Below are 121,896 nucleotides of genomic sequence, written 5' to 3'. Positions count from 1 at the left end.
CTTAGCGAGGTTGGGTAAAAAGATCAATAAAACTGCCAAAGTTCTTGTACATCTGTTTGTGTATAGATGACAAAGCATGGAAAAAAGGGTGTGAATGTATTGATTGATTGTAAAAGATATTGTTGTATCAGTGTCAGTATCAAAACATTTAATATGAGACTGATTACATTGATGGGGGACAACATTTCTTTTTCAAAACATTAAATCGCGTCTTTTTCGTCTTTCCTCTAGATTGTTGAGTTGTGTGTCACTGTTGCCAATAAAGTGTGTGATAACGTGAGTCTCTTTTCTGTGTAGTTTCAATGGAGAAGAGAAAAATCTTTTTCTGCGGCCTGGGAACGATGATAATCTTCATCTATCTCAATTTTGACGAGAAACTCCTGCGCTGGGCCACTTCAGGCTTCAGCAGAGCACCATCATCACCTCAGGATCCTGGGCCGTATCATGTGGCCTATCCGCGGAACTACAAATTCATAATGGATGACAAGTTGGCGTGTAAGAGCGCGACTTTCGTGGTCGTGATGGTTCCGGTTGCACCCAGCAACGTGGCCGCTCGGGAGGCCATCCGGAAGACGTGGGGAAGTGAGAAACTGGTTCTGGGTCAGCTGGTGGAGACTTTCTTCATGCTGGGCCTGCCTGGAGGAGCTGACGCTGGGCAGCAGCAGGAGAAGCTCAAACAGGAGAACCTGCAGCACCACGATTTGATCCAGAGTGACTTCCAGGACAGCTACCACAATCTGACCATCAAGACGATGATGATGCTGGAGTGGCTCACTGCGCATTGTTCCAAGGCTTCCTATGCCATAAAGATTGACTCTGATGTCTTACTTCATGTCCAGAATTTGGTGAAACTGTTGCTGGATCCTGGCACGGCCAAACAAAACTACATGACAGGTTTGGTGTGGTGGCACAGCCCGGTTTTAAGAAACCCATTCAACAAGTTCTACATGCCGAGAGATGTGATTGCGGAGCCAGAGTACCCCCCGTATCCTCTGGGCATGTCCTACGTCATGTCCTCGGACCTGCCTGCGAAGCTCCTGGGGGTCTCTCCTCTGATTAAACCTATCCACATTGAGGACGCCTACCTGGGTATGTGCCTAAAACGAGTGGGTATTTCCCCCACTGACCCGCCTGAAGAGAATATGTTTATCGTTGACCCCCGGCATCCTCTGAGCGACTGCAGCCTGTCAAAAGTGATCGCCGTGACAACGACAAGCATCCCACAGATGACGAGTTACTGGCAGAGGAGCAAAGAGCCGGGAGCTAAATGCTGACCTTCATTTATTTATTATTTATTAGACTTTTTAGTGGTAGGGTGACGCCTTTGGTTTTTTATATTTATATAAATGAATTCAATTAAAATATTTATTATGTGTCTGCAGACAACATGACAGCAAGCATGTGGTAGCATGCAAAACATAAGATGTAAGGATTCACACAGGAACACCAAAGACTGGTCCTTTACATTACATACTTCACGTTTTTCAATTTTTTTGCAACACGTTCATTTCAGATCAAAATAAAAGAAAGCAAAGTCTTACTAATGTAAATCAAGCAGAACTTTTTATTGTGCTACCTCAATGACTCAGATTAGTTTGCACATGCAGAAAACAGGTAAAAAAAAACACAACTCTCCCACCAACTAACACACATACACTACTCACAAAACGTTAGGGATATTCGACTTTCAGGTGAAATTTATGGAAAATGTAAAAAGTTAATGCTACAGTGATATTATATCATGTCTCTGCAGGATGCTGTGGTGTCTTAAACGTCTCAAAAAGTAAATGTTGATTCTATGGTATGAGGCTCCTTTAAGATAAAGACCGTAAAGACGTAATTTTGTGATGTTTTTTGAACGACAGCACTGAAGTGAAGTTCCTACTGTGCAGTTGTAGTTGGTCCTCCTTCCAGAAGAGGGCAGGCTAACATCAGGTAAAATCCACTGGATCAAATTCTCAGGAAAAGTTGTTTCAATGTTTAGACCCTGAATGAATGGTGTTTTTAGTTTTTACTACATTTCAGCTGAAGGTCCTCCAAAATAATGTTGCTTTGGAAAAAGCTCCTCTCATGACTATAACTTGATGAAAGCAGCTTCAAACCTTGTATTCTGTGATCTGTACTCATCTATTTCAAAGCACTTTTTCCACCATAGTTTCAATAAGCATAGCTCAGGTGAGGCAGTATGGACATAGGGTACCATACAGTGTTGTGTGGAGAGCTCACTGTTCTGTGTCGAGACCCACGCATCACTGCAAACTTATCTGTGCATACATGAAGTGTCAGGAAGGAAAAACAAGCCTTATCTTCAGAAAAGATTTCTGTACAATATTTAGGATCATTATCATTAAAAGTGTGACGTTTTATCAGTGTGTGCGCCTGTTTTCTTTTTGATACCTTGCATATTTCACTAAGTAAGCAATTGTCCTCACTATATGGAAGTGATAAGCTGATAGCATGAACTACTTTAAATATGATGTGACGAGGCCTTTTGGGCAGGTTGGCCTGATTTAGACGCTATAATTAATTAATTAATTAATTAATTAATTAATTCTATGGATGGTATAAAGGGGTAATTCTCTCCTCACCTTTTGAGTCATAGCCCAGAAGAAAAAAGAGGACAGTGGCCTTACCTTGGCTCACTGTCCCTTCCTCTCTGGCCACAACAGTCTTAACCTCTCCCATGGGTTCTCATTCATCTCCAGCTGTCCATGATCTGCTCTCGCTCCGTCAGATAAGGGAGGATCCCTAAAGCCAAAGGCCCTGCTCTCCCTTTTCCCGCTGGCCGCAGCCTGAATAAATCACGCGGATGCTGAAAACCCATCCACACATTATTCATTGTTTTAGCTGCCATCTGACGTCAAAGATCCTCCTCACTAATAGTGATGGAAGAACTACTCAGTAATAGCAGTGACACCACAGTGTAAAAGTACAAGTTAATAGCATCAAAATATACTATATAAAGTACCAAAAGTAAAAGTACTCATATTATATTATAATATATTATATGAAGCACTAATGTGTTAATTACTTGGATCAATAAAGCCTTATACCACACTAGACTATTATTTTTTGATTCTATTATTGATGTAAATCTGCAAACTCATTAAATTAATCAAATTAGAGGAAACTGACTTTTTCTAATGTACAAATACGTCAGATTTTTAAGTACAGTACTCGAGTAGATGCACTTAGTTACGTTTCACTGCTCACTGGCCGGCATGACGACGTAAATCACTGTTGGCGCTGTCCACTGTGCAAGAAGTATAATTTCACACCTGGCAAGTAACCAGGGTTTTGTGTGGATCCTGTTAACGAGAGGTGAAACATGTATTCGATGCACAGTTTGGAGTTTACTGCCATTTTTTGGTTCAACTGTATTCTTAGGCGCTTATTATAGTTCATGTCTCGATTCTCTGCCACTGCAGAGCCACAGGTCAGCGCTGACTCAGACCTTTTATTCAGACATGTATATTTCCTCCACTACTTCCTGTCTGTGCCCACCAGACAGTTTGTTTGAGTGTGTGTCTCCTGCCTCTGAGTTATTAGACCCATTTTTGTCCCGCTATTTCAGGTATAAACACAAAAACCCTCACAGAGCTTACACAGACACTTCAACACACACACACACACACACACACACAACTACAGAGGAAATTGCTCATCTTCTCCTCCTTTGATGTTCTCAGACGGGATTGGGTTGATGGATTCCTATATTATTTATTGTAACTAATGTCTGTGTGTGTGTGTAGCAGGTGGGGATGGGCTGTTATTTATGTTCCTTATCTTAAAACAAAGATTTTTCTCACTGATTTAGTGCAGGAAGATGGAAAGTCTGTCTTACATGTCTGAGACAGAAGTTAATAATAAGAACCAGATCGTCATAGAGACTGACACCTGACAAAAGAAGAAAAAGATTTGTATTGTTATCATAAGAACTCAGATGACTTAAAGGAATTGTATTCATGGTAGGATATTATTAAGATGAGCAGTTGGACAGAGAGGCAGGTATATGTTCTTTATCATTATCAAAGCCTAGTAGTCATACATCAAACATCAGTCTAATCTCACATTGGTTCAAGTACAGATATTATACCATCCACCCTCCATACTCTCCAGTTTTACCCACAGACCAGGTGTTGCTGTAATGTAACCTCCACCCCCCTCTGCCCCCTGCAGACCGGCTGTCCTCTCTGTCACCCTGAGAAAACAGAGATCACTGCAGGGTCATAAACTTCAGCTGGTCCTGTTTTGGCCACAGACACACACACACACACACACATCAGCACTTCAAACATCTATCCCTATATGTACCCTGTCGACTGGAGCAGTGGTCTATACTTTTCTTATATGAATAATTGGTGAAAATTACTATGTGTAATATGGAGTTAAACGATAAACGATAAATCATCTTGTCACTCCCCAACAGCTCTACAGCGCTTTCTAACATCATTCAGCTCTTGTTTGGTTTAATCTCACTGTTCTCACCAACATTGTTCCACGCATAGCAGGCAAGTGTTCAGTCAAACGCTGCGATAAAGAGCCAGATATTTTCCCCCAGGAGTTCCTCAGGCGTCGGTGGAAACCTAAAGCAGAGCTATATATAATATATGATGCAATTATTTCAAAGTAATTTGAAGAGTCAAATCAGTATTAAAGCAAGGTAATGCTTTAATACCAGTAGCACACATGTCCATAGCGTCTACCAGTTTTGTTATCCCTCTCTCTCTTTCTCACACACACACATGAACAAACCATTAATGTAAAAGTAAGCCAGACTCGGTGGTGATTTAAGGGTAGCAGACAGTGGAAGGGTAGAGGCCAAGCTCTGGGTCTCGTACTATCTCTCTCCATTCACCAGCCCATAAATAATCGCACGGCCTCACAGTGACGTGAGGGAAGCTGCAGCTTGGGATGAAGGTCGGAGGGAGAGGAGATGGTGTCATTTGATGAACGGAGAGAAGGAGAGATGAGAGAAGGAAGACAGGTGTGGGAAAAGAAAGAATTCAGACGTCCTGCTGATACTTTACTTTACTTCTCCTCCCCCACATCACAGGGGGGAAATATCCTACTTTTTACTCCACTACAATTATTTGACAGCTTCAGACAAGTTACTGCAAAAATTAATATTTTTGCATGTGAAACATGTGAATAAAATAGGATAGATTGTTATATATTGTTATATATATATATGTTATTATTCCTTTTAATGATTTTAATCATTGTAATTTGTTCACAATAATTTTAAGGTTTGGACTATTGGTTGGGCAAAATACTGTGAAGGTGTCACTTTATCCTGCAAAATGCACTTTTTAATGTCTTTTCAACACAGATATGTGTCCTCAGTGTGCTGAGAGAAACTATGAGGAGAGACCGTCCTCCCTCTTTTTCTCCTGCTCCATCTTTCAGTAAATGTGTGATGTCATGTGACAAGTTTTTTTTTCCTCACTACAGCCTGCTCCAGATCACAGGAAGATACTGATGGCCAGAACAAACCACACAAACTGTTCTATTGTTCTAAAACGGAGCGTTCAGACGGACAGATGCTGCAGCAGCCATGTCTGTTATGAGAAAAATAATGTGTTTTTTTAAAAACATTAAACCTTATAAGCCTATTCTAGCAGAACCTTCAAATAGTAGTATGAACTTGACAATGACCTCTAAGCGCGGAACAATCATGACGTCATTTCTCACTATTTTCTGAATTTTTGTGAACCAAACAATCTTTTGTGTAATGAAGAAAATAATCAACAGATGAATCTACAATGGAAATAATCAGTAGCTTTATATTAAATATTTAGAATGAGCTCCAGCTCAGAAAACAACAGTAAAACATTCATGCATGTTACTTTTAACACTTTCCTGATTTAACAGTACATAATTTTAACTTGTCAATGAAAGAGTATTCTTACAGTACGATCTGCTCCTCTGGCAATGATTCAAACAGGAAGCAGTAAAAAAGATGTGTCTGTTGGTGTAACATCATCAAATGCTTTCCTCTTACTATGTTATGCTGTTGACATCGACGAACACTGATGTTTTTCTTCTCTTTACATTTTGTCAAATTCCGCTAAAACCACAAGGACCCCTGCCACTCAGGTTCTCACGATCCCTGTCGGAGAGTCGCTCTGTGGGCTGTGAGAACCACCAGCGGCCCCGGCTGCTGGAGGCCTCACGCTGCGCTCCGCTCCCTCGACACACACACACACACACACAGACACAAACAAAAGCACGCCCAAGCATGCCACAAGTGGACGTATGATGTATGTGCACAGAATCAAACAAGCGTACATAATGGCACACATGGCTTCTTCCTCCAGCTTTCTCTCAAACGTCAGCTCTTTCTCTCTTAAAACAAACACAGCTGTTCAGCCTGCTCCGCCACAGACGCAAACAAGTAGCAGGCTTTGTGTACATCATAGCAACTACCACACATGTCGCCTTGTAATCAGAGTTTGTTTTACATTACTTGAAGTCATTTTCAAGTAGTTGTAGAAATGGTAATGGTCAATAATAATGCTAATGGTTGCTACTGTAGCACTGGCAATTAACAGTAGTGGTTGTAATACCTGTAGTAGCAGTAGTGAAAGTATCTGTAGTCATGACACAGAGAACTAATATGAATAAAAAACTATGATAAAACTATATAAAACTCATAAAAAACTATGTACATGTTCTTTTATTCACTGTGTGACTGGTTTGTTTTGTTTATTGCCACGCAGCCATGACCAGGACCTTTGTGAGAGGAGGGTCTGCTGTAGAAAAATGTGTCACTGAAAAGGAGAAGATATATTGAGCCTTTCTCCAACATCCCTTGATGTTGTTTTTGCTGTCAACAATCTCCACCTGCTCTCCACCCCTCCACGTGGTCTCCATGGGTGCTGAGGCCCCGTAGCCACAGCAGCTACAGTATGTGCGAGGGCTCTGTGGTTATGCAGTAACACCTTAACACAAAGGCTATAAATGTGGCTACTTGTTCTTACGCTTTTATTTTGAAGTCTTTGCTTTACAACCACTCTAACGCTGAAGATTGGTTTCATCACATGCACCAAAACCGGTGCTGCCCAGAAATGCTATTTATCAAAGAGCACAGTTAATACAATAAAGCGAACATGTCAATCCATAGGTGCCATTTGTCTCGGTTTTCCAAAGACAAAACAAATTTTAAAAATCTGTATAAAGGTGTGGAAAAACATTAAAACAAGCTGATTCTTCCACACAGGACACAAGAGGTGACTGAATGTTTCTGTGAATGTTTTCTCTTTACTGCTGCTCAGTTTCACCGTCTTGGAGAATCTACAGCACGAAGCCCTGAAGCCACTGTGGCTCCTCGTTGTCACCCAACACCTTATTAATGTTGGATGTTTCTTTAATTCGTCACCCGTCTATAATTATAATGTACTGTACTATTTGCAATGTTCAGTTTAGCTCCAGTTAATTATATGTCTTTCAAGATAATTGCCACTGTAGACGGGTTTAATGGAATTTAAGCCCACCTGTTACTGCACAGGTTATCGGCTGTGACTGTCATTAGGGTGTGGTACCTATTTTTAAAGTATTTGATGTGACTAGGATTTAAAGAATTATAACTATGCAATAGAAATTCTGGTTTTGAGGTGGTGTACAGCCTTTACTGTTGACACGTGTGTGACTTCTTTTCAACTCTTATTCTAATAATGTTAAAAATCCATCGATTGATTCCTTTTGCGTCTCTGTTGGTCAGTTATAAAATGAACCAGTCTTCTGCCTTTACGATATTATTTCTGCCGGTTTTTGTAACGTCAGTGTTTCTGCTGCTGCAGTTTTGTCACAGCTTTTGTTTCTTTTCGCCATGGCGTCCATCCTCGCAAAACGTCTCACCACAGCCCATTAGCAGCGCTGATGACTCTGAGCAGAAACTGCTGTGAGAAACGTCATTAACATCTGTTTGTGGTCCACACGGCGAGGTTGAAGGCCATGTGAAAACACAACAACAACACTGACGAGGCTAACAACTGCAGAGTCTGGAGCATTCACCGAACATGGGTTCCCATGTCCAAGTCACCCTGCTTTCCACCTCCCCCCTGCCCCGACTCCCCTGTTGTTTTTCTTCCTCCCCTCTTCCCACTCCATCATTAAATCTCACTCTCGTCCTCTTTACCTTTTTCCATTTTACTTTCTCTGGCAGCCACTTGCTTTCACTCCTGCCCCCTGTCTCCCTTTGCTTCCCCCACTTCTCTCACCCTCTGTCCTTGATTCTATCATCTCTAGTCCCTCCCGTCCTCACTCCCTCTGCCTCTTCTCTTCTCTCAAAGCATCACTCCTCTCCCTCATGCAGAGATAAGAAGAAGGGAGCAGCCGGGTGGCAACTGACAAGTCTTTCCTTCCATTTGAGTGAAGTGCCCATAAGTGTGACACAGAATTCCCATTAGAGGAGGCAAGAAAAGAAGAACAAGAGGCACTTGGAAAATGACTCAGAGCTTTAAAGCTGAAGCAATTTGCACTTGCAGTTAATGATGAAAAATTAGAGACTAGTACTGTTCTTAAAGATGCTAAAACAACTGCACAGACATTTGTCCTTTCACCACAGTCAAAAAGGAGACGCTGGTAAAACGGTTTCTGCGTGTTCCAAAACCATTTCTGCTATATCATTACATAGTAAGAAGCTGTATAATTAAACGTTGTGACTGTAAAAGTGGTCCATAGCTCCTACAGTAAAATACACAGGCAGGATCATGACAGGCCGCTGTTGAATTTCCCACCATCTATGTGCACCCTCGCATTAGAAAAGCTACAATTTCATCTCAGCTATGTCAGTCTCAAAGAAATTATGTTTACATACAGCCAAATGCAACAGCAGCAACATTTTGACAGAAGAATAATCCCCATCTGAGTGATGCTTTTTTAATCAATAGAATAAGAACATGTTGCCTCGTCACCAGAGGTTGACAAAAACTCAAACAATGCTGTTATGTTTTTGTGGTCACATTTAGGAACTCAAAGCACAAACATTGTTAAATATTGTAAAAGAAAACAGTGACATGAATCACTAGACGGTCGGGGCAGCACCATGCACAAGATGTTGGAAGGACACACAATAGTAAAATAAATCCCACTGCGGTCTTTTATGGACTTTGTGAATTGTTCACTCTATGATTCTAATATCACTGTAACTACTTCTAAGATGCATCAAATGTACTGACAGCTTTGTAATGACCTGATATACTCTGATATAGCACATTATGCACATTACCACCCTGCCTGTGCCCGCTCTGGCCTGGTGTGCGTGGTAGAGAGTGTGTTTGTGTGTGTGTGTGTGTTTGTGTGTGTGTGTGTGTGGTAGCTGTAACAGGGTACAGGTGGCAACTTCATCATCAGCGGAGAAAAGTTCTATTAATATACCAGAGTCTGAGAGGAGCACCAACACACACACACACACACACACACACACACACACACACACACACACACACACACACAGGAAAGATGACACACAGATATGGAGAAAGAAAAAAAAGTGTGCCAGGGAAAGAAAATAGTATCATTATAATAAGACATGTTATCCAGAATTTCAGTAAAAGCACAGAGAAGCAGCCACGAAGGGCAGTTAAGAGACAGAAACAGGAATAAAAAAAAAAGACATGGACGCTGTTCTCGTCTTCTTTTGGTGTTCCTGGCTCAGGACCAAACAGCGAGTCTGACTGCCTCCCCTGGGGAGAGTAACTCCAGGCTTGAATTCCTTTGTGTTATTTCATGTTTTCCTCTCCACCGCAATAATTCCTCCCTGAAACACAGTCTGTGTACCAGCCCTCATTAAAGGACCTCTGCCAATGTCTGCACTGCTTTAAAACTCACTGTATAAGCAGCCATGTGCATTATACAAGTGCATGCAGGCAGGTTGCAAGCGCTCACATAAACACATACAACCATGTGCCTGAAGTATACAAGCATATAGAAAAGTTAACACTCCGTCTGCTTCATCCCTCTTTGTTTTCTTGTCTAGTTTACATTCCTGTAAAGCAACAAGTTGAGGCTTTTGGGAGGAACTGAAGGAAGAAAACGGGGTTCTTACAGTGACGGAAGTCATTTCCGCTGTGTTGGGGAGGTCTGTGAAGGGTCAAGCCTTCCCCAGCCCCGGCTGTGTGAATCATATAAACACTCAGACTGAAACACTCCCACTTCGAGCCCGTCTACAGCCCTCCTCTGGTGCTCACGCTGCAGGAGCCACGCTTTTACACACCACTGTGTGCTGCACAATCACTGTTCTGGCATGGAAATGTTGCTGTATGTCTTGAATGCCCACTACAACTACCCCGGCCTCCAGCATTTTTTAGGCAAATAAAATTTTTATTTGATGCCCTGACTATTAAAAATATTGAATTAGTGCAAATATTAAATGAGTCTCAGGTCTAACTCAAGATAACCCAGATGACGTCATCACGGGTTTTTTTCTCAGACTTCATAAAAGTCATCCCAGAGCTGCAGAAGACGTCACACAGCTGTTTTCACAGGCACTGCCGATGATGACTGGCCTTTATGAGTAAACTTTCCAGTTACATCTCTGTCAGTAAATGTAAATAATGACATTTATTCTCCCAATATTACAGTTCAAATTGCTTCAAAGCTGTCTTCACACTGCAAAGTATGTTAATCCAATAGAGAATACGAAACATTACCCTAGAACACACATTAATACTATTTAATAAACTACAAAGACTATTTTGAGCAGTCAGCTCTTATGAGTTTTACCTCAAAATATGGCTTTCTGTATCGTTTCTTTCTAGAGTCTACGGCCATGTTAGCGGCTCTGCTGGGCTGTACGAGGGCAGAGCTGTACTTTGAGCTCTTTGAGCATGCTAACACTTGGTAAATGGCACTAAATGCAGTACAAGTACTGCAGAGGCTGATGGGAATATCAAGAATTTGAGACATTTCTACCCGATGTAGGTGAAGTCAGAGGATCACCGATATCAGCGGGATCCTCTGAGGACTGTAAGTGTAAGTGTACTACTACCCAGTAGTTGTTGAGATATTTAAATCTGGATCACAGTGGTGGGCTGTCTGACATTAATTTCAAAGAAGTGCCACAAAACTCATCAGCCACCCCGCTTCTTCCTTTATTATCTATCTCATTTTTGGGTGGGGTTGTGATACTCTGGCCATACTGATTAAACAGATGATCAAGCTCAGCTCATCAGCTTGGTGGATTGATTTCTTCCCATGAGAAAATCCCACCGTCGTGTTTCATTGTGAAGCAGCAGATCAAACACGAGTGTTGTTGTGTTTGTTTTCTCGCACTCCTGTCAAAACTCTGTTCCTCTTTCTCAGCTCACACTCACACAAAGCTGCTCTTCAGTGGCACTGATCCCGCAGCCCTGCCGGCCTTGTTGAGGCCGCCGAGGCCACTGATAGCAGCCGCACATAGTAGATGAAGAATAGAATATCAACACGTCTGATCCCTTAAAGGGACATTCCCTGATTTTTATCAGTTATCATCTTTTGACTAACATACATATAGCTAGACATGCCAACTACAGACCTGCTGCTCAGTGCCGTCAGTGCTTTACACTGTGTCACACTGAATCAATGAATACAAACATGGTGACTGTGCACATAATCAAAGTAATGTTTAATCATGAAACAAGGCAAACCGTCGTATATACGTGTGTGTGGTCGTGCTAGTTACTCATAACCAGACCACAACCATGAGAGTGCTTATAGGAAAAGGCCTATATTGGTGGTTTTTGGAATCGTCCTTAGGCCATTTTCTAACGTAGACTCTATGGGCAGTTTATTAGGTATATCTGGCTAAAACCACAACAGCAATAAATCCTGACCTGAGTGTATATTTCACATATCTCTTTGTATCACAAGCAAAAGCTCATTGAAGCTCAACTTTAATGGAAATCAGTATTGTCTTTGGAATCCATGTTGGACCAGTCAGATTGCTGCTTATATCTGACATGTTTTTTTTTTTTTTAAAAAAATGCGATTGTGCAACATTTTCAGTTAGGACATACTTCCCCCCATAAAAATACACACAGTAAATTAAACTCTCAAACCGCTGTCAAACCAGACAGCTGCATCAACGTGTTGAACTTTAAAATGTATCAAATGTGACTCGGTGACTTGGATCGCTGATGCTGTAATCCAGATAAGATGTCGAGGAAAAGAATTGGCTTTGTTCTCGATACTTCTGGGTTCACGTCCAGTTCATGGTTTGTTTAAAAGCAGTTCTAGACCAAATGCTTTTCATCTCCATCTCAAACACATCAGCTTTGGCTAACTGTGGTCTTATTGCTTTGTGTTTTTATTGTGTGTGAGCCATGTAGATGGAAACAGGATTTCACGTGGACAGTGCTCAGGCCTGTCCTGACTTGTCTGACTGACCCTCTCATTTTAGACTCTCAGATGTGTCGCAGTGTTTATGTGTGCGTGTGTGTAGGTGTGTGTGTGTGTGTGTGTATTGGGTGATGTAGCTGCACATACACTGCATGTACTATACTATATATGAATTTAAATGCTATATATTAACATGTATGTGTCTTGTTTGGCCTCTATTAGTGGATTATTAATGTCTGCCCAGTTAGTGTGTGTATGTGTGTGTGTGTGTGTGTGTGTGTGTGTGGAGAAGTCTCTACTGTTTTGCCAGGCCACGGGCTGGTGAATACGATGAGAGTTTCAGGTTTCAGCACAGCCCCACAGATGAATTTAGTGTCTCCGTCCACAGCTCATTTACAGCTTAGGTGACGGGCGGAAGCATTTGGTTAGTGGTGCACCTGCAGTAACTTTCCCAAGACTGTGTATAAATACACAGGCTTAAAATGGAAATGCAAACTTGAAGACTGAACTGTGAATCAAAAGAAATGTTATGGGGGTGGGTGAGCTTTCGTGATACAGTCGGCGTGGACATTTTCCAAAGAGCAAAGCAGGTGAAAAGCAAGAAGGATTTCAATGGTTCTTTTCTGTGTATGGCTTGTTAGTTAACACTGCTGAACACACATGTGTCATGCTCACTTCAACAGGAAACACTGACAACAGCTTTTTTATGCTTTGTCATATGACTGAAGCATCAGAAATAAAGAAAAATGCTTACTGGTAGATTTCTGTCTTGTCAGCCAATTAATTCAGATCATCAGAACAATTTAATTTTCTTACTTAACTTACTTTTGGATTTAGTTCATTGAAGTTAATTGTGGCTGACTACCAGTAAATAGGGCTTGTACACACATGTTTAGAAGTAGATTATTTAGTGGACTGAATGTGTTTGTCATCCACATGGACATTTTGGCCACGGTTGCAGTAGTGGAAACAAAACAGAGACCTTTCCTTGTTACTTAAACCAAACATGATGTCTGTGTTATTTGTTCTAACTGGCCCTCTTTGGTGGTCATGTTGGTTGGGAATGAAAAAAAAATTAAGCTTCTCTTTTGTCTGCTCAGATTTCCAAGTGTAATGGAACTGCTGGCTTTCAGACCTGAACATCCGTCTCCTTATACCCATAAACCCTTGTGTTATAAGGTCATTTCCTGTAGTTGATGAGGGATTACATTCTCACTTCTTACAGCTCTCTCTACAGTGCGCTTAATCAGACATCATTTACGTGGCACCACCTGGGCTACATGTAACGTGAAAGACTTTGCTTGTAGTGACAAACCCACAGACAACCGACTTCCCCTTCAGCTCTTTGTAGCCTTTTAGTGTCTTTCAGCTCGTTCTTTTGGTTTTTTTCTGGCCCACAATTTCACTTTTTTCTCCAACACATTTGCAAAAGTTGATTTCCAGTGAATTAAAAAACAACATATATGAGTTTATGAGTTATATGAGTGTTGTCAGCGCCTTCTATAGGACAGATGGGGACCAGCCACAAGCAAGCAAATAACTCAATTGGTATTAAATATAGAATCTAACGTTGTGAAATGGTAGCAGTTTGGTTAGCTCTAGGCTTTATGGAACAGATGGAAATGATGTGAGACATAAGTTACTTCATGCACATAACCTTTGTCTTACGTCACTTATGACCCCAGTATTTCTGAACCTTGTATCCAAACTAAAACACCAAAACCACACGACAGAACAAACAAACTAAGTGATCGAGATAGTGGTAGATCAGCAACTTCCATGTAAATTTACTGTTTTTGTCAATTGAGTCTGGTGGCTTTGAAACAAGTGATATAATCGAAAAAGGTCTGTTGCCGTCTCTGTTATGTTGACAGACACTTCGAAGGACAATCTGAGCCTGTCAATGGCAAAGACAAGCACTTTAGTGCACCGAGGGATTACATTACAGCCATTGTAGCTTGTTCACCACCCGTTCTTGGATGCAGAGGTGCTGAGGTGATTTACTGAACCAACTCCAAAACTCTTTGCACCTACGAGTCATTATGAACCTCAAATGTCTAAATTTAGAGCCCAGGTTTAACAATATTTGATATTAAAATATGTCAACACTCACTTTTGGTTTAAAATGGGACACTAACAGCTGCCTCCTGGGTGAAACTTCTATATTTGACCTCCTCTGTTTGTGGACTTTCTCACTCTTCTTTTCCGTCACCTGACTTCCTCCTCTGCTCCTGTCTTAATTTCCACGGCAACTAGAGGTTGCTAATGGAAACGATGGTCCTTTTAACCACCTTGAAAAAGCAACTGCTGTTGTAGGCTAATTTTACCTTCAGTGCTTTTTTTTCTTTTTCTTTTTTTCAAACAAAGCAGGCAACATTTTTCAGCAAGAAAAATCTGCCAATCAAATCGTACTCGACCTGCCCATCGGTGAATGTCGAGGATTTAGCAGCTACAAAGTCGGATCACAAAATTTGTATTCACCAGAAACACAACTCTAAATAACTGTTGTGTTTTTTGGATGTCTGAATGTCCAGCTGTTGCTAACAACGTATGCTGTATCAACTTAATAAGGTGATGATGTGTTGTGCTTACAGCTCGTTACACTGCCCCCAAGTGGCCATTAAATCAATGAATGCATCTTTAAGGAGATCAGCTCCAGAGCTCAATTCATAAACAGACAAATAAAACATATAACCAACTGCAGGAGATGGAAAGATTGCAACAAAACAGAAGAATCCATCATCTTAATTAAACTAAGTAACACAAAGCTGTAAATCTCATGTGTGCACCACACTGTGTGATGTGCAGACAACGTGCAGACGTGCATCTCCCAGTCTCTGAGGAGGAGAATGAACTTTCCTGCAGTCGATATTATTATTTGCAGGTGCAGCCGGCGTCGGGGACGCGCACACCCGCGCGCCCACACGGTACCTCCCACTTCTGCAGCCTTCTTTTTAAGCGCTCGCCTCCTTTGACTTCAATGAGCGCTATTGTTGCACAGCCCGTGCGCCCCTGAACGCCGGCGGACCTGCGTCTCCAACCCTGACAGACGGAGCGCTGCGCTGATACCCATTCTGCTTTGAAGCTGGTGTGGACGCGAACTCTCCTGCGCCTTAGAAAACGTTTTTTTTTTTGACCAGTTTGGGGCTTTTCTTGGCAGAGACACGCCGGCAAAGTGGATAAAAAGTTTGGGTTGAAGCTGCTCGGGCGCATTCCCGCGGACTGTGGATTACTTTACCAAGGTAAGCCTCTCCTGCGCTTCTCCCATACCAACTTTAACTGTGATTTTAAACTCCCGGGGAGATGCAGAAGTCCATCTCAGTGCATGACATGAATGCCTGAATAGAATAATATCTCCACTCTCCTCAGTGGGGATTAACGCGCTTTTACAACCTTTTACACTAGAGGAGCCCTCCTCGTGTCTGAAGCCTCACAGATGCTGTGTTATCGATTCAAACCACTGAGTTAATCGGGTTTTCTGCAGACTTTCTGCAGACCGACAAGCTCTGATAATCGATCCAGCCTCAGTTTCTTCACCCAGCCCGCCTCACATGTGAAAGCTTCCCTTGTGGCCGCTGACTTTGCCGGCGTGTCCTCGCATTCCTCTCCCGGCGCACGGGTCACTATCTCGGGTCAGGATCTGCCGGCCAGACGCGCTCGGAGGGAGGCACGGACAGGAGAGACACTGAGGGGAGTGTTTCCTGTGGAGATATGTGGAAACTGGATTAGCTCTTATCGCTGTCGTCGCCTCAGACCGTGGTTGTGTCGAATGTATCGGATTAGAGGTCGTTATCTGCCACTCTGGCTGTTTGTTTTCACCTCAGATGAGAGGCTTTAATCTGTGTGAGTGTCTGATGATCCCCGGAGACAAATCGAGATATTCCCAGTGGGACATAAAAGCTGTCTGTGGGTTTAAACCATGTAGTGTTTCCTCTGCACGTGGGCATTTAGGTTTGGACATTTTTATTAATGCCTTATATGTTATTTACTCTGAGTGAACGATGATGTTCAGCTCCATTTAGTTCTATTTCACAGGTTGATCGATTAATTGATTTTTCATGGATAAATGTCAAACATTTTCTGGTTCCAGCGTTTTGAATGTGAGATTTGTTGCTTTTCTCTGTTTTGTGTTGTGGTGAATTAAATGTCTTTGGTTTTGGTCAGACAAAGCAGAAGATTGACAAACAATACAAAATGGCACATTTGCTTCAGGAACTTTGCGTTTTCTTACATTTTTCTGTCAATTAGTGAGAAAATAATCATCAAATGAAAGAATTAAGTCACTTGTAGCCCCACTGTTCTGTTGCTGACTGTAAATTGGCTGTGATTAGTGCTGAAATGATCAGACAATTAAATGATTAGTATGTCGATTAATGAAATTTGATCAACCACGGACTGTTTATGGTTTTAATCAATAAAAAGGGATCAAAATGTGAGGGTTTAGGACTGTTAATTGGGCAAAGTAATGCAACTGAAGACATCAACTTGAGGGGCTATCATTTCTTTCATTTTAAAGGACGACCAGTTCATAGATTTGTCTGAAAAACATCCATTATTGGAGAAAAAGTTGCAGCTGAAGCTGAGATTTTTGCATCCGCAGTCAGAAATCTTGCCTTTTTTTTGTTGAGGACAAAGTGATAAATGGTGCAGTTACAGTATAAGAACGAGAGCATTTTTCAGATCACATTACATGTACATAAGAAGACAAAACACATCTATGTGATCTATGCCTCTTGTGGTATACATTATAATACGTAAGCGATATGTGAGGGCTGAGCTGAGCTAGACACTGATACTGTGTGCCGACCACGAGCTGCTGTCTTTACTTTTCATCGCAACTTGTTACCTTCTCTGTCTGCGGGCTCCACAAGGAGTTTGGGTCCAATATGCGCTCTCCAAATGAACACTGGTTGGCGACCAGGCAGAAAAACAAACCCAGCGTGGAGTATGGAGTATGGGAAAAGCAAAGAAAGATGGAGACAGAGGGATGGACTGGAGGACGTACGGGAGAGCAAAGCAAACATTCCTGACTTGGTGTCACAGCAATTTAATTAAGGTTTTTGTGAGATGCTGCAGTGAGCACCTCGAGGTGAAGGATTAACCCCGCCTCCCCCCGTTTCCAGCTTGGACTAATCCCAAGGGTCAGCTAATAAGTGTTCGGGTCATGCCACCATGACAACTAAATAGGGGCGAACCCAAAGGAAAGCTCCCCAATCAGGGAGTTAATAACCCCATGAAGGAAGTTAAGAGGTACAAGGTGAAGAGGATGGAGTCGGGGATTGGATTGTGTGTGTGTGTGTGTGTGTGTGTGTGTGTGTGTGTAGATGTGATTCCAGTTGTTATCAGCCACACCAACTTAAAGCTTCTCCTCTTAGTGGGGTTTAAGTGTGCCCTGTGGTGCTCTGATGTCACACAATCACACACACACACACACACACCTCAGGTCAGATTCCGGTCACTGTACCACTGGATGGATAGATTTTAAAGGGAAGTAAAATCAGTGACACAACTGTCTGTTTTTATTTTCTGACACTTGTAAATGAAGTCCTGCTTCCTGAAACTAAAAACTAACTGTCTCCCTGCTGTTGTTATTTGCCTGTTTTTGCCATCCTGTCATTCCTCTCCAGTTCTCCACGTCTACTGTGTCTGACATGTACAGATGTGACATCTTTACCACTGCAGAGAGGCTCGTTTCAAGCCTCACCCTTCTGCTGTCTTATTCTGGTTTTCGTGTGATCTGTTTTCCATTTTGCCTCTTTGCTATTTTCTCTTTTATGTAGAACAGTACATCACTCAAATCCCTGTGACACTCACCCCAATCTCCAAACATTGATATCGGATGATTCCGCAAACCCTGAATTACAATTATTAAAAAGCATTTTCTTCTGCAGAATCTGAGCGTGGCAACTATGGTATGGTTAAGATTAGAAAAAGACCGTGGATCTGGAAGAGGTACGGTCACAGCGAGGTAACGTTAACCTTTGAGAAGTTCAGAGAAGGAATGCACTTTCAGTTAAAAAAAAGGGGCAAACACTGAGTGTCAGACTGTAACAGGACGCAAATTCCAGTCTCCTGAAGGTTAGACATGCTGCATTCCCATCCATCATCCAGAAGTAGCGCTGCTAAATTGATTCTGACAGAGTTGATTCTGGTGTTTCAATCACTACGTTTTCAAGCACAAAATCAAACTGCACATGTAAACAGGTGGAAGAAATCTTGATCCCTCCCTCCTCCTCCTGCGTTGTGCAGATGTATCGGTGGGGTGGGCCGCGCTGCTTGTCAGCTCATTTGGGAGCGTTTAAGGAAGCGGGGACCACGCAGATGGAGCGGACGTCCAGCGTCAGGCCTCTGACTGCTGATAAATCATTCTGCTCAGTTCAGTCAGTCACTGTGCTGCTCGGGGCTGATTCCCCCCTCATGAACTCTGCAGCCATACTGAAACCATTTACAGTAACAAGCTGTTTTGCAGCTAATTTGCAACGATAGAAAACACAGAGAAACGCTGAAAATGCTCCTGCCTGAGAATCTGGAAGTGTTTGGCCACTTGTTGTATATTGCATCAATATTTGCCAAACCCTACAATTGAAGTCATACGGTGTAGTTTTTGGCAACAAAACTAAACTACTAAACTTGACTAAAAAGCAGCTTAAAATTAACGTTCTGCATTTACTATTATTTAAATCATGGCAGTTGCTGCTGAGATATTGCTAATTTTGGTTTCTGTTTCCAGCGGCATAAAAAGAGTCACATTACGTCTTTACAAGGCTCCCTGACACCGGAGGAATTCTAGACTCAAACCTACAACAGGCTGAGACTTAACATGCTCACCAGAGGGGAACCTCTACTTTCTGAGAACTCGACCCCCCGCCTCCACCCCTCCAGCCCCAGGGAGGGTTTAGGGGTTGCTACCCCTTTACTAACCCATGAAGCGTGTCTCTAAGTACCTTCCCCCCTCATCCTCGCAGTGTGTTGTATAAACATGTGGTTCAGTTGGAAGGTAAAGAGCGTGACACATATAGACTCCTCATAACTTTCCTCTGTGGTACCAGCAGGCACCAGGATAGAAAGATGCCTTCAACGGCAGGTCAGTGGTCAGATTACCTAACGCAGAAATACCAGGCTGAGGTTATGGGAATGATTAACCTTTTGATAACCTGATAACAGCAGTCTGTCACTCAGCTCACATCCCTTAATAAAGTGTTAAAAGAAGTGCACATCTCTCATATGCAGAATGTATGCATACTTCAGTCAGCTGTGGTGGATTTATCTAAATGTAATGCTGTGTGAACACCAGTTTTGAGTAGGTGTTGGCTACAGAGCAGCCAATCAGAAGAAAAAAGGTATTGCCTTAATGCAAAAACCACATAGAATGCAAAAGCCAACTTTTTTGACGGTTCACAACAAAAAAATGTTTTCTCTGCAAAATGCAGGATGCTCATATTAGTGTGTAAAGTCTAGAGACTGCCCCTCTAACGTGATAGCCAGAGTCAGCTAGCCACCTGAAGTCATTACAGGACTATTAGTATGTTACTTTTTGACTGAAAATAACCATTTTTTTAATGTTGTAACAATTAGATTTTCACAATGTTGAAATTTTACACATCATGCACAAACAAAAAAATTAAATTCATAGAATTAATTTAATACAGCGGCCAGGATTATTTTCATGTCTTCTTTGGGACTAAAGGAGAGAAACGTTATCGAACCACAGCTCTCATTCTGCAGAATTATGTCCGACACTTTGAATTTATCTTATCCCTGAGTTGTAACCAAATAAAACAGCAAATCATATAAAGAATAAAAACAGAAAATACACAATTTGAAAATGAATTAACATTTTTGTTGCTGTGTAGAACCCTGAGAAGCAGAGACTGTATGTACAGAAAGCTTTGATACTCTGACATGACACCTAATCTGCCTGAAGTCTTTAAGATAACATCCCTGCGCCTCCATCCTCTGACAGCAGCCATCACACTACCTGAGGGCGAGGGGAGGGGTCCATGTGTGAGTTATAGAGTGTGTGTGTGTGTGTGTGTGTGTGTTTGGGAGGGGGGTGGATTAGGGCCCCACCTTCCTAGAACTCCACCTTCCATTCCCCTTTTTCTGAGCCCTTCTCTATTGTTTTCCTAAGGGCACATAGTCTAGCTGTGCCCCCATACACACACACACACACACACACACACACACACAGAGTCTGGAAGTAGACAGTGGCCTGGGGGCTGCAGGGCCTCACAAAGTACTTCAAAGGGTCCAGGTCTGGATCTATGATCTGTTCTGAACAACTCGCAGCCACAACAGGTAAAGAATGAAGCCGTTTGACAAGCAGAAGGTAGCCAGCAGTGTTTGTTACCGTGGACGTGTGGGCTGAAGTCCACGCCCGTGTGTAGCACGTTGCACATGTCAGGATGTGTGACAGATTATTGAGTCACACTTGCCTCAGGTTTAAGTTTAGGGGAATGTGTTTTGTGCATGTGTGTCTGCATTCAGGTGCACATATAGTATCATGTTCCCTTTTAGTCTCCTTTTGTCTTGCAAACTCGTCATCTCGAAGTCTGTGTTTGCCTGCATTGTTATTTTCCCTCATGACTAATGCAGTTAAGCTAAAAGTGACCAACAAAAGGATTGAATAATATGCTAATTAAAATGAAACAAACACATTAAAAACTTTGGCCTGTATGTAAAAATTGTGCTAATTATAATGTGATGGGATATACAAATAGTTCAAGTGTATTATAGAGAGAGATGGAATCAATCTGAATGGCAGATTTGGGAGTAACTTGAATAAAAGAGACATTGGATAAAAGTTGTGGGAGTGAACATTGAAAACAAGCTAAATGTATCAGCCTGAGCATAACTATGAGAAGAATGTGGAATGAACTAACACTGAGGAGAAATGTTAGGTGTATGTGAGGAGTGTCGGGGTGAGGTGGGCCTCCTGACTCAACGGCATCATCTGTTTTCACATAAAACTGCAGATTTTGATTGGCTTGCACGTTGTCTGACTGTCAGTATTGAAAAATATGTGAAATTGAAATACGTGGTTGCAGGTGCAGAAGATGACGCAGTGACCACTTAAAAAAACTGATAAGCTATTGTAGCTGGCCAGCCAACCGCTAACGTGCTAGTAAGCCGGGAACATGCTAATGCTATTCAGTCACGATAGCTCCACCAGATTCTCTCGATTTTCTCTGTATTGTGCTGTTTTTCAGCCTCTTGGCGTTTTTGTTCTCAGCATTGTACATTTAGCTCAATAAAGAGTTCCTGAGGGAAGGAATGAATTTAAACTCTCAGCTTGGATGCTTATAAGACAATAAGTCCACACTGTCATAATGTTGTTTTCTAACCATCCCTCATGTGGAGCAGTTATACCCCGACAGGGGGTTAAATAAAAACGGCTAACTAGCTATGACGGCATCCTGCATGTCTGACTCTTCGGCTCAGTGCTTGATATTTCCTTTTTTGTGATTCTGGACTTCTGGTGAGTTGAAGCTCCGGTTGTTTTGAATCGTTTTATTGAATTGGAGGGATACTGGTATGAGTAAACTTAGATTCTATTCATAGTGTATTGCCATTTAGACTCGTAGTAATGGAAGGTCATAAAGGTGGATGAGATCATAGAAATTACAGGCTCCAGTTGGCAGGGGTGGGTGTTGTTGGTGTAATTGGAGATTTCCTCTCTTTCAAATGTCAGATGATGAATTTATACGAAATTATAGATTGCAGAGTGTTTTATTTATTGCCTCATGAGTAAAGATGTGTAATTCAACCCAGTGCACTACCGGAGTTGTGCTACAGTACAAGTACATCAACAAAACTTAATGTGAGCTGAATCACAGCCCCGACCGCAGATCTGGTGTCATTATTCTTCAGTAAAATCCACCTGGAAAATTGTGTCTGACTTGACTTGTTTAGCCCTGAAGGAGACGCATAGTGTTTGTGCACTAGTTAACAGCCACCAGCTCACCTGACCACACTCATGTAGAGAAAAACACACATTCATGATAAGATAAGTCAAGATAAGAATACAGGTACATACTGTATACACTCTCTTAAGTCTTGCATAGACAGTTACTCTGTCACACACACACACACACACACACACACACACACACGCTCACACAGAATCAAAGAGTCCTCCTTGGAGGCCTCGCTGCAGCTGGCAGGGGATTAAGAGGTCAGGAGTCAAAAGGGGGGGACCAGTCAACTCAGTGACCACGACAAGAAACTGACGAAGCTGAAGAAACACAGGCAAAGAGAGGGAGACATATAGAGGAGGGTGTTGAATCTGATTTAAATTTACAATCCAGATTACCGAAATAAGAAGAGATCTGCCCTACAGAGCGAGTTCCACACAAGCCAGTATGCTCTGTGGTTTCCATTTGGCCCGAAGCCGACAGTCTGATGATGTGTGGACCACCACAGAGAGGCAAACAGATAAAACCAGCACGTTCAGGCTTGTGCAAGATTTTCAACTGTTAATCACTTGTTTATCATAATGAGAGCAGGCTAAGGTCATGATTTCAACAGCCGGATCTGAATGTCGAAAATCTTGTCAGGCTGGTGCCGTTTTGAAAATAGATGGTGGTTTGAGATCAGCTGCAATGAAGGATGACCAAAATCATTCTTATTATTTTTTGTCACATGATATTGGATGTATTTGTTTCTATGGGATTAAGATCATGGACATTTCTTTAAGGCCTAACAACATCTGTCTCCACTGTGGCAGCAACGAGCCTGCTGATGACAAAAAAATTCAATAAATCATGGGGGGAAAAGTAATAAAGATCAAGGGGACAGGCTAAATGGTCCATATAATGCAAAGCATCCAAATAAAACTACTGGGGAAGTGAGAGTGTTTCTGTAAATTAAACAGCTTTGTCTGGTGCTGGAGTGAAAAAAGGCATAGGCTGGGAAAAGTTATGAATTTTATTGTTTGTGGGTACATTACAATGTTTGGTTTGCCGTAAAACAGGAGCTCAAATATCAAGATATGCAGGAAGCTGAGAATAATTACACCAAGAAAACAATGGCCACACAAAACTTCAATATGAGCACATTAACAAGGCACTTTTTATTTGCTCATCATTGCCAGATAGCATGTTTGCAGGGTAAAGACCTCTATTTAGAAAGATCTGAGCATTTTAGGAAACAGATAGGCTTTTGTGTAGTCATGTTCTTAGCGTTAAGGTTAAAAGTGCAAAAGACAAAGACAAAGATGCAGGATTTCAGGTTTATCGGCTGAAAAAAATGTAATTTATTATTAAAAATGTATTTATTTATCACTGAAATGTATTCACACTCCCTCTGGCTCTGGTCTCAGCTGAAGCATCAGTCCACATTGCTGCACACTTGACTCAGCACTTTACACATCCTCTGCTCACTGAACCCAGCACAGCAAACCAGGCTGTGGGCGAGCCTGTGGTATTTTTAATTTGGACATCTTGTTCACAGATGAGAACCGAAAGCCACTTCAAAGAGATGGCAGGCAGATCAAAAGTTATGCTTTAGCAGCTTTTTAATGCACACCGGCGGTGAGAGGAGTGAACAGTGGGAAGTCTGTGCATGTGTACCGAGTGTGTGAGTGCACGTACCTTATATTAAAAAACACAGACAGCGTGAACAAAAGTTAAGAATAAAGCAAGGTAAACGTCAGCAGAGGTATAAAGGGTGATATTTTGGATCATCTTGTGCCCTCGGACAGAAATTATACACAGTTGTTGCTAGTTTGGTTGGTTAGCAAGATAGCAGATGTTTTTCACGGTCCAGGTGTTCTCATGTTACTCAATAAATGCTGTTTAGTTTTAGTTATCGGATTCGTCCCACAACATGCTGCTCCTACTCCACAGTTTTGATGCTACACAGGACGCTGCATTGTCCAGGGCTGTTTAGCTACTTTGTGCAAGCTGGACACATGCTGCTGTGTCAATGGAGAGCTAAATAAGCTGTGAAACTGGTCAGGTCATGGACAATATCAATGCGCCACTTGGGCCTAATAAGGTGGTTTCATTGGGATTGTGAACTGACAAATGTGTATTTCCTTAAGCCACTGGCTGCCAAACACAATGCTGGGCTGCATTTGTTTGTGTGCACTATTTCTTAATTCTTAAGAACACTTTGGGTAATCAGAGGGTAGATATGATTAATTTGACAGTCCTCCATCAAAAAGTTATTACTCTGATAGCTGGTGGACTCTTTTATTTAAGTTTTACAGAGGAGACGCTGTTTATTTTTTTGTGTCTGTTATGTGTAATCTACCAGTTCATTAGCGAAGGTCGCCAGCTAAACCAAGACAGTCCATAAACACAGACAGACCAGTACAAGTCCAAGACAAGCAGTCAGCAGGTCAGTCAGCTGTAGAGACGGTGCCTCTTTACCTCCGACGAGGCCAAAACACACCAGACTGTTACTCTCATTGGAACAGATGGGATGCATTAGCCAAAACGAGGTAGCAAAGATTGATGGAGCAATTTCACAGCCTCATAGCAGAAAATGAACATAATATATCTGTGTTGGGTTTGATTGAGTTGTTGGTCAGTTCAGAGTCTTTGGGCCTTCACTTAACTCCTTGCTCATTAATATTTGACTGCTGTCATTATTCAAAGGGGTGGAAATGTGTGTGGGGTATTAAGAGGCGTTCCAAATTGTATTGCGGCTCCTTGAGTTGGCCAATTGATAAAGGCGTCAGATTACCGTACGCCCCATTAACTTTACTTGTTCTTTTTGATATATTTTCCTCACATTATCGTCTCTGCCTCATCAGAGTGAATAACAACTTGGCCGGGACAGAGACACTTCTTAAATGGGCTGCAGTCTCTCAGCTAAAGGATAACAGCACATCAGGATCTGTGCACAGGACACCTGAACAAGCAAATAACAGTGGACATGGAGCAGAAACTCTATGTTCTCTCAGTAAAGTCCCACAGTTGAAGCAAACATACACTATTTTCATTATCTTCAGCTTGAAGAACAGCTGAGCCTATAGAGACATTAACCAGGTCTTTGTTAAACCATCCTCTGTGGCTCACTATGCTCTCGCACAGTATGTTTCTAGTATGCTCTTGCCAAACCCTCAAAGAGACGGCGCTACCATATGCAGAGTTTAACTGTAGTGGAAAACAGCCACAAAGAACTCAAGCCCTCATCTGAAATGATAGGACATTCAAGACTTAACAGCCGTGTACAGTGGAGTTGACAAAAGAAGAACATTGTGTAAAAATACATTCCAGCTGTGACCTGAAATGATGTCTGGAAAGTAAAACTGAATTTGCTGAAACGTGTTAAGATCAAGTAGCGTTTTTTGAACAGTGGGATAACAAAATATCCAAGTTCAGAGGGATTCAGCAGAAGGATTGTTGTTCTCCTCTGTAGCCGAGCTGTGATTGAGCTATGGGAAAGTATGTATGTGTGTTCTTTGTGCATACATCTGCATTTCTGTGCATGCATACCTGTGCGTTTACTCAGTACTGTTGTGCTCAAAGCTAATGTTCAGATATAACTGATTTCCATCTCTAAACGGATCTACACACGTGATTAACACGGCCAAACTGCACATTCTCAGAAACTCGCACCATGTTTGGTTGTCCTGTTTGTTCAACTCAGCCTCTGACCACTTAAAACTCTCATATCTTCCCATGAAATCGAACAGACTAGATATCATCTCCAAAAGAGTTTAAAACAAGCATGGCATCGTGTTCACAGGCCCATTTCAGCTCCTTTGAAACTCATGCAAGTTAAATAAAAAATACTTCAAACATTTAAATTGAATCCAACTGTTTCCATGAGGTTGGCAACATTTGGTGGCTATTCAAGTATTTTCTGACTTTTTCATATTCCTCTCACTTTGTCACACTCTTCTGTAAATTTTTGTACATTTTGATAAAAATTTGGGACCAAAAATGACAAAGAAGCCAAGACATCTCATACCCTGAATGGTATTATGTTTCAAAAAGGCAAGCATTATCTATGCTATCAGTGAAAAATCAAATTGGGTCACTGTGTGTGTGTGTGTTTGTATGTGTGTGTGTGTGTGTATACACACTCCATCCATCCAGACAAACACCTCATCATTTATCTCCCCATGCTCTCTGCAAACATCCCTACAAGCCTGGGGGCTTTTTTCAGAGTCGTGTGTCAGCGCCTGTTCTGTGGTGGAGCGTGTCGTCGCCATTCCTGCACATATCTCCTCCTCAGATTCCAGTTATTCTATACGGCAGACAGTGATGCCGGCAGAATGCTTGCACACGAGTGTTTGTTGCAATTAAAAAGCAGCATTGCAATGTGCGTTGACACAGGCTACATCCCTCATTGAAAACTGATGCCCATTAGGCTCATTTACCACTGCTCAGCAATGTTGAGTCAACAGCTGTGGTGTCATACTTTTGGCAGTGTAACTTATGACTGTATTGAATTCTTCTTTTGCTGATCTTGGGCACCTAAAACCAACAGACTGTCGATGTTCTGCCACCAGCAGCAGGTTTAATTTGATTTGATCTGAACGCTCGGTTGCTTGTAATCACTACGGGCACAGTTCTGCAGCAGGTTAACTTCCATTGGTACATCCACTACTTTAACAGATCCAAGTGTGTCCAAGCATATATTGAAAAGCATCTTTTATCCAAAACCCAAATTCCAAAAAAACCATCCCACCTAAAACGAAAACAAACAGAGGCAGCAAGACAGAGTGTTAACAAGACCTTTGACCCCATGCGGCTAAATCACTTGTAGGGTAATTTGAGCTGCTTTTTCTGCATCAGTAAAGTTACAACTTAAACCAGCAAATCAGACTCACAATGGCTTTACTCAGGACTTTGTCTTAATAGAGGTGAATGTTCACAAGTTTGTCACTGATGGTAGTGAGACAAGTGCAAACAGTGAGAGCCTGGTTTCTGTCTTGATTAATGGTCTGTTGAGGAGATAAGGACTCTAATATCTGTGTGTGTGTGTATATGTAATGTCATCACTGGTTTGGACCCATGCCGTTTTGTGTATTTAGATAAACATCAACCATCCTCTTAGCTTAAGATTTCCACTTTTTCATTTCTTTGCCAGTGATGGGTTGCAGTTGTAAAGCAGAAAAGAAAATGCTGTACAAACTTTACACTTGCACTTAACATGAAACATGAACATGTTGCACAGGATGAACTTTGTCCAAACCAGAATTGGTTCCATATTTTCCTTGTTTTGGGTTCTCAGCAGAGTCGCCTTCCCAGGACACATTTTACGTGTCTGTAGGTGCTTTCACACTGTGAAAATAATGGCAGGGATCAGGTCTGGTCTTGTAAACTTGACCTAGCAGACGGCCAGACATGGCGCTGAGCTGCACCGCAAAGGGTTAAAAATCTGATTTTCTGTTCCTGTGTAAAATGCAGCCTTTGTTTCTGGGTCATGAACCAGCTGAGGTCACTGGCTTTAACCGAGCCAAACAAATACGCACACGCAATTCAGTTTGCACTAATTGATTCCCTTTCCAGCAGAGAAAAGAATGAGTGTGTGTGTGTGTGTTAGTTTGTGTGTGTGTGTGTGTGTTTACTTTAAAGGATCCGTCAGGAGTTTAAGTAAATAGATAAGTGACAAAGTAAACATCCATCCCACACACACACACACACACACACACACACACACACACACACGCTAAAACAACATCCTACTTCAGGGATACGTTTCTCTACACACACATTAACTGATTGTGCCTCAAAGTGTTCAATACTTTTCTGTAGGTGAACCCATTTGCCAATTATAATCCAATTATAATGTGTGTGTACTGTATATGTGCAGTTCCTATAGAAGTCCTCTCTCAGCAGTAAATCCGTCCACACTCCCTGACCTAACGCTGGGTTAATGAGGTGATCCAGCAGCAGGGGACGGTTAGTAGAGGTCTTTGGGTCCTTTCCAGATTCTGTGTGCGTATGTGTGTGTGTGCATGTGTGCGTGCATCTGGACGATTTAAGAGGGCGTAGCAGAGGCAGCGTTCATGGTGTAAAGGTGTGTTTGCATGAGGCAAATATGACCTTGAGTCGTGTGATTGTAATTACCAGCACTGACTGTTGCTGATTTACCAGTGCAAGTTGGCCATGCCTGTAAATTTCCAGCACTAATTACTTAGTAGGTTTTGGTGAAGGCAGAAGTCACATGATAATACCAGGCTTTGCTCTGGCATGTAGTTATTGTAGCTTGCTGCTGCGGCTGTGGTGAAATCTGAAATAGTTTTCGAGCACATTTTTTTTAGCTCATCCAGTTTTGCTCAGTAGGGAAATGATCAAAAAAGTACCATAATGTATGTACTACATTCTTCACATTTTTATTGAGGTAATTTGGGAATGGTTATTTAGTGTTAATCAACGGGCAAAGCTTGCAAGTAATCCATTAAGTCCACACATAATCCAATATAAACTACTGAAACCATCCCTCAGATGACCTGTAAAAGCATGGAGTAATGTTACATACATGTTATTGCACGCATAGTCACACAGGTCATTAGGTTAAAGGTCACACTTGCATGAACTTTTAATAAAGTTTCTCGGACAGCAATGCCAACAGAGTGGGCATCCATACAGACTTAAACCAGGCTTAAGTGGTAGTTAAGTGAAATTGTCAGAATACATGTGGCTGGCCTTTTTGTCCACACTTTTCCGTAATGGGTTGGCCCACACTGAGACAGATTACTGAGTGCCAAGATTACAATTTCCTGCCTGCATCAAATGTGCTTTAAATGTGTAAGCCTTGCTGATTGTGTTAGCAATGAAATCTCAGCCAGCTCACTATTTCTAGGAGTTACTTTCATATTGGACAAATCTGCACAAACAACATCAAATACCTGTTGACATCAAATAGCTGAGTAAAATGAATGAAGTTAACACTGAAGGTTGCTACAACTTTCGCTTAGGAGCAGTAAACAAAGTCTCTTCTCTGCTTAATTTTGCTGTGTTACTGTAGTCTCGTCTGCATCTATATGCACAAATAACGTGTATGTATCTAAGAGTTGTATGGTATGATGGTATAAAGGGGAGAGAAATATCGTGCAGAACCAGAACTGGGTTCAATGCTCGTTATAGTACAGATAAGCTGCAGTGGTACAGCATCTGTCTAGACTTGTACAAACTGGAGGGGAGGAGGGCTGGTAGACACCTCAGTCCAGTCCAACCTGTACGCTGCCAGAGGCCACACTTTGCTAACCGACAGCTGGGTTTAACAAGCGTGAATGGGCCCCTATAGAGTCCCACAGGTGATCTTCAATCAATTATCAGGCCTGGAGGTGAGAGGAGGGATGGATGGATGGATGGATGGATGATCGCAATGACAGGTGAAGTGTCACTGTGTGGAAAACAAGGTAATTAAGCCAAATAAAACCTCAATGAGCCGTTGTTTTGTTGCTGAACAACATTTACTGCTTCTGTTGCTTCTGCCAGCATTTCAGCTTCAGGCTAGATGCCGTTTCTAGGTGTAAACAGCTCATTAACCCCTTGAAGGTCCTCAGAAATAATCACGTTAAAGATCCTTACACACATAAATGTGTATGCATAAAAACAAGCCATAAAAATGTTAAAAATCTTTCTTTTTTCAAAATTTTTTTTTAAATAGTTTTTTAGACCAGCATCAGCCCTAATCATACATATCAAATTTTAATTAGTTTTTTAAAAAATTAACCCTTAAATTGCCATGTTTTTGTCATGATGCGCATCATTTTATGGTCTAAAATACACAAAAAATACATGAAAAAAATTGAGAACTCTGAAAAATTCACCATCTTGCAAAATTATAAGCAATATGCATGAAAAACTGATAAAATATGCTAAAAATAAAAATCATAACACACTAGAAAGTGCTGAAGACCCTCAAAGGGTTAAGATTAAGGTGAGTGACAAGTGATGCGAGGGCAGGAACTGAGAGATCCGAGGGGGAAAGAGGAAGAGCTCGCGATACACTTCAGCGCTTCAAGGCAAAAAGTTTTCTTATTGCTGTTTTTGGACTAAAGCAAAATAGTAATTCACTGTGTACTTAAAAAGAATCGCCAGCTTTGGGTTCATACTACTGAATTGTAGAGACTGCAAGATGTGAGACATGAACGTAACTGGATGATACATAACGTCACTGGAAGGCTGAAATAGATTTATACTAGCAGTGAAAAGGGAAGCAAAGAGTAGACATGTTTGAGAGTGTTTTTCCTGCTGCCGGTTGCCTGTTAGCACACCTGTGTGAAGCTGAGTACAGGTGACATGCTTATTTCCAAGTGCTGACAGACAGGACCGGCTCAGAGCCAGTGAAGTGTGAAGACACACTCGCACAAACACACACTCAGCCTTCACAGTCATGACTCTCGTGGAGACTCTGCTGTAGCTGGTATTGCAGGAAGTGTAACGCTGGCATTCATACTTTTCAGTGGAAAAACTGGTGTCATCAAAAGTCATCTTGAATCAGAGTGTGTGCAACAATAAAGGTTGACGACTGACTATTTGTATGTACATCAGCATGCATCTATTACATAGTTACTGAATTTTAATAGAATGAAGCCGAAGCACACAGTTGTCTGAGTTTGTACTGATATGATGCTTCAGGATAAATTAAAATAATTAAAAAAAATCCGTGCTTGAGGGAATTTAAAGTTAGATCTATAGTATCTGTCAAAGAGCTTCTTAGACATATAATATTTACGTGCCCTGTATGTATGCACGGTTATTGGTAAAGTTTGTGACCTGAGGGTCAATGGCTGAAAACCCACCACTGCTCTGCCCTTGTATGATTTGTATTTTGTGTTGAACCACTACAAACACAACGATGAATGCTACGAGCATTTAGATGACAGGACACATCTTAAGTTTGACTAAGAGTTTGTGGCAGTAATTAGTCATAACAGGAAGCAATATGCCAGTAAAAGAGGAGAAGAAGAAAACAAGGGAGGGTTCAAAGCATTAAAAATGTTTTTATGAGGTATGCATGCAACACATTTGTTTGGCCAAGAAAACACATAATATATCTTGATGGGAAAACTGTCTTCAGTCAAAGACACTAAAATCACAGAATTGACCTTTTATATTGTAGCACATAGTTATATGTGGTTAAAAGGGCTCTGCACAAGGGACTGTGCTGGGCCCCCTTAAGAAACTCACACATAACCAAGTTAAACCACTAAAGCACTAAAAGGCTGAGCACACATGGAGCTGTGGCAGCAGATTAAATAGGCATGAAGAAATCTGCAGAGTAAACATGAGAAGTGTTAGTTAAAAGACTGTCATATACACCAGTATTAATATGACTGGAGGTTATTAGTCAGCTGACAGCCAAGCAGCTGATCATTAACCCACTGATGGTGCCGCACGGATGAATCAGCTAATGCAAACGTGATGTCAGCGCTCGACGTGAACATAACACGCTCCGTTTGTTTTAAGATTAGAACTCCATAAGGTATCTTGAATTGTATCTTGAGTCCCTTTTACGTGGACATCTGCTGTTGCACAGAGACAATGAAGAAATAGAAATAGAACACCACAAAGGCTAAGCCATGTTGAAACACAGGTGTAACTAATAACTTTAATGATGGCTCTGTTACATTTAGGTTTGCCAGTGAGCCAGCAGGCACAAGAGCAGAGCACAAATACCTAAATGGAATGCAGCAATTATCTGCAATATTAGTTACACCTGTCTCTTAAGCCAAAATGTGTGCTGAGAAAAGTCTGTTGATGGCCCAGAGATGGAGGTAGAAGTAGAAGCACACACACACACACACACACACACACACACACACTGCTCTAATGTCAGGTACTTGTCACTGCAGTTTTGTTTGGAACAACCTCATCAGGAATCAGTCTGTTGGCTTTTGTCCTCAAACTCCACAAGCTAAGCACAGATACTGTGTTAAACAGGCAGGATCAGGTCCTCTGGCGTTCATCGTCTTACGATGTTTTCCAAACCCATAGGAGAAAATTGAGCTCTGACAAGCAGCAGCAGCACGCCCAAATACCACTTCGCATTTTCACCATAGCAGCAGCATAGCTGGCACCTCTGCCACATCTGAGTCAGACACCAGAACAGCCAGGCGTCGCCAGCCACATGTTCCAAAACCCTCCACAGAGCTGGCCAAGGTCGCTGTCAAAGGATGATGGATTATTAGTCCTTAATCTACTTTGTTAGGTGCAATCATGTCAATTTAGATAATTATCTCTCCAATATTACTGTAACCACTGTGAGTAGGCACATTAAGCAGTGGATAAAAGCCCTGATGATGTTTCACATTGAAAGTATGTCACTGTTTTTTTAATTCATGCACTGCTGATTGCACTTTTGATCCAACTAAAGTGGAACTGACATAAAAATTCAAGCATCCCTCTCTTTTCAAACAATGCGTGTCTAATAGAATCGTTGGTAACTCGTTAATTTCGTCGCAGGGTTTTATTTTACATCATACTACGTATCAGCTGTGAGGTCGCACTGTTTTATATATGAGCACCCGTATGGTTGTAGCATTCTTGAAGCAGACACTGGATCCCTGCCATGGCCCCGGCCCTGACCTCTGACTTCCACGTGGAGGCTAAAGACGCTTTGCACTGTTCGTGAAGCTATGTCTTGTCGTGACAAAGAGGTTGTCTGTTGAGCAAGCTGCCAGTTTATTCATGTTAATGCAACAATAGCAGGGAGCGAACAGAGACGAGAGGCAGAGTGAGGAGGACTAATGGAGAAGAAGAAGAAAGGTACGAAAAGATGTGACTCAGATCAGATCTGGATCCAGCAGCAGCAGCTTTACAGGAGTTTCAAATGACAGGAGGAGATGGGCTGTCACACACCCTGTTATTAATTTGTTCCACAGGTGGTTATGCCACGGTTGGGAGTATGTAATTTGCCAAAATGAATGACAATACGAAGAAAGACATTCACAGGCACAGAGGAAGAGATGAGATTGAATGTTAAAGACAGTAAGGGAAACTGAGCTTTTGATGCTATTACTTAGCATGTGTGTGATTATTCTTTCATTCAAGCAGCCCATTGTGCTTAGTGTGACATATTTATTTTCTGCTATTGTGAGTCAAGAGGTGGTTTGGCTGTGTTAGCCTCTCTGCAGGCATGCAGTCAGTCCACTGTCATCTCGATTCAAGACCACATCAAGCCACAACTCTCTCTGCCTTATTCGAATGATTTCAAGTAGGAGAACGCCACTTTTTTTAAAATTTCCTTGACATGGTCCTCATGAGTCTCTCTTGATCCTGATATAGGCTGAATCACAGTTGTCCCTGCCCAGTCTAGACAACATTTGTCACCACCAAGGTGTTAACTGCCGCAGAGAAGATGACTAGGTTATCTAGGATGCCATCAAACTTTGTTCACATTAAACAGCTCTTTATTATTGGATGAAAAGCAAAGACCAGTGAAAATGCTTTTGGAGGACTTTTCTTCTTATTGCATCATATAAACTTTTCACTGCACACTTGTATTGACCTTATGTTGACATGGCTGTAGACTCTTGTCTGACAGAACATGCCTTTAGAAAGACCTGATTGGTTTTGTTTGTATTGTAGCTTATATTGTTGATATTGTTATGGAGAGTATGCTAGAGTGTTCGGGGGTTAAAGGCCAAGAGTTGTCAAATGCAACTGCTGCATTGAATTTTTCATAGTTCTATAGTATAGTTATAGTGGTTTCATAACTCTAAGAATGAACCAAGTGATGATAAAAGACTTTATTCTGTGAGTGTTCAGGATGAATGTATGTTAATATATCCTCACACTCACATCACTGGCACAGCTCATACACTACATATACATATACTTGATGTGCTTATACAAAAGCTTTCGAGGCTAAGAGTTGTAGAAAGATTGAAGTTGTTAAACTGATTTTACCGTTAAGCTTGTCAGACGTGAGGTAACAGGATATTCCACTTTGGGGAGTTTCAGGGGTGTGGGAGTTGAGTTAAGGTTTGTACCACTTATTCCTGTGTGAAAATGATGTAATTTCTCCATTGGCCAACGTCCTAACACAATTTATGATCCACTCTCTCCCTCTTCTCTGACTCTACTGTCCCAGGTAATCCTGGAAAACTTCATTAGCACATTTTGGCTTCATCTCTAGTGAATAAATTGCTGCAGTGATTTCACTCAACACAGTACATCCTTTTCATTTGATTTTTATTGATGGTTTTAAACAATAGTTTAATAGTCTAACTCAAGCACACTTAAAGTATTTTTAGCATTGAAGACACACCAGACATCAAATGTAAGTATAAGATCTATGCTTACAACAACTGTTGTGTCATATCAATCAGTAAGAAAGAGAAAAAAATTATGTTTTTTTGATGAAAATCGTACCACTTCTCATTTATAGGGTCACAAGGGAGCAACAAACGAAACAAAAATCATCCAAATTATAATATTACATCAACAACCTGGTAGACACTTTTGTCCAGAGTATCACAAGTATGTACAGTCACAGTTGGACTACAGTGGGGTAAAGTGATACCTGCGCCTTTACAGCAGCTCCCACATGTCTGCACCCTTTGCTGCTCTTTTATAGCAGCCAGTGTGGATGTTTTTGTCATCAGTCTTTCTAGATTGTTCTTTAATCTCCAGAATGGTCCCCACTGGCACGGAGGGCAAATAAATGAAGAACATCAAACCTTTCTGGTGGGAAGATGTAACCACAGGAGTTGTGCTGCTTTCTTTTGATGCCTTAGTGCTCATAACTGACTAACTAAATGAAAAGGGAAAAACAATACAGTGAAGTGACAAAGGGTGACAGAAGGGTGCTGGTGATCCAGATTATCGGACTACGGAGTCTGGAAACTGTGATAGATGCTTATAGCAGACATTTCAGATTTGAATTTAACACTTTGGCTGGTTTTCTTGTCCAGTTTTCTTGTCAAGTTTAGCTTAACTGGTGATTTATTTACAATGTGTGACTTTTTAGTGATGCTGCCGCCTTTCCACATCTCGGCAAGTCATTTATTGTGTACAATGGTTTCAGGAATTATAGCCAAACCAACAAAAGTTATATCTAAATTGTGATTAAGCAGATGTGTCCCTTAATCCCTCCAAGAGTAATAGTTAGTCCAGGTGCAGTGGCAGCTCTTTAACAAGATTTTGTACAGTCCTCCACCTCAGTTTGAGAGAATATACAACACTGTCATATCTGGATATTTTCATACACTTAAAGTTTAGTGGAGTCGAGCTTTGTTTACTGCACATCTTGGATGAATGGAGGCAGTTGTCAGCTACCAGCTATTAAAGCACCAAATTTCTCTTTCTCTCTCTCTTCTGTCCTTTTCCCTCTCAGTCTGCCTCTCACGCTCATTGTCTATTAGTCTCCCTCTCTCTTTGCTCTCTCTCTACCTTTTGCTTATCACAGGGGAGGACAAAGGTTTATGTGGGCCTTTCTTTCTGTCTCACAGTGAGGGATGGCTGCAGTGTATTGTGGGTAACAGAATCCAGCTGTGTTGTAGACTCTGTGTGTGTCTGCTGGTGTGAACATGTGCAGGAATGTTGGTGTGTGTTGGTGGCCGAGCGCTGTGCTGCTCTGCAGGTCCTGGATGCGCGTTGACCTGTTTCGTGTCATTTTGACGGCGATGTTTCTCTTTCATCATGCGGTCTTATCTACGCTCATCCAAACAGCTGAGGATTTACTGTGTGCCGTGAGGTCTTGACAACAGATTACTCTGCTGTCACATTTAATTATGGATTTATGAAAGGGAACTGGTTTTGTAACTCCAAGTTATGTAAATGTGGTGTAATGCAGGAAGAAACTGCTGTTTTAACTGCTACAGTTGATATGGTATATGGCAGATTCTTGGCTTTGTGATATGGACACCAAACAACAGAAAAAAGAGACAAGCACTCAAAAAAGGCATGCAGAGCTTGAGCTGTAATCAGTGGTGGAAGAAGTGTTTAGATCCTTAAGTAAAAGTAGCAAAACCACACTGTAAATATATTTCATTAAAAGTACAAGGCCTACATTCAAAACCCAAAGTAAAAGTACTGTATGTATTATCTGTAAATTGATTGTTGTATATGTTTCATTTTACCTCTGTAGATGTTTAAGGTTGAGCTCATCTACAGCAGTTCATGCTCTATAAGATCATTTGCAGTGTTGCTGTCCTGTGAGAACCAGTAGAAGTATACATTTAGAAATATTCAAGTTAAGTACAAGTACCTTGAATTTGAACTTTGTTTCACTATTTGAGTAAAAGTAAAACCACTTGGCTGTAATTCATTCTTCACTTCTCCTGCATCCTTGTTTCCCTCCCACTTATTCTGCCATTTCTTTGAAAAGCTGAGCCAACTTCAAAATAGAGGAGGTATACGTGACATATTTGACACAAGTCAACACAAACAGCTGATGTGATAAGCTGAAGGTAAGCACTGACATAAGGGAAAGGGGAAACAACTTGTGGAAAAAAGGTAATTTGAATTGAAATGTGAAAATAAAATAAAACAGTGCTGCAATGAAGCTGCACTGATAATGGCCACAGCTGGAAGAGTGGCCTTCAGCTGATCTTTCAATGACATAAGCACATAAAGATGCCGTCACCTCTGGCAAGACAACAGTAAAATTCTCTAGAATAAGAGGAAACTTTCTGACCTTAGAAGCAAAACTGTCTTTTGTCTCACTCAGGGAGGTCAGGGGTCAGGTTCAGCTCCAGAGCTGCAGCCCTAAAGCGTGAAAGGATTCAGTTTCTTAAACAAGGGTGCTTCAGCAGGGCGGATGCTTGCTGTCATGGAGGTTGGAATCCTTATCCTCTGCGGTAGAGGGTGTTTTTCTGTCTTACCACCCAGCAGCGTGCTTCCCTGACGCAGACGTGCAGAGAGGCTGCAACTGACACATGCTGTCAGGAGGGTTTATCGACAGTGCAAGTCCTGACACAGGCCTTTTGGAACAGCAACGCCACAAGACCACATATGCAGCGTTAAACTTGGGATTTGAAACTGCAGACGTGTTTAATTAGAGAACATATTCGGAGTTGTGCAAAGGGTAAAACCTGGTATGTTCACTTTAATTTTGATGTGCAAACTGAAGAACTGTCAAAACCAAAGCTGCATGATTAGTTCTCTTTTTTCCCTCCCCTTGTTTCTTGACGCTGAAACACAATTGTTCTTTCATTCATATTCCATTCATTCTTCTTCTTCTCTGTCATCAAATTATTCACTCACCAGTGTGCCAGCAGCAGCACCCTTAAAGGAATGACAAGCAGCTCTCATTATAACCCTGTTCCTGTTCCATAAGCAGAAGTGACTGCACACAAATACAAGATCCAGATTCCGCTGAAGAGCGTCTTTAGCTTAGACGTGCACCTCTAACAAAAGCATTCACATACCTTGTCATAGCAGTAATACATTGTCATCAGTGGAGCATACTATTGGTTCACAGACAGCTTCATTGTGTGCTTTAACGTGCATTGTTGTTACCTTTTATATGTCAAAGCCTATGATAACAGCTCTTTTTCTTCTGGCTCACGTGACATTAGCACTGGAGGACAGTAACAGCTGAGTGTCTTGGTTATATTTAACTCAGTTTTGTCTTATGATGCATTGCATCACAACGAGTTTGGGAGCCAGTTAAAAATGGGTCCAAAAAGCAACTTGTAATGTGGAGATCAGACTTTTTTGGATAGCACCACCATGGCTATTTTTTAAAGCGCTTTATGTTTTGGTTTCCAACTCCGAAACTGTGAAACATGTCAAGAGTTACAGGCAAAACCCTGCTTTTAGTGTACAAAAAGTGTCCAGTGTTACAACCCTGGCTCACGGGTTGCAACAACGGAGAGAGTCCACACCAAAAAGTAGCAGGGAGATATTTATTAACTCAACATAAGTCAACATAAATATGAACAATGTAGCATGTCAGTGGTGTAGGGTGTGGATGGGTGAAAGAAATGTGTGTGTGTGTGTGTGTGTGTGTGTGTGTGTGTGTGTGTGTAAACAAACAAGAACAAAACCAAATTACAAAGGTTTTCTGGCCATGTGGTCAGCCAGCAACTCAGCCCCAGAGAGAGAGCAGAAGGACTGAGACGGCCTTTTATAAGGTGGGACCACACCTACAGGTGTGGCCAGGCAACTCCGACGCCCACTTCTCCAGACTCAGGACGGAGAACTGCAGGGTAGCAGACACAAATCAACAAGGCCGTCACACCAGTTTATGACTCATTCGCACCTAAAAAGATTTTCCCGCCACTTTTTTGTTTGCACAAACACTTTACCAACAAGTAACAACAGAAATTGTAATTGGAAACTGATTCACACAACTGTAGAGCCTGTGAAAGATCACACATCGCTCTGTGGTTTACAGCAAGACCGGGCAGATTTAGAGAGATTTATTAGACACCCTCAAAACCCACCGTATTCATCTCATTAGTTTGCCTCCCATTTCTTAGTGTCAGCATGTTGTCCTGAAAATGTTGTACTTTCTATGAAACAAAGAAAAACATGAGAAGCATTCTGAGAATTAGGATTCAGAAACCAACTAATTAAAGTGGGACACTTTGTCTGTCATGTGATTTAACCTCTGCTTCCCTCCCTCTTCTTTTCTTCTCTCTTCCCTTTGTGGTTAATAAAGAAAGATTTTGGGGGAATATTGCAAATTCCTGTCAAGCTGATGGGGTCTGACCTCGTATGTTATGAGCAGAGGGGGATAAATGCAGGAGAACAGAAAGGGAACAGAGGCAGGGGGCCGGAGGTGCGCTCCTGACTTCAATAAGCCATGTTAGGTTTCTCCTAGACTTCCACCTCAGGAGTTTTGGAAAAGACAGGAGTGCAAGAGTTTACAAGCATGAACCAGGTCAGAGAGGAGAGGAAAGGAGGACTGAGAGGAAGTAGGGTGATGTAGACATGTGTACTGCATTTATGGCAAGTAGTCAGGAAAGTATTGGCAATGGGCAAAAGGTCAAATATGCAGCCTTATACACTTGAAGACAAATTATTTGGTTATTTCAAAGACATTTCCCAGTTCTTCTTAACAGTTCAGTGTATATCGTTTCATAGTCCAAGGTATAGAGCTGATACAATTTCCAAGTGTGTGAAAATGCTGCTATATTATATTTTTATTCCTCCAAATGCAATTTTTATGTCTCATTTGTATAATTTTGTTTCACGGTTGCCAAGGTTATTCTTAGGTTTTAGCCTTTGTGACTCTTGGACTGTATAAAAAAGCCAGATGAAGCCTAATGAAATCAAATGAGTTGACAAAAAAAAGTATTTTTGGGCTCCAACTGGTCTGGAGTTGAAGGTCACAGTGTCCAGAAGTGATCCCGTCATATTACTGAATCATTTGTGCCGACCACATGGCAGTGTGTGCACTCATCTCTATGTAATTTGTATATTCTATTGTACCTGCGGCTACAGCTAAAATAGAAAACAGCCTTTAGTTCATCCAGTTCAGAGATTTTCATAGTAGCCCAATGAAAACTTGAGTCTCTAAGTGAACAGGAGTGCGTGCGGCTCAATTCTGGCTTAATCTGACTCCAGTGAAACATTAAAGAAATATCAGTTAAATGTACAATACTTGGACAGTATTGTATTTCTACATATATTGTAGGTAGAAATACATGGACAGTTGACATACGGAGTGAGAAAAGAGTCAATGCACAAGATAAGGAAAGGACAAGAAAAAAAAAAGCAGAAATTTTCTAGAAACCAGGTTAAGGGTGAATTTGATTGTTTATGTTCTTGCACAGTGAACTGAATCACAACATTTATTACAGTAAGACGGCACTACTTCACGGAGCCTGCAATTTTTCTTTAGGGCAGAATTTAAAAGAAGAGAGGGGGTTGGAAAAGAAAGAGGAGGAGCAGGGAAAGTTTGGAGGTTTGACCCTTCATAGAGCTGTATTTGGACAGTTTGGTTGATAAAACCTTGTGCTGTAATCGTGACTCTTCAGTTAAAGTCATGTGGTGGCAGTTCATATCTAGGTGACTAAAGGGGATTTAGAGTTTTTAGCACTCACACACGCTCACTGTTTTTAGCATTCACACAGGCTCACTGTTTTGCTTTTTAATGTGGTTTGTATGGCATTCATGGTGCACTTGACCAAGTGAAGTTCCCCCTGTGCGATGATGAAGTGAATCTGAATCCTATTCTTTGTAAATTGATGAATTTATACATACATGTTCTCATACACATATCTCCAAATCCCCAACAATCCCTCCCCATCCCCACTTTTAGCATTTCTGTAAGTGGCACCAATGTTTTTGGTAACTTGATTCGGCAAATATGTCAAAAGATGTGATTGAGTGTGTGTTTGTGTGTGTGTGTGTATGTGTGTGTGTGTGTGTGTCAGCACACTCACAGCATATTTGCCTTAGGTATGTTTGTATGTAGTAGCCGTGTGGTGCTGCTGTCCAGCTGAATTACTGCAGACTGGGTTTCATGGGCTAAGGACTGTGTCATAAACACAGGGAAGAGGCTGAATGGGTTTCTCACTTACCCCAGGAAGGGTCACCCTGGGTGGGCCGTGTTAACACGTCGCCTTGGCCTGTGGGTCCTGATCCCTTGGGTGTCTGCTCATTAAGGATATAAAACAGTGATTCACTATGATGGAGCAGTCTGTGTTGCTGCTTGTTTATATGCATTTGTGTTTGTGGAAGCTAAAGTTTCATGATTGGGGTAAAGTGCAACTTGTATTGTATTGTATTCTATACTCTATGTCTGTGTGCTTTCATGCTTGATTGTAAGCATATGGACGTGTTTGTGGAAGGGATGAAGAAAAATTCCTTTGGCATTTAGTCAAATAGAATTAGGCTTTAGGAATTAGATTGAGAAAAAGACTTTCATTCATTCCTCAGCGTTGATGTCTAATAACAGTCTTTCTACTTACATGCCTCAGTTTTCTAACTGTAAAGTCTCACTTTTTTAGGACCAGCTTAGTAAGCAAGTGTTGATTAACTCCAGCCATTTTCTCTCTTTTCTTATGTCTTTCAGAGTGACTGACGTCACCATGCTGCCTTACCTCCTGCTATGTTTCCTCTCATCTGGTCTGGTGTTATCCTCTGACTGCCCAGCAGACTGCTCCTGCCAGGGCCAGGACTCGATATTCTGCATTCACCGACACTCCAGCACTGTGCCCCGTGTCCCCACCACCACCCAAAATCTCTACATCTTCCAGAACGGCATCGACACTTTGTCCCAAGATGACTTCAAAGGCCTGGGGGAGTTGGAGATGCTAGATCTGAGCCAGAATGAGCTGGCAGAGATTCCAGATGGTGTGTTTGAGATGCTGTCAAAGCTGAAGAACTTAGACTTGTCCTCCAACTACATCACACACATTTCCAAAGATAGTTTTTCTGGGTTGGTCCAGCTGGAGAGGCTCTATCTCCATGCAAACCGCATCCAGAGCATTCATTTGGAAGCTTTTAAAGGTTTAGAGATGCTACTGGAACTGAAGCTCCAAGGGAACCAGCTCACCTCTCTGCCATCCCTTCATTTCCCCAGGCTTCTGCTTTTAGACCTCAGCTACAACAGCATCCCAACCCTGGGACCCTCAGACCTCCAGACTCCTCACCTGGAGGCCCTCAAAGTGGCCTCTCTCGGGCTTAATTCTCTAGATGAGGATCTCATTGCCTCGCTCGGGAATCTCCATGAGCTCGACATCTCCACAAACCAGTTAACTGAGGTGCCCCAGGCCCTAAAGCAGGATTCCCTCAAGGGGCTAATCAAGCTCAGCCTGGCAGCCAACCCATTGGGCGAGCTTAAGGTGGAGGACTTCCAGAAACTGACTGGACTTCAAGAACTAGATCTCAGTTTACTTAATCTCCAGGGGTTTCCCCAGAGTTTCTTCCAGACCTTCCCTAGGTTGTTTCACCTGACAGCAGCTGAGAACCCATTTAACTGCTTATGCCCATTAGCTTGGTTCCCTGTCTGGTTAAAAGAGAAGGATGTGAATCTTGGGAGGCCTGAGGAAACCAGATGTCACTTCCCTCTGGTCAATGCTGGGAAGAAGCTCTCAGCACTGGAGCACAAAGATTTTGGGTGCCCACCTACCACAACAGTGCAGTTTGGCTCCCCGATTGGAAGTACTCCTGTTCCCCAGATGCCCACCACGACTCCAGAAACCACCCATACCAACGCTATTCCTCCTCCTCCACCCAGTGAGGAAACTGCCTCCTTAAAAACAGTCAGCTACCCCCCACCGCCAGAACCTCCAGCCTCACCCAGCTCAACCAGCGGGGAATACGAGACACACATCTGCCCACCAAACATTTGCCTCAATGGGGGCACATGCAATTTTGACCCATTAGGTCAACTCAGTTGTCTGTGCCCTTCGGGAACCTCTGGTCTCTACTGTGAAAATGTTGATGAGGTCCCAGAGCCACCGAAACCTTCAGCAACAGAAGTTTCAATAGTTGCCCCAGAACCTGCTGAATTTGATGCTATCAGCTCGCGGCAGGTGACCTCAACATCGATCCTTCTTGACCTGCACCGCTTCATCGAGACACGGCCACACATCCGTGGCATCAGGTTGACCTACCGTAACCTCTCAGGGCCTGATCGCCGCCCCATTATACTGAGTGTACCAGCATCATACCCTGAGTACACTTTGCGTGGTTTGACACCCAACTGTACCTACTCAGTCTGTGCCAGTCCCCTGGGTGAGAGAATCAGCTCTAGGGCCAACAGCTCTGTAGAAACAAGGTCGTGTACAGAGGCTCGCACAGAAGGGGTTCCACTGACATCCTCAGAGCACAGGGTAGAGACACAGAGCCAGCTGACATACACTCTCATCCCAGCCCTGGCTGCCCTGGCACTGGTGCTGGGGTTGGCCGTGGTGGCTGGGACAATCATCTGTTTGCGGAAGAGGAGACAGGCAAAGGCAGGGATGGAGCTTGAGCTTGGCCCCGCTGATCCTGATCCCATGGAACTGGAGGGGATAAAGGCCTGCTTGGAGAATGGGGGAAATGGTACACTGCCCCACAAACAGCCTGAGATTGACCGCTGTCACACACCTCAGCCGCCTTCATCCTTGCAACAAAATGGGGGTTTGGACTATGAGGTACCCTTGATGCAAGGACACTGCCCATCAAATAACAACCTAGCATCCCTAAAGCCATCATATTTCTAAGATGTAGTACAATACAAAGACTTGGAAAGATTTTGCAGAGAATGGGCTCACCTATCCAGACTTGTGAGGTCCTGCTATGACTCACTTAGTGTTTAAAAATCAAATTTTCATTCCAATTTCAGATATCCACAGTTTGAGAAGTGGCACTTAGTATCCTTTGTTGTCTGAATGATAACACTACAGACTGGATCATTTAATTCAAAGATACTGAATAATGAATTTGAGATTACAGCATATTGGAAATGTGCTAAACCGCTGTGGGACATTGACCAGGATGCGGTTTAAAGTCATCTAGCAGTTTGATGATGGTGACGCCTAACTAAGTGATTAAACTAAGTGCAATTGACTAGAGGGGTCTTGGTAGCAGACGGAAGTGCCTTTTTGCATTGACACAACTGTAACCGATGGCTCATTTCAAAACAATTCTTTGTTTATATAAAAGAAATGAGCTGTAATCCTGTTGCTGGATTGTTGCTGGATTTGGGAGATACAGTATGTGCCCTGGCGTTTGGGCCACAGAACTAGAGGAAATGACAGTGGTTTAAATGAAAATAATGATGCAGATGAGTGATGCCTCGACCACACGTCCCGGCACTAAATGGGTTTTCGACCAACTCCAACTGCTCCGTGGGGATTATAAAAAGAACTTGCACTGAAAAGATATATTTCTTTTCCCTTCCATTGCCCAGTCACGAACTGCCACAAGACTGATGTTCGCATAAGGAATTGCAATAACAAAGCTAGTAATACATTGATGACCATAAAAGCTGTCTAAACTTCATATTTTGCTGTTGACATGATCTGATCTGCAAAAAAAAAAAAACCCCAAGTTTCTTCACATGCGTACTTGGATTCTTTCCTGTCAACAGACCTACCATAACTCTCTCCACACATCACAAAGCTTTTTGCTCCATGGGAGATACATTTGCTGTGAAAGATAAATGGACTGAATGAAGAGCCATTGAGAATGGACTTTGCCTGTATTGTTCTGTTCCGTGACGGGAAGGCTGTTTTGTCTAGCTTATAACATGATATTCTGTTTTTGTCTTTTTGTATTTTTATCATGTTTTTTTTAGCTGTTGATTTCCAGTCAGTATTGCTATTGCTGTGAATTGAAACATTAGTAATTGTTCACCCATGAAAAAGCCTGCTTAAGTCATCATGGATTCAAAAATCTTATATTTGCATTTTAGTGATTTAGGTTATATGTAGCTAAAACTTCCCAGAGCCATTTACAGTAAGTGCCGAAGAAAGCAGTAGCTTGGTAATGAAATATCCACAATAAGTTTTAATTTAAAGACAAAATTAAAAATCAGTCATCTTTACATCATGTACAGAATACTTTTGTACGAGGTTCACCAAAATATGTTTGGAGAACTCACCAAGTGAATGTAACTGTCGAGTGTCAGACACTTTATTCTCTGTGCCAGGTCTGCTAACACTACATGTGGACAAGCCACAGACTGTTTTCAGTCTGTCTCTTGTTCGTATTCAGAGGCCTTTTGCCACAAACCGACTCCTATAAAGCAGCTCACGCTCCGAAAAAGAAAGTTCAAAGAGCTAGGAAGCAATTTGCTGTGAGTGTCAGTGAGTTTTAGGCTTTAGTTTCCTCTTGCCGCTGCTGACCCCATCGTTTCTGAGATATGGTTTAGACGGTGTCCCCCTTAGGTTTTTGCTCTATCACATCCTCCTGCTGGCTCGCTGTGCCTCCACTCTAACCATGCAGTGTGTTTTGGTCAACAAGGATCATTAGCTTGTGTGTTTGGAGACTGTTTTGCTTGTTTACGGCCAACCAGACTGTGAAATGTACAGACTGAATGCACCATTCTGTGTTATCTGTTTTCTTTTTCCTGTCTAGGGCTGGGAATGTGATAAGCTTTTAGTGTTACTTTTCTTTTGTGCTTTTACGTCTTCAACCCTCATGAGAAAGAATCTTAAATTGCAAAGTATCTTAGGTTTACAGACACGTGCCTTAGCAATATTGGTGCAGAGCCTTACTGACATCACGTATTGTCATATTACACGCTGATGTGTATATAAAGAACAAAAGGGCCTTTATTTTGCCTCACAGCATATTGCATTATATTACATTACAAGCAAAAATGAAGAAAAATTAAATGTAATGTAATCTATTTTGCCAGGGTTAAAAAAAGAACTTCCTCAGTTCGAGGTTAACTAACAGCTGAAAGCTTGGACGACTGGAGCTTATCAGTTAGTATATTCAGGTGTGTGCATGTGTGTGTGTGTGTGTGTGTGTGTGTGTGTGTGTGTGTGCATGTGTGCGTTTTTTGTAAAAAAAATCTTTAATTGAGTCCATGTACTACACTCCAGCACGGTCCAAAATCAACTTAACCATTCTTTGGCTTCACCACCTTCTTCATTTTGTCAATATTCCAGTATAAACACAGACGCTCATATATCTACTCTCGCCCAATATATCAACTGGAAGACACTCTATTGCTTGGAAAGTGAGAGGGGCAGGAAATGTTTGAAATATTTTCAACGTGCTTGTTACAGAAACTTCCCTGTTTGTTTAGGGAAACTTGTCTTTTTTTTCTTATTGTTTTAATTTTGTCAATTATGTCAATTACGTTTTTGTATACGTGTTTGCCAGAAAAGCAATGCTGAGAAAAAGAACAGTATTAAAAGGACTTTATGTTGAAATGTCTGTGATTTTGTGTCTTATAAATAAGAATCCTGGCTTCAAGATTCTAGCGACTCTTTTATGGTTTTATAATGGTGCAGTAATGTACATGTTCATTAGCGAGGGCTCTGAAGTTTTCCTCCTCCTTGTGGATTTTACAGTCATAGCGTGTTGTCATAGAGAAAAGTTAAACACAAGCTGAGAAAGAATTTCCAGTAATAACAGAAGCTGATTACACACAGCTTGTACCTCTCAATACCTTGTTACACTCTTACGCACACATTCGCACTAACCTCAACCACAACATGATTACTATGTGACGTTATGTTGGTTTGTGGATGGAGGTCATTTTCTGTTCTTTCCACTAATAGCCAAGAACATATGCTAGGGGAAAATATTACAAAATAACACCCAGTTTCCAAATAACTACCGTTAATATGGCTCTGCTGTTTTTCATTTTTTGGGCTGTTTTCTTGATGAATCAGTATTGTTACATCTTACTCACAATAAATTGCAATGAAAACAATGCGATAGAATAGACGTCCAAACGTACAGCAGGTTGATTTGTCAAAGCTGAGAAGCACAGCAGCAAGCAGGTGTAAATAATTACATTAATTATGGCTTCTTGTCATTGTGTCCCAGGTTCTGACAGTGAGCCAGCATGTAGAAATGCCAGGGCTGTGGAGCGACACACCTAAACGGCACACAGCCATTATGTTATTAAATACACCTGTGCTGCTGCGCTGCTATGTCAAAGTTCCTGCTGTACAAATGTCAGCCAGCGGAAGCTTTCTTCTGCTGTATCAATCAGTATAATCGCGTCCTACTTTGCAGTTTGTTAGTTTGATTGTGCATGCAGCTAACCATCTAGCCCTGGTGCAGAATTTGAATACTATTAAAGAGAACCTAAACGTCATTTACTCAGGCCTTCTTAAAATTTACAGGACAGTTTCAGGAAGAAATCTGAAGGTACAATCGTACCTCATGACAGACATTCGCCTTTTGCGTCTACAGGTGACGCACCACATTGTGGGGATGTTAGTGGAAAGAATTAAACATGTCATGAACAGCACCTTTTTTGTTTTGTTGCGGTCATTTTTGAGGACAATATGTACAACATAAACTTCACACTCATGATTCAGAAACTCACTTGGTAAATATAATGTGCTACACAGGAAATACAATGAGATACAGACATGTTATAACAACATCAATGCGTACACAACATACACAAGAGCCACGGAGTCAAATAAACCCCAACTTCACAGCCCATCACCCTCATTAGCCCCGAAATGTGCTTCTCGTTTCAAGACCTTCCTCCTCGGACTGCTGCAGGCTACTGAGAGAAAAGAAAGAAACAGAGAGAAAAAGAAGGCAGGGGAGTGGAGAGAGGCTTGATTTATTTGAACAATCTGGTTATAATGAAAGCAGTTGGGGCTTGCTGGGGGTGGATAGATGGAGTGAGCGGAGAAAAGAGTGGGGAGGAAGGAGTGAATGGGGTGAAATCCAACTGCAGACAGATTGTTGGACTTGATAATGGTTTAAGCAGACCCTACAAGCTTCTTAACCCCCCCCGGCTCAGTGTGTGCGTGCATGCATACTTCTGTGTATACACTGTACCTAACTTGCTATATGACAGCCATGAATTCCACATGCAACCCATTTGTGCTGCAGTCTATCTTGCTATCAATGCTGACATACCTTCGTAATATATATGGGCCAACTGCTAGCACTCTAAAAGCATGGTTTATGTCTTTTGGACGTTGATGCATTTTGAAGAGCAAATTCTGGCCCAAAGAGTTTGGATGTGTCAGTTAAAAGGGGAATCAAATACTTTATAGTGTTTAAAATCATTTATGAATGCACTAAAATTCTGGCACAAATTCATAACACAGATCTATGGCCTTTTCCTGGAATGCATTTATAATCATTAAAGGAGATTCTTCACTGAAGTTTTATGTGCAAATGTGTCATCTTGGACCCAGGCCCAGTGGATTCTTCAACACGTCCTCCGAATTAAACAATGAATGATGTAATTCATCCTAAACCTACAGATAAAAAAATATTTTCTGATCTGATTTTCTGAACCCCTCTCAGAAAATCAGTTGTCTGTGCATTCCTTAGAAATAGCTGTTAGAAAATAAATCAGTTTTATGATGTGCGAACCCATAATGCTTCAGTTAAGGTTTGTTAGATTCACACAAAGATCATGGTTTCAGTTAAGATAAGTACTCCTTTAAAGTTAGGGAATTACTTTGGGTTGAAATAGGAAAAGCAATCAAGGATACGTTTTCAAACCTGGACTCTGTTTTACATGTTTTGAGTTCAAAGTGACTTTTAGATATAAAAGGTTTTGGAGCTGGTCGAGTAGATTTTGTTTTACCCAAATATTGTATTGGATCCACGATTTAAGTTTTTAAAACTCCAAAGTTGCACCATAACCCAAACAAACTGATTGATTGAGGCAGCAATAGACGTAAAATGACTGTTTTTGTTAGTGGAGTCTGGTGGCTGTGAAGAGGAAGATGTAATGAAAAGGATCTTACAGGTTTATCTCTGTAGGGATCCTTTCTGTAATGTTGCCAGACACTTAGACTAACAATCTGAGCCTGTCAGTGTGAAGAACAAGCATTTCTAGTGGACATACTTTGACTTGCACAGTTGCCCCAAAGGATTACATAGCAGCCATTGTAATCTGTTCGTTGCTGCCAGCTGAGGCGATCTATCGAACCACTTCCAGACCTTTTAACAGTCATTATGAACCACAAATTTGTAAAACTGAAAATTAAAAAAAGAAAAGAAAAGGGCCCAAATTTGAATTTTTAAAGGATATGGTCTTCTTTATTTTCCTCAACTAATTGCTAATTGAAGACTTGCTTTAACAGTTGTGACAACTGATTTGGATTTATCTTGAAAACAAATGATCAAATGGAAACAGTAATGGTCACATGAGTGCAGTGATGTAAACACTAATATGACCATTACTGTTCAGGCTGCTCCTCCTCATTCTCAAAGTAATTTCCACTAAATGGGACATTAGGATACAAAAAGATATTTTATAAGGTAATGCTGTTCTCGGGTATTTTAAATCACTGCTTTTAGACAAAAGGAACCACCTAAGAAGTTGAACTGAATTAAGACCCACTCGCTTTGTTGCTCTCTTCTTCCCACACTGTCTGGGTCGAGAGCTCATGTTCCGTATTCTCATGAGAAAAACTCAGTGGGTAAAGCTGTCGATGGCTCTTTTTTTTCTCAAATACAATGCAAGGTTTAATTGAATTAGCTTTAATTGCCATTAATTTACCCATGGAACCCAAAGGTCTCCTCTTACCCATGGCCTTTAATGACTTCCATCTTCTCTGAGGCAGAAGTTTAACAGCCGACCGCCCGAGACCTCGAAGATCAGTGAAACTTCATTAGAATCATTTTCCAAAAGGTATGTATGAGTTCTTGTTGGGTTGTGATCTATTTAAACTAAAGGAAGAAATAAAATGTGATGATGAAGCAGAAACGAGAACAGAAGAGGAAGGAAGGAATTTGAATGTTTGTAGTTAAACAGTCATCTTCTTGTCAAAGTAAACTGTCAGATCTTCTGAATCGTCCTCTGAAAGTTTGTGAGAAGAAGAATTTCAAACTTGAGATGAAACCTGGAACGAGGAGAACTGTGCAGTCAGCAGAGGTAACATGAAGGTAGGTGAGGGGAGTTGTGTTGTTGCTGTGAACTCAGGGCCTTGGAGCAGCAGCTGAGGGTTTATTGGGCTCCAGTATTTTTATGGCACAACAATAGGCACTCAGGGCCAGGCAGGGTCATGTTGTGATAGGAGATGGCATGACTGCACAGAGCAGGGATTACCAGGGACCTCCACCTTTTTTAGGCCTTCACTGCAAAGCAGACAAGACTAATGCTCCAGCATGGAGAGGCACACATGCCTGTAAACCATATGCCTCAAACATGCATACAGAGTACGAGAGGCATAAATCATGCATGAACATGGGAAGGCGCATTCATGCATGCAGACATGTCTAAAACACAGTTACAGTGCTGATAAGGATGTAAACGTAAAGAATGGAGATATTCATTTTGCAACATGAAAACCACATAACTCCATTTCTGGTTTAATGTACGCTAAGAAACATTTAAGATACACTCTAATACGCTTACAAATGTTTGAGTTTGAGAGAGGATTTTACCATTGAACCGCTACCAGCTGTGGTTCAGTATTTACACTGAAGATCAGAACTGAACACTTTCTTCCATCTGTTGTTTCTTCATACACACAAGAACGTTGCTATCTGACACTGCCAAACATTAAACACATTTTCCACTTTACCAGTTTCTTCAATATCTAGGCTTAGGCCTTGGGAAAGATTGTAAGTATGACAAATAAAATATTGTTAGGGTTATGAATCACAAAGATTAGGTGTTAATGAAAACCTAAACTGTAGGTTTGTGATCTGGTATTTTCCACTGCACTATGTTCAGGGCACTGTTCTTCCTGTGCCGGCACTGAGTGTTGGCTTCGGATGCACATTTTCAGGTGCAGAACTGTTGAAATTGAATGTACTTTGCAGGATATGGGGCTGCCCAGTAGCTCCTCAGCTTTAGTGTAGCATATGGAGTGATTTATTAGTGAAGCAACAATGGACTGGAACAGCAGAGAAGTCAGTTTCTATGCAGGACTGGTTAGAAAAATGTAAAATATTTATTTATTTTTTTGATTCTACATTAAAATCTAATTTAACTACAGCTGTTACCTGTGCAGAGCATTTAATACTCTGTAGATTTGTTTGATTCCTTTATTGTTTGTGAACTTAGCTTTATCGTACAAAGCTCCTCTCTAAACACTTAACTGCTGTGGGGCTTGTTCTTCTTGACCTTTTACCTCTCAATAGCTGACCTTTGACCCCATGCAGGATTTAGCCATGGCTAGCCTCTTTATGCCCACTTATAGCAACAAGGAAGGGTGTGTTTGGCTATTTTCAGTAGCTCCTCCCATCCCCTTGTCAGCTTTAATTACTTGCTCTCCATCCCTCTCTCTCTCTCTCTCTCTGTCTCTCTGCTGCTTCTAATTTTCTCTCCCACTCATCATTCCAGTCAGCGTGTTTCTATTTAATTTTATGAGACATTCTTTAGATCTTCTAACCTCATTTTCAGGCTTCCAGAGTCATTTCAACTACAGGGTCACACACAAGTTACATTGAAATGTATCAGCGTTTCTTACCTTTAAGTTTCCTATCTCCCCCTCCCTTCTTATGCCTCTCCTCCCTCGTTCTGTTTGTTCCTGCCTCAGGAAATGTCTGCTGAAGCCTCTGGGCTTCCCCCCCTCCCATCATCAAATTGATACCAATTGAGTTATTGAGGCACCACCCCCGTAACAAAGGGTCCCTTTTTATTGGTGTTTGTCAGGCCAGATGTGAAGCAGGTTTCGACTTGACCTGGCAGGAAGGAAAAGTAGAAGGAGGGACAGGAAGGAGGAGCAAATGTATGTCAACAACATCAGACAGTTCGCTGTACCTTTGGCAACCAGCTGCTCATATTGAACTGGTTCTGTTACACACTTGGACACAAAAAACTTGAGATTCAGACCAGGATATTACAGTATGTAGAGGTTCTTGGAACTGTTTTTAAGACCTTGAAGTGGGAGGCATCATAAAGGCTTAACCTTTACACTGGACTGAGTCATTTTAATTCTGCTTCACCAAAGACTGAACTTGATTAAAATTTGCCTTTTATTGTTCCCAAACTTTGATTTAAACTTAAATGAAGCATTTTTGAGGATTATGGTGGGATAAAAGAGAGAGGAAAAAGACTTTCTGACTTACTGATTAGTGACAGACAGAACCCAGTTAATTTTTTAAGAATGTTTTAATTTTCATATTTCCCTCCTGGCTTTGAGTTTGGATTCTCATTTTTTCCCTCCACCATTACTGCTGATCTACTCAAATCTTCTGCCAGTTGAAGCCACAAACGACTCTTTTATCTTTTCTTAGCATTTGTTTTCCTGTCATTCAAAATTCACCCAAAAACTTTAACTGACAAAAGAAGATGAAGTAGAGCTTTTCTGTAAAGTCATTACAGCTGCTTGCAAACCTTGTGTTTGATCATTGACCAAATTTCCAGCTGTGGAGCTGAGGACTGGGACTCATTTTAGGTTCCTATTAACACTATGATGCTGGTTTATATGAATATAAATCATTTAGATAGAGATTAAGGCATAGTTGCACATTTTGGGGAATAAGCTTTGCTTTCTTGCAGCTAGATAGATTGAAAGCAGGGGGAAACAGCTAGCCTGGCTAGCCTATGTCAACCAGCACCAACAAAAGTCCGTAATTAGCGCATAATTTTAATCTGTTTAATCACTATGAAAGACAAAGAGAGGGGGCGATAATCACCACAGTAAAGGACGAACATAGTGAAAAGGAGGCCAGAGTGGTTGGACGGGTCAAATACAGGACTTCAAACAGAGGAGGCCGCAGTTTGAAACCGAAAGTCATTGTTGAGTCATTTTAAGTGTCAATAACTTTTGACACATATATGACATAAAAACTGTTTCCTTGCTGTGGCTTCATATTTAATACACAGGAATGAGAGTGGTGTTGATCTTCTAATCTAAATTTCAGCAAGAAAGCAAATACGCACATATCCTAAAATGTCAAACTATTCCTTTAAAGAATGAGAGCACAGGGCAGTCTTAAATGTGAGCAGTTCATTCTCATGAACTCCTGTCAGGTTGTTTTACGCACTTTGGACTTTCCAGTGGCTCTTAAGCCGAGGCAGCCATCATAATTTGTTTTTAAATCAGAGGAGGTTTATGTTTTTTCAGTGTGGTTTCTGCTGTTCGGCCCGACTCCTCCATATTCACTGTTTCCTATGCTGGAGATGGTCTGATCAGTGGTCGTGAGGAGGAAAACGGAGACCGAATGAGGGACAATTTACAAAATCCAGCGGAATATAAGTTTAGTTTATGAATCATACCTCAAAATGCCACAGTGTGCAGACATTACTTTTAGTAAATGCAGGAAATGTAAGGTTTCATATTGGGCGGAGTACGTCTCATGTCTCCAATATTTCATAAAAAACGTATTGTTCCCTGCACTTTTATGAGCACACTGTGCTGTTTTACTCTTCCTCATTAAATCTAAATAGTTTTTCATTTCTCCACAGAGGAAAAAAAACTCTTTCCTGCAATAGATCCCTCCATGTTATACTCTACGCTGAAAAGCAGCCAAATTCAGGATGTCTACACTATCCTGAGAGAGGTGCAGAGAACCTTAAGAGAGCAGCAACAAGATGAAAATACAGATCCCTTTTTATGATAGTTTTTCTTTTAGACTATACATCTGCATTCCTCCCCATTTTTAGGATATTATGAGCTTTTTGCCTGACAAACAGCATTTCCTTTCACACAGACAATTCCCCAAGAGCCACAAAGCAAATGAGTGACCTCCACTCTCAGTTATGAGTTTTCCCCTCCTCAAACAAAAGACATTGTGTCCGTCTCTATTGAAGCGACAGAATGTGATGAAATGTTTAATCTTGTGAGACTCTGTGCTGAACACACTGGGCTACTTGGTTAGCAGGTGCAGGCCGGCGAGGGCACAATGATTTCACCTCGGAGACCAGACACACAAGGTCAGCTATGCTCCCATTGTGACACGCTCACACGCTGAACACACACATACATATTTATATTCTTCTCTGTTACAATGTCCTCATTTATGTTCTAAAAATACTGGTTACCATGCTGGTTGCTGTGTTTTATCATATATATAGTGTTTTTCAATTGTCATTTGCTGTTTTTATCCACTGATGAACTCATAAGCTATTTAAAAGAGGAAGGGGAGTTTTTTTTTTAACTCTGGCTCCAAAAATTATGTTTATATAATACTAAATAATGCATTTTGGTTATCATGTCACCTCTCACTTTGGAGTTTGCAGATGCATGCATTAAAACTGGTATTAAAGCTGACAAAGACCATAATCTGATTACTTTGTAAGACATGTTCACTGTTGCACAGCAGTCTCTTAAAGATTTTTACCATTAAGACTAATTTTACAGGAATCTAACGATAAAATGTAATCCTATTTTATCTCATCACTACACTACACCACCCTACACTACTAACTACTACTAATACATCATTGGCTTTACAGAGTGACATTTCACTGTGATGGGTTTGACATGTGTAGGATTGGTTGTGAATGGCACATATTTGTACAAATAAATCCAGAGAGTGAACACAAGGATGACTAAAATGACACTTCTTGAAAGATTAAGGAAGTTTAATTTTTGGAGTTGAGTTTTGAAACTCAGTGAGCTTTTCTAATGCAATAAATTCATCAAAATAAGTTGTAGAAACGAACTCTGGCCTTCTCTGAATGCACTGGACCATAAGCCATAAACACACACGCATACAAACACACGTACACCCTCAAACTAATCACATTGCATCACTCCCCCTACTCACACATAGGGAGATTAGGATTGTGTGGGATCAGCAGTGAGCTCTGTGAACGCTGAAAAGCTTGCAGGTGGGATATTGAATATTAAATCTCAGCAGCAGGCTGCGTGGAGCCCGCTGAGACGAGATATGAGAGAGTGTCACACTGAGAAACAACTAGGCCTCATGATGTGTGTGCTGATGGGTTGTCTGGGAGAAATCGACACGGAAATATTTGAACAGAGCGACAAAATAGATGTGTGTTTGAGAGAATAGTGTATTTGTGGGTGGATGTGTTCAAATATTAGGTTATAAAAGCCTATTACAACATGTTTCACAGACATTTAGGTGGTACATTTAGTTCTATATGAGGCATTTTCCAGTATAATTTGTGTTAAACCATTATATAAAACTTCAGTCATCTAAATGTCTCTGCATTTTAAATAGTCCTTATGCTGATTATAGCATAACCTCATTTAAAGTCACATTCTTCTGTAGCTGTTGCAGAGGAATGCCAAGCTGCCAAGCTGCAGCATCCAGCGAGCCACATGAAAACACAGTAAAATGTCTGGAAGAAAAACATGAGCCTGATCGTCAGCCTGTCATTTCCAATAAGCCAAACCAGTAAACAAGTCTGCTCTGACAGACAGTAGAAGAAACCAAAGCAGTCAAACGGGAAAAACAGAAGCGTGTTCCAACAAACAGACGCTAAAACCAGAGCTACGATAACAACCTGATTTCAAGGTCTATCGCAAAGCTTCTTTGGAAGTTCAAACTGTTTGGCAGCAGTTTCAACACAAGCGATTTGGTGTTCATGAAGACACGCAGCACACGTCCGCGATGTTTTCAATCCAAGACGGCACCAGTGAAATCAGTTTCTTCCCTTGTGTTGGTGCCACAGAGTCTCCAAGCTTCGTTACAGATCACAAGTTTTATACATTTGTTCTTGTTTTCAAATGGACAAATCTGTGTTTTATCAGGTGAAAAATATGATGAATAAGAGTAAATGTTTTTTTTTGTCAAATGTAGCTCAGTTTACAAAGTCTTTCTTGAATAAAGTTGATGCACTGATTCTGGAGTGCATATTGTTGAAATGATGGAAACCAGATTGATTTGTTTACTTGTGATGTCTTTTGAAACTGCAAGTAAAACAGGCTCCTCTAGAGCCACAGAAGACATCATACAACCGTTTCTGCAAACTCCTTGTGTGATGAATAAACTGAACTTAATAAGCAAATTAGGAGGAAATCTGATTTCTCATTCACTTTTTACATCCACCTTCTGCACCTAATCTCCAGGGTTTCTTAGCCAGAAGTTTTCTGGTTTCACCATCAAACACATCACACAAAAAAGTCCTTCCAGAATAAAAGGTGACCATTTACCTCATAGTTCTCAGTAGGCAGACATCTCCAAATCATCCACCAAAGCTTAAGGTGTGTTATACAACGTTAGAATTACCTTACATTGTGAATAGATGGATTAGAGTCCTAACTGAGGAGCATGAGCCAGTGTTGCACAAGAGAAGCTAATCAAAACCAGCAACTCCCATGATGCAATCTCATCATTGGAGAGGACTGTTAAATGTTAGTGAATATAAAGCATAAAACCGATCTCATGACACCTTGTCTTTGTTCTTGTCTTACTGTGTTTGGCTGTCTCTTGTTCTTTTCGAATCCCTGCTGCTCACTTTTATAATGAATGTGTGTTTTAGTGTGATTTTATTCTCAAACAAACCACCAACTACACCTAAACAACAACAACTGTGTGAAACATTATCTGAATAATTACATCAAACCCATGGGCTTTTGCTTTAAGACAACCCTGTTAAAAAGTGCTCATGTTATCGTGATTCTGCCTGCATTATGGTCAGATCTCAATATGCAAATTAGTTAGGACTCAATAAACATCCGTCACAAGTCAAGTGAAGAAATGTTATACATGGGTGTCATTTGTAAATCATTTTTCATATGAGTCACTGGCTACTGCTACAACTTGTGCCTTTCGTTGCGAAGCTTAAGATAGTAAGAAGAGGTTCTCTTTCTGGACATGTTTTCTCACTAAGAATACGGTTGCACTATAGACGCTGCATCTACAGCTGCCTGTAGCTTGGCGAGCATTTACACACACACAAACATGTGTTTCCTCTTTCCTTATCCCGATGCAGATTGCACCAATACCTGTTGTAAAGATGATCGTGGCAGCAAAGCAGAGGAAATCCTAAAAACATCAAAATGTGTGGGGATCTTTAGCCTCCCTTCAAATTATTATTTGAATATCACATTCCATGTATAGGCTGATAAAAACCTGTGCATGCACATCGCTCAGAGGAGCGTAAGCCTGCTTGGGATTGACATGGGAGCTGAAAATCACAGTGCCTGAATAGATTGTGTTGCAAAATTGTAGTTAAGCTAGCATGTCTTCCAAATTCACCACTACTGATACACAGCTAGTAGGTCATTGAGGTTGAACCCTAAAGTTAAAAAAATTAAACATTTTCGATTCTATGGTATTTGTGCAAACTTCATCTGCTGAGGAAGAACTTGTGATACATTAGAAAGCTCCAGAACAGCCACAGAGCTAACCATTCGAACTGATCCGTTAGCTTTACACCATGAGCTCCACAACAGCTTTTTGTTCACCCCAGCATGGTTTAAGTTCACCAATGAGATTGATACACCGTCTGAGTAATGTTCCTGTAGCTACAGCATTTGTCTGGTTTTCTCATTGACTGTCTCTCCTTCTCTGAGCTATTTGAGTGCTGACTGACGGCCGGAATTAAGAACGTGCAAATGCTCTGGCGACCCTCCCTGCAGTACCTCATAACGTTTAATCAAAACCATGCCCAGCACTTGCCCCTGACTTTCCGACACAGCTCCTCCGGTATTCTTAAACCAAAATAAAGCAGTCCTTTTTTTCCCTGATGATATTTTTTCATACAGTGGAAAGTTTATACAAAGGGTAGCCTTATCCCTGGAGCCTGACTCTGGTCTTCCAAATACCTGCAGGATGAAATCAAACTCCCTTTTGAAAATTACATTATATAAGTCTCCCTTTCTGTCTTTTCTCGCTCTCCCCGTCCTCTGAGCTTGTCAGATCCGTCCAGCTTTCCAACTCTCCAGGAGAGGATCAGGCATCATTCCGCGGGCGTCAGACGCCGATGCAAGACTTAATTAATGCAAGGGGGTTTTCATTGGAGAAAGCTTCAGAGATTAAGGGGTTTTTCGCCAGAGAAAACACAAGAAGCTGGAACAGGTAAGAGTATATTATTTAGATGGATGAATGGTGCATTCTTAGCAGATTACACATGAAGCTCAACCAAACTGTCTGGCACCCCTTTAGTCCACGCCATATGGTCAAACGTGATGATCAAAGACATCTGCAACTTGCAAAGGAGGAGATAAATAAAATAAATTCTAAATGTTTCCGTTAGATATGCAGCAAAGTTACAAATAAAAGGACTCAGTGGAAAGTTTCTGTTTGTCTGTGGTTGGTAGGAAAGTTATATTCTGACTCATGACATATCAAACAAGTTCAAACCTCAACTGAATGAAACTTAAGCTAAAAAAAAGTAATAATCACAACATACTGAGCAAAATATTGAGTTTCATGGGGGGATATTCTTAAACTACTCTTCCACCTCCTAGGAGGTCAAAGGTCAGGATCAACTACAGAGACCAAACTAGAGGAGATTCAGAGAGTTACACTAAACCACTAAACTAAGTTTGCAGATGAGTTCTAGACCTTTACAATGAAATGATTTCTCCCAAAAATTGGACTTAGACAATATATATATGTATATATAACCACTCCTGCGCCTGTCTAGTAAACGTGTAGCAGGAGACAGCAGCCTCTTAGATTCGTCCTGCTGCCTACTAGCACCTTTAAATCTCACTGAAATGCTCATTGAAATGTAATATTTGCTGTTTGATAATAAAAAAAAACACACCAATCAACAGTTTTGCGACTAGTTGCCAGGCAGCACACAGACTTCATGGAAAGCACCACTCCTTTGCTGAAGTTACAGGCCAGGAATTAGTCCCAGGGGATATAACGTGTTAATAAGTCAGTTTTAGGGGATACTTTTGGACGTAAACAGGCTACAGTAGCTGTTTCCAGTCTTCCTGCCAAGCTAACCAGCTCCTGGCTCTAGCAGATGGTACATTTTTACAGCACAAACATGAGAGTTTTATCTTTTCATCTAACTCTTGAGATGAAAGAGAACAAGCACATTATTCTAAATGTTGAACTATATGCTTTTAAACTTGCTGCTGTCTGAGGACAATCAGAGAAAATGGAAAAAAGAAAATCATGACCACTGTACCGTCTAACAGAAAAGGCCACAAACATGTGGTCCAAAAGCCTGCGCTGGATATATCCAATACTAAACAGGAACATGAGGACACCCACAAATTAAATTTTACTCCAAGTGAGCTTTGCTTATGTTATGCACCAAAAATGACTGATTGGGACCAAGGACTGGCTTAAAATGTTGCACATGCAACTACAACTTGCTATATATGATGTATTTTTGTTCATTATTTATTTAGTTAGGGGACATATATGGGTGCTCATAACCCTTAACCTAACTCATCTAAAAGGTGTAACTGTGTGAAAGGTCTGTAAAACCGAAGCATGCAGTAGAAGCAGTTAAAACGTACAGGATACCTTTCTGGGATTAATAAAATAAAAAGAGCGGCGCCCTGACAGCGGTATTGATGGACTGAAGTGGTTTTCCACCGAGTATTCCTGCCGTAAATCTAAGGTGTAAAGGCTGATGGATTTATTGCAGCTCTGCCCAATGATCCAAGGTTCTTGTCATAATTTGTTCATGTGAATGAAGGTTTTATTAAGAGATGACGAAACAATTCCTGGGTCTGTTGCCTATTCCTGTTAAATTTATACCCTATGATCTAAAACTCATATTTCTGTTTCCTTCGAGTGCATATCCCTAAGTTTTAAACAGCTTCTTTGGGCTGGGCACATTTCCCTCCCAAACCCCACGGCAACCATTCAAGTTTGGACGGCTTCCTGTAATTCATGTTCAGTGTATTCAAAAACAAGCTTTAAGAAAGGGAGGAAAAAAAGACAACAACGTTTTAACCATGAACACGACTTCACGTGAGCATGTCTGCAGTCTCACTGTATACATACACATAAACAGCTCTCTTTGAGGCTCACCGCTGTTAGAGCCCCAAGGTAGAGACGTTGTCTGTCTGTGATTTAAACGAAGACAGGAGAGAGGGCAACAACAATGAGGAAAACTTAGTTAATACAGGATTTTTTTTTCTTTTTTAGGGTCATTTATGAATCAGTGGTGAGATTTCCACAACCGATCTTGGGCAATTTATTTGGAAAATGGAATCAGTTACTCATCACTTGCTGCTCGTTACTGATTGCAAGGACCCACATTACTTTACTGCTTTTTCAGTGGTAGCAGTAAAAGATATAATACTACTATAATACCAGGTGCTACACCAACAGGTTGCATGTTTTTAATTTAATGTGTAGAAATGAAAAAGGAACTATTGTGTTGTCTTAATTGTTTCTTAACTAACCAATCTGGTTTCAAGTCAAGTGGCTCTAAATACCACTGTGCTATCATCGCAATGGAGATGAATCAGAGGACACAAATTCAAAATGCTTTGTTGGTTAAACTGGGAATAAAATGTAGCTGAATTAATTCAAAGTTGACCAAGAATCACTGGATAAAAGGACCTGAACTGTTGAGTATCAGGTCTCTGCAAAGCATAACCTCTGGCTTCTGCTTACTGTCAGCAGCAAATACACAGACCTGTGCCTTTATGGGGCCAGATTCACTAAATTTGCAGCATAAGGTTATGATTTTCTCCCTTGATAATCCAAAAAGAAAACATACACATGAACCAAGTATGAGCATGTGAGAGCCCTGTTTGCTTATCTGCAATTTCTGAGTAGCTAACGTGATGCTTTCACCATTTGCAACCTTGTTTTTGTTTGAAAAGGCCTTGGAAGTGCACTAAATACCATCTAACACTGTCTATGCAATAAGATAACTGGACTTTTACTTCCAGAATCGTGGATGCAGTCTATTTTTTTCAAACTCTAAATGGTATAAGTAAACTTCATTTTACACTTTTTTACATTTTTCTTTACATTTTTTACTGTCTTTCTTTTGTTTTATATGTTATGTAGAACATATGGAAAGAAAGAAAGAAGGTTGAGGGTGAAAGTTGAGTAGGAAGTGTCAAAGTGTGCGTGTGTGTGACTTTCATTGCACTGATTGCAGAGGTGTGGATCAATTTCAATCTGAGAGACGGAGTCAAGTCCCAGTCAACCCTGTCAAGGCAAACAACCAGGTCAAGACGTCACATGACCCTGACAACCTGAATCAGACAGGCAGTGTGACGAACAGCCACCCTTCACCACCAACAGCTCCTCTGTCCCGTTTCTGACAGGACGTGTACACACGGCCACCCACTTCAAAAGACCAAGCACCCGTTTCCCTCCAGCACCTTTCCCATAGGAACCAGTGTGTGTGTGAAACAGGAAGCACGCGTTCATGTGAGCATATGCACGTGTATGTGTGTGGATATGAGTGCAGGCATGTAGGAGTGGGGCATTCAAACTGAACATTTCAAGGGGTAAAAGCAATAACACTGGTGAAGCGGCCTGCATTTATTCATACATTTATATTATTGATTCTTACAGCGTCTGTTATCCAAAGCTGGTAAATACTTTATGAAAAGCTTCTCTTTCAGTTCATTCAATCTCTGCAGACAAATCTTTCAATTATCTATTTATCAATTGTCCAATTCTGTCATTGCTGTATGAATTAAACGTGTCTCGTGTCTTCGCGTCAGAACACTTGGTCTCATCTGGACAAAAAATCCTGAAGGGAGGTCTTTGCATTTGTTGAGCAAATGATTCACATTATTGATTTTCATTCTAATCAAACCATCAACATTTATTACATTTATAGTTTTTCCACTACTTCATTCAGGTTTCTCATTGAATTTGTCACCTTTCTGTGTATTATAGTAACACATGTTTTGATTTAATTGTGAATTATTGCGAATCATATATTTATGAGCATGTGAAGGTGTGAAAGCAAAGTCTGCGGGGGTGGGTACACAAAGAAAATAAACTTAAAATTTGATAGGTTGCTGTTAATAACGAAGCCTCCCACTGCTGTCAGTCCTGTCACGCCTCATCTGCAGCTCATAATGTTACTTTACTGCAGCGAGACTGCAACACGCTCCCCTTCCCACACACAGGAGGTCAAAGGTCTCTCTCACACACTCACACAAGCACACACTCACACAAGCACACACCAAAACCACCACCAGTTTCATCACTCTATTTTTTCACTCACTATTCAAATATCAGCCCCCTGCCAAAAGATCTCCTGTCTCCTGTCAAACCTCTTCCAGAAACTGAAGCCACATCATAACAAGTGTTCACGCTGTAAACTGACCAGAAAAGCTGGTCAAGAGATTGCCAAGAGACCGGTCTATTACATTGCTTTAATATTTGCGAGGTTGGCGCTGTCCCATAAACAACCATTAGCTTTACGCATGTGAAAAGTTAAAAGCAATCACAGCTAAATATGAGTCCAGCTTGACGAGATTCCCTCTATTATAAATCTGGTTCCTGCTCATGCAAAAGCCAGCACTGAGAACAAGGGCTACATCATACAAATCAATGGGACAATACACACCAGTTTGTTGTAGATATTTGTGGATTCATGACGTGAGAAAAGCATGACTTGGCATTTTCATTGGTGTCACAAGAGACAGACTTATATTTAGAAAATGTTGCACGAGTTGGATCAAATCTGCGTCATTCAGGACAAAGCTCGCCTAAATGCTAAAGGTCATCTGCCTCACCGGCCACACTGTCCTACTTTTGATGCACTGATACAATTTTTAATGAGTGAAAACTCACTTTGTATGCACATAACACTGCAGTGCCCATTTTACCTTTGGCAGCAATGCCTGATGTTGTCTGATGCATCTCTGTCAGATTAGCCACACATTGAGCGTATAAGTTACATTTTCCTTTAAATGCTTATGTTGCACTAGTATCAAGACAGCAATATATCACCATATCTATATTTAGTCACACTAGAAGTGAGGGTTTAGGGATGGCAGTGTCAGTTTGTTGGCTGGTTCACCACCGTGGTCCAGACTGAAATATCTTGACAACTATTAAATGGATAAAGATTTAATTTTGTACAGACATTCATGGGCCCCAGAGGACAAGTCCTAAAGACTTTAGTGGCCATGACGTTGACATGTATGAATGTGATTGAATGGATTGCCTTGATATTTGGTAGACACATTCATGGTACGTTATGTCATGTCTCTGTCATTTAACATGCTAAATCAGCCCAAAAGCATCTGACAGAGGTCTAACTGGTGCAGACGGTGCAGGACACACTGCAAAAACTAGGCTTTGTGTTTTGTTTCAGCCTGCTGTCACAGAATTATGTGAAATGACCACAACCGCTTACACACTGCCTTACACAGTGGTGGCACTGGCGTGTAATGTGTTAAAATTATATGCAGACATCCCAGAAACAATGCCAAGGGAAAGTCACTGAGCATCATGGTGGCCAGGTGACGTAGTATAAGGAGAAAAACTTTCACCTAACAGACCACTGTTTTTGTTCAATGTTAAGCCAAAAGTCACCACTGACTTATTTTAAATGATGCACTCATTCACACCCAAGACATGATCTTATTCTAAATCTTACCAAGTAGTGTTGGTGCCTAAACCAAACTAAATTGCGACCGTCAGAAAGCACGTTTTTATTATGAATACCACGACGAAGAAGGTCTGGTACACTGGTTCTCTCCAAAGGTCATATATGACATATAATGTATAATGGCTTCAGAGGGGCAGGCATGTCATTTTAACACGCTACGTGCCACCACGTAATGCAGTCTTAAGATGTTATTTCATGCATTTCTGTGAGATCAGATTGCTTGTTTGGCAGCCTAGCTGTGTACATTAGTATAATATTAGCATAAAACTCCAGATGGGAAAGCTGTAAAAGGGTTTTTAAAGGGGTTGTGACTCCTGCCTGTCACCGGAGTGAAGCTACAGGAAGGGCATTACATTTGCTGTTATCGTGTTTGTGAGAGGATGACTTTCTTTTGAGTCATATATTCCATGAAAACTAATCACCATACATTATGTGCATCAAAGCACATCTTTTGGATCTGTCTTTTTAGTCTCCTCCTCCTCATTTCTCTCTTCATCTTAACCAGGACAAGATCAAGACTCCACTCTCCGTCACTATGTGGTGCAGCGATGGAAAAACAAATATTTTCCCTACTTCTTTTCTCTTTTTCTTTATCTGCCTCAAGCTTGCACAAGACATACTTTTCAACACCTCATTTTTCAAACAAAAAGTGAGACCCTCAATGAAAGCTTTACAAGGTAGCCAGTTCAGACTTAATTCTTGCCAAGTCAGCAAACAGCCCTGATTCTTCTTTGTGTAGTGGAGTCATCCTTAAAAACAAATGGCTGTTTGTCTGTGTCACCTCTCCAAACCTTTACGGAAATTACACTGTGGTGGGAACAGTCATCCTCAGCCCTACAGGCACCACTCTGAACGTGGATGATTGTGCAGAAAGCACACATATTTGACCGTGGTAATTTTCTCTTTTTTTGCTTGAATCCTTCAAAACCACATTGTGTAATTCATTACACATGTGATGACAGTGGTTTCATAGGCTTTTAGCATATTTCTGTCTTTTGTAGTTTATTTATTGTTTTAATTTAAGGATAAGAGATGTGGCAGAGAGAAGAGAGAAGCACACACACACACACACACACACACACACATTTCTGCTTCTATAATTGTGAGAATCTCTAACCATAACCTTGGACATTACAAACTCCAAACCTCACACTACATTAACCTAAACCTGCATCAAAGAGATTAAACTGCCATTTGAAGAAAGAGGACAGGTGAAAATGTCCACACTTTTCAGAACTGTCCTACTTTTAGTTTATTAGGCACATCTAGCTAAAACCAGCGCAGTCTAATACAGCAGCACCACAATAAAGTCTCCCTTCATGAAGCTTGTGGGGTCATGGTGATTGTTGTTTGTGGTTGTGTGTAAAATTTTGGTTCACCCTATTTATATAAATGAGGTTCGACTGAATACTAGTAAGTATTATTCTTCAATACAATACTACTCCATTGTTCACTGTTTGGATCATTTTTCTAATATTTAAGGTACTATTATTGGTGCAAATGAGTTGCACGAAATATTTGAAAACCTCTCAGTATAATGCAAAAAAATCTAATGGCACAACAAAGCAAACAACGACGACGGCATGCTTTTTATGAATGCTTGGTTTTATTGTCAAAATTGTTTATTTTATCATCAGGTTTTAAGTTTTAAATCAGGAAGAAACAAGATCTCACTGAACATCTAATTAAATGAATTAAATATTTCTCTTGTCAACTCAAAGGTAAATTGGTGTTGTGTTATAAGAGCAAACATTTAAACCTTTGTAGAACAAGATCTGTAAACTGGAAAAAAACAAACCATGTCAGTCTTTTCCATAACCCTTTCCCACTGCTTCTAACAGCTGAGAGGTCAAGGCCATACCACCTGCAGGGTCACCCTCCAGTCTTTGTGGGTTATTCTAAAACAGGATCAAAGGTGAGGAGGGTGGTCAGCATATGGAATGATGAGGAAAAAATAACTTTCTTCTATTTTTATCTTGGAAAACAAACTAGAGCAGCAGTACGGGCTGAACTTACGGCTGAACTGTTTTCTTGGGAAAACGCTTTAAGAAACATCAATCTGACAAACCGTCAACCTTCATACTCCCTAACCATCGTCTGATCTCATCTGCTGAACTGCTGCAAAAACAACACCGCCGCTAAAATTAGGCTGAACACAATAAATTGGCAGCATTACTGCAATGGCCCCCTAAAATTGGAACAATTTTGAGAAATAGTTGGGCTAAAATTACTTAACGACAACAATGAATTTGTCACTGGTGTCTGAACAGTTTTGCTTTGATTTGCAAGGTTTTGGCCGTGCAGGAAACTGGAGATGGAGAGAAAGCTCAGCTTTCATGGGAGGACACATAAAACCATTAAAGACAAGTGAATAGTAAAGTTTCTTTTGACAAGTGATAGAAACAAATTGTAGATTATGTAACAGCTTATTCACTCTCTTGCTGAAAATTAGATACCACGCTCATGAAGCTAACATTATAGCCAACAAGTGGTTAGCTTAGCTTAACATAAGCACTGGAAAATGGGGAATCACTAGCATGGTTCTGTAGAAAGGGAACAACGTCAGTCAAGCAGCAAAAACATGAGCGTATGCTATGCTAAGCTACATGTGGGAGTGGTGTCACTCTTCTCATCTACACTCAGCAAGAAAGCTAAAACATGACATCTGCACTACACCAAAATTTTTGGAAAGAAATATAAAACATTGTCCACCAGAATTGGCAACACATATCTGCACAATGCCACATTTTCTACTCAAGAGGTTTTGAACAGGTGCTGTAAACACAAGAGTCCTCCTGGCTCTGCTGAAGTGCTCCTGTGCAAGAAACAGGGTAGGATTGTTCTTCTGTTACTATAGCTGTTACTAGCTCAACTGGACGAATGTCATGTTTTTAATGGCATCAATCGGCACAGAAATGAGATCATGGAACTTTCACATTACATAAAGAACTGTGTCTTCCTTTGATGCAAGCAAAAACACGACAGCGATACCTTCGGCAAGTCCAAACGCAGACAAAAGAGACCTCCTCATAACAGCTTTGGCTTATTAGTGCTTTTGAAGAAGAGACACAATGAGAACAGGATGGGGACAACAGGGCAGCTGATGACAGTTTTAATGTTTCGTCTCTTCTTTCTCTCATCCTTTATCTGTTCATTTATGGGTTTGAGCTGTCAGAGAAGTTCAAATGGATGGAAAGAAAAAAGGCAAAGAAAGATGGAGGGTTAGGATAATTTGTCTATGATTGTTTCTGCATTGTCTCTGCAAAGCTCTGGAAAATAAAATCTTAGGATAGGTGAACGTATAAGGGGAAGAGCAAGAGAGGAAACAAAGTTTAAACTTAAGTATCGGGACGGTTTGAACATCGCAGGTTGATAGAGGAGTATCTGAGATTTTGATATGATGAGAATAAAACCACTATCTTCATCTGCACCAACAATAGTTTTCTTTGTATAGTGCTGACGAACAGTGCTCCACACACTGACAGTAGATGAATATTATCTGTCACCATCGCCTGCTGTGTTCTTTGCTTCTATGCAGAGATGTGCAAATAAATTGCAGCCTCGGGGCATCACAGTAGGCCAGGTTTCTTTCATCTCAGCCCTGGAATGAAACAAGTGTGCTTTTCCCACATGCAGTGTAAACTAGAAAGACCACCAATGTTGTTCTAAGTTGTCTTCCTTTCAGTTCGTAAGAACCTTTAACAAAATGCACATTTTCGGTCATTTCTCATGTAATAACCCGCTGGATTTTAGTGTGTTTTGTATTTCACAAGCTGCAAAAAATGTTGCGAATTGTGTGCGTTACATGCTAACAGGATACCGACAAGTATACAGTGACGGGGGGACGATACATACAACAGCCAGAGACTCACATTTGTTCAAAAGATGTTTCCTCTGGTAAATCTGCCTTAGAGGGAGTGCTGTGGTTTGTGGGTGAAGTACAGATGGTTTCGAATAGTTGCACATTTTTTTGATAACAGCACATTCTACCAGATTGGGTATAATTACGCAAACAACCACACACTTCAAACTTCATAAGTCTAAGTAGCAGACACACATAAAACCTTGAAGATGTGATGGTTTGCTTCCTATGACAAAATTGCTGAAAGTTTATGGTCTCATTGCAGCTTACAAAAAAAAGGGTTGAAGCCTTCCTTAATAATTTGGATAGAAGGAGCTTCAACATGCTTGAGTTGGCCTCGCTTAACCAAACTAATTTGTCGCAGAAGTGGAAGAAACACTTAAAAAACGGCCATGTCTGTGCAGTCTTTGTCCCCACTTCTCAAATCAAATCAAATCAAATCAACTTTATTGGCCAAGTTTGAATAGGCAAACAAGGTGACTCGGTGAAGCTTGACTCTCTGTATAGTGAGGAAGTAAAGTAGAAATAAACTACAACAGTAGGAAGAGAATACAGGACAGTATAAACAATATATAACTCTTTAACAGCAACGGTATGTACAATAGAGGTAGGTGTAGTGCAGAAATTGCAGTGCACTTCTCTGACAGAAATGGTTTAGACATAATGGAAAATAGCCAGCAGCTGTGTATCTTAGCTTAGCATAACGTCTGGAGAGAGGAGGAACCAGCTAATCTGGTTAATTCTGCAGAAAAGTCAAGTGCAATGAAAAGGAGATATACAAAACAGCTAAAATTACAACGGAGGGGTAACTGGTTTTCTCACTCCCTCTCCCGCCAACCCGTTCTCATATTATTCTTTCCTCTGTATTCTTTGTCACCATCTCCCCCTCTATCTCCTCCATCTTCTCATACAGTCTCTATCAACAAACCTGGTATATTTTTCTGACTCAGCTCAGTCTCTGGTCTGCTCACTTCAGTCAGACTCTCTGTCCGGAGGCTGTTGATCCTGACTGGTAATGGCTTCTCCAGGCCGAGCATTATTCTCAATGTGCTGTGAAACCACTGGCCAAAGACAACAATGGGCCCCACAAGCTTCCCAAATAATCACTTTGATCATTGCGAGAGCTGGTCTTAATAGCTACTAAATGCTGTAGTGTGGAAAACATTTGGCATGAGGCCAAAAGTTTGATCCTTGCAGGAGCAGACGACTCGGCTCTTTTGGATGGACAAGCATTTGCGGTGTTGCAACCCTGTCCCGTTTCTTTTTGCCTCACTTTTTACTCAAACACTTTTTTGCTTAATGTACATGCTTGTTTAAGCACTTTTTCAAGCGGTTCAATGAATTCCCACTTGGAAGCTGCCCAGTTCACCACAGTCCTCCACTGTTGGCCACTTAACCTCATCTCTGGAGAAGCTGGAGGTTGAAGGGAATATTCCACCACTGAGACCCAAGGGACATCATATATCATTGGTTCTAATGGCTATTTTACAAAAAAATTGTGCAATTAGCCTTTCTGGTGCAGCCACTTTTACAACCTGCTTCATCTGTTTCCACTTGAAGGTCGAGATTTCTTCCATCTTCCAGAGAACTCTTGAACACTTTGGGCTGTGAACTTCCCGCAGCTGGCTGTTGATCAGCTGTAAGCGGAGAGAGCAACACGGGTTGTTCCAGCAGATACCCTGCTCTCAAACTAAGTGTCTCGTGGCTGCATTTGTTTCTGGGCTATTAAAGTCACTTTTGGCAGAGATATTAGTGTTAAGACTTTTCTCTCGCACAACTGAAAGATTACTTCCATAGATTCTTTTGTTTCCTCCTTGCTTTTGCAGGACCAATAGTTTGTAGAACTTCAGTGTGTAAGTTCAGTATGTGAGGCACGGGATGAGCAATCGTTTGCTTGCTATAAGGTAAGTTGTGAAAAGTCTTATTCATGTTGTAATAAAGAATAAAGCTTGTAAAAATCTAAGGCGCAGAGCATTATGAACCTCTAAAACAAGGGCACTGGTCTTGTTGTACGATTGTTAAATGTTAAACTGGCTCTATAAAGGTGCTGTTGCTTGATGGTACTGAAACCAAGCTGATGACTGATGATGATTTAGATTACATGATATTTTCCTGCTATGAAGCCCATGTTAGTCTAATTTCTATGTTGAAAATGCAGCACAAATACTGTTTTGCAGTATTATTAATGTTTTACATGTTTTTTTTCATTCAAACCTACATTTATTGTTTTTTAGATAAGTGTTGCCTATTTACACATCAAGCAGACACAGAGAAACATTTGCACCAATTCGGAGCCACGTTTCTTTATAACTTACAAATGTAAGTTAAACATTTACTCTCCCTTTAGGTCTGTTTGCCTCACCCACTTTGGGGAAGAATATCTGGTTCTTTCGCTGCTTAATGCTGCACTCTGTTCACCAGCTAGCTGCTGATTTTGTGTGGTTGTTGATGAGAGCAGTGAAGGTTAAACAAGACAGTAGAGTTCAGGGCCATAATACCGAAACAATGGGCTGAAAGGTGCTAAAACGCTCTGTAGAGCTAGAGGGAAAATCCAGAGTGGAGGCGATATTTCTCTGTGGGTTTGTCACTTCAAGTGAGCCCTTTTACATTGCATCTAATTATTTCATCAGGTGTTAATATAGAAATATAAATGAGTGCATTAGTATTATTAACATGTTTTAAATGCTTCATTTAATGTGGTTCAACCTTCCAGCAACACGTGCTCTCTCCTTTTTATTTGTGTACCTTTGAGCTGCTAAAAGCAGCACAGACAGATGGGGATCAGCCTCAGATTGCACGCAATGTGAAATTGTTGAGCAACCCACAGTGAGGAGTGGACATCTTGAGCCAGCACTGGACATATGTGAGTAGTTGAATTGCTTACGGCAGCTTTTTGAGTGTAGTGACTGAAACCAAAACAGCAGTAAGAGCGAGAGAGAGACTTCATAAAAAAGTGCTGAGTAAGTCCAAGGAGCATTGGGTTGTAAAAGATGCGAAATGAAAAGGGGATTGAGTGAGAGATTTAGTATTTTCACTGGAATTCAACACGTTCTTGGGGGATTATTTGCTTTGATAACACAAGCGAAGCAGAGGGGTGATGCAGGGGCTTTCTCTGGCAGTGGCCTCTTTTTCTCTTCATCTTTCCTGAATCCTGCTCAGAGGAGTCCTGGTGGAGAGTGGAGAATAAAATGGGTGTATCCTTACTTACACTCAACACAATCTCAACTCAAACCCAACCTATGTATCTGTGTCCATAAAGTCTCCAAACTCACTCACCACAGTTTTTTTTTCTGCAGTTAGTTAGTTTCTACAGTTTCTATCATCCACTTTGTGCCACTGCTGGCATCATATAGCGCTGTGAGGGTGTGGAGGCCTCTTGTGGAAGGACGTCTGCTTTTAACACCGACAGGGCTTCCAGCAGTCAGCGAGGACATTTTCTAACTTGGCATTACTGATCAGTACTTCTGTCATTCAACACATAGTGTGATATTTGTCAGCAATTGGATGGATTGCCTTGAAATGTGCAGACACATACTCTCCCACTGATGTCTTAAAATAAACTATTGTATCCACAACAGATTGTAGAGGAGTTTTTTTTCTAAATTGGAAGAGCTTATATTCAGTGATGAAATAGTTCTGAACGCAGCCAGGGTAAAATATTTATGCAGCGAGCTGTTTATCTGGCAGCTGAGCACTCCCCTGCTGACGGGGAGGTAAGAGTCATCACAACCACCAAGAGAAACCTCTGCAGTCAAGAATTAAGGCTAACAGGGGAGGCAGCTTGTTATTCCCTCTCTCCCATGTTACTAATAATTCTGATCACAGCACTCCCATTTCCCAAACATACTATTTTCTCTTTTATTGACCTGGGAAAGTTTGCAGGAGATGTGTTCAGAGACTCAGAAGCTCTCAGAAGTGTGAGAGAGGCTGGGACAAATATGTCCGATGTGGTCTCGTTTGAACCAGCGTTCTCTCCCTGCATCTACCAGCTCTGTGCAGCTGAACCAGCTAAAAATCCTCCAAAGACCTGCTGCCTTTCCACCTTAATCACTAAATCTAGTGTAACAGTTTACAGTAATTTTAGCGAATTCGATGCTATAAAGCAGTGTTTCCAATCCTGGTCCCATATTTTAGGTAGTTTCCCTGCTCAAACACACCCAATTCACATGATCAGCTTGTCATCAAGGTCTGTAGAACCCTGATAAAAACAGACAGATCCACTTGAATAGGGGGTGTGGGAGCAGGGAAGTGTCTAACACATGCAGAGCCCCCAGGACCAGGATTGGGAAACACTGCTATAAAGTTTGTTATTTAAACCAATGAATACAAAGTAAAAAAATCTGGAGATCTTGAAAAGGTAAACTAGATATGAAACAATAAATAATTAACAGGGATTGTGTCCAAGCTTTCAGAACTCTTTTTCTTCCTCACAGCTCCTTCTTCTTCTTCTTCTTCTTCTTGTCCCTTCAGAACAAAGCACAAAGTCAAAGTTCTGCTTCTGATCGTGTGCGGTTTGTTTTGTCAGTCACTCCCATTTGATGAGGTCATCACTCTGCGTCAGGTTGGCGGTGCGCTGGGTGCCGTCCTGCAGCTGTGGAGCATCAGGCTGGAAATCCCCTCATCCTCATTCCTGGGCCCCCGACTGTGTACATATGATCATGAGTGTACAGTATGTGTGTGTGTGTGCGTGTGTGTGTGTGTGTGTGTGTGTGTGTGCGTGCTTAAGACTGGCTGTGCCTGTTGAGCTTGGCTGCCTGAGTGTGTATTTAGGTGTTGGCCTTTGTGGTTGAGGTATTTGCGAGTGTTTGTGCGAGTGTGTGTGTGTGTGTGTGTGATGGCATATTTGTGTATTTGAATTCTGGATTCTCTCAGTCCATGTGGACCCAGCATGTGGTTGTGTGTGGCCTGCTGAGAGGAGGCGTGTGGCATGAAATGTGTGTGTTAGATGGAGAGAGAAAGAGTACAAAGCCAGTTTGTATTAACTTTCATAACCGTGTTATCTTTTTCTACCTCCCCCTGCGTGTGTGTGTGTGTGTGAGTGAGAGAGAGAGAGAGGTAGAGAGAGGGGAGCAGGCAGAGAGAAAATGAGGACAAAGCCTGTTTGTATAATAAACTTCCCTGACTTTCTTTTTCTACGTCCTTCCTTTTCTCCATCATCCTTATCGTTTTCTATTTCACCCCAGCGCCCCCGCACACGTTCTTACACTGGCTCAATGTTTACACTTGGACCCTCAGAGCCGGTTTTCTCCCTCACTTCTTAATCCTTCTCCCTGCTTCAGTCCCCCCTTGCCTCCCTCTCTGTATCCACCGATTCCTTCACTTTTGCCCTCATTTTCTTCTCTCCCTCTAAACTTCGGTACCCTCCCCTGGAAAGTTGTCCCACTCCCCTCGAGCTCCGACGCCCCCGCTTTCCCCACAGAAACTCTCCACACACACACACACACACACACACACACACACACACACACACACACACACACACACACACACACACACACACACACACACACACACACACACACACACACACACACACGACAAACACCATTTGTCTCTTGTTAGTGTGTTGTTTTCAGCTTCTCTTTCTGTGATTCAAAACAGTAGATGAGTGGTGGAGAGTGACTGTGAAGAGGAGACAGAGCTGAGGGCTTCTGCAGGAAGCTTTCAAATTCAGATCAGTTTTTAAAGGGGCAGCCCGCTATAGTTTTTTTGTTATTACATTTCCATCTTTGCACTAATCAATTACTTGTCAATCAAACTTTTAGGGTGGTAATGGGACATCTCATTCCTCTGTTTGCGTGTCTGTGAGAGGAGCTCTGTCTGAACACCAATCATGGCTACTGCTGCTCATGCAACTTCCAAATTAGAAATGCAAAATATCCAAAATATAATTAAAGGACTTGTGAGAGACTGAAGCAGTAGAAGCAGAGATCACTTGACTTTGAATCCTTAGTATAGGTCAAGTTTTAAAAACGCTTCATTCTTCCCATAATGTCATTCAATAGCATCTTTCCTCAGAACCTCTCCACCTGTTAAAGTCCTAGAGGAGTTTTAAAGAGTTTATTTATTGCAAAAGGAGGAAAGAACACTTTCTCTAAAATCCAAAACACCACACCGAGGTGATTTTTGGTTTTCACTGTACAGGAAGGGGATGAAAAATGAACTATAAGAGTGTACTTACTATTGTACTTTCCATTTTGTGCAATGTTTTTGATCAAGTTGTATAGTGGAATCACTATACAACCGTGCACTTCACTCCTTCATCTCTTCTCTTAATTGAAAACAGCTCTCTCTCATTTTCCTCTCCTTTTCTTTCATCATTTCCATTTCTGTCTCACTTCTCACCTCTGCACCTCTCATCAAAGCTTCCTGCTCAAAGGCGGAGTCAGGGGGGATTCAGTCTTGCTTAAAGACACTTCAGCAGGGCGGTGTGTTGCCGTCATGGCGGCTGTGGGATTGTCTCGGCCCAAAATAAGCCACTGAGGAGCCCCAAAACATGACACAGTTTACCCTCTGTAGTGCTGAGCTAGAGGAAAACACTGGAGATTTACAATATTGTGAGGGATGGACTTCAGCAGGGTCACAGCTGAGCAGTAACGGAGAGCCTTCTTCCTGCCTTTCCTCTTGACTCCCCGCTGAAGCTGCCATTATCTGCAGCGTGGGGGGGCAACATGTTAAAGCACTGGGAATACTCTTTTTATTTGGTTTAATTGTCATTAGTAAACTTTCACTAATTTCCTGCATATTTCATCATATTTTGATTATAAATGTATCTATTCAACTTTATGTTCTTTCAGTTTTCCTCACATTGTATTACATTTTATAAGAAATGTTCAATAACTGACCGTCCTTCTTCATCTAAAGTTAGACAGCAGCTGATTTTACTACAGTTTTCCTTTACAATCTTAATTCTACTCAATGAGTTCCATTAACCCAGAAATTCAAACTCTTACAAACACTAGAGTACACACACAGTGAGAGAGGGTCTCCTTCCTCATCTCTAAATATAGAGTCGACGGTGATTGGAGGATTTTTTTTCCTGTTGTGTTTTGATTTGGTTTATTTATTTGTTCGTATTTTATTTTTTTTTCCCACAGGGGTATCTTCCCACGATCTATCTGGGATGGAGCCAGGAGGACGGAGATCCACAGCCGCCGGGAGGGAAGAGAGGGAGGACGAGTGTCGCCCTTCACCCCTAATCCCACACACACACTAACTGTACACACTCAAACGCACACAAACACTTGTAAATCCCCCTGACACTGACAGTTAGCCAGTGGCTTCATGCATTCATCTCTGAGCCAAGTTCTAACTGGCTCCAACTCGTCACCCCCTTCCCCCAAGTATGACTGATAACAACTGTGATACTGATACATACGCCAAATTTCATAATACAAAACATGATGTAATAAATTATGTAATAAGACAAATAATTACTCACAGTGATGACAACACTATTTGACATGACACATGTTGAATAAAACATCCAGTGGGCAGAGTATATAGGAATCTAACAGCTCACAGATCTTTTGTCACACACATTGGAGATGTGAGCAGGGGAAATAGAGAGAGAATGCTCTTTCCTCACAGTTTGAAGGTCTGTAGATGCACTAAGGACACATATTTATGTTGAAATGGTACACATATGCATAACACATCCCCTGTAGATAAGCTGCACAAGCCCTCATCAGGCATGAAACTTGTGTCAATGCTTCATCCGTCTGTTAGATGTTCCCCATGGCTATATTCAGACATGACAGAATATTTTTGGAAAGAGAGACATTGCTAGAGATGATGGACAAGATGAAGCGTCGAGTACGTAAGTGGTGATATCGAGGAAAAACAGTGTATTCTTTTCTCTCACAGGCTGCATCACTGATGGATTTTAAAACTACTACTTTAAAAAGTTGAAGCTTAAATTATTGACCATCATGAATGTGAGGAATTTAACAAATTCTCATTAATTTCAGCATTTAAAATAATTATAGATTATGGCAAATCCTAATATAAAAGGTCTGACAGAGCACATCCACAGGATACCAACCACATTCAGAGGGGTGAGAATCACAACTTCTAAATAATTAACCACCACATCTTGATTTCACTAAAATATGTCAAACTGATAATTTCCATAATTTCTGTTTTAATTTCAGATACAGTAACATATCAGCTGTCCACTGGGTGCAAAATCGTGTCAAGCCAGAGTTTATTTGCCTTTCAGCAGACCTCAGGGTGACGTTCAGCTTCCTCTTGTTGTGCTGGAGTCCATAGAGGAAACACTTGGATATTTACTAAGGCAGACAGGTTAAGTGCTTCTTGCCGTCCAGTAGCTAAAGTGGGACTGACTAAGAGGGCTGAAATGCAAACCACTGGAAACTGCTTAAATTTCCCCACAACGTGTTGCGTTTGGAATGAGAAAACCTGTGGGCTGAGGTACAGGACAGAAGTGGATTTACTACTTTGTAGTTAAGTTAGTAAGTTATTAGTGTTTCGATCGAACTCGCTGATCTAATAAGTGGTCTGTTGGATTTCATTTATTCTTGCCAAGAGCTAAAATTCTCTTATTTCAAGCTGTGAAGTGAAACCTCTCAAGCATATGTTGGGCAAGGACCTATGGAAAGACATTTTATTTTATTGCACTGACTGAATTATACAAGTGAGAAATAAAACATTTGGTGTTTGTATTTGAAAAAAAATGTAGCGACGCGCACAACTGATGTGTGAAATATTGATACCAAGACACTCAGTAGCTCTCACATCAGTTACATAAACATACAGTCTATCATGTATATGGTCAGACATTAGTGATACATTATTAAAACTGTTTAAAGCTCCAACACTTAGATAATGAATGGCCTATGAGGAGAAACATGGGGGGGGATATTGGCTGGAGAAGATTGTGTGGTTGGAAAGTAGCATCTAAATCCAGTGGGGAGATTTATCATAAACCAGGACGGGTTTTGGGACGAAGGAGGAGGCAGAGGGAAAGTCCCGAAAGGTGGAGATGAGGAGAGAGGAGAAGGCAGGAAGGAGTGAGTCAAGGCCTGGCCTTGTTATTGTTGGAAGAGGAGAAGGGGAGAGATTGGGAGCAAAGTGTGTTTGTGTGTGAGTGTGGAGGTTCATGTCTGTGTGCATGTGTCTCTGGCTGCCTACTTACCTGATACTATCTTTTATTTTGTGCAGTAAATCCCACATATCTGGTATTATGTGGGTGGAACACTAGGAGAAAAAAAAGCAATATCACACAAACCTTCAGAAGAAAAACAGAGAATTTGGTGGTAATCACTTTTACCTTTTAACCTCATTTGGGGAAATACATTAGCTTCCTTGCTGATGAGAAAATTGACAGGATTCTGCTACAGCCTCAAACTTTCCTGTCCGTCTGATTGGCTGCTGTTTGTTGTTCGTTTTGAGGGGGGTTGTGAACTCTGATCAACTGACTGGATTTCTGGGCCGTTCGAAATTTCGTTGTTTGAGCAGTTTGGCAATCTAATGTCCCACACGGCTACTGTGAAAGAGTTGTCATAAACTGCAGTGAGCTTGTTGCGATATTATTAGAGTTGTAGTTTGGACTGATGCTGTCCTGTATAAAAATCAGGAGATGGAAATGTGGAAATGTGGAAATGGACAAAACAAATTTGGCTTTCTACAACACACATCAGTGTGATTACTTGCAAATTTTCTTTTTTTGGGGGGGGAATTAGTAAGTAAGTTGAAATTCAGTGCTTAGACTGTGTGTGTGTGTGGTCGTATGTGTGTGAAAGGAGAGGGGGATCAAGCCAGAGAACAACATTGAGCAATCAAGTGAGCTGAGGTAAGATCCAGGCTGTATTTCTTCCTAAGCTGCTAAAAATACCTGTTCGTATGAGAGCAGGCAGTCAGGAGGAGGCGGGTGGTCTGCGCCGCTGATACGGCGGACGTGCCTCAACTGCTTTCTCACCGGTGTTGTCTTTCAGCAGTTGGCACAGAGCCCCCGAGTAGACCACCGGCTTTATAGTGCTGAATCACTGCGGCGCTGTCAGAATCCTCTCATTTCAGTGCTGCCCTCAGTAAAAGCAGGAGGTGGATGTTGGGGTTAATGTGAAGCATCCTCTTGAAAGAGAGTGATGTACAAAATGTTTCTACAGTGATATTAACAGGTGAAGACAGAGAGATGGATACAGATAACTTCCCTGGTAATGGTCTTTTCATTTGATGTACATTCTGTGTCAGTAAGAGTGCTATGAATCAATCACTGATCATCCTTCTGATGTGTAACAGGCCTAGAGATGGTTGAGATATCACCGCGATGATGGTTTACAGGTGCATGTGATGGTATGAGAACTCTTGGAGTGGTACAATCGGTTAAAGCTACCATATTCTGCTCTTTTTCAACTTCATACTTATTAGATTTGGAGTATTTGAAGCTCCTGCTAGAACGGGTTTACATGGTTTAATGTTCAAAAAACACATTGTTTTTCCCTCCAGATGTGGTTTCTGCAGCTGTTTTCAGCCTCTGAACAATCTCCTGCTTTGCTCTTGACTTCCACACCCTAACCTTTAAATTGTACTTCTTTGTTGTTCTTGTCATCGACAGGTCAAATGAGTTGAAATAAGGGTCGTGCACGTGAGCCTGTTGTACAATGATTAAGATTTGTGAAATACAACGATGCGTTTGTGTGTATAAACCTGGTGCAAAGAATGAGTATGCACATTTCCATCTTTGTGCATAAACACAGCTTTAGTTGTGAATCTACACACAGGTTTATGGATTTGACGCCAGGAATGACAAAGGAACATGGTGGCTTTAATTAATGTCCAGTAACTTGGTCAGTGAGATTAAAATAACTGTACTTCTACTTGAGTAAAACACACTAGTGCTCTGGCTCCATCCCTGATTGTGTACGTGCTACTCTGCTGATGCGTAAATGTGTACCGCAGTGATAATGCCAGAGGCTCCCTGCCCTGTGTGTCACATTTCATTATTTAGCTCAGCTTTGTCATTTAAAGCTCCTTCGTAATTGAAGAAGTTACGCTTCACAAAATCCCACATTTCTCAAGCAACATCAGAAAAACCAGAGAGAAATAAAAATTTAGAAATGCGAGAAAAACACACAAAAGATGGAACACAGACAGAAACAGAAAGAGAAAAAAGCTCTGAAAAGAATGAAACTAATTAGGAGATGAAGTGAGAGAAAGGGTCGTCTCATGTTTGAAACCACTAAACATGACCTCAACAAGATCCAAATGGGCATTAAAGTCATTAGAGGTCTTTGAGTTCTTTGTAAAGGAGACCACTGACCGCCACTGGGGATGTAAACAGCACTGCTGGCATACTGTTCGTTACGTGACTATGGCATACAAACAAGAGTCGCTGATCTCTTGACATTGTTTGGATGAAACCACTAATTCAGACATGCTAGCTTGATGCATTTAACCTAAATTCATCAAGGAGACGTGTTTTTGCTGAGAAAGCACACACTTTCCCAGCACTTTCACACTATGTAGAGTTCACATGTCATTGGGACAGTTGCACACTTTGACTCCTGGGAGCTGCACAGTACAAAGACTCTTGTACTGTCAGCCACTGAGCAACAGGGGGACTTATTTATCTCACGCTCGCAGACGTCCCCCAGAGTCACAAAGTGAGCGAGACGATCAACAATTCCTCTAGTGAGCAACTTGGGAACCTTGTGTTGATATGTCGACGGCCAAGAAGCTTCTTTCTGTGACAAGTCATGTCATCGGTCATCAGATGCTCAGTGTAAAAAGAGACGAGCCCCAAATAAACCATACATTAACAATCCTGCAGTTACCCTAATCTCTACTCCACTGCCCGTGTACATTCACTTTATCATTTTAGTCTTTATATTTTATATATTTCAAAGTTTTGATCCATTAATTTTTAGCTTATTTTACTGTAATTATTGTTTTGCATTGCAAACTAGCCTTTTTAGCAATAAACTTGCCATTCTGACAAAATTTTCAGCGTCTTTGGTAACTACACTGTGTAGTCAGTGGCATTAGTGGTGCAGCTTCCACACCGTGCACCTATGCTGTGCACTGTGTGTGTGTGTGTGTGTGTGTGTGTGTGTGTGTGCCAGAAGTGCAAAGTCAAGTGTTTGAAAGTGTGGAAATAAAATCTAAACAAAAGATCCCAGAATGGGAGTTCCCAGTGCAGGTAAGGGGAAAATCCATGCTGATCACCGAGGCTTAATATTTATAGCTTAAAAGCAGTGGGCATTTACATTACCAACCTCCTCCATTCAAGAGCCCACACACACACACACACACACACACACACATCACACACACACACTGAGTAAGCCCAAGCAGTCATATGTTTTAATCTGGAAAGCACCCTCTGAGAATCAACTGACCAACAGCTGGAGGCCAACCAAGCAGCAAATTGTGAGTACTTTACAAGTTGACATAAACTTAAAATCTTCTGGAAACTTCTGAGGCTGAACAGCTACCACACCGCAATTTATACCCCTGAAATCAAGCTCAGGGGTATAAATTGCGGCGTGGCTTATTCAGTAGCTGGTTTTAGCAATTAGTTTGCTTTGTCATATTTTTTGTTTTATGTTTACAAAGGCTTTCATTTGAACCATATAATGCATGCAAAACCCATTTCAAAATAAAACCAAACGGAACCAATACTTTCTCAATTACTGAACCTTCTGTTCAGCCAATGTGTGATTCTCATAACATGGGCTCCAAAGCACTGTAGTGGTAGATGTGGATGTGACTTAATGTATGAACACACACACACACACAGACCACATCTTGTAGTACTGCAGACACACACACAATAACCCCACACCCATCAGATGATAGACGATGAGTCTTTGTGGAGAGGAAATGAGCTGGATCAGTCATAGCAACAGGCCTGTTACCACGTGAACGCCCAGTGTAAACACACCATCACACACACACACACACACACACACACACACACACACACACACACACACACACACTCTGAGTCTGTAATCAAAATGTGATCCCTGGGTCAGTGACACACTTCTCTCATTACCATTACTGAACCGTGATGTGCGTATTTATGTGTGTATTTATATGTGGGTGATCCTCTACACATTATATCCGCTGTGCTTCTGAGTAAAACCGTGTCATGGGCGGCATTACAATGATTTAACTTGGTGGGTAAGGTTAACGTAAGGAAAAGGTGATGACAGAGCAAAAGTCGAAGAACATTTACCAAAGAAGGGAAGAAAGATGAGCAGAGAAAAAGAAAGAATGAGACGAACAGCGGTGAAGGGCAACGGTCACATCTGGCCAGAGTTAGTGTGCAAGAGTGGAATGGACAGACCAACAGGAGGTTCCACACGCACACAAAATACACACCACATGTGTTTTTATTACAGACCTTGCGTAAATGTCCTCCCTTCTCTAAAATATTCTGATGCACACACCGACAAACTTTGATATGATACATATATACCATGAGGTTTTAACCACAACGCTCTGATTTTCAAGAGACAAAAGTACTTGGATTACTTTAGAATTAAAAAAAACAACAATGGTTGTTATATAGATATTAGATATCTGTGTTATGATATTGTATTGAGAATTAGCTGTGTATGAAAATGCTAACTTTTCACGACTGTTAACTTGGATTAAAGAAAAAAAGGAAAAACGGATATCAACCCCCCATCAATATTCAATATATCAATAACACTAAATCCAACAATGGCTTTGACCATGCTTGGCTCATTTCCCCTAAAAGTGAGGTGGAAAAAGGTATTTGTTTTTTTTTACTAGTTCCTCTTTCAGGCAGTTCCACCTGTTTCTATCCACCCCTTTCTGTCAAGCCATGCAGCACTTTACACAGACAAAAGTACACCTGCACATCCACCAAAAGGAATCATAAAACATCATCAGCACAAACACCTGAGATAGATAGACTTTGTTACAGAGCCGTCATGAATCCCACCTGCGTGTGGTCCGGCATCAAATAAAACCTGGATTATATGAGCTACGCAAACAAAGCGATAGCTTGGTAAACAAGAGGATGAGGTGTTGTTAACTTTTCAGTAAGATGGACTCCTAAAAGCTGTGAGAACTGTTGTGTCCCGGTGTTTATAGCTGACTGGAAAGAGGAAGGGCGGACATTCATCTCACAAACAGGAGGACAAGATGAGTTGTAAACTTGGTTTGGTTTGGTAACTGTAGCAACAAGCACTGCAGAGCTTGCATCTCTGTGGCAGCCATTTTTGCAGACTTCTTGTTTCAGTGGAATGACCAGATTCTATACTTGTGCCAAAATGGATCACATTAAAGAAAGGTGCTATTTTTAAAGAGAAAGAAAAACAGCCTGGTCCAGACCTGTTAAAAATCAATCTGACTGAGTCCTGACTGCTGGTTCACACTAATCCATCTCTTGGTGCTGTCACAGCAGAATTATGGATACTTATTTAAAGCCTTGCATTTTTCAAAAGTTTAGGGGTAAAAGTGTAAAAACAGGGATTATTTTTATAACCTCTGTAACGCACAAATGTTTCTCATTATAGACAACCAACAGGGTCTTGATGCATGAAGCAGCAGCAGGTTCAGAGAACTAGACTTAGCCTTAAGTGTGCTAGAAAAAAGTTTATAGAAAAATATATATATATTTATATATTATGGGCAAAATCTCCTGATGCTTTCCAAAAGTGGAAAGGTACTTCATGTCCAAAGAAGTGTGTTTTGTGGGATACCACAGTCCAACTGCATCACACATTCTTGATTGCAGCTACAAACTTTATCCAAGTTGATTCAAGGCAAAACTTGGCAACAGTTCCCTCAGTCTGAGGCGGGACTGAGCTGAAAGTAAATGATGTTCAGCCCTAAGGACAGAGAGGTAAGAGAGCCTCGTCAGCCTTTTATCAGGGTTGGAGTCTGACTTGCAGACGTAGTTTAGGGAGTTGATTCTGTCTTTGGTTCTTTCCACACACACAGACATGACCCAGACGTTACCCAGAGGAGCTGTATGTGGGAACACACATGTCCAAATCAGTTGGACCGGACTTTACACTGCCAGCTCCTGAGTACAAAGTCTGTGGAATGTCTGATTGAGCCAATGTGTGAAAAGAGCAGATCATTGTTCTTAGAAGTCACAACGAACAAGTGGCGATGTTCACGATGTTTTATCATGTGACTGGTGTAAAATTTAGATACGTCCAAATAGGTGTAGCATTGATATCAATGAAAAGAAGCCATCATTACAGATGAGTTGCCGGCCTTGTCCGCCATCTTTGATGTGTTGTAAACAAAACTTTACGGTACTTTACTTTTTGTGTCAAGTCCTGCCTCCTGCACGCTCTGCCCAGGGACCAACCCTTCACCTAAACCACAGACTGTATAAAAGCAAATAGCTTCCAGGTGTGAAAAGTAAAGCCAATGCAAAAGTGACTCAAAACTGCATTCTCTTGAATGGCCAGTGGGGGGTGACTCCAGTGGTTGCAAAACATCGTCCAAATGAATGGAAGTCTATGAGAAAATGACCCTACTTCTCTCTTGATTTATTATCTCATCAAAAATGTCCTGGTTAATTTGTGATCTCAGTTTCACATCTTCTAAACAGCTTGATGTTAATTTAGTACATTTTGGTCCCATTTAGATTAAAATAGATTATAAAGCAGGCTATGCTTTAGGGTAGGTCATGCCAAGACCTAACCAATCAGACCAATCAGGGGTCTTGGAAGAATTAATGTCATTTCTGATTCCAAACCAATATGGTGACATCCAAACAGTCCACAAACCATTTGGTGACTTCACGATGGCTGCATCAGACATACATACTACATTTGTGAAAGTGCAACGCTGCACAATGTCATATGAGAAAACTGCTTTCCTTTCTTTCTGATGTCCTTTTTTTGGATTGTGGTAAGTAATTAACATGTAGCCGTTGCACGCTCCGTTTACAGAGCCAAGATCATCCACTGCTGGGAGTTGGTGGAATGTGCACCGTATAAACATCAAATTACATGGCGTGTGTTTCTGTGTGTGTATCCCATGATGTTGAATCATGATAATCAACAGTTCCATCATGTAAAGGCCCAGTGCAGTTATATGTTAATATATGGTGATGACTTTCTCTCTGGACAGCTACAGCTGTTACAACAGAGGAGAAAAATAACCCCCTCTGTGCTTAGAATGTAACACATTTTTCTTGTTTCTCACCCACTGTTTTTCCTCTCTTTCTTTAGTTCTTTTATTGTCCACGTTATTTACTTTTGCATATGCTTTTTGTTGTACGTGCATTCTCTAATAACTTGTTAATATGCACTTAACGTCATGAATAAAAGGGTTGATAGTTTGCTTTAAACATGGATTCCAAAAGGTCCTAAATTATATTGTCAAACTGACATTGTTCTGTTCATTCAAGGATACAAGGATTCAAGGAACTTTATTTGTCATACCAACACACGTTTACACATGGGGAGGTACGAAATTATGTTCTCAGGTCCCATTTTAAGCCAAGATAAATATCAAATAACAAATAAAATATAGAAAATAGAGGTCCTATATAAAATAAAATAGAAGTACTTGGTGCAGGTGCAATCTCATTCCCAGGGTTTTAAATACTGATGCCTTTTTGTATAATGTGCCAGAAAACGTAATAAGTTAATGAAATCAAATATTCTGTAAGTATATTCTTTTGAAACCTGTCTGAATGCATGCACACACACACACACACACACACACACACACGCCTGCAACGTGAACTCTTGTGCAAATGTTTGAGTGTTGCTGCTCTGTTTTGCAAAGCCAATGGAGACTGATGTAATCAGCACCACCACTCTCTCAGAGCACAGCACACTTGCCTGCTCTCCCTCTGCCCCTCTCTTTCTCTCTCATCTCACTCAGTTACTCAACCACTCACTCATGCACTCCCACTCACTCTCTCTGCTTCTCTCTTTCTTACCCCCAGCTCCACCTTCTTCTGTTTCACTTAACAAGCCCCATAGCAGAGGGGCAGAGGCGGTGAAGAAATGTCGAAATGTTGGACCAGGTTTCAGAACTTATTCCCCAACTCGCCCCCCCCCCGCCTCCTTCCACTGTCCTCCACCACAGGCCCCGTCTCTCCTGCCAGCAAAGAATCACAGCAGCGTTTCTAGTCAGATCCTATGTAATTTAAACACATGCACAATCACACAGCAGCTAATCAGGTTAAAGATGATATGGGCACGCATATAAACATCGTCAACGTCATTTGTGATCATTTCATGTGTTGACAATACACACAAAAGCTCACAAAAGCACACACACGACAGACGTGAGCCCCCCCCCACCCCCTGCTGAAATCGTGCTGCTCTGAGTCCACCTTTTCCGGTCAAGACTGGCTGCACGTCTGGAACCTCACAGCCCAACAGGACTGACCAAAGCCTGGGGAGAGAGCACAGAGCGTGGGCGTCCAGTGGAGTACCAGAGAGAGAGGCAGACAAAAATACTTTACACAAACCGTCCTCAACCATGAGGACTGTGTGCTGGGAGGTCTCAACTAAAACTCTGCAGCCATTTCACTCATTTGAAAAGGACACAAAAGAGAGGGAGGCAATTAATGTAATCAGTTTATATAATGTTTGCTTGAGATGAAAACTTGCAGAGAGCCAGGCCTCAGTGTTTCGTGACTAAACGAAGAGACATTACTGCATTAAATCAGAGTCATCAGTAAACAAATGAGACCCCTGAAGGCTGAAGCTGCTTTATGGCACAATACAAGAAGGGAGCACTGCTGTTTAAAAGTAGCCTGATCCCAAATCTCTGAATCTTGGTGAATCTTGACCAATCACAGCTGTGCAGGCATCTCGTCTTCCTACACGATTACCCAGCTAGCCACCTAGCAGCTACACCCACTAAAAAACAGTGTCAGAAATAGATCAAGGCAGTTGTACAAATTGCTGTAAAATGATAAAGATTGACAGGATGGAATCAAAAACAAAAATGCAGCATCCTATTCCCATTAGATAGAGGCTACTAGCAGTCACCTCTCATCGATATGGCAATTATACCACAACAAGACAGACTCATACTAGTAGCTTGAAATGTGTTTATATACGACCATGAGGGATTTGACAGTAAATAAACAGAGATTTAAAAAATACATCCACTGATTTCGACAGTGACACATAATGTATGATGCTGCCATACACATTTTATGATGCTTTGTTAGACAACAGATGAAACAGTTTTGTTCCAGCCATGCAGAAACACTTAGCTCCATAGCTGCAGCCAAAAAAAGGTATTCTGTAACTGACTGCTTATTTCATCCACTTGGAACAGACTACGGGCATTTGGTTTCCTATTTCCACATCATCAGTGCCACAATCATTACTCTGTGGGTTTTCAGTGCTTTCGGTTGACTTTCCACAACTGTAAGGAAGCCATAAGTCAAGGCGAGTTTATGTGTGTCACCATTTACCAACAAGGCAATTGAAGTGCTTTACATAGGATTTAAAAGAGTAAAATAAAATAGGAGGACAAAAATAAGCTTAAAAAGAATAAAAAATTACAGTGTAGTGCAAGATATGAATACGCAGTCCCAAATTTACTCTAATAAAAGGCAGTGGCAAACAGAAACGCTCTAATTTAAAAGAACAGAGTTGGACCTCAAGTAAGCAGCGTAGAGAGAAAGAATAAACAGTGAGTGTTGTTTGCTGCATCTTTGTGCTTCTGCAGAGCACCATGCTACAAACGTCCATCCATCGTCTTTATTGCTTATCCTAAAGGGTCATGGGGGGGGCTGAAGCCAGTCTGAAGTAAGAAATAATTAACCAGTATTAGAGTTGACTTTTTATTGCCCACCATTCTCTCAACAGCAACTATCAGGCTGTCCTTTACGAAGGCACATAACCCCTAACTTGGTCAGTGCAGCTCAGTGACCTGCTGTAGTACAGTAGCTCCCAGGTGTGAATGTACGGAACAGTTACTGTAAAGTTGGATGTTTCTAAGAAGGACCCTGCTATTATTCAGTCAGCTTGAACTGCAGCAGCTGCAGTCTCGCACATCTCACCTCCCCGACACGACCCCAGTCTGGACCCCCGTCCAGTTGTGTTTACACCGCAGTGTCAACATCTGTGTACATTTCACCCAAACAAAAGCTGCTCCGAGCGCTCTGCAGAGCCAAGATGAAGGCAGGCGTCTGCTGCAAAGCTGACAGGAGAGGAGAGAGAGAGCAGCACCCTCTTAACCTCAACTCACGCTGCTTCTATAGATGCATGCACACGCACACTTTGATCAAGTCTACGGGGGCAAGCCCGCAAGCCTGAAGCACTCACACCCTCCGTTTACGCCGGTGACATTTAGAGTGGTGTTGAGGGAGAAACACACACACAATCATGTGCACACTGAATGGTAAACAATAAAGCCACAAGAGCTTGAAGTATTTGTATTTTTGGTGCCATAGTGACTAAATAGGCCATAGTGGACACCACAGTCTAAACATTATGGGCAGGGAAGGCAGAGGAGGATGTGGACTCAGTCATTATGCCTCCAACATACCAAGAATTTGACTCTATTTAAGCATTTACTGACATTCTGTAGTGTGGTAGGTGTCTCCGTTTTTTCAGCAAAGAGAACTACGGTAGGCAAGTCTGTAAATGCCCCAGTATTAAAAAAACAACAACATGAAAGCGGACCTTTATATGAGTAATAGTGTACGGTCCTAAATTATGATTATCTAATATTATCTGACATTAAGATGCTCATACAGAGACAGTGTGTTTAAATCCAGTCTGAGTGCATACCGTATGGTGAAATTGTTCGTCTTTTAATGACATGATAGTAAATCGCAGTTACAAGGTATTGGGTTTTAAGACAGCTGATGTTGTTTCTCAGTCAATATCATAGAACGGCATGTGGAAAAGCCAAATATATCACAGAGACTCAGACTTTACCGTTAATGGAGATAAACAAGGATTGCATTGATTTAAAGATGGTGCTATTGTAAAACTGAATACCAGCCAAGTTGTACGAAACTTTAAATAGGACATGATTCAGACATGCCATTAAAGAGATTAAATGAGTTCCTGTAAATATAAGTTTACATAAAAGCTGAGTCATCCTCCCCTTGAGTAATTTATCTTACTAGTGTATTACTTTCAAATAAAGGTTTCTTAGTAAATACTTTAAGGTCTGTCTGAAGTCGTATCCTGTAAAACTACCTCAACTACCCACATCCACACATATCCATCCGTTTTCATGTTACAGCATGAAACTCTGTGAATCTCAGTTTAATGTGTGCGTGTTCAGTTAAAATGTTGTTTTAAAGTTCATTTAATGATAAAACTGCAATCGCTGGCGCCCATGGACTGATGTGACTGATGTGTGTTGGCGAGCTCCGTTTTTTTTTCCGCAGTAACTATAACCCATGATGTACGACTGTTCAGGACACGACAAGTCAGAGGTAAAAGGTCATTTCGAATGTTACAAGGTTGTTCAAGACCACATTGCCCTGTACAACTAGTATAGTTCTCACGCCCAGGGATGTTTATTCAAAGTGATCCAAAATATGAAGTTGATGAAGAAAAACAGCTTAAATTCAAAACATCAACACAATCCTTTTCTTGAAGAGGGACCAGCATGGTGGTACGGTTGGAATGATATCTCTTCTTTAACGTACACAAGCCTCTGTTTTACTCAGTATTGGCTCTGCTGAAATGTCCTCAGTCTCACTCCAGACACAGTTTGCTGTAGGAGATCTTCACTTCCCTTTTGGCAGCAGAACAGAACCCACTCTACAGATTTCTACATAATATAAACCTATGGGTACTTAATTTAATAAACAGAGAAATGAAGAATGAGTGTTTGGCATAATGTCATGTCAGTCACTTCCATGGGCGCCAGCGATTGCAGTTTTATCATTAAATGAACTTTGAAAGAACATTTGAACTGAATACGCACACATTAAACTGAGATTCACAGTTAGAAACCTGAAGGACTGAGACTTCGAGGATCTCTTCATACAAACATGGTCATTGTACATGAACTGGGAGATGGAGACTCCTAAACCATGATGGCCGGTTAAACCGTGTCAGCAACTTACACATGAAAACACGCCTGACCACCAAATGACAGATTTCAGATACCAAAATGAGAAAGTAGGAGGGCTGTGCTTTTGCTGAGCATTCTGACACCTTTGTCTTAAATAATCTATTCAGAACAAGACAAAGTGACTATTTCCATTCAAAGTAATTATAGACTCTTTGCTGTTGCGTGTTCCTGTAATTAAAGACAAAGCGTGGGCAAAATGAGGAAGATTCCCATCCATTCTGAAGTGTTGGTTAGACTGACACATTGCTTCATTCGGAGTCTAGTAATTATCCCTAGAAAATGGAGGGAAGCCCAAAGCAGAATGATGGAGTTACTAAAATAGATGGAAACAACTTTCTTTTCTTGAAAAACATGAGAGCAGATCTTTTTTTGGCCTTTATTTGTCCAGCGAGTCTCTTTATAGCCCTGTAGCGCTGTTTTTGAGAACTCTTAAGATCCAATTTCCAAATCAAGGTGTGCTCAAGAGCATCTCCTCTGCAGGATACGTGTAGGCTAGTCATTCATTTCAGTTTTCCAGGCTTTCCATGATGCTCAACCAGTAATCTCTTGGTGAATTCGCACTTTGATTTGACTGTCTTTCACTAATTAATAAACCAAAAAAGTGGGATACAGGATGAAAGTACTCATATGGGAGACATATAAGTAAACTAAATAGCAAAGTATTCATTAATTACGACAAAATAAGCAAAAGTAACCAAACAAATAGATGCGAAATATCTGTAAAGTCACAATTGCAGGGAGTGAATACAGAGGAAACCAAAAAAAAACACAAAACAAAGAGGTGTGATGTGAGGAGAACTGGTAGACGCGCGGCTGCTGCTCTGCCTAACATCAGCAGCATGTGACGCACCAGCTCAGGTGTGTCACGTGTCACATGCTGCTGATTAAGCTCCTGATTGGTACGAAGTCCTGGAGACTGAACAAGCAAGCAGCAGCAGAGTGAATCAAGCAAAGAAGCCATCACTCAGGGCTTTACAATCTGTACCACATATTTTATCCAACCCTCCATTTGGATTTGAATAAGTTCCCGGGGTGGGAATAAAAATAATTCTGTCTCAAAGTGTGTCGTTCCAGCTTCAGTCAGATTCCCTTCTGTTAGTCTGTGCCAACTGCTATCCTTTTGTCTATTTTCTTAGTCCTCTTTTTTCTCCCCCAATACTCCATGCTCCTTGCCAGACTGTCATTATAAATAATTAGATCTTAATTAACTGTACTGGTTAAATGAAGGTTAAATTAAAAAAAAAACCCCAAAGAAAAGCCAGTCCAGAACCACACCTGCAGCATGGGAACAATCAGACAGGGTTGGGTTGCGTTCCTGACCCAACAGAACAGTTCTGGCTCACTGCAAGCAATGATAAATCAAATAGACCCCACCCACCTGGACGGCTACATTTCTTTGCACTCCGTCTTCCCTTTTTTTTCTAGCAGAGAGAGGCCTGCCAAAGGACGTCTGGGCTGCTCAGTTTTGGGAATCTGTGATTACAGTGTCTATCGGCTAGAATGAAGATATTATTAATGCAGACGGAGCAATAGCCAGGATTATCTTGTATTCTTTGAGAGGCACACTGGCAGCTTACAATTTGACAAAGCATGAATAACATTTAAAAAGCATTACATCAAGGCCATGGGGATTCCTCAGAGAGGCTGTATGAGCACACAGTTGACAAAAGCCGCATAATCAATAAATCACTCAACATACAACGCCAACACCAGTTCATTACACTTTTCTTATAGAGCAGGTCAAGACCACACTTTCTAATTTACAGAGATTCAAGGATTCGATAATTATTACACCCACAAAGTTTTTAAAGAGGGTATTCTCTCAATGTGATTGACAAAACAAGCTCCCCTTAAAAAAGAGTTCAATATTTTTGAATATTTCTTGCTGCTGGCTGTAACTTCTTGTCTCAGCAACAAAGTAAATGAGAGTTTTACCAAATGTCCAATTATGTCTTTAAGGTCCATTAAGTAGCTGCTGAATGTGAAGCAATACTCAAATTTGAACTGCTTCCCTGTTCCCTCTGCTTTTCTCCTTCAAACTCACACAATCATGCACACACTATGTCCTCTTAAATACCACCATCCCACCTTTAAACAGTAGTAAAGTTTTCCATAAGTGGCTGCACTTAGTAATAATAGTCCATGCTGTGCTTGTTGCTGACCGGGCTGCTAACACAGTTTGATTTATAGCGGGGGTTGTTTGCCATGAGGCTAACAAAACCCACCAGAGGAGACTGGGAGCGAGTGGGTGGGAGAGACAGCAGGGGAGATTTTCCTTCACTGAATGATTAGTGTGTGCGATGAGGTCTGGTCAGCTTCTCTCAGGGACTGGGAGCCTGATGATATGAAGGTCCTGACACATGCAGAGGTGCATGTAGAAACATACATGCACATGTGTATGCATTAAAATAATCACGCCTCTAATAAATTAACATGTGACAGCATGCATGCATATAAAGTACAGTATACAAACATGAACACCCTCTATACTGCAAAGTACATCAGCACTGAATAATCCACAGTCAATATATACATGGAATCTTGGTTACAGGGAAAATCTGAACTCCATTTGTAGTTAAACTTACAAATCTGCTATTTGATTTTCATGCTGTACATAAATAAATTTAATTGAAATCAATGGAAAGCTGAAGTAGTAGGAAAAGTAAATCCAGAGGTCTGAATTTGTCTGGCCGGAAAACAAAAATGGTAAACAAAAAGTACAGTAATCAGATTCAGTAGTTAAAGAGCTAAAACATCCCCTGTGACACTGATCAAGTAAGTAACAGTTTCATTATGTTTTTATATTTAGAATAATTTACAGGTCTAAGGCATACAGCATACAGTGTATTGTATGAATACACACACAGCTGCCCCGGTCCAGTTCCAAATCATTTCAGCACATTTTGTTTTTGGCTTAACTGATGTTCTCCCAGAGGCAGCCTGCTTGACGGGCTGCTGGTTTTATATAATTATCATCCAACCACGGGAACCTGTGATTTCACCCTGATATTTCTTCTCTCACAGCAGGACTATAAATCAACCCAAAACCTCAAATGCATACTTTTTCAGGCAGGCACATTGGTAGCAGGGTTGAAAGCGATCAGGCTCCTCAGTCAGCGTTACAAATCTGAGCAAAATGTCGGAAAAACATTACCAGGCATGAGGTCATCTGTTTGTGTGCTATATGTCATTGAGTTTCTGTAGTTGGGTGAGAGCGGGGGGACTGGGTCCAAGCCAGAACATCAGCCAATGAACTCTGGCTCGATATGGAAAGACCATATGGAAAACATTTGGCAATCTGGTAATCTGATACCAAATCTGGGGTCAGCCTTTTTAATTATTCGCAAGGCAAGGAACATCTCCTTGACCCCTTGAGATGGACATAAATATAAATACATGTGCATGCACACACACACACACACACACACACACACCGCTGTCGGCCCACGTGCATGTGGCAGTGATCTGGAACCCCAATTAGCTGAGGATGGGGGTGGAAGGAAGGGGAGGGTGAAATTGGACCAGAGGTTCCCTTGATTGAGGGGAAATGGGAAACAGGCTGGAACCAATGTTACCCTTTAGCCTTTTACACACACACACACACACACACACACACTTCCAGCTGAATGATGGTTACTGGATCAGCAGTGAAATATCTCAGTTGGCCCACTGCTTGGTGCAGCTCCATCCCCTGTGATTATGGCCTCCAGTCTCTGGATGCCAATATCCGTTGGTCCGAAAAAATGTGAGTTTGGAGGCTGTGATTACAGAATGAATCACTGACTAATCTGATTTGGATTACTCACTCTTGCCTTTCTATCTGCACTGTGCAGCTCCAAAGCACTCACACGACTGGTTCAATAAGCCAGATCCCAAACCGTTTATAGAATTTAGACATTTTCATCTTGAGAAATCAGATGTACAACAAATAAGAAGGTAGAGGTCAGACCTTAATATGTGTGGCATATATTAAGTGGGCAACAGTTAGGTGGCCTGGTGGTTAGGTAGATAAACAGGGCCAGGTTTAAGGCAAACACCCGTCCTGTTGAAGTGTCCTCAAACATTATAGTGATAGCTGCCAGCACCAGGCATGTTGCTCTGCTTCCAGCCAATATCAGCAGAGGAGAGAATCTCTTTAGTAAACTGTATAGCTCAGTGGTGTCCAAACTTTTTTCACTGAGGGCCACATACAGATGGGGCGGCTGTGGCTCAGTGGTAGAGTGGGCCGTCCCTCAATCAGAAGGTCCTATCAGCTCCTATGGGTCAACATGTCGAAGTGTCCTTGGGCAAGACACTGAACCCCAACTTGCTCCTGAAGCATGGCTTCAGTGTGTGAATGAGTATGAAAGAATAGTCTCCTCCAAATGACATTCCTCCTGTGTGAATGGATGAACAACAAATACAGACCATTTACCACCATTTACCTTGTTCAGGTGATCAGTGAGATCCACTAAAAATGCCAACCAGAGAGGGTCACTGAGCTCATGAAGAGGTCCTTCTCTCTTCAAAACTGGTCCATTTCTGATCTCAGGGAATAAAACCGCTGCAGCACAGAGCCACGACTTAACCCCCCCCAGCACCAGCATCAGAGAGCAAAGCTTGAAATAGTCTGTGCTCGAATCAACAGCCTTACCTCCACTTTCTTGTCCCTCGGCGGACACCGTAGATTCCTTTGCGCTCACCTGTCCCAGCTGGAGCCCCATCCTTCGTACCTCCACACAGCTCGTCCCATCTAAGTCCCATCATGCCAACTGCACCTGGCACAGCTTCAAAAACATCCTCACCTGTCCTGGTGCTCTTTAGACTGCTAACATCAAGCAGCTCCTCCATAATGCAGAAGTGATCTTCATTAGTTATTAGCTGTGTTCTCATCGCACACCGCCTCTGAAACTTTCTACACTCGCTCTCTTACGCTTCCTTAATTTGGCCATTTTGGGTCACCTGTAGCACATTTCTTCTTCTATTACTCAATTTATAGAGAAGCTGCCTCGTTCAAGACAGTTACTCCACCTAGTGGTGAGACTAAGAAGTACAATACAGTCCAGCGCAAGTTCCATGTGTGTGTGGGCCGTATTACAATACATTTTTAGAATTTCCTGTGGGCCAATGAAAATTGGGCGACTGTTAATATAATTAAGACAAAACAAAACAATGTCTTGGAGTAAGTTTTACAGTTAAAGACAAGAAATCTTTATCAAAAATTCATGCAGGAATCCTGAAGTTAAATGTAATGAATTTTAAGACCTGTTCAATACATTTTAAGACAGTAGCCAGTTACACAATTTAACTTGCATTTACTGTACAATTATTGTAAGATAGCAGGTAAACAGTTTTAATTTGTAGTAACTGCAACATAATTCAGGCCAACGCAAGGTTTATTAGAATAATAGACTATATTATAGGGATCATATGAGAGTTATAAACACAATCATGCTCCCTATAGCATACATACACACAGAAACAGTCAGAAACTGTAGATGGAATCACACCCCTGAGAACCAAGTCACCACTTAGGAGCTCATAGTGACTTCGCTGAGAGATAAAATCCAGATGATTTGTGTTCTGTACATCCAGATAAAAATTCTGTGGAGTTTCTGGTTTGTGGGTGATTCACTTGTTTAAAGGATTATTCGCCATCCAGGTCGTAGCCCCTGCCTCACTTCCCTCCAGGGACAGGGAGCTTTAACATTAGGCCCCATCTATAACCTCAAGTGTCCTCCTCAAGTCCCCGCCATCCCAGTGGGAACGCTGCAGACAAATCCCAGGCTTACTGCTCTCCACATAAAACAAACCCGTGTTCCCAGTGGACAGACCAACAGCACCAGTGAATAATCCTGGTAAACCAGGCTTAGGATGGGTTGCTTCCAGGCATGGAGGGCACTAAATCTCACACGCTGTCTGTCACCAGCTGTGAGGCTTCCTTATATTCATCCTCCCTAATGCTGGCAGTGCCTCCTTTTACAAACAGACATCTTAAATGTGCTCTTCAGGTTTCCGGCAATCGCTGTCTTTTTGCCCACACAGTCGGCATTCTTGAGCTCAAAAACATAATTATCCATCAGGCTGCAATAGTAACACAAGAGCACCCTACAACCCCAATTATCCCCCCGCACTCTGCTTTTAACCTTTTTGTGCTGCCCCGTGAGAAGTTGCAAGGCTATTTGTACTGTAATGCTAAAGGGAGAAATCTATTATCACTCCTCATGATGCCTACTTACTTTTCCCAGTTACTCCCAGCAACCAGCTGTCAGTCACAAATGATTGGCAGATGAGAGCTTTTATATGTTTGTATAGCTGAGGGTCTATATGGGTTTCTGTCTGTATGGCCAGACAAGGTCAAATAATGTCTGTAAGTTGGTAGTTCTGTCCAGCATTTAATTGCCCTTTATTGACTTTGGTAGAGTCTGGCTTTGTGGAGCCAAAGCTGTCACTTAAGCATGTTGTAAAGGTTTTTGTTGTCTGGTAGCTCCCATTCAACATTTAACGTGATGTATAGAACTGAATTAGAAATAGTGCGCCATTGAATGAAAGCCTCCTGTCAGCTTTTTAGGAAGTTGCTTTTAACTTGGTGTCAATCTTAAATGGTTTAATTAGCCCAGAATCAAACCAGATTTTAAAGGAGGCACCAAAAACATAAAAGTACTAACTTGCCCGTAGCGAACGTCCCTGATGTACTCAAGTTAAAACTTGATTATTATTGGTTATTGATTTACTAGCTTAGTATACAGTTGTACAGATTGCTTCTGCAGTATGTCAGTAGGCTTTCATTGTCACGCCCCCTTTTGGGGCTAAACAGCCCCATGTCCCCTAGAGGTGGTAACAGCATCCACACTTAAACAAGCCAATCTAAATTAATGATGATATGCCAAAGAGATGCAGTGGAGTTGGCGTCTATCCTTTCTCACATTAAATCCTTTGACCTCTTCTTTCCCTCCTTTTCCTCCAAGCCAGAGAGGTTGAAAATGAAGGGGAACTTCAGGTCGGTCCTGAAAACGAAGCGGTTTTCCACCCTCAAAGGAGGCAGAAGGATGAGTAAGATGGAATAAGGCAAACCATTCATCACGGCTCACTGTAATGAATGAGCGACAGTGATTTACAATGATGATGACATGATAACGACTGAGAATGGTGGCGATTTGTAGCATCCCAAAATCCTAGAAAGGGAAGGCGGAAGCTCAGACCAGTTTATGTGAACTTACTGATACTGATTTGAGTGATGCAATCTAGACTCCCAGGTGAAGATATTGTTTTTATACAGAATTATTTTGAAACCAAGTTAAGTAATAGAACTTTTGACCCTCCAGACATCCTTCTAGATAACCTGTTAACTATCAATAGTTTATCTAGCGTGCCACATTAGATTGCATGTTTTCAGAGACCATTCACCTCAAAGTGAGGTCTGAACATCAGCTTGGTCTTCTAAGACCTCAATTTAATCTTCTAGGCTGAAATGTGCACCTCCTGCTTCAGTCTTTTACTACATGGTACATTCCTTAAATTTAATCTGTCATCCATTGACTACCAACAGTACTGTGCTTTGTAATTCATCTGCCCCTGTGGTAATACCATGAATGCAAATGTTCTGGAAAGGCCATACAAGGAAATAAAATTATGATTTTCATAATTTGAACGCGAGGGATTAAATGCTCTTGTGGTGTAAATGTTTCCACTGAGCAATAAACGCAGAACAAGGCTGTCATTGATTTGCTCTGTTCCATGGTTTTACATGCAGTCTGTGATGTCTAACTGAACACTTAGCAAAGTTGTGTCAATAGTACGCTAATTACCGGCTTTACATGTTTCATCAAAGCAAGAAACGTAATCCCCTTCATTTCTGTACAGGTATTTTGGGAGGATGAGGCAACGAGTGAGTATCGTCAACTTCTCCTGTGATGTAATTAAGATTGATACGTGTACATATGTGAATGTGAAATATATGAACGTTTTTGTCTCAATTTCTTTGCAACAAATACTTTCATACTATATTTGCAACCGTTGTCAGTAACATTTATTAGAAATGGTACTTTTGGAAGCATGTCTCCACAAATGCAGTTTTCAGTCTTCAGAGATCTGATAACAAACCATGACGCTCAAATGTGTAAATATTTTTACAGATTATTGATCACAAAGTTATTTCACCTGCTTCCCATGTGAGAAATGTGGAGCAGGGTGTTGATTCTGCCTCAGTAGTAAAGGCGCAGTGATCTAGCTAATGTGTCCAGATAAATGCCTGTCAGAGAAAAGTGGCATGACCACTTCCTGTACTACAGATAGACTCAGCCTTAGGCACCAGAGAAACACTCATCTACCTCAAGCCTTTTTAGTGTTTAGAAGCCACATGTTAAAGGAGAACAAAAAATATACTGTGAGGACGTATGGGAAAAAAACAGCCACCGGCCTGTTCTTCATGTATTTGTCACTTCGTATTAAGTCACAATTCTCCCCTGGGACGCAGCACAAGTCCTGTTTGTGAAGACTGACCGCTTGAGTGTGAGCACAGTTGGAAAACCCCGGTCTGAAGCGAATGTTCCCAATGACCTTTCATAAAAGCTTCTGTTCAGATGCTGCACGCAGTGAAGTGGGTGGCTGATCACATCAAACGGTCACACAGTTGGGAGTGTGAGTGTCTAAGAAAGTTCTTGTGTTGGAACAGTAGTGAACCAGAGCAGATCATGACATTACTGACTCACACTGCCACCTACTGTTAACTTGTAGCACTGCAACAGAAGTGTTAAAATGAATTTAAGTTTAAAAAACACATTTTCAGTGCTTTAATATTTCATTTAATATCTGTAGCTTTGCTGCCACACACACACACACACACACACACACACACACACACACACACAGATATACTCTGGTACAATAAATCATACTGAGAACAAACAACTCTGACGGTTACAAATTCACATTCTCTACCTTTTGTATTTCTGGCTTCGATCTTGAAGTATCCTCCCAATGCATTTGACAGAAGTGGATGTTTAGATGCATTTCAGAAGTTTTAGCATCCAGTGAACCTTAGGATTTAAAAGTCTTTTTTTGTTTTTGCTTCTTAAAACCCGTCCAACTTTACTGTTGTGTGGTGACTGCACACTAAAATGTAGATGCTTGTCATAGCAGTGCCCCATTTAGAGAAGAGAATGAGTGAATAGGGAGCTCAGCAACATTTCAACCGTGCCTTGGAAAAACCCCAAGTGCAGCTGAAATGTGAGCAGCACAATCAAATCCTCTGAGTTCAGTTTGTAGTCATCCTGTCTTCTCCTTATTTTTTAAGTTGACCTTTATTTCTTGTCTGCCATTTTTCTGGCTCATCTTACGTGGTTTTATTTAGTGGATGGTTACTGCCTGCAGAGCATTTTGTGGCTCAGTTCAGGGAGGAGAATTATCCCACAATAGGCCTCTGTAGTCGCCATCTTGTTCCTCTTCCAGCAGTTCTTGAGTTTCTCAGCTCAGCACCTGTCTGTGGTGGCGGGCCAGTGGGTGTGTGGGTGGACCTGGCGTCTAAGTGGCCTGTTTGCCAACCGCAGCTTCAACAATGTGTGACTGTGTCAACACAAATACCACTCTGCCTCTTTCTTCCCACTCCTTGCTTAAACCCCAAAGCAGGAAGAGACAGCGTGGAGCCCCAGTCAGTGGATGCTTTTTTCTTTCCGACACCATATTTACTGTGGTTTTCCACCTGGAGAGGGAAGAAAGCAAATTAAAAGGTTGACATTTGACTACAGCTGGTTTTCATGGAGAAACCTTCTTTCAGGAATCTCATTTTCGTGGAGAAACACCAAAACACCAAATCCTGGTATTTTAAGGTGTGTTTCTGGTCTAAAAAAGTCACTTAGCAAAGATCTGAAGACGGTTTAAGCAGGTTTTAACATGTAAATGTATGTGACAATGCAGAAAATAAACTCCCTGTCATGATATTAATCATGTGGGAGTGGGAGCTACAGAGCACTTTGGTCAATATGTCATTTTTAAATGTGCTTCATAAATAAATTGATTTGACTTGACTTGAGATGTACTAGCATAGATGGCTCACTTATTGTGCCACAGTTTTGCTGAATGCAATGTTTATGCTTTCAACATATGAGTGTGCAGGGAAGAAGTCAGAGTTTCTGTGACTGAAGCTCCTACCTGCGGCCTTAGTGTCAGCTAAACAATTTCTTTAGTTTAGAGATGAAGCCTCCCTCTTCCTTCTGCTGCTTGTCTTGTCCCTCCTCTGTGCTGGTCGACTTTGCACCAGAACCTGACGTGCTGCTGCCCCCTCCTGGACACAAACACACACTGCATCAGCTAAACTACCGACCCTGCCAAATTGCACAGGGACAGCCTGACTATCTGTTATGTCTGTTATTATGTGTCTTTCTGCATACTAGGGTGGAGTGGTGCTTTGACTGAATGGTGGAGTTGAACTCTTAACCCTGACCTGCAGAGGGATCGACACCGCTGACCGTCCCCTGAACGTCCTTCTCATCCTCAGCGTAACTCAGCAACAGAGAGCGCTGCCTACGAGTCAACTTCCTGCAGGAACAAGGGACCAGGAACACCACTCAATCAGGTCTGATCGCAGTGTTAGGACATCAGAATCAGAAATAGATGTATTACCAAGGAAGGTTTTCACACACAAGGAAGGTTAGATATCCTCTAAAGACCCAACAATTCATCTATATAAAAGATATTTATACATTTCTAAAGATATATTGTTTCCTCATTGTTTCATCATCCCGATGTTTTTCTTATTTATGAGAGTCTCGGCTACATGAAAGTAAGATTTTGGAAGTTAATTTTAAGCCTTTCAAAATCCACATAACTCACGCCCACTGTGGGAGACAGTGGGATTCACTTCCTCTCATTCTCAAACATTTCCATACTTAAGGAAACAGAGCAGCTAGTGAGGCAGAGAAGACTTAAACAGGGAACGTGTAAATTATAAAAATAAAAAGGGACAATGCAAAGTTTAAAGTGAAGATAATTCTAAAAATAGCTATTTATTGCCATGATTTACCAAAATAAGTGCAACTGTCATATCGATACAGAACAGCAAGGCTTACTGACACGAATGTGTGGGTCTTACTTTGGCACTTTGATCTTGATGTGAATGTAGTGATCGCCCTTGCTGTAGCTGTTCATCTTCCGAATGCCTTTCTCCTGCAGCCGGATCACCTGATCAGTCTGGCAACTGGGAGGAATCTGAAAGCACAGCTGACTTTAAAAACAAAGACAGACAACAGAAATTCCTTCTAATGAAACTCTACTCTGAAATATATTTGGAGACAAAGAAGGTGTCTACTGAGGAAACTGTGATTTTAACTTAACTTTGGTACTAGTGAGGTACTTGATTCAACTTACTTGGGTGATTTATACCTCGCAAAGTACTTTTCAATAAATAGAAAGAATCATCATTATATCTCAGAGGGGCAAACTGGGCAGTAGTGCTGTATATTGTCTACACGGGGCAGTCCTCCGCCTCACTCACCACTATACTGATGGTTTCATAGAGGCCCTGTGCTGTGGCTGTGCCCCCCAGGATGGCCTGAGCTATGGAGATGGACACATCTGAGTGGATGTTTAGTCCACTGCGCCTGAAGACTGGGCTCCTCTGGACCTGATAGATAGAACACATCAAACTCCAGCGCGTTGCTGTAAATTCAAGAACTCCTTAAAACACTTTGCAAAGAACTAAACTCACCCTGAATGTAAGGAGGATTTCTCTGTTCCCTACTGGCATGCGCACTGTCTGACCATCTTCCACTCCTGTGAGAAAACAGCACAAGAATTATTTCTTCCACGATTCATTTGTCATAATATATTTGACATATTTTCAAAATCCAAGTAAACAGCTAAAGTACGTTTACAAAGAGATTAAATATGAAATGAGTCACTTTTATCTCTCATTTGTGAGAAGTCAGTGGTGGAAACCTACCAGCAGGCACTGGTACAGTGACCGTCTGCCTCTTCTTGGTCTGGCCTGATCCTCGGCACACCACACAGGGCGTGATGATGATCGATCCCTTCCCGCCACAGCGCCGACAGGTGCTGCGCATCATGAAAGGACCCGTGTTGACTGCCTCCTGCAGGGGGTGACACAGATATGCTGTATAGTGGCTGGAAAACCGGAGCCTCCGGCACTTGTAGGTAGCTTCAAGCTAAAGCTGTACACTAGGCTGCTGCCTCCTGTCGGTCTGAACCTCACCATGCCAGTGCCGTTGCAGTAGTGACATTGAGACACCTTAGTGCCCGGCTCGCTGCCCTTTCCATCACACCTCCAGCAGGTGTCTTCAATGTTCAAACTAAGCTGCTTATTCACGCCCTTTGCTGCCTCTGAAAATGTAAGCTCCATCACAAACTGTGGAAAGACAGAAGACACAGAGATTAAATCACTGACATTCACATCTCAATCACTGGTTACAGTTAATGTATCTTTAACTGATGCCTCATTGAAATGATAAAGCGAAGTTTCAATAGCAACATTTAAAACCCTTCATATAACATATGAATATTGAACATTAAATATCAAATGATGTTGATGCTGCAGTGATGGGAGTACTGACCTCAGGCCTTTGTTCAAACATGCTGTGGATGTCGCCGAAGTTCATTCCGCCAGTGAACTCTCCAAAGATCTTCCTGAAGAGCTCCTCGGGGTCTATACTGGTTCCCCCGGCCCTGTAGTACTGCTGCTGGCCTGCTCCTGCACGGTTTGGGTCAAAGCCAGAGGCTCCATATGTGTCATACTGCTTCCTCTTCACCTCGTCACTGAGCACCTTCACACAGGAACAACAGAGCAGCGAACTGCACTTTTACACAACTGGAGCCGCAACTAAATTATCTGTGACACTTTTATGTAATCCTTTCTTACCTCATAGGCCTCGGCCAGCTTGGCAAATTTCTCTTTGGCGTCTGGGTCATCTGGGTTGGTGTCCGGGTGGTACTTTTTTGCCAACTGGAGACAGAAAAAAATTAGGAGGAAGGATGAGGGCAGAGGACGAGAAAGCATCAGATTTAAACTTCTTTCTAAAAAGTAGTGTGACGCAGCAAAGTGTCTCTCTGACCTGGTAGTACGCCTTCTTGATGTCCTTCTGTGAGGCAGTGCGGGAGACACCCAAGACTTCATAGAAGTCCTGCTTGTTTCCCAACTTGGCGCTGGTGTGAAAAGAGTGGCATCTGATACCTGAAGGGGAAAGGATCCGAAAAGGATTGAATCAGGAAGTACCAGAATACATTTGGGTGCTGGCGAGACATCTGCAATGTTTAACAATGATCATCTATTGAAAGCTCATAACAGGCCAGCAAGAAAACATATTGACAGTTTCTGTGTCATTAGAAACTGTAGATTTTAATCAATGTAGCACTGAAAACACTGCACTAATGTATTCACAGCACGCCACAACGGCTTTTAGCACAACTGAATACTACTCCCTTTAACACAAAAGTCCTCAAAAGCACTTATTTGGTTGTAAAGAATAGCTCACTTCACCACTGCACACTTATATGCTACATAAAAGTAAGAGTGCGTCACATTCATGGCACTATCCCGTTCAGAAAACCCCACACTGTAAAGCACACATTAAATACTGACGCACCACCAGGCGCAGATACAGCTTCATCCTATTGAATATCACTGAACCTTTATACTGTCTACATACAATTATCCTACTACCATTTACACCCATATTTATGTGCCCCGTCTGTCTAGATCCTGCTCTTACATGTCCATAAAAATAACCAATTTGAATTTAGCATAATGCATTACTGCACAATCTGTGTGCATTGGAATGACTTCCTTTTATCATTATACTACACACCTGTCTACCACAGTATAATGAACTTATGTCTTCATGTCTTGGTCATTTTCACTTTTTGCTTTTTAGAAATATTACACGAGCACAGTTGGAGACAGTCTGAGAATTAAGAGCTTCATTACCAATGATCATTGCAGTTGTTGTGCACGTGACAGAGAAAGAGCTCGTAACCCCAGAAGCACATTAATAAAGACAACAAGTAAATATCAGTGTGATCATACAGCTATTTGTTGTTAAGCTGAGCAGCCGTGTGTAGTAACAAGGTCAGTGTGTCTGTGTACAGTAAATAATGTAATTATACTGCAGTGATATAACAGTTACATCATGCCAGAGGTGGACTGTCCCCTACCTGGACCGTGTATGTGAGCCTTCAGCTCCCTGTGCAGTCTGTCACAGAGCCTGGAGGACGGTGCTCTGGATGTTTAAACAGTCTGTTGGTGCTACTGATGTAACAGCCTCCCGGTGTGTTATGCTAACAGTTAGCCTCCTCACCTGTCAGTCCTCTCAATGTCACGACATTTCCGTGAGTCCTGGAGCTCAGGCTGGCCGCTATCCCTCCCCGGTGCGTCTGCAGTATCGTCGGCGAACACACGCCTGCGTGTCTGGCGTAGACATCCAGGAAAACACCGCTACGACGGCCAGAAGACACTGATGCTGATAACCAGCGTGTAGTGAGCCGGGCAGCGGAGGACGCCATTTTTAGCGTCACTACCGGTGTCAGCGGGTCGGCGGCGTTCTGCGCATGTGCGGGTTCTTGTCTATACTGTACCATAGAGTGTGAGACCTAAGACCTTTATTAGTCACATACACAGTTATACACATTATAATGAGTGCCTGTTTGAGTAGAAACACAAAGAGAAATATTTATCCATATAAATTTAGATACAAAAACAACCTGCAGTATTTGTGAGTCGGTTGCGTTTGGAGAATGATTTCAGTGACATGTTATTAGATATAAGAGACTTAAAAGCTGTTGCACTGCAGCCTTAAATATAGATTTTTTTAAAAAAATAGATCCATATGCATGCTTCATGGAGACAGTGGATGGCGCCATTAAGCTGTGAATGACACGCACTGGAGTTTATTGCACTTACTACCTGGATCAAACTCTGAAACTGACACGTGTTAGTTCTCATGAACCATGATGATGAAATGATAATGAAAATAATAAGAATAATGATAACATATTCCAGGGATCACTTGTCTCCCGGCACAGCAGCAGTCAGATTTTAATCTAACAATCTGAAAACTGTTCTGGGACATTGACTGTGGCGTCCCAGAGTGAGGGTTCAAAGGTCACTGAAAGGGTGGTGGGGAAAGGGCAATGTCCCTCAAGTTAGTGATTGAAAATGTCCTCATAAACTGACGGGCTGTAACTTTTTCTACTAGTGTGCTTGATCACATTGGATTTCAACTCATGCTCAAAGGTAGAAGTTAAGGCTGTGACCCAACAAAGGCAAATGTATAGGCTTTAATGAACAAACATGAAGTAACAAAAAGCTTCACGTGAAAAAATCAAATGAGTTGTGACAGACATGACAGGATGACGGTATGAGAGACAAACAGCGTGGAACAATCAAGACTCTCATGTCTCCAGTTATGTCAGGATTTTTTTTTTTTTTTTTGTACAAGGCGGACATGTTGAATGGATGTCAGTGTGTGTGACCTGATGAAAGAGACGCTCTCGCTCCCCTTCACTTTCCCCTCCCTCTTCCCCGCCATCTTTCGCTCATTCCCCGCCGTCTCCAAGGCGACCTGCAAAACAGCATCCCAGCTGTGTGTGCCTGTGTGGAATGCATTACTAGAGGACGCTGACATTTGCCACTCAGTAAATGTAAATATCCCTGTGAGCAGCGATTCTCATCTCAATAGAGATGCTCTGACTTCCAACGTCAACACAGACTGGTTTAATATTCACATATGTAAAGATGTGTGCTGACAAGCCAAACACGCTAAGTGACGGGTTCATGTTCACACATTTTGGAAGTTTGACTCATCATATGTGGCTGAACTGTTCGAGCCGTCGCTTCTTATCCTCCAGTCATTCTTTGCTTTTTAATCCCTCCAGCTATGGAGATCGAGGGTCTGGGGTCAAGTCACCAGATCAGTCGGAGGTGGGGCAGGCGTGTCAATCTTCACTCAGCTACTTATTCTCCTATCCCCCCCCCTACCTCTGCACACACACACACACACACACACACACACACACACACACACACACACACACACAAAACCCCATCATGCTGTCATAAAGTGCTGGGTTCAAAGCAGCAGCACTCATCGTGAGCCAGTGGTTGTAATTAGTGTGTTGGGGTTATGAACGATGGTAATGGAGCTCCATATATCAGCGTCACTGTCACTACTTCACACCACAGGCCAAAACACAACATGACTGACCCAGATTGCTCCTGCGCAGCTCAAACTAATGCACAACTGTGAAGAAAAAGTTGTGCCTTTTTGCAGCACATGCCAAAATCTAACGCCAACTGTGCTGATTATCATCAATATTGCATTTTTGTTATACTGTGCCCACCATTGGCTGGTAGGTTTGGATTAACTTTTAGTAACCGTACGGTTTAACTGGACACAGGTGTTTGTTTGTCGTTCTGAATGAATGCGCCAGTATTAAACTCTAAAGACAGCAAGAGCGGGGCTAAGCTAAAGAGCTCTGAGCTAAAGTTATTTGTGTAACCAAAAAAACAAATGAATGAATCCTGTACATTGCATTGCATCGCTGTACATGCTGCACCTGACACTGAATGTTTTGGACGCAACAATCCTGTAATTTCTCTTCATGTTTCAGGGTTTAAAATTAACAAATATTACAATACTGACAAATGTTGGCTTTGGCGTTAAAGGGGCATTCCACACATGTTTACAGTTTATTGGTCATGTGTAGTGATACTCACCGTGCAACAGCTGTAAATTGTGACTCTGCAGCTTCTTTATCAAGTCTGACAAAATAACTCAAATGATGTCATCAGGATTATTATAAAGAGAAACTGGATAAGTAAAGATGCATGCTTGGCAAACACAGTGTGATAGTTTATTTCATATCTAACTTTGTTCTACTGTAAATAAATTTTTCCCTCTCTGTTGTGATTTCTAATGTAATTCTCATGGATTTCTTTGAAACACTTTGAATTTCCTGTGTATCTGAGAGGTGCTAAACATATAAACCTGCCCTGTGCCTTGGTGTTATTATTATACTCTGTGATTTTATAGGAGCTTTATAGCAACTGTGTATATATCGTGTGTCAGTAGTCAATAGAGTGCATACATTTGTTCTATATGTGTTGTCTTGTATCATCGTTGTCTATTTTAATGTGTATTTACTGTAAAACAAATAAAATAAAAATGCAAATTAAACAAGTTGAAGACTGCTGATGCTCCCTCATGGCGGGAATCATGAGGCTGCCCCCCTGTGATGTCCCATCCTCTCCCCCACGGCCAGTGACATTTTCCTGTCCCGAGTAAACATCAGAGATGCAGGAAAGGGGAACACGTGAAGAGATTTTCACACACAGGAAGTCATTTTTTTTCACCTGATCATGGCGACAAAGTGATCTCACAGCCGTTGGAGACTAAATGTCTCACATTCGTTTTTCAGGAACACGCAGCTGCTGATATGGCTGGAGGGCAGGGTGTGTATCAGCAGCAATACACAGAGAGCAGAAGTCAAACCATGTCCAGCATGACACTCAACACTCCCCTCTGTTGTGGAGATGATGCGGCTGTTATGGTTACAGACTGTGCTACTGAATTACTGAATGGTCTCACAGTGTCTCTCTGTGTTTGTGTGTGTGTCTACTCCCCCACAGTCAAAAAAAAAAAAAAGAGCCTGCTTCACTACTTAAGGCGACGTTGTCAGAGTTTTTGTTCTTTAAGAGAGAAAACAGCATTATAGTTTGTCACTTTTCAACTCACTCTCTGTCCATGTGATTTTGTTCACATCAGTGCAGCACCACATTGTTTCTGATTTAGTTTATAACAATTCTCCGTTTGTGTCCTCTTCTTTTTACTTCTACGCTTTGCCCTTTCTTCCTGTAAAAACTTTATGTTCAGTGTATTATTCAGACGTTTGCTCTGTCACCGTGACCTCCTGGTTCTCCACTGTGTGGGTGGAGGATCACGTCTTATCTCTTTATATCATTGTTGATTATACTGATTATTTCCCTCTGTGTCATTACGTGCCTGTAATCTTCTGTGAGCTGACTTGTTGTTTGGTAATTGTTCGATCCTCCCAACTGCATGTAGGTGGTCTCCTCCTTCATTAGATAATTTGTTCACTAATATGAGCCCTGTTCCCTCTGGGAGTACTTGGATTACACTGCCCTGTCCCAGCCCTCTGTCTTCCTTTTAATCACATCATTTTCATCCGGCTGCCTAAGCCAAGCATAAAATGCCAATCAACCAGCGATGACCTCATGTGTTGAATCATAACATAAAGTCGAACGACGTGTGGAACCCAAGCGTGCGAAAGCAAACACGCTGTGAAAAATTGGGGCTTACATGCATGGCTCGGAGCTGATGTTTTGTCCTCCGTCAGTATGGTTGCTATGAGTGATGGAGTGGTTCTGATTTTTTCTGGAACAACAGCTAATGATGGTGTTGTTAGCCACGTCCAGGCCAAGGATTTGTGCTTGCAGCCCGACGCCTGCCATCCCTGCTTTTCACTCAGGATTGAAAGCCTTGAGTTTGCAGGACAATGGCTGTTGGGTCAGTTCAGATCAGTACCGGTTAAGTCTTGTGTCTTTGCTGAAGCCAGTCTTTTAACAATCACCTGTGGTTAAAATATCGAATCTACATGTACCATGTGGTTTTGTAAGTCAGTGTCTCAGGTACCGTCTGAGGTGATCTACTTGGCAAAAGTCTTTCTACCAACCAGTCATTTTGAATCCAAAATATGTGCAAAAAAAAAAAAAAGATAGGACAGTGGTTTAGAAATAATGGAGCCTTTACAACAAAAGGGGGGAAACTGTAAGTAAATAACAGGTCAGTTAACAGCTACGTCCAAACCTGCCACTGTATGTTTGACTGTAATGACTGTAACAACACTGCTCCAAACATTTTCATATATCTTGCCTCAGTTATTCAGAGACACCTGGTGAGTAAAGCATGGTGTACAGAAGAAGAGTTGTGCGGCATGTTTTAATGTTGATGGTCACACTGTCTACATGCTGCAGTGTGAGTGCTGACTTAAATGAAGACTTATCACTTTTTTAAATTAGCAGATATAATATTTTCGTTACATGTCTTTAAAACCGCAGAAGGAAACTCTTTGCCTTTAGGCTGTAAAAGATTCCACCCTGGTTGGTTTGGCAGGTTTCCAGTACACCACGTGTTGTTTTAACACTCAGTTACCTGGACGGATCTGCGATGAACTTTGGGATAACAGCATCACCGCTTCACTACGTGGAAAACAGTGAAAGCAGGCTGGTGTCTTTTATGGCATCTAGTTTAGATTAAACCAGTGTGGAGATCAGATTTTCCCATGTGCTTTGAACAGGTCGTCTCTACGCCGCGTTAACTTTGCTGACTCTTTTATGCCCATTGTTAAAGTTGAACAAACTGTGTAGTGTAGCTGCTTCATTGAGACTGGTATAAAAACAAAAAAAAAAAGAAAATAGATTATATAACCAGTGTGGCTACTCGTCTGCTCCTTCTCCAGCATATTCCCTGAGTGCAGCAGAGAGAAAGGCAGTCTTTGTGTGGTTATATTAAGTCACTAATCTGCAGAGTCAACACACAGAGGGTTTCTCTGCCCCTGCGGTTCTGTGGCAGCGGTCCTGCATGGGTGATGGCTGCCATGGGGCTGCTCGTAAATGTCTTTGTGGTTAGCTCTAATTCTCTTCTTCCCAAGCCCAAGCCTAAGTGCGTGTGTCTATGTGTTCTGTGTGTAATTGATGGATATCTGCTGCTTCAAATGAGAGGGTCTCTCCACTGGTGGGACTTTGGGGGTTTTGGCCCACAGCAAATTATTGCCACCAATACACTGAAGCAGTAATGCGTTTTCACTGAAAACAGCTGCAGGCCAAAAAGACGCTGATGAGAGTGGTGAGAATGAAGAAAACAGTGAAGTTTCTGGCTGGAAAACCAAAACAATGAGCTGAAAGATGCTATAAAGCTGTGTAGAGCTGAGGGAAACATGCCCATTCTGTGTGAGCTCATCAACACAAGTTTCACCTTTCACTCTTAATCTATTGTTAGTATCAAGATTTTGATAATAGTCACTTTAAATATACTTTATCTGCAATAATCATGTTCTTAGAAAGCAAGTATTTAAAAAACATTGGCGTTTGAAGATGCTATTGTTCTTCTCACTATCTTTTCCCTTAGATAAAAATAGCTCATAGACTAAAATGAATGAAAACCTTTGTAATGGTTTTATGGAAAATCATTATCTTTCTACTGAAACTCCAGCCCAACTCCCTCCTTCCTTGTTTCTGTTTTTATCCCTTTATCACTCTACCAAGGCTTATCCTTCTCTCAATCTCATCCCTAAAGCCCTTTAAATGGTGCTGTGACGTCTTGCGGTTGATTGTTCAAAGCATTTGCCAGTTGGGCTTCCAGTTTGAGGAGAATTTTTGTGGTCTGCCAATTGGTGGTTTCCACAGGGAAAACATTTTCATATTAACTGATAAAACCTCTCAATAAGTGGAACACACTGTATTTTTCTATATGTTGTGTGCGTGTGTGCTGCCTGTCTGTGCATGTTCATGCGTAAAGGAGATGTATGGCATATGAAACCATGTGCAGATCTGGAAGAGGCCACCCACTCAGAAATTGTGGACTGGGCCGTTCCCAGGACTCTTACCCAGGCCAAACTTATCCCAGCCAATTTGGACGGCTCCGTCCTGATCCTGGGAACATGCTGTACCTGCACTAATGAACACTAATGTACTTTTTCAAGCTGTTTTCATAAGGACTCCCAATGGTAGTTAGTTGTGGACTTCATCAAATACTTTTAAAATGCTACGTTCAGAAAAATCACATTGGCACCATGTTTGTTTTTTAGCACCAGCTTGCTTCATATTCATGCAGTTTCACATCATGGAGCTGCAGCACAGTCGCTCAGCGTGGCCCTGCTGGTGTTGCTGTCTATCTTTCTGTTATAATATCTAGATAAAACAAAAGGGCACATTACAGTGACAGATGTGCAGTAGAAACCCTCCACTAGCTGACATTTTGGCAACACTGAGCCTTCTTCAGAGCAAAAGTGGTTGTAAAACGTTTTAAAAGGCTTCCAAAACAATTGGATGAACTTTTTTACAATCAATACTGTCGTCCGTTTACCCAATTTAAAAAAATGCAGATTCTGAGTTGGAGACACCTCTTCCCCTTTGGAAACCTTAAGAATCAAACAAAATCAAGCACCATTCTCACACCAAACAACACAATGTCAGCTTTGTAAAGGCCTGAGGCGAGGATACATTTGGGCGTTACAGTTTCATCCTGTGTTGTAGTGTGGCTGATTCAGCATCTGGCATGCCTATGACCACAAACCGCCCTCAAGCTACATTCTGTCATCCCACATGGAGATTTTAAAGCTTTATTATATGATTCTTTCATTTTATGTCTTGCTTTATTGTGGTGGTCTTATTTGTCTCATTTTTAGATGATTCCCAACATCTAACAATGAATGTTTCTTGTTCTCTGGTAAGAGTTCTCTACAATAAGTATTGTGCACGGTAGCAGGTTATACTGTGATCTTGTGTGGACGTGGTTGTTAATAGTGTGCTGCATGAAGTCAAAGTGTTGACCCGCTTCCTCCTGAGTCACTGCAGCCGTTGCTGTTGTCGAGGGTCAGTTACTACTGCCCTCTCTAATTTGTAAAACAGTGCATGTGTGTGTGCCGCTCCCATACTTCTGACCATCCATTTCCCAGGAAGTCCCTATCTGCCCCATCAGTGCTCCAACAAAGAGTCCTGCTGGTTGTTCACACCAAAGGCCCTGCTGCGGCCTGGGGCTTTGTGGTGCTTCATCACCCCAACTCGGTCCAGCCCGTCGTTTCTGACCTCCCCTCCCCTGAGGTGATACTTGAACCGTGCCGAGCAGCGGCCCACCTGAGTGCAGCCTCTGGCTATAGGTCAGTGACCACCTTATTGTTGACAGGAAGGGGTTACTCAGGTGAGGACAGATTTTTTACACCTCATGACAAAGAACAGAGCAAAAAACTATACAAAAAAGTTAAAAACAAAGAGACAAATTGCAACAAGGTGCAGTGTTGAGGTATGCAAGTGTTACTTTGTCCTCGCCTCCTTTTCCCTTCCTTGTCTTCTCCCCCCCTTACATCTTACAGCAGGGACCACCAAGGCTCCGTTTTATCTTTGGGAAAGTTGTCTGACTTTGACAAGTTCACTAAAGTCTCATACCGAATCGAGCGAGGATCCATTAGCGAGGGAGTTAGATAGGGATGAAAGATGTGTGGCAGAGGGGGAGGAAGGCAGCGAACACGGTTGAAAACACAGGACTTGGCAGGATGTTACTTTCTCTGAGCTGTTTTGTCAACAGGTGAAGAAGTAATTGCACACTTGACTTGTGTTGTTCCTGCTGAAGTCTTCTCACCGCTCCCCCGCCACTGTGAGGAGCACAAATTTAAAGAAACGAGAACAGGAGGCTGTCAGGCCAGACGATTGTGTGTTGATGTGACAACACTTTCCCCTGTCAGTTTGAACTGTTTTTGTGACACGGTTCAAACTAAGTCAAACCCACAATTCCTCCTGTTTGACCAAGTGTGAAAATGAGAAAAAGAGATTTTCCCTCATTTCCAGTTTTTAAAATCAGGGCAAAAGAGCAATTTGAGGGTTTTTAACACAATCTGTTAAAGATTCTGTTTATTTATTTATTCATCTGCCTCCTCTGATATGGTGCTGAAGCCATTTTGGATAGTTTTTAGATGCTGTAAATGAGGCTTTTTTGCAAGTAAGCAAGTAAGTAAACCATAAGAAAGATGATTTTGGTTTTTAAACATGGATTAATTGATTTTTTTTGGCCACTCAGGGGCAGTAAATAACATCTGTTATCAGCAATCACTAATATTCACTCTCCTTTTAGCTCTGTTTTGGTCTCCTGATGGAAATGTCTGACGCTCCAGCTGCTAAAAGCCTCACAATGTTCACTGTGTTTGTCGCTAAGTCGTTTGGCGCTGGGCAGGTAGCGTACGGTGGGTTTATCAGAGCTTCTCAATGAAAAACAGCCACACTCACTGTATGAGACTGAACCAAAAACAACAGGAAGGTTACGGGCTGTAAAACCAGAAAAATGAATTGAAAGATGCAAAATATTTTTGTAGGGGAACTGCAGAGTTGTGGGATAATTCTCAGTGGATTTATCACTATGAGCAACACTTTCTACATTTACACGTTAATTTCACCCATTGTTAGTATAAAAACATTGACTTGAGGAACTTTTTTCTCCACTGCTTGACATATTTATGTCTTAAAGAGGTTTTTGACTAAACCTCTTGTTTTTTCTATTTTTATTGGCAGTATACTTACTTCAGTTATTTCATTAATTTTTCCGTTCAGTTTTATTGAAATCAGGCCGACTGAGCTTTCGAGCACTGAATGAGATTCCTGGGTGATTTTTGTTAGCATTATACAGCGTAACTAAAACTTAAATAAGTTTTATCTTAAAATCGTTCAATATCAATTGTGTTTATTTTTAATTCTATTAACCCTGATGCAGTGAAAATGGAGAGGTTTACAAGCTGTTTTTTTTACTTTTACTTTTAACTTTTTTTAGGGGTTTCCTCCTCGTGATGTTTTCTTTTGGTCATTGAAGTCAGTGGACACAGCTATGTGCAAACAGCCAACGCACTCACTGCAGTGTGAGCATTTGAACTATCGAGCCCTTGGCCTAAATCATCTCATCAGAGGGATGAAGTCGAATTTTTTTTCTCTAATGCAATGAAAAATAGCCTTAATAAATTCAAATAGTCAAGGAAGCCCTAAAATGGCAACAGATGTTTGAAGGAGAAGAGGTTGAGGGGAGATGAGAGAGGAATTATGGGGAAGATAAGAAGATAAAGGGTCATTTTGAAAAAAAGGAAAAGATACGAGGATCACGAGCTAATGAACGTCAAGGATGTGAGGAGATCAGTAGATGAGAAAGAGAGGGCTGACGTTGGAGACTATGAAGAGGACTTTAATCATCAACTCACAGTTTGCCAACATGTAGACCATAAGATGTGATGATTTTCTGTTTTAACTTCAGTTACAGTAAGGCATGTCGCCATATGAGCGGAGCCCTAAGTCCTTCCTATGAGAACAATACAACAGACAAAAAAGCTTATTTCCTGAGCTAAAGGAAAATTTGTCTGCGTTCAATTTTTATCCAACAGCAAGATGGTAACTACAGAAAAATGTATGCATCACCCTACACATATGCTTCTCCTCATAGGGGTCAGAGTACAGAATTGCCCGTATCACCCGGCCCCTGCAGTTAGTTACTTCGCCGATCATGATAGATGTGACAACAGCCGCCCTCCAGCTCACCACTGGTATAAAATTTCCTGTCCGTGACCTGCCGGTTATTGATTTACCCCCACACCTGTAGGCCAACCTGCCACCTTCATGTGCAGAGGAAGAAGAAGAATGAGGAGAGTACAGAGAGGAGCATGGCTCTGATCCCAGGTTCAGAAGGTAAGGGGACGCTATTATAGAACCGCAAAGTCTTCAGAGGGAGGAGGTTGGTGCGGATTCGAAATCCTCTTACTGTCATTGCCTTATATATACACTTGTAGCACTGCCTGAAACGATACTTTAAGATGGATGGATGATGAAAACATTTGCCTTTGATGTGGGAGACTGCTGTTCGCCTCATATTTCTTACTAAAAGTCATGTTGGTTTCTTTTCATAATCTTTTTAGCCTCCATCAACGCTGATATGTGCCGTTCTAGAGGGCGCTACCACTGTATTCTGTAGAAGTTGTTGTGTGTTTGGCAGTTCAAGTTATTGTGACTCTGTTGCTGTGATAGGTGTTCAGATCCTTTACTTGAGTAAAAGTATCAGTACCATACTGTGAGGATACTCCACTACAAGTAAACATCTTAAAGTCAGAACCTTACTTTGGTAAAAGCACAGAAGTATTAAAAGAAAAAGTTCTCATTTGGGTAGTTTAATATACAGTAATGCATCATATTCCTTATATTCCTCATATGTTTGTAGCATCACTGTCATGTGAGAACCACATGTTTGTAGAGAGTCAAAGACAAACAGTTATCAAACAGAAAGGAAATGAAAAAGTATATTCTGTAGAAGTAAGTAGTAGCAGCAGTAATTATAGCTTTTAGACAAATTGGAGTGAAATTGGAATAAAAAGCACAATATCTCTGATACAACAAGTATGACGTTGCACAGTTGGTTTAATCCCACTGCTGGTCCCATCATAAAATATAACAAGTCCATCCAAATCTTTTCAACTTGAAATCATTTCCATACATGTATCTTTGACACAAGAATATTTATGACCTTCATGCAGCATGCTAACAGTTTTGAAATGCACAGGATTTCTTCAATATCTGCTGTGCAACATGAGGAGAGGAGACACTCTACTGTGCTGGCGCTGGAAATAAATCACGAGGTTTAGAATCATCTGATATTGAGCGTAATTCCTGGTTATACTGGACTGAAATCCAGCTCTAAATGTCTGATTCTGTTTGGTTCTTTGGTTGTTGTTCTTCAAGTGATGTTTAATATTTTTAATGTTTGATCCTGTAGAAGACTCAGCGGCTGTTCTAGCAGCAGAATATGAATTATACCTGCACAGCAAAATATCATCATCATTATTTCCACTCTAAAATTCCTCAATCGTCACAGTGACTTGCTTTTATTACATTTTGATTGGCTGCCCTGAAGCTATTTCTTCAGGTAGATCAAAAATGAATCAACAACATTTATGAAGTCTTCTCCTCCTCTTTCACTGTGTCCACTGTTCCTCTCATCCTCTGCTTGCTCTCCCGTCCCCCTGCCTCTCTCTCTCTCTCTCTCTCTCTCTCTCCATCCACCCTGCAGGCAGAAACACACTTTATGACCGTTCCTCAGAAGTCGCCTGGCCTTAATCCTCCCTGGGCTTAGGACACAGAGAGACACTTTGCTCCTGACTTCCCCGCTGTTTGATCCCACATATTGTGCTCTTCTGGTCGGCAGGGAAGAAAAGGGCACGGCTGGGTGAGAGAGCAAGGTGGAGAAAGAGAGGGTGACACATAACAAAGAAAAAAGAACAGAGAGAGAGAGAGAGAGAGAGAGAGAGAGAGAGCTGTGATATTGCCAATATGAAAACAAGGCATAAATTCCTCTTTGCCAAGTTGGATATCTTTTGTTTTCGAGGTCGGGGATGATTCGACTTGATCCCTGGATTGAGGTTTTGATGCAGTTATTATGTATTGCGATGAAAGAGGGATGAAGACAAGAGCGAGAGGAGGAGGAGGAGGAGGAATATAAGATATGAATTCCTTCTGAGGAGGACAGCCATATCAAAGCCACTGGGCAAATGTGATTTTTGGCGGAACCTGTGAAATATTCAGAGAGAATGATATCTCTGCATGAGAGAGGGGTAGCACTTTGATGTCAGTGAGGAGTGACTGACATCATGCCCACAAGATGTTACAAATCAAAGAGGAGGGAAAGAGGGAGGCGGAAAGATTTCATATTTTCCTCCAAATGTTTTGATGTCTTTGTCTGAAGCGTGTTTGAAATTCTCTGGCAATCTCCTCAATCATGCCAGGAGAGAAATGTGAAATTTGGTTGGAGAAGGGAAAGTATGCAGTCGTGATGAAAACCAGGCACAAGTAGAGAGAAAAAAAAAAAGTGTGCATGCAGGGTTTTTCATATAGTATGGACACTGGAGTGCAATTGGTGATTTTTCTTTCTTTGTCCAGGAAAGACAATACTAAGCCCCTTCGGGTGAGAGCATCTTGAAGGAATCCCGATCCCTATGGAAAGCAAGTTGGCACCTGACGGCTGGACAAAGAAGAGGTCAGGGGGTTGGGAGTCAAAGGTCGGGAGCGGAGGCCTGATGTGGCAGCAGAAGAAAAACCAGAGAATCACCTTAGATCATTTTGTCTCCTTCTTATTAACTGTCTTGCTCCTTGGGAGGCAGCAGAGCAGTTGTTTCTTTGTTTGGGGAAAACGTTTGGCTGATTGATGCAGAGGCTTTTGGCTTGGAAGAATTACATGTTTCCTTTCTTTGCCAGCGCTTCTCATTTTTCTGTCGGGCTTTGACTCATTCTCTTTCTTGTCATTTTACATCTCGTTGCACTTCAGTCTTTATCCACCACCTCTGCTAGCACTAAACACAAAAATACAGCTGGGGCTGATGGGAACATTATTGGACCTGCAGGTATTTGGTTATTAACCAAAGTACTGGACAAGTTAAATGTTTGACCTGACATCAGCACTAAGGGAAATACTAATGAATTATCACTCATTACAATCCATCAACATGTTGGTACCATTTCAATCCATCCCATTGCTGTCAAGACATTTCACCACTTATGCAAACCTCATGATGGTGCTGTGGAGGAAAGGTCAGGGGATCACTGAAGCACTGAAACAGATGCAGTGTGCAGGTCTGTAATGTACAGAGTCATTACCCAGTAAGACAAGTTTTAAAAACACATTTACCCAAAGAATAATTATTCAACCTGAACTTCTATGATGGATATGATGTGATGTTGTTTTTGTTTCTGTTTTTTTGGTTTATTTTTTCCTTTTACTTGACTTGTACCTGTTTTTAAAATGTGCTTTATGTCTTGTTTTACATGTTTTTGAGTGTTTGGACCCCAGGAAGAGTAGCTGCTGTCTTATTGGCAGCTGGTGGGAATCCAGATAGATAAATACAAGCTATTAGAATGAATTCTTTATTCACAGCAGAGGGTGACTAAAGATTTTGAATGAAATCCTACATAACAATGTAAATGAACAATACACATCTTGTTTTTTCACCGGGTAAAAGATAATCTAATAAGAATGAGACCCTCTTTTTATTTCTTCATCCTCTCTGGCTGTCATGTTATGTTTTTTTGACTGTTTTCACCTGAACGTCAGATTTGTTTCTTTGCATTTACACTTGTTTTATGAAGTTTTATTGTCAGTAGTTGTCGAGACTGGAGATCACAGTACAGCACTTCCATCTACCCTCCCTGACAAACCAACCACTGCTGGGTGATGGATGATTGTGATTTTTCCCAGGAATATCGACAAATATTTCGCAATATCAAAGGATGCTGCAAATGCAAAGCCTTTCTTTAGTGGGCCACAGCTTCAATCACCATTCACTTAACTCATTCAGCAATAGAGAGAGACTTTTATTTAGACATTTATTTACCTGAAAACTGTTGATATTGTAATGTAAATGTAAATAATGTAATGCAAATCATTTTTTAATAATCAAATTCACACTGAAATGCTGTTATTTTGTACATTTTGTTACAAACAGTGTTTACTAGTAACACAACTGAAAAGCAACACATGATTCTCTTCTTGCTCCACATTCAGAGAGTTTGAAAGAAGGGTTTATGGGTAATAAAGAGGAAAGTCATTCTAGTCTTCAGTGAGTCACTGTGTGTCCTCCCCTCTGAAGTCAGACCTCCTTTATGCAGACTTGAATGAGACGCCTTTACTGGCTTTAGTCGTGTGATTGTTGTGTATTTCTTTTATGTTGGTTCCATGTTCATAGTCAGCACCCTTCCTTCCGTGGTGCTTTAAAAAGTTCTTTATTGTGTTGAAATACTGATGTTTTTTTAAGTGTTAATGAATTCATGTTGCTGTCCTGGCTTTCCTTTGAAGGTGAGAGTCTTGATCTAAGGTGGGACTTACCGGGTCAAATAAAGAGGAAAAATGATTAACTTGCCCGTTAGTGGTGTGGCAAATCATCAAACTGTCAGACGGCAGAATGGCTTTAAGCTCTCTCTGCTGGTTCATTCATTGAAGCATGTGCCTGTTCTCTTAATGTTCATTCAATAATAAAACCAGATTTACTATCGGCCCAGTGCCCCCCACCTACCCCTGCCTCTATATTCACCTCTCCATGAGCCCCTTTTTCCTCTTTCAGCCCATTGATGTCTTTCTCACCGCTGAGTTTTAGTATCTTCTCAGAGAGCTCCATAATTTAAATGAGCTCAATTCAGAAATGAAAAAGGCGCTGAAGAAGCATGAACATACCGAGCAACAGTTTCATCTAAAAAGTACACACTTGGGCACAATATTGCGAGAACACTAAAATCTCTGGATGTGCATCTTTAAAGTTAACAAAACATTACAAAACAAAATGCAGAACTAGGATATGGAGAGCTGATGGTATGAACCAACCTCAACAGTGGCATCGGCTTACAGAACGTTTGGCCAACTTGTTAAATCTGCATAACAAGCAGTGAAATATAGGTGTATATTTTAATATGGCAGATTTTAAGAATGGTACACAGCAAACAGTTCAATCTAAAGGTCATTTTCCATTTATTTTCTTGTAATATTTATTGTCAGAATCTATTATATCTATAGGTTTCATTAGTGAGTTACATAGATAAAATAAAATGCACATTATCTGTTTTATATCAGTGAAAAATTCATACAATACAAGTCCTGTTCTGGGGAAGTTACATAAGCAAAAAGTAAAGTAAAGTAAATGTTTTACAGAGTCGAGATATTCATGTATATTTATGTGTGTGCACTCACATACAGGACTGCACATATTAACTGTCCAAAGTTAAAACCAAACTGACTTGCTTTAAACGGTGGAATATTAGAAATCAAGTCAACATCCCAAAAAGTTCTAGCAAACAGTGGCTTTTTTCAAGTGGTGGCACGATCACGAAGTGAAACGATCATCAATGTAATCACAGTTCATCCTGAGCGGAACGTGAGTGTCTGTCTACTGGTCTATCCATTAGTTACTGAGATATTTCACTAAAAAACACAAACGTCAACCTCACGGCGATGCGAGACAGGAGATCACAAACATCATTAGAAGAAGCTGATGATGTTGGATATTCGCCTCTCAAACATTTTATCATGACCTTCACGTTGCTCCTGCTCCCACTTGCTTTTTAGTGCTTGTTTAAACATTTCACAGTTTTTTTTGTTGAAGAGCACCAGCTAATGTTTCTTGAGTGCAACTTGAGCGCACCACTATCTTTTTGGACTTCCATTTTTTAAACTTCCTGTCAACTTCGTGTCTCCCACTCATCGTAATTCCCAAGATTATCATCTGTTGAGCCTCACTGAGTTCATAAACTGACCTCATTCCTGCATGCAAACTCCAGCTAATCCTCTTGTTACAGCAACAAAAGGATTTCATGAATCTGGTCCTGATTTTTTTTTTCTTTTAGAGAGATTCTTCCCTTTGCTTTTATAGTAAATTGTCTAATTGGAAGACATACAATTTTTCTCATGATTTAATTCCCTTTTTTTTCTTCATCGGCCACGACACCAAGAAAATATGAAAAGAACATTTTCATTTTATTCATTTATGCGATGGAGGCATGATCACTCAAATATTTTATCCATATTATTATCCTAATGTATTTTCTTTTTTCTGTGTTATATAAAAGTAAATGAATAAATAGATAGATGATAGTTGCCTAATTAGGTGACTTTTAATATATTTCCAAGCGCTTAAAAATGTACATGCATAAAAAACGTATTAGGCCTCAAGACAGCTGCAGATCTTGCATGCACAGTAATACTCATCCACAAAATGTATAAATACTCCAAAGGATCTAAATATTATCCTAATGGCTTTGTAAATGAGAACAGAACCACAGAGGGATTAAAGAGAGAGAACATGCTAGACTGACATAAAAATAACTATGACTGACTTTGCTTACAGCTACATGTGACATCAGGCTTAATCTCCACACACAGCCGCACTCCTGCAAAATAGGTTAAAGGAAACTCTGGCCGGCCTGCTGGCTCTGTGGAAGCGAAGATGATTAATGTTATGTGACTTAATGTTGTCTAATATGACTGTGACATTAACGTGTGTCGGCTGGTTTTGACACAGGCTTGGTGAGTGTACCGTACATACTTGCACACACCTTCATCCTTTAACAATCCAACTCCCTCCTCCAGTGAGTCCATCAAAAAGCACTTAACCCCTCCCGAACTCATTCCCCCTCTCTGCTTTTATTTCCCCCTTCAGCCACACTGCCGCTTTTGTCTTTGTGTCTCTACAAACACTCAGGGGCAGCAGCGGGCCTTTTGCTCGGCCCAGCCAAAAACAATGGTGGAGCTGCAGGAGATGGAGACGACGACGTGGGGTCGAGGAGCAGGAGGACGGGGTTTATTTTGTGGAGTGAATTGCGGTGCTTGACAGCAGGGCGGCTTTTTTTTGTTGTGTTTGGGTGTATGGAGGCTTGTGACTTTAAAAAGCCGTGCTGAAGTCAAACAGTGAATAGCAGAGCAGGAGGTGTGTCGTTAAGAAGTGAAGGGTGTTTTAAGGAATATTCGATAGTGATCAAGCAGCTGTTTCCCCTGAGGCTGCAGCGGGATGGAGACCTGCAGCAACCAGTGTCTGGTTAACGCCCTGTCAGCTTAAACAAATGATGATGTATGATTTAGCATGGCTCCCTTCTTTTTTCTTGAAAATGTTTTCTTATGCTATAGCAAGCCAGGATATAGATGGTGTGTGCTTCATTAAAACTTCATGTTTCAATCAAAAAACATTCCTCAGGATCCAAGGGGTTCTTTTAAATTAGCTACAAGTGCAGACAACCCATTCTACATTCAAACCAATCAGGAGCCATCGTTAATGTTTTTTTTAATTATGTACAAATAGATGATTTGACGATGTCGTGAGACACCTGAAACTTGAAGCAACCACTTAAACACTCTTCACTTCAGTATATTGAATAAAACAACTTAAAACAGTCTGCTGCTTTTAATCACCTTACTTTTTGTTGTCACTCCAGTCATGACTCTTTCTTTGTCTTTGTCTGTCATCAGCAACCTTTAAAGGCTTGAAAACAGTTTGATCTGCAGGTGATCTTGACCACTGCTACTAATTCAGTTTGCTCACAGTACGCATTTTTACAACTGCCAAACAAAGCAGATCTAATCCAGTGACTGTTAAACCTTGCACTTGTTGCCCATCTTGTTATGTAATTGTTCAGCTCCATCTGGAGTGCACTGCTGCCTGCTGCCTCCACGACCCGACACACAGGTACACACAGGACCCACAGACGGTTAATGGCACCCTTGGAGCAGTGAGGGGTTTGGTTCCTTGTTCAAGGTCACCTCTGCAGTGCCCAGGAGGTGAACTGGCACTTCTCCAGCTTCCACTCTGCACTCTGGACTTGAACCTGCCACCCTCTAGTTCCCAAACCCATTCCCCGTGGACCTACTGGCTACTGCTGCCCCAAATGTGGACCTTTGTGCACACCTGACCTTTGTGAGTGTAAATTCTGAGAAGAGCCTGGCATCGATGGCAGCTGGTTTACCTGAAGGCCAGTCAGGAGGAAAACAGGAAGAAGGAGGTACACAAACAGAGGAAATGACTTTGACCAACATGAAGAAATAGATTTGTTCCATTACAACAAGAACGTACTGTAATACCCTGTCACATAAAGAGTTTAAACCTGGAGGGTAACAAGACAATATAATAACATTGTTAACTGACTGCTCTTCATTACAAACATGTGGCCAGCTGCAGTGGTGGAAAGTACTTTATTTAAGTACAGTGTTGAGGTATTTGTACTTTACCGAGGTATTTCCATTTTGTGCTATTTTATGTCTCTATTCAACAACATTTCAGAGGGAAATATTGTATTTTTTTCAGAAATTCCTCTTTCTACTCTCTCTCAATTTTGGACAGAAATCATTCACTGGAAATAAATCTAACCTCTTCACAGGATCCAGCACCAAATATCAGCCTCAACCACACAGCAGTAAATCATCACCCAGTGATGCCAAACCTCAGCGCTCTCGGTCCTCGCTGCATCCAGTGGTGGGAACAGGCCTGATGGTGGGAAGTGGACATGTTTATCTTCTAAGATGTTCATAAAGCAGCTCTGTGTGACCCATGGAAAGATTAAAAAAAAAAAAAAAAGATGTTTAAGTTTTGTTTTAATCAAGAAGAGTTTGACATCACTGCAGTGAAAAGACAGTAGGAGGAGGAGAGGATGCAGTGAGTTGATAATAATGTTATCCTGAGCCAACACTGACCTTAGATTTAAATATTGGTTGCTGGTTATTCGTGTTGTCCACTGCCAACATAATGAAGATTCCTGCCAGACCACAGTTACAGTGAGACTTTGTCCAAGTTCTTGTTCTTAACACTGTCCCTCATTAAGGGGTCACCCAGCATTTGGAGTGGCGACCCAAAAACAGAACCATGGGTGGTTGTGGTTAAACAACGCTGCAGGGGAAAAGCTTGAGGCTTGCACACATAATCAGAGCCACATTTCTTTCCTTTCAATCCATATATAACAAACATAACGCAATGTTATGTCCCAATAACATTGTCCTCCTGTTCTGCATTAAACATACTGCGCTGAGCTGCCTAACTTCTGGTTTAGTCCTCCGCTAACAAATGGATCATATTCGTTTTACTGCTGCATCTTTTTCCATGATTGTGCGCAGACAAAATTATTTTTGGGCCCAATGGCATCACATGACAGACGCCATTGTTGTAACTACACAATTTGGTGACTTTGTCATATTTGCTTGATTATCAAAATGGACGAATTGATTCACCTCTACCATTGTGGTCAGTACCTACTTGTTCTTTTCTCTGAGGGCAGGTTCAAGCCAAGGAAGTGACATGAATCAAAGGGTGCGACACAAAGGGTTGATCAATATCCAGCAATGAAACCTAGAGGTGTTTATCCAGAAAAACCCACTGACCCAGAATCAGATATGATTTCAGGTCCTTTATGGCTGAGTGTAAGAATACTGAGGTTTGGTAATCTGATCTGAGATCTGTAGCTGAAGCCAGCGAGTCCAAGTTCCATCAGCTTATATCAGGTTGTACTTGACCTGTGGAGCGTTCAGCATTTTAGCTAGCATGTTGTTAATCTGCTTAACTGA

The 121,896-nt window shown here is 41.4% G+C and overlaps 3 protein-coding genes across 5 annotated transcripts; 2 read left to right on the top strand and 1 right to left on the bottom strand.

Moving 5' to 3' along the window:
• Positions 1-341: 341 nt before the first annotated feature.
• On the top strand, positions 342-1,756 carry LOC139199089 (beta-1,3-galactosyltransferase 2-like). The gene has a single exon (XM_070828103.1). It carries the CDS (start codon positions 342-344, stop codon positions 1,272-1,274), a length of 933 nt encoding a protein of 310 aa, XP_070684204.1. The 3' UTR covers positions 1,275-1,756.
• Positions 1,757-15,467: 13,711 nt separating this feature from the next.
• Positions 15,468-44,076, top strand: LOC139198855 (vasorin-like). The gene is made up of 2 exons (XM_070827820.1): positions 15,468-15,563; positions 41,209-44,076. Exon 2 carries the CDS (start codon positions 41,225-41,227, stop codon positions 43,343-43,345), a length of 2,121 nt encoding a protein of 706 aa, XP_070683921.1. The 5' UTR covers positions 15,468-15,563; positions 41,209-41,224; the 3' UTR covers positions 43,346-44,076.
• Positions 44,077-96,886: 52,810 nt separating this feature from the next.
• Positions 96,887-102,565, bottom strand: LOC139198619 (dnaJ homolog subfamily A member 3, mitochondrial-like). 3 transcript variants are annotated; one of them, XM_070827517.1, is made up of 12 exons: positions 102,361-102,565; positions 101,119-101,237; positions 100,926-101,009; positions 100,621-100,830; positions 100,263-100,415; positions 99,993-100,140; positions 99,759-99,823; positions 99,546-99,674; positions 99,144-99,259; positions 98,496-98,590; positions 98,204-98,336; positions 96,887-97,754 (listed from the first exon to the last, which is right to left on the bottom strand). In XM_070827517.1, exons 1-11 carry the CDS (start codon positions 102,563-102,565, stop codon positions 98,218-98,220), a joined length of 1,443 nt encoding a protein of 480 aa, XP_070683618.1. In that variant the 3' UTR covers positions 96,887-97,754; positions 98,204-98,217. The 3 variants fall into 3 exon arrangements, with proteins under 3 accessions (XP_070683618.1, XP_070683619.1, XP_070683620.1); XM_070827518.1 differs by having other exon boundaries at positions 98,204-98,333; XM_070827519.1 differs by lacking the exon at positions 98,204-98,336.
• Positions 102,566-121,896: the final 19,331 nt, after the last annotated feature.

This window comes from Pempheris klunzingeri, chromosome 3 (assembly GCF_042242105.1).
Source record: "Pempheris klunzingeri isolate RE-2024b chromosome 3, fPemKlu1.hap1, whole genome shotgun sequence".
Taxonomy (NCBI): Eukaryota; Metazoa; Chordata; class Actinopteri; order Acropomatiformes; family Pempheridae; genus Pempheris; species Pempheris klunzingeri.
This window is presented reverse-complemented; position numbering and strand designations above follow the sequence as displayed.

Excerpts from the sequence above, each read along its gene's own strand:
- LOC139199089 (XM_070828103.1), top strand. The coding sequence starts at position 342 with ATGATAATCTTCATCTATCTCAATTTTGACGAGAAACTCCTGCGCTGG.
- LOC139198855 (XM_070827820.1), top strand. The coding sequence starts at position 41,225 with ATGCTGCCTTACCTCCTGCTATGTTTCCTCTCATCTGGTCTGGTGTTA.
- LOC139198619 (XM_070827517.1), bottom strand. The coding sequence starts at position 102,565 with ATGGCGTCCTCCGCTGCCCGGCTCACTACACGCTGGTTATCAGCATCA. Across the intron at positions 99,675-99,758 it reads AAATCCTCCTTACATTCAGG|GTCCAGAGGAGCCCAGTCTT; the intron begins GTGAGTTTAGTT and ends TCTATCTATCAG. Across the intron at positions 98,591-99,143 it reads ATCAAGATCAAAGTGCCAAA|GAAGTTGACTCGTAGGCAGC; the intron begins GTAAGACCCACA and ends TTGTTCCTGCAG.